At 49.1% G+C, this 115048-nt stretch overlaps 8 protein-coding genes across 12 annotated transcripts; 3 read left to right on the top strand and 5 right to left on the bottom strand.

The window, feature by feature from the left end:
* Positions 1–3583: 3583 nt before the first annotated feature.
* soul5l (heme-binding protein soul5, like) lies at positions 3584–9737 on the bottom strand. Of its 2 annotated transcripts, none has more exons than XM_029256232.1 (8): positions 9644–9737; positions 8085–8144; positions 7703–7784; positions 7482–7602; positions 7138–7277; positions 6764–6927; positions 5396–5509; positions 3584–4088 (listed from the first exon to the last, which is right to left on the bottom strand). In XM_029256232.1, coding segments are annotated over exons 1-7 (666 nt in total). In that variant the 5' UTR covers positions 9646–9737; the 3' UTR covers positions 3584–4088; positions 5396–5412. The 2 variants fall into 2 exon arrangements, with proteins under 2 accessions (XP_029112065.1, XP_029112064.1); XM_029256231.1 differs by having other exon boundaries at positions 3585–4088; positions 5386–5509.
* Positions 9738–11416: 1679 nt separating this feature from the next.
* Positions 11417–18846, bottom strand: gpr108 (G protein-coupled receptor 108). Its single transcript, XM_018728013.2, has 18 exons — positions 18078–18846; positions 16897–17019; positions 16735–16788; positions 16415–16500; positions 16260–16333; positions 15680–15813; positions 15515–15574; positions 15179–15277; positions 14931–15064; positions 14096–14171; positions 13904–13977; positions 13694–13811; positions 13492–13622; positions 13359–13402; positions 13109–13158; positions 12953–13036; positions 12686–12807; positions 11417–12598 (listed from the first exon to the last, which is right to left on the bottom strand). The coding sequence occupies exons 1-18, from the start codon at positions 18201–18203 to the stop codon at positions 12511–12513; spliced, it is 1677 nt and encodes a 558-aa protein (XP_018583529.2). The 5' UTR covers positions 18204–18846; the 3' UTR covers positions 11417–12510.
* Positions 18847–19047: 201 nt separating this feature from the next.
* LOC108919707 (retinol dehydrogenase 8-like) lies at positions 19048–23464 on the bottom strand. The gene is made up of 6 exons (XM_018727922.2): positions 23359–23464; positions 21120–21281; positions 20416–20595; positions 20183–20276; positions 19860–20043; positions 19048–19543 (listed from the first exon to the last, which is right to left on the bottom strand). The coding sequence occupies exons 1-6, from the start codon at positions 23462–23464 to the stop codon at positions 19316–19318; spliced, it is 954 nt and encodes a 317-aa protein (XP_018583438.1). The 3' UTR covers positions 19048–19315.
* Positions 23465–30794: 7330 nt separating this feature from the next.
* col5a3b (collagen, type V, alpha 3b) lies at positions 30795–71788 on the top strand. The gene is made up of 66 exons (XM_018728008.2): positions 30795–31331; positions 43818–43988; positions 45962–46175; positions 46380–46542; positions 48121–48249; positions 48356–48466; positions 48555–48665; positions 49153–49209; positions 49329–49370; positions 49979–50041; positions 50341–50415; positions 51325–51408; positions 52097–52153; positions 53263–53316; positions 53398–53451; positions 53822–53875; positions 53968–54021; positions 54241–54294; positions 54656–54700; positions 56211–56264; positions 56443–56487; positions 56569–56622; positions 56814–56858; positions 57174–57227; positions 57380–57424; positions 57634–57687; positions 57804–57848; positions 58084–58137; positions 58245–58352; positions 58665–58718; positions 58820–58873; positions 59198–59242; positions 59821–59874; positions 60043–60087; positions 60224–60277; positions 60364–60417; positions 60504–60557; positions 60677–60784; positions 60921–61010; positions 61354–61407; positions 61499–61606; positions 61697–61804; positions 62135–62188; positions 63319–63372; positions 63594–63701; positions 64120–64173; positions 65120–65173; positions 65293–65346; positions 65612–65665; positions 65742–65849; positions 65952–66005; positions 66178–66231; positions 66320–66373; positions 66583–66636; positions 66735–66842; positions 67054–67107; positions 67301–67354; positions 67513–67620; positions 67707–67760; positions 67869–67904; positions 68011–68064; positions 68179–68446; positions 68684–68796; positions 68921–68989; positions 70319–70552; positions 71459–71788. Exons 1-66 carry the CDS (start codon positions 31256–31258, stop codon positions 71603–71605), a joined length of 5163 nt encoding a protein of 1720 aa, XP_018583524.2. The 5' UTR covers positions 30795–31255; the 3' UTR covers positions 71606–71788.
* A 2483-nt stretch (positions 71789–74271) lies between these two features.
* On the bottom strand, positions 74272–78916 carry pin1 (peptidylprolyl cis/trans isomerase, NIMA-interacting 1). Its single transcript, XM_018727909.2, has 4 exons — positions 78823–78916; positions 77687–77878; positions 75555–75665; positions 74272–75466 (listed from the first exon to the last, which is right to left on the bottom strand). The coding sequence occupies exons 1-4, from the start codon at positions 78878–78880 to the stop codon at positions 75357–75359; spliced, it is 471 nt and encodes a 156-aa protein (XP_018583425.1). The 5' UTR covers positions 78881–78916; the 3' UTR covers positions 74272–75356.
* Positions 78917–79797: 881 nt separating this feature from the next.
* On the top strand, positions 79798–82160 carry ubl5 (ubiquitin like 5). The gene is made up of 5 exons (XM_018727990.2): positions 79798–79899; positions 80332–80403; positions 80933–81016; positions 81250–81287; positions 81989–82160. Exons 2-5 carry the CDS (start codon positions 80348–80350, stop codon positions 82030–82032), a joined length of 222 nt encoding a protein of 73 aa, XP_018583506.1. The 5' UTR covers positions 79798–79899; positions 80332–80347; the 3' UTR covers positions 82033–82160.
* Positions 82161–85189: 3029 nt separating this feature from the next.
* On the top strand, positions 85190–90808 carry LOC114910980 (uncharacterized). The gene is made up of 5 exons (XM_029253777.1): positions 85190–87974; positions 88680–90072; positions 90175–90302; positions 90513–90707; positions 90794–90808. Exons 1-5 carry the CDS (start codon positions 86040–86042, stop codon positions 90806–90808), a joined length of 3666 nt encoding a protein of 1221 aa, XP_029109610.1. The 5' UTR covers positions 85190–86039.
* A 994-nt stretch (positions 90809–91802) lies between these two features.
* Positions 91803–112583, bottom strand: vav1 (vav guanine nucleotide exchange factor 1). 4 transcript variants are annotated; one of them, XM_018727980.2, is made up of 27 exons: positions 112321–112583; positions 103666–103782; positions 101214–101272; positions 100195–100260; positions 99755–99863; positions 99401–99499; positions 99050–99118; positions 98722–98825; positions 98524–98623; positions 98349–98444; positions 98122–98190; positions 97616–97702; positions 97269–97354; positions 96513–96648; positions 96197–96306; positions 95589–95690; positions 95317–95411; positions 95138–95160; positions 94823–94865; positions 94592–94728; positions 94279–94344; positions 93706–93737; positions 93141–93251; positions 92936–93023; positions 92461–92575; positions 92192–92346; positions 91803–92056 (listed from the first exon to the last, which is right to left on the bottom strand). In XM_018727980.2, exons 1-27 carry the CDS (start codon positions 112522–112524, stop codon positions 92003–92005), a joined length of 2532 nt encoding a protein of 843 aa, XP_018583496.1. In that variant the 5' UTR covers positions 112525–112583; the 3' UTR covers positions 91803–92002. The 4 variants fall into 4 exon arrangements, with proteins under 4 accessions (XP_018583496.1, XP_018583497.1, XP_018583498.1 ...); XM_018727981.2 differs by having other exon boundaries at positions 92192–92343; XM_018727982.2 differs by having other exon boundaries at positions 99401–99496.
* Between the last annotated feature and the right edge of the window lie 2465 nt (positions 112584–115048).

Below are 115048 nucleotides of genomic sequence, written 5' to 3'. Positions count from 1 at the left end.
GGATCTGTCTCAGGCATCGCATTTGGAAGGCTTCGAGCTTGTTGAGGTCTGATTTGAGCAGAGTCCATGTTTCCGATCCGTATAGGAGGATTGGCAGGATCAGTGTTCGGAAGAGGCGAATTTTGGTCTTGGTGGAGATGTTAGCTTTCTTCTATAGGCACCATTTGAGCGAGGCGAATGCTGCTGTTGCCTGGCCAATCCTGCTGTGGACTTTGGTGGTGGATGCCACTCTCTTCTCCTGTACCAGCAATACCAGGTATTTGAATTCTTGGACCTGCTCAATTTGGATTCCATCGAGGTGGACGTTGGCTTGTGATCCATCGGTGGTCATAACTTTGGTCTCGTCTGCATTGATTCTTAGACCGTAGGATTGGGCGATGCGGGCGATTTGGCACAGAATGTCTGTGGCCTCTGCATCTGTGTCGGCGAATATGGCACTGTCGTCCGCGACCATCAAGTCGGTCAGGAAGTTGTTTACGTCGTATTGAACTCCGCATCTGCCCTCGAATGCTTTCCTCATAATGGCATCAATCACGATATTGAAAAGCAGGGGAGAAGCGACATCTCCCTGGCGGACTCCAGTCTGAATAGGAAATTCCTCGGATAGTTTGTTTCGGACCCGCATGCTGCTGGTTGAGCTGTTGTATGATGCTTGGAGAAGTTGGATGATCTTCAGTGGTACGTGCTCGTTCTCCAGCGACCCTCCACAGGGTGGGCCAGTGAACACAGTCAAATGCGGATTTAAGGTCGATGAAGACAATGACTGTTTGCTTTCCACACCTGATCCTCTCCGCCATTTGACGAATAGCGAATACTTGATCGGTGCAGCCCCGTTGTGGTCTGAATCCTGCTTGCTCTTCTCAACTGGTCTATTCACGATGTTTCTGCAGCCTTGATTGTATGAGCTTCATGAATACCTTGCCCACGATTGAAAGGAGGCTGATGCCGCGATAGTTCTTGCATTCCCGGCTATCTCCTTTCTTCCGGATTGGCACGATGATGGCTTTCTTCCACGCTGATGGCACGCGTTCCGAGCGCTAGATGCGTGTCAGGAGAATGTGGAGCCGTTGCAGTAGGACGTCTCCTCCGGCTTTGATCATTTCGGCAGTAACTTGGTCCATTCCAGGAGCTTTTCCATTCTTCAACGATCTTATCGCACTCTTCACTTCATTGACTGATGGCTAATCATCAAGGAATGGATTTTCCGGAGGGTCGGTGGCTCTGGCGGTGGTCCCTGAAGCGAATCGTGGTTATACAGTTGTTGGAAGAACTCTTTCCACCGCTGCAGGCGTTCAGCAGGGGATCTCACGAAGGTGCCCTCCGCTTTCTTGATATTGTCGTTGGTCGATTTGGATCTACCACTCCTGAGGGTCTGATACAGAGTCCGGTATTTGTGCCTCGATGCTGCTTCTTCCAGGTCGGTTGCGACTCTATTCCAATAGGCTTCTCGTTCATCTGCTGTCTGACCTCTGCGTTAAATCGACGTTTGACTCGTTTTCATTTTTCCACCATATCTAGGCATTCGTCCGAAATCCATGGCTGTGTCCGACGGCGGATGGGTGGAGACAGAGGGGCGGCGCATTCTAGGATGGACTCCGATAGCTGCTTTTCTTCTGCATCAACATCCGATGGTTCGAGTGTTGAGAACTTGTTGGATAGGGCGATTTGAAATTCTTGTCGGAGCCCCGGATCCCTTAGACGTGCCCAATTCAGTTTGGCTGGTGGGGATGCCTTGTGCTTTGCCTGTTTTAATCGCAGCTGTACCTTGGCACGGACGAGGTAGTGGTCTGATCCACAGTCGGGTCCCGTCATTGCATGTATATCTTTGAGCGAAAATCGGAATCTAGAGTTGATCAGGATGTAGTCCAAGATGGCTGAATCTTCGCCAGATGGGTTGCGCCACGTAAGTTGGTGTTTGCGAGGGTGCTGAAATTGGCTGTTACCGACTACCAAGTTGTTTGGTGCAGCAAAGGACAGCAGGCGCAGGCCATTGTCATTTATCTCACCGTAACCAAATCTGCCCAGCGTTTGTTCCCATCCAGTTCTGTCTGCACCGACGTGGGCATTGAAATCTCCCGCCAGAAGATCAACTCTGTTTGCGGGATCGTATCCAGCGTGTGTTGGAGCTGGTTGTAGAAGTCGTCCTTGGCTGTATCCGGGCTAGTCTCAGTTGGCGCGTAGGTGGACAGGATATGAGTCTTGACTGTGCCATCAATGGTGAGAACTGCCAGACGATCCGATATTGGTTGAAAGGCAATTGCACTTCTGGCAGCTCGTCTGTCCACCATAAACCTGACGCCCGCTTCTCGTTTTTCGCCACCGGAGTAGAATAGTGTCATTGTTTCATCGATCGTTGGTGGGTGAATGGTCAGTGTTCCAGATCCAGTGAGGCGTAATTCAGATACTGCGGCGATTGAGATTTTGCATTTCGACAATTCCATGGCGATGATTTCCTTTTGTCCGACTTGGTGTCCAATTTGCACATTCCATGCGGCGATGCGAATTTCCAATTTCGGTGTCGTGAATTTTATTCTTCGGCCAGTAGTCCACTTTTCACCAGCACCCTGGGTCCCCAGTGCTGGCGAATCGGCTGCCCCAGATGCGGTAGCATTAGCGAATGAGTTTTTTCGAAATTTTATGCGGTTTCTTGCCTGGTTTCCCAGTTCTGATCACCGTGGCGGGGTGACCACCCTCCTCCTTTTGCAGTCGGGCTTGGGACTGTCCTTGGCGGAGTTGAGCTTGAAATTTAGGTTGCAAATGTTTCATCACCAGTTGAGGTGACATCATCAGTCTGCAAGTTGTGTGATTTGTGTTGGATGCTTCCTCCTTTATATGTAGTTTGATGCTCAAGGTCACAAGCTCGGCGAACAACCGAACACCTCAACCATCAACCCAAGCTACGAAGACCACCAATATTCTCTATGATCTTCAACATGAACTACGTTTGGCTGTGCATTCGTCTTTTCATCAAGAAAGCCTCCAGGAGAATCCTAGACTGTATATTAAGTGCAGGCTATTTAACGATCATCTTTCTGATTTGTGTGAGTTAACGGTGAACGCTACAGTTGGCTACTTTCGCATGGGCTCTGATTGTGTGTGTGTGTACAGTATGTGTATGTGTGTGTTTGTGCAATAAACCACAAGATGGTCCTTAGCAGTGCTGTAGGATGAAATAAAGTACAACAATGAGAGGCTCTGGAATCAACACCGTCTGTTCTTTGTCTTTGTTTAGCGGACGCATCTTTTATGACTTCTTACACCAGTGACAAACCTGTGAGACACAAAGGACCGATTCGTATAAACTGGCACCTTGGGTTACGCTCCACAACATTTTCCAACATACAAGCGTTTTGCATTTTCTATCATTATATTTTCTACAATTTATGTCACATTGGACCTGTATTTAGCCGCTGAGCCGATAGGTGGCAGTAAAGAGCACCCAAGCAACACAGGGGGGCTGGACTGTGTTTGTGAGATGGATTGGTTAGTAAACGGAGGAGCCCCCGTGTCATCTTGCACTCACACTCCGTACCTTGATGCGCATCTTTGACCCCATTGCATTATTTTGCCCTCACTGCTGCACCTCAGTGTTCAGCATTTTATCTTATGCGGAAATTTCAGCTGTTGGGTACATTCACCATGTAGGTGGTGCAGAGCTGTTCAGCGCACCAGGATGAAACATGCAGACACAGTTAAAACAAAAACAACTATTTTGACGGTGTACACTTTATGTCTGTAAGTCCCATAATGAATATGCACAGAGGATGTGCAAGAAACAAATGTGATGTCAGTAAACAACAACAATCTCCCCTCAGGACACCTTTCAACACAATTGCTACAGAGACATAAAGCAGGCAGCCAGTGTGGTAAAATCAGTGTGATTCTGTCCGACAAGTACAGCGTTTAGCTCGGAGCGATTGAAATGGATGTACACTGTGTTGATACTGCGGTAAAGAGGTTGAGAGACGGCAAGATGTTCAAGTACTGTGAGCGAAAGCAGAGAGGAAGAGGATGGCGAGGCCTGGCCACTCGGGTGGGGTTCACCGGCACGCTTGTGAAAGAAGCTGGGACTTGCCTCTCAGATGTTCCTGCATCACAGGAGACACAAAAGTTTGAGGATATGGTTCAAAACACAGACTCTCCAAGCGAGTTTGTGCACAGTGACCACAGAAGAGTGTCTTTTATACACTTTCCTAAATGCTATACTATTTCGCTGAGCCCATTCTGAATTGTCCAGCGGATGTTTCTTTGGACAGAACGAATAAACAGCCTCTGTTAGTGTCCACATTTATGTCAGTCTCCACAATGTAATAAGTCATTTAAGCATGAAGACGTGTATAAGGAGGTTGTGAAGAAGTAGCTGAAAGGTTGCGAGGATGACAGAGAGCAAAGAGATTAGAGCCACTGCAAATCCCGCTCCGAATGACTCTGGGTAAGCGCTTACTAAATAGTCTGGGCCCTGCCTCCCTCCCTTCTCTTTACCCTGCTGTACCCCTTCACCTGTCCACCACCCTCGTCACCTCTCCTCTCGTCTTCCGCACTGTGCTACGCCTGACTTGGAATAGCTTGTTCCCGCAGATGTTCTCCACAGAGACCCAGTGAAGAAAGGAACCCAAAAGTGTCCACTTGCCGTGTTCTTGGAAGGAACACGATTGAGCGGGACTGTGCCGTTAGCAGAAAGTATTGTTTATACAGTATTACTGTACACGTTATGTTTCATTTGCATAAATGTACAGTTATGGACAAAGTCTTGTGAAAGACACACAATGAAGCCTTAGGCTATCCATCCTCCACCCATGTTACGCCACATTCTAGCTCTCCCCACACTCTTCCCTTTAATCCCCACCCACTGAGCACAATCTGAACAGCTCTGATGGGGACAGCTGCTAGCGTAGTGGTTAGAGCTACTGCCTTTGGAGCCAAAGGTTGCAGGTTTGAGCCCCATCTCTGGCTGTAGTACCCTTGAGCAAGGTACTTACCCTAAAAATTGCTCCAGTAAAATTACCCAGCTGTATAAATGGGTAAATGATTGTAAGCATGTAATAATTGTGACTTTAAGATTGTAAGTTGCTTTGGAGAAAAGCGTCAGCTAAATAAGTACATGTATGTATACCATCTGTGACTCAGGTTATCGGTAACGGCATCATTTTCCCCATCTCTAACTGTTCCGCACCATGTTCCACTTTCCCTTCCCTTCCTTGTCTTTGCCCAATGTCCACCTTACTGACTAGTCTCTTCTAATTCTGTACCTGCCCACCAACACTCATTCTGATGAGCTCTGCACCTGCACTCCCTGCACTCTCGGCACCATCTCTCCGTCTTCATTCACTCGTCACCCTCAGCGCCACCTTCCGAGCATTCCTCTCGCAGGCTCTCCCAGCATACCTCTGCGTACCGTGGGATCGACGGGGTCTAACTGGCAGAGGCTGGGTGCTGAGGGACACTGCAGACGGGCTCTCCTTCAGCGACGTACCAGATCTCGTTGTGCCTATCCAGGAGCTTCATGGGGCTACAAAACATGGCGACACAAACTAAAGTGCCCAAGTCACACAAAGTGCCTCCATACATTTTATAACCGGAATACACACAATCCCTTTCTCTGAAAAAGACTCCATTCAGTAACAGCAGAACGTGTTCAGATGTTCCCGACCTGCACACCTGTCAGAAAAGTTTGTGAAGCCTTTGGAATTATCAGGATTTCTGCTTCTAAAATGGGACTTTCGTCTAAGAGACAATAATAAGGAGAATCTGAGGAAACAATTACACACAAAGTTCTGCATTATCACTATTGAAAATATTGTTTAGATATTCAAGATCGTCCTTGGAAAACACAAATGAACATCTCGGAAAGAAGGTAACTGGAGCCAGGATTTGTGTTTGAAGTGACCTGTCCTATGAAAGAACGCCACACCTAGTGTGGTCACCTGGTCTTCACGGCAGAGATCCTTCACAGAAGAGTGCTACAGTGCAGTATGACCTGATGAAAGGAGATGTCAGAGGACCTGTTAAATCCCACAAAGGTGGAAAGGGCTACAGGGGCGTTTATGAAGACATGGGCCTCCATCAGTCCATAGCGAGAGACAGTGCAGAAATGTGAGACATTTAGCACCACGTCTACTCTACTTAGGAGTGGGTGTCCTAGAAAGGTCACTGAAAGAGCACACCATAAAACGCTCAGGGGCGTGAACAACAACAACTCTGGGGTGACAGCTAAAGATCTGCAGGCATCTCCAGCACTTGATAATGTCTGAGTTGATGTGTTTACAATAACTCAGAACACTTTATTGCCATTGCAGTGTGTGCCATACTGGAACCGGTTGTGATTTGGTGCCAAACATGAAAAAAACAACACAGTAATAATACACAAAACAGCTACAATATGTGAACAATACAGACAACAATAGTGCAACATGAGCAACAGTGAAAATAACTGCAACAATTTACAAGACACAACAGTGCAAGTGAGAGCAGTGTGCAAACTGTCATGGCGGGGGTCAGTGCGCAGTGACTACAGTGTGCAAACAAGGTGTGCTGTGCTGAGATGTAGTGCAAAGATTGGGGACAAGATTTAAGACATGATCGATAAGAAAAAGTCTAAACCAGAGTGGTGTTCAAGGAAGGCTACTCCACAGAAAGCCACTAAACAGAACACCAAAACAACATCCCAGCTGTGAAGCATGGTGGTGGGAGCATCATGATGTGGGGCTGCTTTGATTCCTCAGGGATGGAGCCTTGCAGTCAATAAGGGAACAATGTGCGGTACCTGTCATAGCCCAGGCAGTAGTGGTACGAGCTGTTGTAGGAAGCTCGCACACGGTCTAGTGCTCTGGTTAGCAGGTGTGAGTGCAGCCTGGAGGTAAGGGAGAGCATCCAGCCGCCATAACTCCGAACGTATACGTTCATCTCTGGCATATCTGTGAAGTAGAGCTGTAGAGAAAGCACAGCAGATCTCAAAACCACCTTGCAGCACCTTGCACGACAGCACCACCGATGTCAGAGCTACAGCTCTCAAGATGCAAAAGCTTCCTTCACATAAAAAGAACCTATGGATAAGATGTATAAAAGACAGCTTTGTTATAATATCACTCAGTTGTGCTTTTCCTGGAACACTTCGGAGCAGTCGAGCAGCATACTTTCCTTCTCGGTGGTGGGTTTTGGGGGATTTTCCTGATATTCAGAAGGCAACAGGAAGCTCAGAGTATAGACTGCTGGTTCCCACATGTTTCTCTCCTCGGGGATTTTCACCAGCACAGGAGCAGTCATGTCAATGTTCACAGCTGTCAGCAGACAAAGAGAGAGACAAAACTCTCAGTCACCGACGCGGTGCTCCTAGAAGGACCCGTTGACAGGAGCACAGCTGGAACCACAGGCAGATACGGTCAGACAAGCACAAGTGCCATCACATGCACATCTAAAGCAAAGTAAGGACACACCGAGTCCTGAACTAGTGTAACATTAAAGAATGATCAGCATGGACTCACCCTCTTCGTTGGCTCCTGATATGTATTTGAAGAGTCTTCTAAAGGCCATGGCAGCTCCAACGCCCATGAAGTAGGCCTCTGCATCTGTCGAAACCCACCTGCTAGGGTCGTAGTGACGCACCTGCGAGACCCAAGTTGAATGGTTACCAGTGTCGTGTTTCAGACGGAGAGGGTGTGCGTGTGTGTGTGTTTATGTTGGCAGTGCCCCTCGCTGCGTTCACCTCATACTCGCCCGTCTTGCACACCACATCAAACAGCAGACACTCTTTCGACTCTGTGCAGAAACTGGAGTTGTTACTGGGCCTGAAACAGAGATCAGCCGAAGTTACAAATCTTCACTACGCCGCGAGCCCCAAGATACGAACGTTCGATGTGTGGAAATTCATGTTTACGAAGAACGTTATTTAACACCACTTCTCTACGTAAAAAATTTTTTCTGAATTACAACAAGCAGTGGGGGAACGCAGTAGCAACTCTGTCAAAAAATGAACGGGAGTTTCATCCTTCAAAGGGACGACCGCACTTGTTCTGCTTTCCGTTTCAATAAGGTTTCTGCTCTGGTAAAACACATGGTACTTTTGTGCGAACGCCATCCTTTCTTACCCAATGCTGCCTTTAGCCGTCACCATCAGCATCAGCACCAGCAGGCCTGGAAGGTAAACCCTGAAGTGCAGACAGCCCGGCGTTAGAGAAGTCACACAGCCCATGGCGCGCGCACGCACGCACGCACGCACGCACGCACGCACAGGACACTGTGAGCCACGCTCACTACTTGGGACTGCAGGTGATGATGGGGATGTGGAACTCCTGGTGAAGAACTTCTTGTTTCACCCCCACAGTTGTATGCCGGTTTGTAACGCTGCAGCCAGGGGCTCGACTTCATGGGCGTTACGGTTCCCTGCTGTCGCTGCTGAAAGGCCCCTCAGACACCTGCAGCACCTGCTGCCCCTCTTGGTCTGAAGGCAACAGCCCACTTCTGTTCAGCTGAGAGCTGACCTTCATCTCAACCGCGTCACACTCAGCTGTGGACCGCTCTGGTGGACACCGTAGACGCCCCACAGAGGAGAACCTCACGGGGGTCCGGCGGTAACGCATTTGCTCCGGCATCGAGGCGAGCGTCCCTCCCCACCCCTCCCGAAGCCTGAGTAGCAGAGGAGAGAGACCACACGCTGGCCGAGAGCAAGGCGAGAACCAGCGTACGCAGCCCTGGATGAGTCCTGGGACGGCGGCGTATCCAGCACCGCTCGCCGTTGCTGCTCTGGATTTACAGTCTCAAGCCATAAACACTTTATTCGTGGCCAAGCATATTTAGAAGAACACATTAAATTATTCATAAGAAACGCAGCGGAAAGAGTGCGTGGAACCGGCAGGAGGCGGACGCTGGTGGACACCGGTGGACCTCAGGGACAGGGCGGCTCCTTCACGCTTGCTTGGCCATATTGAATGGTTGTGAGTCAATATTACTGTGCTGGGAATTATAATTGTTGTTATTCATTCTGTATTGGGCCAATAACAGCGCTCAAGATCACACTGTAGCCTCGAGCAGCGTGACAACACAGTGACGCACACACACACACACACACACACACACACACACACACAGTTTAGGCTGAGATTTACTCTCCTATTTACCGTACATCGCCTCGCGGTGGGAGAGACACCGAGAGACACTCATGTACATTGATTATGGGTAACGAAACCAATGATTGAATGAGCTGTTATTAATGACACTTTGGATACACATCAATTTGGAAAATGATATTTACAAACATATCAGGCATTTATTCATTTGTGAGACACTTTTCTCCAAAGTGACGTACATCTCAGAGAAAATACAATGTGTTCATTACATTAGGAGAAAGACAATTGCAGATATGTCATTAAGCAAACCTAGTTTCTTTCCACTTTATACACCGATGTTCATCGCACAAGTATATGCGCAAAACTCAGGATAGACTAATCCTGATCACCTTCCTACTTTTTTTTTTTTTTTTTATAGGAAGGTACGCAAACATTTATAAGATACAGGAGTAGCGGCTGTGTAATAATCATGTTCATTAGAAAAAGAAAGAAAAAAAAAAAAAAAAAAAAAAGCCCGGCTCGCGCTGCACGTCACGCGGACTTCGCGGAACCGCATTGCGCCGGCGGACGGGGACACTTACATGGTGCGGGAGCGCGCCTCCGAGTCCGCGCGTGCACGCACTGCAGGGCTCCACTGAGAGTCCGCACGGAAGCCCCGGCCAGAGTCGGGTCGGGTCGGGTCGGGTCGGGTCAGTGCGCGCGAACGAGACTCTCAGCCAGGGGGACGTCGCCGCTCCGTTTCACTGTGGACTCCGCTGCTCCGAGTCCCGCGCCGTGAACTGAACGCTCGGTCCCGGCTCGCTGCCGCGGCGGGCGGGAGCGCGCACGCGCGCGCACACAGGCCCCTCTTTGCGGGCGGGCGAGCGCTTTAGCAGCTGGGATCAAGTTAAGGTGAGACGGCCGCCTCTCAGCAGAGTACTGCATTTGTTTACCATGGTTACCACGGTACGTCTCACTCAGGGCTGAGCAGGGGAGCTCAAGGGCGGGGCGAATTTTTACACTGATTTTACCCATTCGCGCAGCTGTAAAAAAAAAAAAAAAAAAAAAAAAAAAAAAGTCCTGTAAAGAGATGTATATTTAAGCGTAAAATGCGAAGGTTAGAAAGCGCATTCGAGGGCATTTAGACGATTTATACAACTAGTGTCCTGTAATAGAAGTGGGGTCTCAGGCAATGTGTTCGAAAGGCTGAGTCACTTGTTCAGAACTGTGCCAAAAGGCCCTCACCAGCACTGTACTGCACCTACCTGTATCGGTGAGGACATTTACAGTAATTTCTCAGACTCGTCATTACCTTTAAACCAATCAAAAACAAAAAAGTGGAAAAGCACCAAGCCTTTCTTTCCTTATTTCATATTTGTGGGACACAAAGTAATGGCCACGTGCTCTACTGTACCAGACCGGTGTGGGACACAGGAGCTGCGCTTTTTCCTCATTCAGAACATTCCAGAAGGCCCTCGGCCACCCTGCCCCACTCCCTCAACCAGCAGGCAATCAGCAGCCCAGTTTGGCTGCTAATTTGCATAGTGGGGGGGGATCATATTGCATCGATTCAACAGGGCATTATTTTACTAACAGATTGTTTGTAGACACCGAAGTGCGGTGGCATTTTCTGCGTGGACTTTTGGACGGAGGATCTCTATTTACAGTATTTTACAGATTTTGCCAACCGTCAGCAGGAAGACACCCACCACTAAGGGCTGGGTGTATGAAATAAGACTTATCTGTATTAGATCCTCATAAACAAATGTCAATGGATACATCACTTACACTACTGACCGCGTGGCACACTGGGATATGGTGGATCACTGTTGCTACCCAGCATCACAACAGAGTATCGCGCCGCATATCAGTTGCCCAAGAAAAAAATCTAAATTCAAAAGTATGGTTTCTACTGATTGCCTATCGTTATGGCACCATCGTAAAGTGGAACAATCGTAAGTCATACCATTGTAACTTAGGGACCGTCTGTAAATGTAAGTGTAGGAATACTGTAAGTATTTACAGTGTACCTTGCTCAATGGTACTACAGCAGAAAGTGGGATTCAAACCAACAGTGGTCCGAATCCAGATAGCAGCTCCCTGCACAACGCCACACTGTCACTAATTCAACTGTCACATTACAGTGAATAAGTGATACTAATAATAGCAGTAAACAGAGACTGGATTGCAGCTGGTTCAACACCAAGACCACATAACTTCGGTAACTAGGACTGTCCCCATTTCCACTGCAAGGTGCAGTGTTTTTATGGAAATAGTCACTGCACTTACATCCCACTACAAATCTGGGCAGCAGAAACATGGAGCAAGGCTTCCCGCTCCAAGGTGTAATGAGAGACAACTGTTCCTCTATTCCTCCAAAACATGTTTATTGCAGCACTTCACACAGCACTGCTGCGCATATTAAACCAACTCGAATGTAAAGATGCAGTAAAAGAAACAACCAGAACAATTAAACAGGTTATGATTATAGAATATCTGAGAGAAGCAGAGCAATGCAGTGAAACATGGAGAAGCGGGGCTGAACAGGAGCTGACTCGAACACCTCACATGTACGTTTCCATTCCCCCTCTGGTCAATAGGAGGCAGCAGCGAGTCCCTGTCACTGAGACCACAAATCTTCATGCTTCTTATGGTCACCTGAAGGACTGTGCTGCTGGAACTGGAGCTCCGCAGGGCCTGAGATAAGCATACCTTCTCCCCCTCACATGACTGCCCTCAGTGCACACAGCTCGCTAAACGTGGATCCAGGTAAGAGGCAGGTTGTGGTTTGAGGCTTCCAAGGGCACTGACATCAAGACTTAAGTGTCGGGTGTAGATTTAACACTGCTTGGTGCTCCTCCTTCAGCATGGGGTCCATGTGGCCATCCGAGCCTTGGGCTTGCAGCCCCAATTCTTTCTGCTCCAGAAGATAAACAAAAATAAACGTGTCCCTAAAGTCAAAGAACCGAAAGCCAGCCCACCCAGACTGAGGTGAGTTACGCCATCTCCATGGAGACCGGCAACCCCAGCGGTATACAGGAGGCTTTTCGCAAGCCCGGTACACGTACAAGCATGCATGCCCTCTCTCACACACACGCATGCACGCACGCACACCAGAAGCACTAAAAGAGCTCAAACAAAGGAAAAAACTGAATTTAAATAAACACACTATTTCCATATGAATCAAGGGCCAGAATGAAGGGAGTTTTTGGAATCCAGCTCAGGAAGTGTCTAGTGTGTCCCTCTGTCTCGCACCCCGTGTCTCCACTTGTCTCTTCAGGTCGTACCGCCGGGGGCTGACAGCAAGGGGTGCCATCTTCCAAAACAGCAACATGGGAGCACAGGGAGGGTGGGTAAGGTCCAGGAACACATCCAATATTGGCCTTGCATAGAGAAGCTGTGGCTGAGTCCAGAGCCAGAAATGGGGCCAGCAGGGGGCCACACCAAGGTTCTCTCCCCCAACACTGACTCAGAGGGCAACTTCCCGCTGCCTCTCGCGCCCATTTAAAGTCTTCTTCACCTTGGAGACACCCTCCAGAGCCCCCGATTCTGTGACCCTGCAGCAAGGGAATTGGATGTGGTCACCGAGACAGTTGCTGATGGACGGACACACACACGTGTAGACACACACATCTGGAACTCACACTTCATCCATCTCGACATCCTCTTCGTCCTGCGGTAGCTGTAGGTATGGATTGTTGGAAGCCGGACGGAACTTGTAGCCGGTGAGCACAAAGAAAACGAAGGTGGACACCTCCACCAGGAACTGGAACAGCAGCAGTAGCAGCATCATCTCATTAATAAACAGCACTGGAGAGCAACTCACACTCAACTAGTTACATCTCGTATACACGTGTGTGTAGGCAAGCAGGGGCGTGGCCCCCAACTCTGTCTGATGTCATGCAGCTCACCTCATAGAGCCACTGCCACTGGAAGGGCATGGTGACCTGGAGCAGGATGGCGATGATGCGAGTGAAGTAGATGTAGCAGACGATCTGTGAAGAAAGAAAGAGAAGTGAGGCTCCACTCACAGGAGCACCGGTATGCGCAGCTGGGCCTGTACGCACCATGACATAGTAATGCCTGAAGAGCTTCAACTTCTCCAGGTTCATGGCAGCTGAGTGGTGCACAGGAGAGACAAGGTGTGAGTCAGTAAGACTGTAGTTACTTCCTATCACAACATCTATATATCGAACTATATCCCATCATATCAGACTGAGAATGCCGTTTTTTTTTAAAAAAGGAAAAAAAAAAAAAGACGACATCACCGCGGCAGCCGCCGCTCAGCACCAGCGCCAACCAATAGACGCTGCCCACCTTTGCCATCGGTACCAGAGGCATCCTGCAAATGGCGAATGGACCTGAAAGAGCAAGGAACAGGGTGAGGGGAGAGGATGGTCCCGCCCCAGACAGGGAACACATCAGCCCCACCCCCAGCGCTCACACTCACCAAACGACGGGGAAGAGGATGGCGCCACAGCACAGCAGGTCGACGAGAAAGAGCACCTCCTTCCAGAGAACGTAGTCACTTGAGCCCTCTTCTGTCTCCTCGATAATGATGTAGGCGACGTTGGCGAGGACCTGAGTCAAGAACGGTCAAACGTAACACACGTGTCACATCACATGAGTGAACAGACGTGTGCAAAGTGTACCTGAAGTGGAATGACAATCATGAAGATCTTCTTCTCCTTGTCGGACAGGATGTACTTGACGAAGGCCCAGCCTGTGCCGATGAGTGCCAAAGTGATGAAGAGTAGGGCGCCCTTCAGCCTGCAAACACATGCACACATACAGAGGCACTGAGACATGCGCACACAGGCCCTGCAGAGGGTTCAAGAGATGCAGTGGGTGCTGCTACTCACAGGTGTGTGATGTAGTACATGACAGCCCAGGCCTCAATGGGGTGTCCCTCAGTGTTGATGAAGTGGTAGTTTATCTGGAAAGGGGAGGGGGGGAGAAGAGAGAGCGAGAGAGAGACATGAGTGTTAGTGGGCGGTACCCGACACACCTGGCAACGTGAGACACCTGGCAGCAGCGGCACCAACAACACTCACACTGTGGAAGACCAGTGAGACAGACTTGGTGAAGGCCAGAGCTGCCATGAGCCAGTGGATCTTGAACACGCTGAACCTGCCAGCACACAGATATTACACATCACACACACAGGTGCACTAATCACACCGACTCACAACACAGCATCAATACACAGGCTCTGCTAGCTACGCACGGTCGAGTTATGAATTTAAGATAAAGGAAATGCAAATCTGTTGATTTCTCTTTGCATTTTTTGTTACTGATCTAGTTTTTAAAGTTTGTTTGCAATGCCAATGAAACTCATTCATTTTAACCCTTGCAATGGCAGTAAAGAGCACCCAAAGAGAATAGGGGTGCGGGACCACCTTAATTCATCTCCCTTCCACAATGTCTACAGCTCCTGTCTGGGGTCCCCGAGTGCTGGCGATGAGTGACAAGATGAGGAACGTTGCAAGTGTTTATGGGATGAATCAGTATTGAACAGCAGTTTTTAGAGACAATATCTCCAGTCATTTAAAATGAGTTTTAATTTGAACACAGCTTGAACTTTAATATTAAAGTAAAGGAGAATATTTTATTATGGCTGTTCACAGACACTAACAAAGTGAAAGTAGTGGCTACATCAGGCAATGTCTGTAGTGTCATGCTTTTACAATGTGTCCTTCAGAGGTCAAAGTGAGTCTGCAGTTGCAGAAAGAATAAGTTACAAACAGGCCTCCAGTCCCCGATGTGTTCATAAACTGAGGACCTTCTGTATCTGTGGGACGCACTGCTATACAAGGATGAAGAGGACGCTAAAGGCACAGGAAGTCTTCACATGCTTACTTCACATTCTGCACGGGGTAGATGCCGTACCTGTGCTTGAGCAGCGTGTGAACCCAGACCATGGCTGCGCTAAAGAAGATTGCTGCCATGGAGATGTAGAGCAATGGCAGGGGGATATCGGCTGCAGAAAGGTATCCACCGGGGTTCTTCTCCACAATCCCTACCTGCAACATGCACACGTTAAACACAATGAGGAGCAGAAAGCAGACACACCAATAACATACAGAGGATACTGTATATGACTGCTGTGTGTGTGGCAGTGAAGCAACAGTACTTACACTGAGGCTGTATGGGTAGCCACGAGGATTCCTGTTGAAGCAGTTGTGAAAGTTGAGGTTGTAGAGCCCCTCAGACATAGAGCCGATCTTCAGGTGGAACTGCGCGCGTGCACGCGCGCACACACACAGAGGGGGGAGAGAGAAAGAAAGGAGGGCTTCACATGCCAACACACTTCAGTACACAACAGAAACCAGCAAATCATCTCTGTGAACAGTGGCCAACATTCCAACACACGTGTAAAATACCACTTCAGTAAAGGTGTGTGTGTCCTCTAACACACACCCAGAGTCCTTGACTAGGGTACGAGAAGGCCCCCCTAGCAGCACATTACTCACACTGAAGTTGTAGCTGTTCCCAATCTTCTGCAGGGCCAGCGTCCTGTTCTTGCTGCTCGGCTGCAGAAGAAACGTGTGCGTTAGTTACACTTCCGCGACCACAACCACAGTGGGCTCAGTATACTGAGGGTGATACTAGTGTCAGGTGTGGTACAGTGTGCTCACCTGGCTCACAAAGGCCATTCCATCAGGCAGTGCTTTTATCACTGTCCCTGATTGGCTGCCACTGGTCTGGAGGTTGTCTGAGTTGTGGCCCATGTTCCCCACCCCTGCATCTGCCTCCCTCCTCCGTCTGCTGCCTTGGTAGCAAGAACACGAGCAGTATGACAGCTGAATACACTGCTGTGTAGGTGCGTGCACGCACGCATGTTCTCTCTCACACCCTTCACACCAATGATTTCAGGACAACTGACAGGTAAAGGGTTAAAGAGTGGGATGCGCAAATGAGCCCAGGTGAAGGCCACCTCCATGAACACACATAGACAGACACATATACACACACAGACGGTATACTAAGTGGACCAGGTGTGAGGCGTGACAGGTAAAGAGCAGGGCACTGAACCTGTTCTCCTGCAACATGACACAGAACTCCACCCACTGTGGACTCAACGCTGTCACCGCCTGGCTGTCAGTGGCCACATCCCCTACCCCATGTCGCGCTACAGTGAACAAACAGCTTGTAGCCGACACGCACTGTGTTCTTGCTGTGCAGGTTGTTGTGTTCAAACAGGTGCCGAGTTTGTACCTGAGCCTGTGGGCTCCATCTTCTCCAGCGCCGCTAGTATGTTGTCCTGCTGCCCCAAGGATGTCACATTCACTCTGGACAAACATCAGATATGGGCCATCAGTGCCAGTACATCAGTGCAAGACACACACACACACACACACACTCTCTCAGACCTGGTGTTCTTGATGTCGATGACAAAGAGCAGGAGTGGCTCCACGCTGCTGGTCTTTGTCAGCTGGCAAACTTTTGCATCCCCTGTCTGGGGGTACAGCAGATACAGGTAAAAACGTCACATACCTCACCTGTCCAGGTCAGCCGCTTACCCGTCCCACTCACTCCTACAGTTCACCTGTGCAATCGACAACATCGGCACACACCTGACACTGTAAGGCACCCATGACGAAGGTGTCAGCTACACAAGCAACATTAATAAAGCAGATAATCTGTTTGTGTGAAGTAGGTAAAGGGACGAGATACAAGGCGGTGCTCTTACGGTGTAGGAAAACACGTCTCTGTTCACCTGGGAACGCACCAGGCTAAACCCCACCTGGACAGAGGACACAAGCACACATGTAAGCACTACCTGAACAGTGCATTCTAGGTTTAAAAAAAAAACAGTGAAATACAGCAGACGTGGAGAAGAATGAAGATCCACCTGGTGCTTACTGAAGTCCATCTCTTTCTCCCTGGGCAAAGAGAGTGCCTGCAGGTGGACATCCAGCGTCCCGTTGGCAAAGAATCCAAAGGTGTTCAGGTGGACCACATAGCGCGTCTCATTCTGGGGAGGGTGGAGGGAGACCAGAGAGAGGTCAGCATGGGGTCACAGGTCACATTCACACACACCGGAACATCTGCACTTCTCCATGCCTTTTCAGCAGAGCGCTAAAGGGACCATAACTACGTGGGACCATACAGGCTGTTCACGGGTGCATCTCCCTTCCAGCGGACAGTCATGTTACACTGACACAAACACCACTGATGCATCCAGCAAGATTTGTGTTAATCTGATACGCGGGTCGCCTGTTGGACCTCCATAGTCACCTCTAACACCTCTGACCTCGTGGCATCCTGCAGAGTAAGAAGCCAGTTGACCACAGGGTCCCTGGCAACTTGTTGACCACACATGGAAGGACAACGCTCGTTGAGTGCAGAAATCACCCACTGTCGAGTCCTCCCACTTGACACGACCGACACAATTATCATCAAGGGTAAGACACTATGTTGTAAAAGTCCCGTTACTTTCCGCTGTTATTTTTAATTCCGTCTCCCTGCCTGTAGCCCAGGGACCACGACAAAAACCTGATCATGGCGAATGGAATGCTGCGCATGTTTATGGCACAAATTCATCAGCAATTGGCACTGAACAGGAGCAGCTGGTGGGGGACAACAGATTTGATTGTAAATTCACTTTAATAGTAAATAAAGAAAACCCTTTCTGACCTAGGCTGTGTTCGCACTTACGAACACATCGAGTTACAAACAGCTCCGCGCACCACGTAGCTCTGGGACAGGCGCATGCGCAGATCCAGAGTAGGTCGGACGCTCACTTACTTTGTTTGTTCCGTGGACAGTAGAGGGATTATTCTCGGTGTAACTTCAAGGGGGAGAGGGGTGGCAGGGCAGCACCGCCCACCACAAGCCCTTCTCCTACCGCTGGCTGTGCTCACGGACGGAGCATTCATTGCTGCTGCAATGATTCGTGATTGATTGCACAGTTCCGGGTTCGACAGACAGACAGACAGACACACTCACTCACTCACTCACACTCCCTCCCTCCGCAGTACACACAGCAAGACGCGCGCACACGCACTCACACGTGACGGACACGGATCTCACCTTGAGCAGGAGCCGGTGTTTGCGCGCGCCGCAGGGGGACCCGAGCAGGAGGACGAAGAAGAGGAGGAGCAGGAGCGGCACTAAGTTGAGAGGGACGCACGGCGTCGTGGCCGGGCTCCGGGCCATAGCGGGCGGGCGGGCGCCTTGGGACGCTCTACACACCTTCTGCTTCTCGCCTCCTTTGTTTCTTTCCGCTCCGTATTACCTGGTTTTACCCCGTCTGCCTCCCTCCTTCTTTTCGTTCCGCGTTTACTCACAGTACTGCCTCGTCTCCGCTTCCCGGTCACTTCCTGTTCCGGTCGGAGCGCGCACGTCGGCGTTATGACGTCACCAGACACGCCATTTACGGCGTGCCGCACTTACTTCGCTCGCTGAGTGGGGCCCGTAGGCTCTAGTGAGACTGGTTTACTGTAGTACTAGTATTTACAGTATTTTTCCCGAGCTCGCGCACATATGAAGTTGTGCTTCCAGACGGTTTAGTGAAAGCAATGTTACTTTTATTTTTTTAGCGTGAAGGTGAAAGCAGCAGTTATCTGAGATGTGGATGTACTCTAGTGTAAGGCAATAATAATTAAGCCAGGCCCAGGAGCTTCATAGTCATACATATTTAGATTAAATGAGACTTGGAGGTGCAGCATCAATAACCACAGCGCAGTCAGCCGGCCTTAGGCTCAAACACACGTCCTGTAGGCCTATATTCTCCCGCACAAGTTCGTTAAACAGAACACACACACACACACACACACAGTTTCTGAACCGCTTGTCCCATACGGGGTCGCAGGGAACCGGAGCCTACCTGGCAACACAGGGCATAAGGCCGGGGGACACACCCAGGACAGGACGCCCGTTTGTTGCAAGGCACCCCAAGCAGGACTCGAACCCCAGACCCACCGGAGAGCAGGACCCGGTCCAACCCACTGCGCCACCGCACCCCCAACACAGAACATACATTTCCACTGTTTTCATTTATCTACAGTTTTCTGAAAAGCATCTGCTTACAACGATTTACTCATTTACACAATTGGCTAATACTTCCTGTATCAAGTCAGGATAAGAACGTTCCTCAAGGGTGCTACAGTAAGAGCGGGGATTTGAACCTTGCGCCTTAGAGCTCAAGGTGATGTCTCTAACCGCTACAGCCTGTGCCGAAGCCTTTGTAATATCTGTAGGACAAATGTGAAAAGAGAGCCGCTGCCTCATCCAGATCCGAGCGTGGCGGAGCGAGGCGGGTGTAGCTCTCAGTCGGGCGAGACGGTGCGACCGCGCAGGCAGCCGCAGGTCACGCACCTGAGCGCCTTCATGGCAACGTGCATGAGGGCGCCCAAGTTGAAGAGCACGTGGTAAAAGGTGCGGACCGACAGGCCGCCCGTCTCGTCCGCGTACTTCAGCGCCACGATGGGTGTGTACAGCGGGTTGGTCAGGTTGCGGAAGCGCGGGCGGCTCGCCTCGATCACTTTCTTGGTGCACTGGGGACGAGAGAGACGCAAGGAGGGAGCGTAAGCTTGGCCTCGGGAGGAGTGGGACTTGATGCGCATCGTTGACTTTGCCAAGTGCAACGTCGAGAGCCATTTGCAGTGACGCTTATGCCGTTCCTGCTGTCACCTTTCAGAGTCGCATTGCTACAGGAGATGGCTGAATTTTCTCAACAAACGGCGTGTGTTCTGCTGCGGTCGGCTGAGGCGCACCAAAGAAATGAATGCGCTGCTGCGATTGCCTGACGGTGAGCGCGTTGGCTGGCGGTGTAACTAGCTGCGAAGAAGAGTGTGACGCTCAGAAACCGACCCTGGCGATGTCATCCGGTGTCTGGCCCAGGGTCTCGAAGATATCGACAGAGGACGGTAAGTAGACGTTCTTGAAGTACTGCACTGTCTCTGGGTCTGTCCCTGGGAACTCCTTCCTGGACACGTCCTCCACCATCTTGGCCTCGAACTCGGTGTGCACAGGGCCCGGCTCGATCATGGACACTCTGAGAAGGCGAGAGCAGGTGGTGGAGGTGGTCAATTATTTGCTTCTCCTGTCTGGAAAGGGTTGCTTAGCAGTCATACCCTCGCTTAGTTGGATTAATCTCTGTCAGCAAAGACAACTTTGAATGAAGACTTACTTACGTGACATTGAACTTGAGCAGCTGGACAGCCAGACTCTCACAGAAGCCCTCCATGGCAAACTTGGAGGCGGCATAGACGTCGTTGAACACCACACCTGCAGCAGGTAAACCATGTCCCCACAACGTCCTCACCAGCCCTGTACCTTGGAGTCCCATCACACTGCTCACTACAGTGATGTGTCCTCTATGTCCCCACAGTGTCCCCAACCCTCCCAATCCTCACCAGCCCAGTACCTTGGAGTCCCATCACACTGCTCACTATAATGATGTGTCCTCCTCGTCTCCTCTTCATGTCTGGCATCACCTCCTTGATCATGCGCACCACGCCAAAGAAGTTGGTCTCGAACACGTTCTTCATCTCATCTATGCTGATGCTCTCCAGTGGACCCACAAGGCCGATGCCAGCATTATTGACTGTGCATCAGCAAGAAATATTAACTTGTTTGCCAAATTTCAGTGAAGACTCATTCAATGTAAATGCGGTAACTGTTTTACTGAGATGTTGACGTATCCCTGTCTCTGCCCTGAACATAATTCTCTTGTCCACCACATTACACAGGCCACACTACTGTCTCCTTCCATGTACAGCTACTATTAGCCTTTTATTATTATTATTATTATTATTGTTGTTTTTGTCTCTGTGATTGATGGCTTTGTCCAATTCAGAGTGACTCTCAGTGTTACATTTGTACACAGCTACTCACACTGATTGACCCCCTAGTACACCTACCTGAGTTACCTTTACTGTATCATGGTAATTATCTCCATGGGGTCTGAGCCTGGAAGAGCCCCTGCGCTACTGTTAGTTGCCTGTATGCAGCGTTATCTCTGGTTATGCTTTGAGTCTCAACCACAAGGTGCCAGTATTACTTCGGGAGGTTGGCCAGCAAAAATTGCTTGGGTTCAAGAGATGTTCAGGGTGAACCTGGCGTACTCACTGAGCACATCGATGTGGCGGTCCTTCACACTGCTGATGCAGTGTTTCACTGACTCATCACTACACACATCCAGTGTTTGCAGTGTCAGTGTGTTCCCATAGGCGTCTCCCGCTGCCTCCACCAGCTTGTCCTTCCGCTTCAAGTCCCGCATGGTGGCGATGACTGGCGACGCAGTGGGGCATAGTAAGATACCATCAGACACACTAATATACACCAATAACAGGAGAACGCGCTGAGACACGCCGGCAGACAGCGGACAGTGACGACCCAGTGAAGTGTAATACGACACACAGAGACGTACTGCAGTAAGACACAGTAAATGAAAACGAGACCCAGTGAGACAGAATACTACGATTCACAACCAAAGCAGATAATAAGGAGCAAAACAGGTTTAAGCAGAGCAAATAGTCCTCATGTATAAAGTATGAAGCTTCTGAGACAATTTGACCCAGCTGACAGTTTCTGTTTGTGTGCGTGCGTGCGTGCGAGACAGAGCGAGAGAGAGAGGATTTCTGCCTTATATTTTAAACAGAGAAAAACTAATTTAAATATCGGAACTGGTTTCTTTAAGGCCTGGTTTATGAGCCACATGTTCAGAATTGTTTAAAAAAAACCCATTTACATTTATTGCTCCTTTCTCCTACCCCCCTGCCCCCCATTGTTCATCTTACTGCTATACATTATTTTATAAGAATCCTTCTGCTTTCTTCTTTAATTTTTCTGCTTTGGTGTCTCACAGCTTCTGGGTCATGAGCTTGAATCCAGGTCAGTCTATGCAGAGCTTCCGCGTTCTCCCCATGTCCTCATGGGCGTCCTCCAGCTGCTCTGGTTTCCTCACACAGTCTAAAGACATGGGTTTCAGGTGCACTGGTGAAGCGCCCTCACTGTGTGCGACTGTCTGTGCTGGACAACCGGTGACCTTGATGCATTTGGCACTTCTCTCCAAAAAGTGACACACAGATTCATCGATGGATTCTGTTGTGTTTTTTGAAACCTTGAAGTTTGTTGTGAAGCACTTCAGTGTTGTAACCTATCTATTTCCGCTTTGAGAAGCTGCCATTAAATGGCCACGTGAAATAAACTGGATTTACTGCACAGTGCAGTAAAATGCAGAACATGTGCCTCCAGCCCAGCTTGTTTGGACTCATGACGTGTTTCGCGCTCACGAGCGCGGTCATTTCCCCAGCTCTTTGTGCAGAAATCTTTAGAACTGGTGGCATTTTTATTATTTTTTTCTCTTCTATGGATTAGAAACACAGGGCATCATTTACATTCATTCATTTACTGTAGCTGATGCTTTTCTCCAACTGTTTATCCATTTATTCAGCTGGCTACTTTTACTGTAGCAGATCACAGTAAGTACCATGCTGAGGGCTACCACAGCAGCAGGTGGAGCTTCAAACCAGCAACCTTTGGATTCAAAAGCAGCAGCTCTAACCACTACGCTATCAGGGTCATGTACGTGTTTGGGTTCGTATTCTGTCCCATACTGCCCTGCACTCATTACTTTTAACACGGTATTTCACCCAGTTGTTTTAAGGGCGTTCAGAGCTGGTGCTGCTGCAGGATCCTCGGTCTACCCCATGTCCTCATCCCGGCGCATGGCCGTGTTTACTGTGCGTTTTCTCTCATCTCCCTGTAATCTGGGGATCCCGAGCGCCTGGCCGAGCGCCAAAGCCGGCTATGAATATCCTCCGGCTTGTGGCTAAAAACAGCCAGGCTTGCTGGACAGGTGAAGCAGAGGTCATGCCTAGGAGCTCTGGCCAGGCACCGCTACAAACGTCCATCCATCCTTTGATTTGGCCAAAATCTTCATCAAGGACAGGGGACGACATGTCCTTGTCTAACAGATGTTTGAAAAACACTCACATGTACGCTGAGACACCGAGCCAGATGTGTGGTGTTATTGTCATATTACAACACACGTGTACATGTGTGCTCTGTCACTGTTCTGTCATGTAGGACATCCCGGGTGGATGCATCCTTTTGTCCTTTAATCCATTGATTGTCCACGTCTCAATAAATATGCACAGTTCTGTAAGTGTCCACTGCTCAGTAAATATATCCAGTTCTCTACATGGCCACTGGTGATTTTTCCATCACCCAACAGCACAGCACAAGAAATAGCTGTTGTGGATGTACTTATGCTCTACATATTCTGACAAATGCCGGTAAAATATAACATTATGTAAGTCAGCAGTAATCAGGGAAATAAGTCATGGTGGAAAAGGGAACATACCATGGTATCGCTTTTTCTCATCCTTTGCCAGCATCACGGCAATCCGTAAGCCGATGCCAGAAGAGCAACCAGTGATGAGGACCACTTTCTGTCCATCACTCGCCATGGTCGGCGCTCCACCACCCGGTCCAGGTGACGCTGCTAAGGGTTTAGACGACTAAAGAGGATCTGAAAACACTGAGGCCTAGAGAGAGAGAGAAACTGTGTGTGTGTGTGTGTGTGTGTGTGTGTGTCAGTCTATGGTCTTGTAATCAGAAGATTATTGTAGAGAGTTACTAAAAATAGGCCTCAGTATTTGGAATGATTTTGTTTGTGATTTTTTATTGACTCTAATGGAGTTGGTGGTGCAGCGGGTTTGGTGGGGTCCTGCTCTCTGGTGACTCTGGGGTTCGAGTCCTGCTTGGGGTGCCTTGCAGCAGACTGGCATCCCGTCCTGGGTGCTTCCCCTCCGACTGTACGCCCTGTGTTGCCGAGTTAGGCTCCAGTTCACCGCGACCCTTCTTGGGACAAGCAGTTTCAGACTCTGTGTGTGTTTACTCTAATTAAGGTAGAGTCTTGATTATTGGATCTTAACAGGAGGAGAGGATAGCAAAAAAAAATCATTCAGAACTACATGTAACATAAGCTGTATTTGGAAACAGATTCTTGCATAGGTTCAATAATGAAATAACAGCTTGAAAAACCTTCATTTATTCATTTTCAAGCCCTGCCAGTAATAATTATCTCTATGTTCTCTATGTACCAAAAGAAAAACAAAATGAAAAAAGGGTTCCTCTATTGTCCCACTCCAGCACACAGTGTGCGGCAGGATGGGGGATCATGGGGGGCATCATGGCTTGATGGTGCACACAATTCTCAGCTGGACAGGAGGTTCACTCAAAGGCATTTTGCAGAACGTTCACCATAAAGAAGACAAAAGTACCTGCATCCAGGTAGCTGAGACGCTATTTAATGACAGCATGGCTTGAAAAAAAATGAAAGACGTAATTTGTAGAGTGGAAGCAAACTAGTGGAAAAGATGTTATTAATGTGCTGTCCAGCTCAGAGTGGACAGCAGCCCTGGGATTTCTGTGGACAAACCATCGTTGTGCTGCATCATCTGTGTCTGCAGCAGTAATGGCAGCAGCACCCACAGCAGTGGCTGATATCACAGCATTATTATTACTCTACTGTATTACTGCAGTACTGCTGTATTACTGCTGCCACATAACACACAGTCTCTGTCCACTTGGGGGCGCTGGTGGGAAGTGATGGACCCAAGAGTAATAGACAGCGTTCAAGTGGACTATAACTGAAAGATGGACCGGGCGTTATCATTTTTATCACACAGGATCCCCCCATTTTCTGCTGGTGAGCATCACCTGGAGCCTGGAGTGACAGTTATTGGTTTTCATCAGAGCTGTAGGAGCCTGAAGGCCCAGGTGCTGTGACAGGGTGGTCCAGCTATGTGTGGAATTCTGCTAGTTCTCAGGGACTAGGAGATGGACACAAGTTGAGCCTTGTGGTAACGATCACCTAGGGCATGCGTGAAAGAAGGAGAGAGGTGGGATCAAGAAAAAGAAGAAGAGTGGGTACTGGAGGACAAAGACGGTGTGTACACCAACCATCCAGTACCATCACCTTAAACATCAGCAACACAATGTACCACATGAGCACAACATGTATACGATGACAGTCTCAGAACTTGGAGCACAATCATGATCGATGGCAACAATGAATACCATCCTTCAGTCTGTAAGCAGCACCATCAAACACCATGTTGACTGAGAAAAGCCCAAAGTAATCAGGAGAGACCACAGATGAACACCTGGACAATGACTCCAGTCAGTCATCATACAACGTCGTTTACAGCGAGTGTGTCCATCTTTAACCTGTGGTGAAGGATGGATCATTTCACCATGAACTGTCCTCTATATCTGCTCCCATACTTTCACACTTGACCTGTCTTCCTCAGCTGGAGCTATATTTGCACACCTAAGGTGTCATCTACACCTTGTCCTTCACTTTCACACTTGAGCTGTCTTCTTTGCCTCGAACCGTTACCTACACCTGATCTCTTACTTTCACACCTGAGATTTCTCTCCTACTCTTCTGCTCTTACTGTCACGGCCAAGCTGTGCTCTGCATCTTGGAGCCTGGAGTATCCGTGCAAAGCTGACTTTGTTTTTCGGTCTGTCAGCAGCAAGGAGCACTTTCTTCTCCTAATTGTCTGTTAATCCATCAATTCCCACAGCTCTTTGTAGCACAACAACACACATCTTTCTTCTTTCTGTGGCTTCCTGGATCAGCTCCCATCAGCCACCACTCCTCACGTCTTCAGTCCACCTTCCGAAGGGTCAAGAAAGTCACACTTTTAGATGTTTCCTCTTACCACTTCGTAACTGTACTCATTCTTACCTCTGCGTCCATCATGAGTACACAGTGAGGTGTTTCCAGTTGTATGCACATGTGCACACGTGTGTGTGTGTGTGTGTGTGTGTGTGTGTGTGTGTGTGTGTGTGTGGGGGTTCTCAGGTTATGGCAGTGTGGTTGGGGGATGGGGCGTACCTGGCATTCCACATCTTCAGCCTGCGGAGAAAGTGCACAGGTGCGAGGGGGCGGGGCTGCCTTCCAGCCATGGTCTCCCATCTCAGTGCTTCCCTCCACTGTCAGACTCGTCTCCACAGGCCTTGTCTGGAGGTGCAGAAGTCCCCTTTCTCCTGCTCCTCCTCTTCCTCCTGCTGCTCTGTCTCACACACCTTACACCTCACTCTACTCCACCACACACACACACACACACACACACATTACACTGTATCTCACACTATTCCATCACTTATACACCCTCACCCTCTCTGTACTCACACACACATTTTGCCCCACTGTGACCATCCATCCATCCATCCATCCATCCATCCATCCATCCATCCATTAACCACTTGTCAGGTGCAGGGTCCTGGTGATCCAGAGCCTATCCCAGAAGCACTACACTTTCTGCCAGTCTTTTCCAGGAGACCCTCACAGAATGTTTACGTCTCCCAGGTTTGTCCAGCCAGCACCCAGTGTGTTGGATCCAATGCACCGCCAGGCGGTGATCAGTTCACGGCTCTGTCCCTCGCTTCACCCGAGTGTCCAGAACATAGACCCTCAAGTCAAAGTCCAAAATTGTATGTTTTCTGGTACCTTTAGGAGCCTCTGTGTGTTTGAACAGTTTGTTGGACAGTCCCTGGCTGACTCAGAGGCCGAAGCCCTTCCACCCACTCACGCTCCTCTGGGAATTGCCATCACCATAGGTCCGTCAGCTGGCCTACAGAGTCAGCAGGCAGCACCCCCTTGAATGCCGTACCATTGAGGTTTAGGGGTTCTCATCCTAACTCCCACTGTAGCAGAATGGATCACAGTCCTTACGGCCTGGTGTGTCACATCCTTAATAAACACCCCCTGTGGGACACTCTCAGCATGAGATCGTATGAGAGCAGAATGTTGCTTGTTGTCCTTTTACTAGGTCATCACCACAATCAGTTGTCAGGCTTCTCATCAGAAAAAGACTAAAATTAAGGAACTAATGGTACCAGTACAAAAAGTCTGGGTTTTGTAACTTGAAGATGCTGAAAGTATTTTTCAGAGCTGAAACGGAAGAAGAAACCAGTGGGCACTGCACACCTGCGTGTTGTGAGTTTGCGGACCCTGCCTTGAACGTGCGTGACAGTGTGCGTTTGCTATTTCTACAAAACATCAACAGTTCATAACACCTGTATCGAACTGATCATAAGCTCTATGTGATGTAAAGAAGCGCATGATCCGAAGCTCACTCCTTTGTGAAGTTCCATCTTTGTAGGAGAGATGACATTCCAAAAGGCTTTTTCCCTCCTAAGTGTACCAATATTCATCTTTGTGCTAGAAGTGAGGCTTCGGGGCATATTTTTATGAGTCCAACAGCTGCCAGTCCTGCCCTGGCTTGTTCGCTGTACAGCAATGAGTCTCAGGACAGCAACCGTAGTGGAAAATATTGTCTTTCTGCAATTCGGCTTCCTTCTCATGTTCACCGAGCTCTTGTGACAGAGGTGCAGAACTTTGCACTTTCAACTGAACACATTAAAGGGCACAATCTGTGCTTCCAAAGGCTGATAGGGAGGGACACCAAAAAACTGGGTAACATAGATGTATTGAGTGTAAGAGCGACACTCGATGATCGTGTCCTGGTCACTATGGTTCTGGCCCAGTAGACTGTAATCATGAGATCTTCTGTTTGCCTGAGAAACTGTGGAACAGGCAACTGGTTAGTACTGGGTTCCTAACCCACAGCGATCTCCTTGACTTTTACCAGTCTCCATTTAAAAATTAGCTGTCCCACTGAGACGACTGTTCTTACAGTATCAGACGCTCTCCAGTCAACTAGAGTGACCTCCCTCTCATCGATCCTCGATCCTCGTCGACTTGTCTGCAGCGTTGGACACCGTCAATCGCCAGATTCTACTCTCCTCTCTTGGACAGCTTGGCAACAGTGGAACAGCCCTGAGCCGGTTTGAGTCCCACCGATCAGGTAAACTTCCCAGTGGTCTGGTGTGGTTTCCGATCATCTCCTCAGCCTCTCTCACCTGGTGTTCTGCAGAGCTTGGTACTGCAACCCCTTCTCTACTCAATCTACACGTATTTCCTTGGCTCTGTCATCACCTCCTATGGATTCTCCTACTACTGCTGTACTGATGATACCCAGCTCTTCCTCTCTTCTCCTCTTGGAGTTACAGCTGTTTCTTCACTTATCACCATATTGCACGTATGCCTCTCGGACATCTTTGCTTGGGTGTCTCATCACCATCTACAACTGAAGCTCTCCAAAACAGAGACCCTTCGCCTTCTAGCTGGTAGCTCCTGCTTTTGGAAACTTCCCATCAAAGCGGATAACTCACTCATTTCACACACTTCATTAGTCAAGACCCTGGGAGTAACAATCCACTCAAGTCTCTGCAGCTCCCAACAATCTGAAGCCACAACCCAGTGCTGCAGAAACCTCTTACTTAACATCCACTCATCTCACCACACATTCTACATAGCTTCTGGTTCAGGCGGTGGCGATATCCGTCTGGATTACTGCAACTCTCTCCTGTCTGCTCTTGTAGCCTTCATCATTAAGCCTCTTCAGCTGATGCAGAATGTCATGGCACCCCAACAAGAGCACTGTGCTCCTCTTCTCCTTGCTGGGTGGTCCCACACTCAAGAGGTGCAAAAGCAAAAATCTGTATCTTCTTTCTTTAGCCTGCAATGTGGTAAAATGAGCTCCCTCAGAACTGCTGACTCCCTTTCACTATTCAAGTGGGCTCCTAGAATGCACCTCTTTCAGACCCACTTCTCTCCATATCTCCTAGGCGTGTATCGCATCATCTGTCACCATGGCTTTTGTGTGTCCCATGAACTCTACAAGCGGCTACTTGTGTGATGTACACCAGTAGAAACTGTGGTACGGGACAAACTGACTGTGCTTCAACGTTTGCACTTTTAATACTCTGAAACTGTGTGTATGCTGCATCGGAGAAAAGTGTCTGCTAAATGAATGAATAATTGGAAAAAAGTACAGAAAATCATTTAATTGAAAGCTTAGCTCTGATAATAATGAGATGAAAATAAAGGCAACTGATGCATGTGAAGCATGTGAGGGGAGACAAAGATGGCGAGAAACATACACACAGCTGTAATGACATGAAGAACAGCGGGGTTTGTGCTCAAACTCCAACTCCAACTCCAGCTCCAGCTTCTGAGCCATCTGCCAAGAGCTTCCAGAGATGAGCTCCACGTTCAGAAGACAGAAATGAGCAGCTGGACTTCACTCAGAGTAAAACACCTCCATGCAACTTTACGTCTGGTCCTTTTCCCAACACTTTTCTCCAAGGTGACTTACAACATGACGTTTGTACACTAATCTACTTACAGCGATTTACCATTTTATACAGCAGGATCATTTTTACTGCATCAACTCAGGGTAAGTACCTTGATCTAGGGTGCTGCAGCAGGACAGGAGGAGCAGGGGTTTGAACTTGTTTCCTTCAGATTTCAAGGTAGTTGCTGCAGCTACACCAGCACCTGTTTACATTTACATTTATTCACTTAGCAGACATTTTTCTCCAAAGTGACTTACAATGGATACTATGTAGTGTTACCCACCCACACACCTTATTCACCGCGGTGACTTACATTGCTAGATACACTACTTACACTGGGTCACTCATCCATACATCAGTGGAACACACACACTCTCTCATTGTCACTCACACGCTATGGGGGAATCTGAACAGCACATCTTTGGGCTGTGGGAGGAAACCAGAGCACCCGGAGGAAACCAACAAGAGACACAGGGAGAACATGCAAATGCCACAGAGACTGAGCGGTGATCGAACCCACGTCCTCTGACACCACCCAGGTGCTGTGAGACAGCAGCGTTACTTGCTGTGCCACCATGTTTACTTTGCTTACATTTCTTTATTTAGATAATAAATATGTATAATGATAATAATGAAGTTTTAATACCATCTGAAAACCCGTGAAATCCAAAGAACGGGAATAATAATTACAATTAGTCCATGTTTTTCAAATGAAATTTATTACATGATCTTTATTGCATACACACACACACACACATTATCAGAACCGCTTGTCCCTCACAGGGTAACGGGGAACCGGAGCCTACCCGGCAACACAGGGCGTAAGGCCAGGGGGGGAGGGGACACACCCAGGACGGGACGCCAGTCCGTCGCAAGGTACCCCAAGCGGGACTTGAACCCCCAGACCCACTGGACAGCAGGACTGCGGTCCAACCCACTGCGCCACCGCACCCCCTCTTTATTGCATACTTATTACTCTATTCTTTATTTGAATTAATCTCTGTGTAAGAACACATGCAAGAACACAGTAAACTGCCCTGCTGCTGTACATCATAAATTACTTGTTACATTTTAACAAGCCTGCAGTGACGGTTCAGATAATAGCTCCATGTGGATTTGTTTGTGGGGGTGATGCCAGTACCAGTGCCAGTGCTGCTGCTGGTGCCAGTCCCAGGGCTGTTGTCAGTGCCAGTGTCAGTGCCAGTTAGAGCAGCTGGTGTGTTGCATTCAGCACTGATTTGTGCTGGAAAAACAGTGTTTATTAGCGAAATTAATGCTAAGAGTAACGCAGGTTTAATACAAGTACAAGTAGCAGAGATACAAGCAGCACGTGGCTTTGGAGAAAAGTGTCCGTTATGTGGACAAATGTAACAGCGGGGGTGGAGGTGTTTACCATGCGGAGTATCATGTACAGGTGCTGTCAGTGCGGTCAGTGCACAGCGAAGCAAAGCTTAGGGCATCATCACTGAGATGGTCATCAGTGACTTGAATCATCACTGGGATGATGGTGATCGGTGACTTTCATCATCACTGACACATGGTCATCAGTGACTTCAATCATCAGAGACGTCATCGCTGAAGCTCATCGTCCGTGAGGTTAACGCAAAAGTAAATGAGGAGATCAGAGCTCGAAGGTGAAACATTTACATTATATTATTTAATGTGTATCGCTGCGCTGCAGCCGCTCGCAGGAGGAGGGGGCGAAAGACTGAGGGCGGGAGGAGCGACGGGAAGCTGCGAAGAGAAGGAGGGAAAGAGAGAGAAAGAGAGAGAAAAAGAGGGAGAGAATTCAGGAGCGAAAGGTGGCGGTGCGCTCGGGAACGGAGATTTACAGCAAGCCGGTGACCAGGAGTGTCTGCGCCTTGAAGGAGCTGCAGAGCTATAATAATAATAATAATAATAATAATAATAATAATAATAATAATAATAGAGTGTTCGGTGGATGCGCTGCACCGCACTCTTTCTTCCCACTTCACCTGCGATCACATGAATCCCAGAGAGATCATCATCATCCAGGAGCAGATCGTGACGAAGCAGCAGAGATGGACTGGAGCTCCGCGTGGAGAACATGGGCAGCGTCCTTCTTACTTCTTCTCCTGGTGGCGGCCGTACGGGCAGGTAAAGTGACATTGGTGAGATCAGCTCCTTCACAGCCTGCTCGAGTGAGAGCAGCTCCAGAAGGAGCTCCTTGAGAATCTGCTAAGTTGAGGGCATCTTGAGAACTTGATAAAGTGAGAGGAACTCCTTCCTTGGTGAGATGCATTAATATAAAGGTGGTAAGAGTGGCATGGTGGCATAGCGGGTAGCACTGCTGTCTAGAGTTGCCTGGGTGGTGTCAGAGGACGTGGGTTTGAACCCTGCTCAGTCTGTGTGGAGTTTTCATGGATGTGCTCTGGTTTCCTCCCACACTCCAAAGACATGCTGTTCAGGTTCCCCCACAGTGTGTGAGTAATAGAGGGAGTGTGTGTGTTCCACTGATGTATGGATGAGTGAGCCAGTGTAAGTCAGTGCAGTGAATAAGGTGTGTGGGCTCATAACACTACATAGAGTTCACTGGAAGTTGCTTTGGAGAAAAGTGTCTGATAAATACACACACACATTTTCTGAACCGCGTCTCCCATACGGGGTCACGGGGAACCGGAGCCCACAGGGCGGAAGGCCAGAGGCGGAGGGGACACACCCAGGACGGGACGCCAGTCCGTCGCAAGGCACCCCAAGCGGGATTCGAACCCCAGCCCCACTGGAGAGCAGGACCCGGTCTAACCCACCGCGCCCCCTTCGTCTGATAAATAAATAAATGTGATGTAAGGCCATCAAATCAAAATGACTATAACTGTGAAAGTCATACAGGTGTGCTGCTGTTGGGGCGGGTCATGCTGAGCCTCATCTTTGGCTCCTGCTTCCACCCCACAGGAGCTGCTGCGTCTGGTTTCTACTCGGACTTGACTGTTGAGCCTGTTCCTCTTCTCCCCGGGAGCTCTTATTCCACACTTTCATTAAATTGAATTAAAATAAATTAATATTCTGTTAAATTATTCACAGCTGAGCTGCTCTTGGCCATAATTAGTTCCGGTTAAAACCCGACTTTGTCTGATTTGCTCCACTGTTTCTCTTGCACAGCTTCTCGATCTGTGTTTAGTTACGTTGTTGCTATAACAGTTTTCCTGAGGTATTCAGTCATTTCTCTCCAACATGTGTCGGACATTGTCTCGACTTGTTCGCCACGTCACGTCACACTCGCACACTTTCAGAGTTCACCCCGGTGTGTGAGTTGCTCTAAGCACTCGAGTCAGCCTGTGCTCTCACACTTGTCGTTATGGTTCATCGTTTATTGACCCATGTACCACACGGCTCGAACCCAACTGCTTCATGGTCCTCAACAAAATGGACCGCAGAGGGTGTGTGGTGCTGTAGACCGGTACCTGGCACATGAATCGGTCCTTAGTCTGGACCGGTTCACGCTGGGGGTCTCCGAGGTGCTGCTGAGGAGCCATTTGAGGATCCTTGGCCTATTGATCCTCCTCAGCCCTCCTCTTCTCATGTTCATGATCATCACCTTAGACCTGCTCACAGCTGTGAATAGGAGCATTGAGAAGCGCTATAGGAGGACTACAGGCAGTATGTTTGGTCAGCTGTGGTTTTGGATCGTCAGTGACGTTGTCAAAACGGCTACGGTGCCCCCCTGGACCGGGCTACACCGAAAGCACTGGCGGAACTGCAGCGCCCCATGTGCGGTCGGATGTGGATCTTAAGAGTGAGAGATCCACCGGAAGAAGAGTAGGAGCTGGTGACCATCATGTTGCTCTGTATGCTGTCGATTGCTGTTCTTCCTGAGTAGCTCTCAAACATCAGTGCCAGCTGTTCTGCAGGTGACATCCTGTGAGGGCAACCTGTCCGCTGATGAAACGACTCTCTCCACATCTCTGTCCATTGCTCCTCCTGGCACTGACTGTGTTTCCCATTCAGGCTGACCAGCAGAGCCTTGATGTCTCTGGGGACTGCTGTCTCCCCGGAGCTCAGGTACCTGCTTGCTGCAAACCACTGACCCCTGGTTAACATCCATTTCGCCGTTACATTTACACATGATTCTACCATACATGGCTGTGATCCGGGGCGGTTCTGTTCTTCTAACAATAAAATAAAAAGCCATGAAAAAGAAAAATATGAAGAGAAACAAACTGGGAAACCCCTCCTCTCTATCCTCATGGTGCTCATGTGCTGTGGAAGCTCTGCTGTTTCCGCTTAAGAGCCTCTTGGGCCAACAGAGCGAGCGCGGTCCGTCGCCTGGGGGGCGCTGCTGTGCTTTCCTCTGATCCTCGTGCCAAGGCAGTCCCACCGGAGGTGCCCGAGTGGGGGGCCGTCTGCTGTGCTTTCATCTGGGCTCTGATAGGAGCACTGAGAGAGGGCTGGAGGACCCAGAGAGGTTGGTACAAGCCCAACTGGGGAGTGTGACACTGTGGTCGGAGAACGAGAGGCGTGGTCACGCTGTGCTCGAAAACAGATGTGTTTCCTCTCTGCTCTGTAATTTAGCTGTAATCAGCTCTCGATGCGTGTCCACGCCAGAGCAGATATGCCTTATGTATAAACAAGAATTAAAGCATCGCTTTAACGCCTTCGCTGTGACCTGAACATCTGCTCGCCGCCCGATGACTGGACTCATCATGACTTGAGTGACTCACAGCTATACCCGCTTCCACGTCCTGTCCTGTGTATTTATTTGTTGTCTTGTGCTACGTTCTGTCTTGCACCGTGGTCTCCGAAGGAACGACATTTCGTTCCACTTTACACAAGCTGTATAGAGGAATGACAATAAAGACTTACATTTACATTACATTTATTCACTTAGCAGACGCTTTTGTCCAAAGCGACTTACAATGGATACTACGTAGTGTTACTAGCCCACACACCTTATTGACCAAGGTGACTTTCACTGCTAGATACACTACTTACAATGGGTCACTCGTCCATACATCAGTGAAACACACTCACTCCGTGACACTCACACACTTGAACTTGAGTTCTGCAGGCAAGGGACAGCCTATTGATAGTGTGTGTGTGTGTGTGTGTGTTTCTTGCTGTCTTAGTGGTTTTGCATTTGTATGTCGATGTGTTGAGTGTGTGCATGTGTCTGTTTGCAATGAGTCTTCTCACCCATCACCTGGGTAAGAGGTGAGGGGGGATCCCAATAAGTAGCGGGGGGACAAAGGTGAGTAGTGTAGGTAAAAAAAAAACACACACACACACACACACACACACACACACACACACACACACACTTGTCCCATACGGGGTTGCGGGGAGCCGGAGCCTAACCCAGCAAGGCTGGAGGGGGAGGGGACACACCCAGGACGGGACGCCAGTCCGCCGCGAGGCATCCCAAGCGGGACTCGAACCCCAGACCCACCAGAGAGCAGGACCCAGTCCAACCCACTGCGCCACCGCGCCCCCTAGGTAAAAACAATACTAAGGTAAAAGAACTTTTAAAAAATGACTCCATTTAAAATAATAGTTCTTGCCCAAAAATCTACATGAATAAAATTACCAGGTTAATGAATGAGGTCATCTAGTTCACACCAAATCAAACAGGAGGTACAGCTCACGTCTCCTGTGACATATAACCCAGAACAGAGCTCAGCGTCATTATCTATTCAGGGTGGCACAGCAGGTAGCACTGGTGCTGCGCACGTCCTCAGCTGCGCGTTTGAATCTGTATGGCATTGTTAGTGTGTTTGCATGGACTTCATCTGGGTTTTCTGGAACTGGTCACTCTAAATTGCTGTGTGTGTGCGCGCGCTAGCCTTGTGATGGACTGGCATACTTGTGCCCAGAGTCTTCCCTGCTTTATTTGTCCTGCAAAGGCTCCAGACCATGACAAGCCTGCGCTGGAGAAGCAGTTACTAAAAACGGATGGATTCATACTCATTGAACCAAGAATGAAGTGCTCCCTCACTGATCCTTGGTCAGTTAAGATGGTGATGACACCCATGCGATGCCAGTCAAGAGCACATGATGAGCTGATCTTCAGGAAGTTCTGCTTCCTGTACGTACAACTTTGCTCTGGAGCTTCCAGCTTTGCGGTAACAAGCCGGGGTCAGGAGATACCTGTGATGAGCTCAGAGAAGGAACTGCTGTGTAGTAATGCGTAAAAACTATAAAACCAAAAGAGCGTGTGTTCTCACATCACTGTGCATGCATACAGTGACAGGCTTGTGCACGCGCGCACACACACACACACACACACACTGGATTATGTAAACTGACAGGAAGGGTTGAACAGCAGGAGTCCTGCTAGTGGAGACATGCTCTCAGCAGAGCACAAGCATCCACATTCTTTGTGTCTTTCCCTCTCTCCTCAGCTCCATCCTCCATCCTTCTTTTTCATGCACATCACTGGGCAAAACCATGACCCTGCACACAGGTACATGTGTGTGTGTGTGTGTGTGTGTGTGTGTGTGCTCGCGCACATGTCATGGTTCAGTGTCAGCTCACAGAGTGAAGATCTTCTGCTACTCACCATCGAGAGGTTTTACATGTTTCTTACACTGCAGTGTAGGTAAAGCTTTACACCGTAACAGTTTGTACACCTGAAAGCTTTTGAATGTTACTTTCTACTTTGTTTTTACCCTGGTCCTGCTGGGTCATTGTGTCTATAGAACTACTCAGCCATGGTCCTATAAGGTCACAATCTCTGTTGACCTGCTTTACCTCTTCCACAAGTTCTTCCATAGTGACTTTGGTGGCTGTAGAATTCTGGTCCTAGAGATTCATGGTTTCTTCAGGTCTTGCGAAACTCCAGGACAGTCATCCGTCAGATAGCGGGGTCCCGTACTTTGAGAAACCACCTCAACAGCTTGTGGAAACATGTATCGATTTCTCATACAATAGGCACTGAAACAGTAGCATGTTCCTTCCATTCATGCGCTTCTTTGACCTCCATAAGGCAAAACAGGCTGCACAACCACACTTGGATGAACCCCTCGCAGGTGACGGTCAACAGCACAACTCCCATCCCAGGTTATCGATTCACAGCAAAGCTAGCATAGCACCAACATTTATGGGAACATCTAAGAACATCAGAGAACACAGTACAGTACATTCATTTCACTATGTGCAGAAACTTACCTATATGTAGCGCAAGGCATCTTGGGAGGGAAATTTACAGTTTATAGAATCATACCTATTTTATCATACAGATCATATTTACAGCTTCAACCATCAATCATGTTAGAATGAAACACTTACGATTACGTTTATGTATTTGGTAGACACCAAGGGACCGAGAAGACAGAGATGCCGACACACAATTCTAGAAGTACGAAGTCGGTTAGTGTAATACCACCATTTTTACCAGCATGCATTACACAAATAGCTGTATGAAGAATTGAAAGAGAATATTTTCATTTTATTTTTATTTATTCTCATAATGTAGTGACAGTTTATGGAACAGATGAGAGATCAGGATTCAGTTCACGTTCCATGCTGTTATTATAATAAATTTGTTTTCCTCTCTCCAACTGCCAGCTGGTCGCCTTGTCCGACTCTGCCATACCATATCGTCAGGGTTCCACAGCTCTTGAATCCAGCCTCTCATCGCCGTGACCCATCCCACTCTTACACCAATGTAGCGCTATGCATTCTAGGTTCAGATGGGGCAAAAAAGGACACACGAACACCATTCATTGTGGGTGTTTATTGGAACAGCGGCACACAGCAAGAGGTACCGGCACGAATGCAGGGAAATAATGCTCTTGGTCCAATGGCCCCTTTTCCTCCAGGACCTGCACCTTAAACCAGCCTGCTTAGCCTTTCTCAAGCTTTTGTCCACCTTCATTTACATTTACATTTATTCATTTAGCAGACGCTTTTGTCCAAAGCGACATACATCTCAGCAAAAGTACAATTTATGCATTACATTGAGAGAAGGAGACATAGCTGCAGACATGAAAGTCTCAAGCAAACCTAGTTTGTTACCTACCACTTGCTACACTGAGGTTCATTGCTCAAGTAGGTGCATGAGACACAGACAAATCCCGATACGCACACCAATCTTTTTTTTATTAAATATTATAAGATACAGAAATGAGCAGTACAATACCAGAGTAATGGCTGAATAAAGGTTATATCTGGGGATCCTTCTGGAGTTACGATGCGTGAACAGTTACACCATAGATGATCTGAAGAGATCTTGAGCAAAGTGGATCTGGAAAAGGTGGGTTTTCAGACCATTCTTGAAAACAGACAGAGTTTCCACAGTTCTGAGTGACAGGGGAAGGTCATTCCACCACAACGGACCCAGAACCGAGAACCTCCGAGCTTTGCCTTTCATGCACGGGACCACCAAGCGAGCAGAAGTAGATGAGCGAAGGGGCCTGGCTGGAGTGTACCGGTTGATCAAGTCCTGTAAATAGCCAGGAGCAGTTCTATTGATCCATTTGTACACAGTAACCAGGGTTTTGAATTTGATTCGGACAGCTATAGGAAGCCAGAGCAGAGAAATGAGTAGAGGAGATACATGTGAACACTTTGGAAAATCAAACACAACTCGTGCAGCAGCATTCTGTAGAATCTGCAGAAGTTTGATGGCATTAGCAGGAAGGCCACACAGAAGAGAGTTGCAGTAGTTCAGACGGGAAGTCACCATGGCCTGGACAAGTAGTTGGGTTGAGTCAGTAGCGAGGTAGGGACGGATCCTAGGAATATTATGCAGAATGTATCTGCAGGACCGGGTTGTGGGTTCAATATGTTGAGAGAATGACAGACTCGCATCAATCATAACTCCCAGACTCTTAGCAAAGGAGCTAAGTGAGATAAGTGAGTTGTCCAGTTTGATCGAGAGGTTGTGACAGGAGGACAGGCCAGCTGGGAGGTAAAGAATCTCTGTTTTGGAGAGGTTTGGTTGGAGGTGGTGATCATACATCTATGAAGAGATGTCCGACAGGCAGGCAGCAATGCATGCGGAGATGTCTGACGCACCAGGTGGAAAGGAGAGGAAAAGCTGGGTATCATCAGCATAGCAGTGGTATTTGAATCCATGGGAGGCTATGACCGGACTGAGGGAGGAGGTGTAGATGGAGAAAAGAAGAGGACCCGATACCAAACCCTGTGGAACACCGGTTGAGAGAGGCAGAGGAGAAGAATGAGAGCTCCGCCAGACCACTTGATAGGATCTGTCAGAGAGGTAGGACTCAAACCATCTTAGTTCTGCACCTTTGATCACAAGCTGGTTAGGAGATGAGAGTAGAATCCGATGATTTACAGTGTCGAATGCTGCAGACAGATTGAGGAAGATGAGGACAGCTCTAGCAGCTGGGAGGCAGCTCTAGCAGCTTGGAGAGCATCAGATACCGTCAGAAGGGCGGTCTCAGTGGAGTGACCAACTTTGAAACCAGACTGATAACCATCAAGGAGATGGTTCCGGGTGGGGAAATTGGACAGTTGATCACAGGCTGCCTGCTCAAGGGTTTTGGACAGGAAGGAGAGGAGAGAGACCAGTCTGTAATTCTCAACCAGATTGGGGTCCAGGGAGGATTTTTTTAACAGAGGTGAAATTAAAGCGGTTTTGAAGGCAGCTGGGAAACAGCCAGAGGAGAGTGAGGAGTTGATGATAGAAGAGATGAAAGAGGAGAGTTGCGGGGAAATGTTCTGAAGGAGTAATGATGGGATCAGATCAATCGAGCAGGTGGTGGCTCTGCGCAATATCAGGAAGTCAGCGACTTCAGATTCAGAGAGCAGCTTGGAGTTGGAGAGGATAGCTTCCCAGAGAGGTCCAGTGTAAACTGGGCAGGTTGATAGTGAGAATTTATCAGTGATCGCTTTGACTTTGTCTCTGAAAAACAAAGCAAAGTCTTCAGTAATGAGAGAAGAGGGAGGAGGAGGTGGCAGGGGACACAGAAGGGATGAGAAGGTGGCAAAGAGTCTGTGTGGTTTTTTGGATGCAGACTGTATTTTGTTGTGGAAGAAGGAGGTTTTAGCTGAAGAGATAGCAGACTGAAAAGCAGCCAAGAGTGACTGGTAAGCATCGAGGTCCAATGGAGTTTTGGATTTACGTCATCTTCGCTCTGCCGCCCGCAGTTTGGTCCTGTTAGCACGTAACGTATCAGACAGCCGTGGGGCAGCAATGGGGCGTGCTGGTCTAGAAGACAGAGGACAGAGAGAGTCAAGGGTGGAAGACAGGGCAGAAAGGAAAGTGTTAGCGGCATCATCTGTAGATAGATCTAAGAATTGTGGAGCAGAAGGGAGAGCGGCCAGAGTAGCAGAGGCAAAGCAGGAAGGTGAGAGAGATTTTAAGTTGCGGCGAAAGGTGACAACGGGAGCAGAAAGAGGCAAGGAGTTAGTGGTGAGGCAGGGTTGAAAGGAAATGAAGAAGTGGTCAGAGACATGCAGCGGAGTGACAGAGAGGACAGGACAGCCACAGTTGCGGGAAAATACAAGGTCAAGACAGTTGCCCGCTTTGTGAGTAGCAGGGGATTGAGACAGGAAGAGATCAAAGGACTGCAGGAGCAACAGAAGGCCCCTTGCATGAATGTCATCAACATGCAGGTTGAAGTGACCCAGGAGAATCAGCGGAGAGTTGTCCCCTGGCAGAGAGCTCAACAAGATGTCAAGGTCATCCAAGAAGCGGCCAAGAAGGCCAGGAGAGCGATGGAGGACAACCACAACAAGAGTGATTGGGGCAGTGATAGAGACAGCATGGCATTCAGAGGAAGACAGATCATGCAGGTGAAGAAAGAGAAGAGAATATTCCCACCGGGGAGAGATGAGCAGACCTGTGCCTCCACCTCTGTCGGAGGGACAAGAGGTGTGAGAGAAGGAATAATTAGTGGAGAGTGCTGCAGGTGTGGCTGAGTTGTCTGGGGTGATCCAAGTTTCAGTTAGGGCCAGGAGGTCCAGTGAGAGATGAAAGGCGTAGGCTGGTATGAAGTCAGCCTTTCTCACAGAGGACTGGCAGTTCCAGAGTCCCATGGAGAAATTGAAGCAGGATGGAGGGTTTGACAGGTGAAGATAAACCAGGTTACTGTAGCAGTGAGAGCGCCCGGGTCTCCAACGGTGGCGAAATTGCACGGCTTGCTTACCGTAGAAGACTTTGATGGCCGACATGTTGGACGTATGCTCTCCTGAGGACAACTGTAACGGTGGCCTTCCTCGGTGGGCTCCCGCAGGTAGACTCCCTTGTTTTTGCACCCCGAGTCTTCGCACCAAGAGGCCGCCGCAACGGCTGCCGCTACGGCTCACCAGTCACTATTTAAACCAGGCTACTGCCTATCAGCTGACATCCTAATCGAAACCGAAACTACACCAACAATGGCGACCAAAAAAAACAACCAACCAGACGCGATTAATCGAAGTCACGGAGTCACGCCCACTCCCGCTACAGGACATAGAAATGATCCGGAGAACAGTCGTCTTAACAAACCACTAAATACTACTTAACAAACAAAATAATTACAGTGCCACGCAATGCTACACAAACACACAACCCATTGTATCTATCAACCTGCACAGCTACATGACACGAATGCGCGGCGGGAAAAAGCGGTAGCAAAACAACTACACTTACCAGAAACACCACGAACAGCAGCGACGCACCTCCAACGCAAAATTTAATGCACCTTCGCTGTCCAAAAGACATTCGCGCCCTCAAAATCCCTGTGAGCAATTGAACAATTATTTCACATTTTACATCTACATTTACTCAACTACATTTTACCCAATATTCTCAGCTATTTACAATAAACATCTTTTCCTGCTCAAACATACACCCCACAATAATGCGGGTCGTTACAGTACTACAGCTAAAGGTGAAATTTGAACCTGCAACTTGTGGGTCCGAAGATAACACCTTGAACCACTACATTGCTGTCTACTCCTTACAGTCTCTGAAGTATAAAGTGCAGTAACACAAGGGCCACCCGAGGGAGGAATCGGACATACAGAGAGAGAGAAAGAGAGAGAGGAAGAGAAAGCTCAGGTCAAACACATTCTCTTCTTTTTCATTCCTGCTCAATAGTCTGCAGCAAATGTTTAACATCTTGGTGTTTGTTCAAAGCCCAGACCACTTTGCTGAGTCTCAGATGCCTGTCTTTCGCTGGAGCTCAGACGACCACACAGCATCCTTCTGCGTTCTGTACAGGTTGCCCTGCACTACGCCTTCCACAGGGTTACTACAGGACACGGAGAGTACGCTGGACACTGAACACTGGGCACCAGTCCACACTCTACTGTCTACTACACACGTTGTGGGGGGTCACTCTCCCGAAGTTGGTCTACTTTGTGTGCACTCTCCAGTCCAGTGTTTGCTGTTTTTTTAGTGCCTAGTGTGTACTCTGTTTAGTGTTAAAATGGAATAATGTTCTGTTCTTCAAAAGGACGATACTCTACTAAGGAATCAAATAGAATTGGTCACATAGCTTTTCCTGCACCATTTAAAAGGAAAAAGCTAAACCCACAATTACAAGAAACAGGAGAAAACTTAAACCTGTGATCGGTAGAACCGGAAGGAAAACTGAAACTCGTGATCGTTAGAACCAGAAGGAAAACTGAAACCCGCGATCGGTAGAACAAGAAGCAAAACTCAAACCCATGATCGGTAGAACCAGAAGGAAAACTGAAACCCGCGATCGGTAGAACCAGAAGGAAAACTGAAACCCGCGATCGGTAGAACCAGAAGGAAAACTCAAACCCGATAGTACTAAGTGAAAAGTTCAACCTAAGAGAACAGACACAGTAGAACTGAATGCTGAACCCCAGCAGTCCAAGATGTTCTGGCTGCCTTCCCTCCAGACATGATGACTGCAGTACGAAGAGGAACATGCTGAGGGGCCGAGTTGGGTGTTTAATTCAAACATGTTGAGACACTGACCGCCCACAGTCTGAGAAGAAAACACAAAATTCCAGCCACATCTTACGGTGCCCAACATGTCCCAGGGTTATGGATTTGAGACGAAAGACCGTATTCCTCCTGTGTGTTTAGAGTAATAAGTAGAGTGTGTGTTTCCAGTGCTCTTACTTACAGTATGTGTGTCATATTTTTATGTAGTTATATGCAGTAATGGGTGGTTTTGACCAAAGTACCTTGAAAGTCCTTCTGCAAATAAAGGAAAAGTGTGTAAAAAACTGGGATCAGAATAGTTCAGCTCAGAACGGCTCCATAGCACTTCTGCAAAAGATGTTGCGCATTATGCACACTGTACATGAAACATACACATATTGGTTCTCGGCACATTGCCGAGTGCCAGGAATTCTGCAGTGCTGATAGATGGACGTTTCACTGCTCGCCTGGGGGCCCCGGGGATCATGATTTTCATCTGTCACGGACAGCCAGATGAGCTGTTCATGCAGAACGTTGTGCTGCTCATGTGGCATGGAGGGCTCAGAGTAAACTCGGCACAGTAAATGTAACTGCTGCGGTAAGACCAAAGCGCTACGGGATATTTACAACAGTGTATCACAAGTTCTTCATGGTAAAATGCAGATCAAACAAAAGTGCATCAACAAGAGAGAAAGAGCTTCAAACACACACACAGACACACACACTCAGCTTGTTTGTGTGACACCACTACATTGCTAGTTCACATCCCTCCAGTAGACCGTATAGAAGTGACATTCAGAAAGTAAGTACATAGATAATCACAGCAGATGGTGTTGGACTCATTTATGGAGCTGTCAGGAGATCAGAAGAGAAGTGGCTCTCAAAGACATGGGTTCGAGACCCTTCTTCAATGTGGGAGGGATTCAGCAGTTCTGAGGGGCACGGGGAGCTCCTTCCACCACATTGGAGACAAAACTGAGAACAGTAGGCTTTTGATTTTGGACCCCTGTGAGTGGGTTAGGGTTAGGGCAGGCAGAGGTGGAGGAGCTCAGCGCTCTTGCTAGGGTTTAGCGAGTGATGAGGTCTTGTAGGAATCAGTGAGCTGATCCACAGATGGTCTTGTAGGCCTTAAGCAGCGTTGAACTTCATACAGGCCGCTGCAGGAAGCCAATGGAGAGAGACAAGCAGGGGGGAGACTGTTAGGACAACGTGGCATCTATCCAGCAATTGTGTGCTAAACTGTATCAGATGTTAATAGCAGTGTGTGTGTGTCTGTGTAAATACAACCCCAATTCCAAAGAAGTCAGGGCAGTATGGAAAATGCTAATAAAGACAACATAGTTTGACTTGTATTCAAACAAAAGCAGTATACAAACAAGGTATTTCATGTTTCACCCTGTTAGCTGCAATGTTTTTTGAACATGTACGTTTATTTTTAAATGGATGCCTGCAACACATTCCACAAAAGTTGGGAGAGTCGGGTGTTTCGCACTGTGTGACATCACCGTGTCTTTTAATAACATTTATTAAGCGTCTGGGCGCTGAAGACGCAGCTGGTGAAGTTTAAGAAGCGAAGTTTCAGGTGTTCAGCTGCGCGGTTGTACGGGGCCTTCATTGCCATCTTCATACTATGTTTCTGTTTAAATACAAGTAAGAGTACATTTACAAGTCACACCTTTTTGTTTTTATTAGCTTTTTCGATACCTTCCCCACTTTTCTGGAATTGGGGTTGTATTTTTCCAGCGTGCGGTTGACATCTCACCGTAGATCTTACCTCTTATTCTCACTCTCCATAGCAGCCGATCCCATTGATGTTCTGAAGATCCTGGAACTCTCGGAGGACATGGAGGGCGTGTCCATAGAGGCTGGATTTTGCACTAGCCGGGAGGACAGGGGAGACACGGACATCGCCTTCAGGATAGACAAGAAGATCCAGCTGAGCGCACCAACAAAGCAGCTCTTTCCCGGTACGTGCTACACGTGTGAATTCACAATTCATGGAGCGCAGGCTTTGCGCTCGTGACACAAATCTAGTGCACTTTGGAAAGGCTCTCCAGTGTCAAGCGTGTCCTTCGTGATCGCCCCATTGTCAGGATACGGAAGAGTGCTCATTAAAATTGTTTTCATTTTGCTTGAGAGGGTCACAGGACACGGGTGCAGAGTAACTAAACTTAGAGCTCTTTCATCGCAGCGTTATGAAAGGACGTGGTGCCAGGGCTGTTATTACGGTGTGCCTGATACACGCTGCGGTTCATGTTGGCTTTTTGAGGTCACAGGCCAACTTGTGAAGAGATGATGGGTGTCTCCTCAGCCCGACCGCTGTCCCTGCCTGCCCGGTGTTTGTTCTTCTTCAGACACTGCCCTTATTTCCACAGCAGTGTAAAGGAAGTTATGAACATTCACATAGTTGTATGTGTGCAGACAAGCATTATAGCAGCACCTGTACAAGTTACATGTGTTGTACTGCTTGCGCTGCCTTTAGATGGGTGTTTTGTGTCATAGATACTATTTTCAAACAGTGTTCGTACTAATAAATTAATGCAGAGTGTAAAGAGTCTAAACAGGACCTAATGGGATGTGAACACCCACAGGGATGTGCTGGCACTGAGCATTGAAGAAGGGCTGAGCACTGAATTGTGTCCTGCTGGGGTTGAGGACTCAATTCTCAATTGTGCCCTGCTGGGGTTGAGGACTCAGTTGTGTCCTGCTGGGGTTGAGGACTCAGTTCTCAATTGTGCCCTGCTGGGGTTGAGGACTCAGTTGTGTCCTGCTGGGGTTGAGGACTCAGTTCTCAATTGTGTCCTGCTGGGGTTGAGGACTCAGTTGTGTCCTGCTGGGGTTGAGGACTCAGTTCTCAATTGTGTCCTGCTGGGGTTGAGGACTGAATTGTGTCCTGGTGGGGATGAAAAACAGGACCCTCTGGGGTTTCTTCATGCTGCCCTGTTCACGCACACTTTCCTACTCTACTCTGCTCCTGTTTCCACCCCACACTGAGGACTCTGGCAGGTCTGGGAACAGAGGTGCAGCCTCATGCATGTGCTTCCCAAGGCTCAGCTGAACTCATGACTATATCTTTTTTACACTATTAAAGGTAAGTGAGGCAAGATTTTCTGCTCACTGAGAGTAAATAAGGGAAGGTGCAAAAAGGTCTAAGACTCAGAAGGTTTTTTAAGAAAAAAATTAGCGGAGAGGCACTATTCCAATTTCACAAAATCACCTTAGGTTACATATTTCTGCTATTGCTAAAACAGACATGTTCACCTGTCCCGGCTGCAGCTGCACCTTCACAGCTTCTTTACATCTCCGTGATTTCATTCTTTCAACCCCCTCAGTGAAATCTCAAAGTTCTCACACCAAGCCACCACTTCCTTCCTCGATCCCATCGTTCTCCTCTCTCACAGACCACCTCCTCACAGCTTATTTCTATCATCTCTTCTGTCTCGAATCCCTTATTCCCCTGGACGCTTCCCATTTACCTTTAAAAATGCTGACATCTTAACGCTTGTTTAGAAAAAAAATGAGTAACAGGTACCAGAAGAAAACTTTCACGGCTGTTTATACCATCACTGCAGCCACTACAAGATAGTAAGGTGATGAGCTGATGTCCAGCTTCACATTTGCTGATCTCATCCACCATGGCATACAGCCATCAGCTCGAAGTGCTGTAATGAACAGATATCAATATAAATGTGAAATGCAACACATTAGAGGTGGGGTTTTATCCTTCAAGATGCCCATTATTTCACGAGGCTGTGGCAGAAGAGCCTGAGTCAGGATCTACAGGCTAGTCCAGCTGTTGGAGAGCAGTAGTTCCTGGGTAGCTCACACCATTGCCCTCCTTTGACTCAGGGGTGTGAGAGGGGGGAATAGTGTCTCATAGACATTTTGACAATGAACTCTGTCCCCTGTTCCCATAGTTTTTCCTCATCCTCTCTGCTAGACTCCACCTTCCCGGAGGACTTCTCCTTGATGACGACCGTGCGGGCAACGAAGGGCTCCCAGTTCTTCCTGCTGTCCGTGTATGACGATCAGGGGGTGCAGCAGCTAGGCCTGGAGGTGGGTCGCTCTCCTGTGCTGTTGTACGAGGACCACCGGGGGCTGCCCACACCTGAGCTCTACCCCACCTTCAGGAAGATCAACCTGGCTGATGGCAAGTAGGTCCTCCACCTGCCAACCTCACCGCCTGGCCTTTATAGTTAAAACAGTGTGCGTCACCTCACCTGATATAGGTCTACACTGGTGATGCATTGTACCTCTGCCTGTATGGCCATGGTCTTTACAGGTAATACCATGCTCAGTCCCTGCTGATCCAAGTATTCACCAACGGTGAAGCATCCTACTTGACTCTCACTTCCCAGGTGGCACAGGATAGCCTACAGTGTGCAGGGCAAGACTGTCACGCTCTACTTGGACTGCGAGAAGATGCAAACGCTGGACCTATTACGAGGGGACAACCCTGTGGTCAGCACAGATGGGGTCACTGTGTTTGGGACACGTCTCTTGGATGAGGAGGTGTTTGAGGTGAGAGCTCTACAACGTGGTGGGAGAAGTTCTTAGGGAAGGGTCTGATTTGGCAGGGTGAGCGGTGGGATTCGAAGAAGCGAGTGCTGGAATTTAGTAGCACAAAGTCAGAAAGGTGGAAACATGAGTTGTGGAGTTTCCCAAAGTCAAGGTATGGTTTTGAAAAGTTGAGAACTGGGGATCTAAGAACACAAGGTTTGGAGCTTGGAAAACTGAAGGGTAGGGTTTGGAGAATTAAGGGTTTAGGTTAGGCAAGGTAAAGCTTGAAGTTTACAAATGTTGTGGGGGGAGCTTGAAGATGTTGGAGCTGGGTTGGCAGAGTCAGGATGGTTGGCTGGAATACGAGAATACTGGAAAGTTGAACATTTGAGGTTTGGAAACCTGAAAGGTATGGTCTGATAATCTGGGTTTTTCAGTTTGGAAAGGTGAGGTTTGGAGTATAGAGATGTGATTGGTGGGTTCTGGCATGTTGAGAGCTGAGGTTTTGAGATATGAGGTTTTCAGCTGAGAAAGTTCACCAATGAGGTTCTGAAAAGTGATGTTTGAGCTCCTAAGGATGACAGCTGGGAGCTGAGAAGGTGCAACTGGGAGCTTGAAACGTTATCAGAACTTAAGAACGTAGTGAGCTCATGTTTTCTTTATAATGTTTTTGAAGTTTGTTTTTACAAGTGGTGAAGCCACTGGAAGCCACTGGCACTGATGGTCCACTGCACACAGAGGAGGAGGAGGTGGGAGTAGGAAGGGAGAGAAATGGCGATGTGGAATAGATCCAGAGAGGAGATGAAGGAGAAGATGAGGAGCAGTTGGTGTCTTACTTCTTCATGTGCTAGAGACATAGTCCTGTCCAAGACCTGTCCAAGATCTCAGCCAGGTTGAGGAGCATTAATGAACGATGTCTCCTTGCCAGGGGGGCTTGGTGGCGCACTGGGTTAGCCCAGGTCCTGCTCTCCGGTGAGCCTGGGGTTCGAGTCCCACTTGGGGTGCCTTGTGATGGACTAGTGTCCCGTTCTGGGTGTATCCCCTCCCACCCTTTGCCCTGTGTTGCCTGGGTTAGGTTCCGGCTCCCCGCGACCCCATATGGGACAAGGGGTTCAGACAATGTGTGTGTGTCTCCTTCCCAGAAAATTAGCTGTCAGTGATCTCAAATTCTGTCTGTTCTTCTGGCTTCCTCCATGTTTTACTCAGAAAGTGTTTTAGGCCAAATGAGTTCTGGCTGTAAAAAAAGACATGGGTTTCTGCAGCTCTGTCTCAAACTGATGTCACATCTCAGTCTGTCAGGGGTTCAACTTGTGCACATGAGACCTTGATCTGAACGGGTAAACAGCAGAGTTCTTTGATCTTCTCGCTCATGGCGACTTGTAGCTGTGGGACTCAAGAGCAGCAGACGTTTGCTTGGCGGAGACCCAAATGTGAGAGTCCACCAGTACTGGGATCAAGCACAGTCCACTAGGAGAATGTCCCTTTAGGTAGATAAGGGGGCTTATATTTTCATGTTCTTGTTGCTGAGCTGGAGAACACAACAGCTAAATTGGGTTTCTGTGTGTGTGTGTGTGTGTGTGTGTGTGTGGTCTCTCTCAGGGTGACATCCAGCAACTGCTGATCGTTGAAGACCCTGAGGTGGCAGCTGACTACTGCCTCAACTACATTCCCAACTGTGACTCCCCACTGCCTTACAGCAGCCAGTCTCAGGAGCCTGATGAGGCCCACGTGAGTCCTCCCGCCACTAGGGGAGCCACCACTCGCAACCAGTGTGAGCGTGAAACCTCTGGCTTGTGGATTGATCGGCACTGTGTTGTTGGGGAAGGTGGAGAAGCGTCCCAAAGAGCCAGAGGTGGAGGAGTTCGGCGAGGAGTTCTACAGAGACCTGTATGATGATGTCTCCGTTTCCATGGTAACAGCGGGACCTAACATCACAGAGTACGAGGTGAGCTTTCCCCGTGCCTTACGCTCTGTGTTGTAATTTAACGTAGTAAGTGTGCGAGTATGTGACTGTTAGTTACGCTCGGTGACAGATGGTGGAGTATGCAGACTACGGCAACGGGACGGATGGTGAACGGGGTTACGAGGAGTACGAAGAGTACGAGGAGTACGAGGAACGCTACAGGCTGGTGGACAGAGAGGGAGTGGAGACATGGGGGACAGAGGTACACCCCCTAACACACACAGACACACACAGAACTAAGCACTTACACTCTCATGCTGGTAGTGCGATTACTACACGTTAACACTGCTGACACACTGAAACACGTCACACACCCTCGACATGCTACAGAACCAGAGAAACGCCGTTAACACCCGTCACACACGCTGGTTACCAGCGTCATCAATCATCAAACACACCCAGAAAGACGTGACACGGCGGCCTCCGCACACACTTCTCACGCGCTGAACGCATATTCTACACAATGAATGCAGGGCCTATTGCAAGAGCTCATACTCTGCCGTTGTCCCCTCTGTCCCCTGTCCCTGTCCTGCTTTGTCTCCGTTATTGTACCCCTGTATCCCTCTTTTCTTTTCCTTCTCTCTGTCCCACTATTTCCTGTCCACCTTTGCATGCGTCTCCGTGTTCGTACCGTCATCCTTCTGTCTCCCCAACTGTCCGTCCTGCAGGGAAGGAGCTTGACACCAGAGAAAGGCCAGAAGGGAGAACCTGCTGTCTTTGAGCCGGTGAGCTCTTTCACTCATCCGCCACTGATCGGTGGTACAGCTGTCTGATTCTGTGGCTGATCCTGCATCGGTCTGTGTCGGTGTGCGTTCACTCATCCCCTTCCCCCGACATCCTGCAGGGCAGTCTGGTCCGAGGACCCTACGGCCCCCCCGGACCACAGGTACGGCGCCTGCGTGACTGAGTCTCGGCGAGCAGACAGATCAGATCAGCTGTAAAATGATTTCACCATGATCATAACATGGTCATACCAGGAAAGCTTTATCTGCTAAAGACCAGGTGTTTCGCCAGGAATACCGGAGAACACACTGCAATTGTGTGTGACCCTAGAGCGTGGCTTCGAAGGCGCAAAACTGATCCGGTTATTGAGCCAATGGCCGCCAGGCTCTCGTTACCGCGTTTTACATAATTCGAGCGGTAACTAGATTGTCTGCTCCCAGCAATGATCCCAGTTATGGATGAAGGCAATGCATCTGCACACAGACACAGACACGCACACACACACACGCACTCGCTGCGCTTAATGTGCTGCAGACTGTGCTCCCTGCAGGCAGTGCTAGGAAGAGGCCTGTGGGGATTTTCCCCCACTTTTCCTTTTTTAAGCATAAACACGTCTAAGGGCTCAAAGCCCCGTGTTCCTATCAGCTCTCATATGTTGGCCATGTGTGTGTTGTTGTCGCGTCGTGTTCCCGGTCATTCATTCAGGAAGAGTCTGTGAATTCCTTGTGGTCAAATACAAGTGTGTGTGAGTGTGTGTGTGTTCTCCCCAAGGGACCTCACGGTCCTCCTGGCCCAATGGGACCAATGGGACCCCCGGGAAACCCTGGCGATCCGGTGAGTCGCTCTCCTTCGTTACCCAGGTAACGCATGCATGACGCCGAGGGTGGGATCGAAGCTCCGTGTCACAGTGCTGCTATGAAGCACAACCCCCTCTGCTCTCGCAGTTCAGTCACCATGAGCCTTTCCTCACTTTCCTGCAGTGTCACACACACATCTGATAATGACCTGCCATCAGCATGTGGTTAATGTGATTTATACCTGCTGCCCGCGGGGACAAACATTCCAGTGCTCACATGGTGCCTTTTACCTCTATCCGTCTCTCTCTCTCTTCCTCTCCACAACCCTTCCCCCAGGGGCCTCCTGGGAGACCAGGTCTTGCTGGGGCTGATGGTATCCCAGGCCCTCCAGGAACCTTGCTGATGTTGCCGGTACGTGTGTGTGTGTACGTTTGCATAACAGGATTGACTGTGGCATCGGTTTAGTGCGTTTGTAGAACCACCTCCGTTCCGCTAACCCCCAACGGTGTTCGCAGCTCCTCTTGGGTGTTCCTCAGTGTCAGTCATCAACAGCAAATGAGCAACACCTTGTAGATTTATTAGATGAATCAGTCAACAATGAGCACCGAAGGTGTGTCAGGTGTGTAAGGTGTGTGGTAGGAGTCCTGCTGGTCTCCCCATCCCATCCCATCCCATCATAAACACAAGTATCAGCAGCAGCATCCCGCTGTCCTCCTCGGTCTTTTCGACCACAGCTCTGAGCTGACTGCGTGTGTGTGTGTGTGTGTGTGTGTGTGTGTGTGTGTGTGTGTGTGTGTGCGCGCACCAGCTGTCGTTGCTCAGATTCCAGACTGCAGATGAGAGATGTGGGAACAGCCTGTCTGACAGAGAACGCTGTAATTACCTGTCCCCCGTAGGGAGCTCAGCTTCCTCTTACCTGCTGTGACGCAACTGATGCTTAGAGTAGAAAGCAGCATGATGTGGCCACCGGGCGGCGCTGCTGGACAAGGTCCCTCGTGGCCGAGCTCACCGGACCAGCACTCTGTAAAGAATCCAGGATGAGCTGCTGTTCAGAGTCCTCTATTGTAGTGTGTCCTGCACCCTGTCCCTTCCCGTGGTGTCTCAGCATCACAGGGCTAAAGGTTAAATGGGAACCTACTGAGTCAGTCTCTCCGAGTTCTCCAAGTGACCGTGCGTCTCTCTCTGAGTTCTCCAAGGGACCGTGCATCTCTCTCTCTCTCTCTCTCTCTCTCTCTCTCTCTCTCTCTCTCTCTCTCTCTCTCTCTCTCTCTCTCTCTCCCTGTTCTCTCAGTGACCGTGTATCTCTCTCTCCTCTCCCAGTTCCAGTATGGGGGCGATGCACAGAAAGGTCCTGTTGTGTCTGTCCAAGAGGCTCAGGCTCAGGCCATCCTTCAGCAGACCAAGGTGAGCTGTGTGTTACTGCACAGGAAGATCCCTCAGCATGACCGCTCTGCAGCCCGTACTACTTGACTACACAGTATGACTACAGAGGAGGTTTGCTGAGCATGACCACAACGGAATGCTGCACAACATTACCATACAGCACAACAGGACCAATGAACAAAATGTTTTAATTAATACACACACACACGTTTTCTGAACCGTTCGTCCCATACGGGGTCACGGGGAACCGGAGCCTACCCGGTAACACAGGGCATATGGCCAGAGGGGGAGGGGACACACCCAGGACGGGACGCCAGTCCGCCGCAAGGCACCCCAAGCGGGACTCGAACCCCAGACCCACCAGAGAGCAGGACCCGGTCCAACCCACTGCGCCACCGCGCCCCCATGTGTTTTAATTAATATTGATTAAGAAAAAGAAACAAATTGAACTTGAAAATGAACTCATCTGACCACACAGCATGACCTTATTGGATGAACACCCAGGAAGGCTACAGAGCACAACCACACAGATCACAGGTTACGGGATGACTTAAACTGGGACTTGAAAAATATTGCTTATAATACGTGCTGCTCCATGAGACATCTGACACCCCACTGTTGCAGCATCATCAGTGACCTTGACCATTTAGTGATTTCAGTGCTCCTGACCTGACCTTGCTGTGACACATACCTCTTCTTACTTCCACAGTTGTCACTGAAAGGACCACCAGGTCCCCTGGGTCTGACTGGCCGCCCTGGTCCACTGGTAAGAGCTCAGTAGGTCTGCTCAGAAATCTCTTCCCATCAGATTCAGCACATCACCTCAGATACTGTATATATTTATATTTACATTTACTCATACCCGTTATATACATATGTATATAACAGGTTTTGTATAAACTGGCACATCTTCATACTGCAGCTGCAAAGGAACCTATTCACTAAGGGTGTGAACACTTATGCATTGTTATTTTTTGTTTCATACAGTATTTGTAATGAATATTCAATTCAGTGTATTTTCATAGAGCACTTACATTTACATTTATTCACTGAACAGACGCTTTTGTCCAAAGCGACTTGAAACGGATACTATCTAGTGTTACTAGCCCACACACACTATATTGACCAAGGTGACTACACTGCTAGATACACTACTTACAAGGGGTTACTCATCCATGCATCAGTGAAACACCCACTGTGTCACTCACACACTATGGGGGAACCTGAACAGCATGTCTTTGGAGTGTGGGAGGAAACCAGAGCACCCGGAGGAAATGCATGCAGACACGGGGAGAACATACAAACTCCACGCAGGCCGAGCGGGGATCAAACCCATATCCTCTCGCACCACCCAGGCGCTGTGAGACAACGGCACTACTTGCTGCGCTAGCATGCCGCCACACTTGAACAGGCATAATAAGGTGAAGAAACAAATAGATCGGACAAAGAAAGAAGGAAGACAGTTGACTACAGACTACATGTATGATTATGATGAATATGATTTTGCTTTCACCTTTAAATGTGTAATTCAGTAGACCTGTGTAAAAAAACCTAATTAAATCCATTGTGAGTTAATGCTGGAAAACAATAAAACATGAATAAGTGCATGGGGTAAAAAGACCCAGGGAGCTACTGTACTTTTCCATGTTTCGTGCCAAGAGTGCATTGTCACCCCTCAAGGAGAGCTTAAGAACACACACACTACTGTGAAGGCTGAGTGTGTTTGAAGAGCTCGAGAAGAGTGACGTAGGGGTTCGTCTCGGAGGTGTCCTGCGTTCTACAAGCCTGACGGTTCCCACGAGCGTCTGCGTGAAAGGAGCCATCCTTCGCTCTGTCTCCCTCCACCCCGACACTGACGCTGGTGCTTTATTGCAGGGGCTCCCCGGTCCATCAGGCCTGAAAGGAGACAGTGGTGACTCTGGACCACCGGTAGGAGGTGCTCCACCACCTGGTGTCGTCGCCAGTGTTCCTCCATCATTTGCTCCCTAACCGTCTCTCTTTTCCGCCCAGGGTCCTAGAGGGGTACCTGGGCCCGTGGGCCTAAGCGGGAAGCTTGGGAAAAGGGTGAGAACACACACTCTGCCTGTGTGCACACGCGCTTCTGTACTGTACTAAATACTTTTGTTAAAAGTTGATATCAGCGAAATGTTTGTGTCTTCAGAGTTCATTAGCTGGAGATCAAACGCACTGAGTACTGATTAGACAAACGGCATGGACATGTGCAGTCCTAAGTACACACTGGACAGTAGGGACATGCACAGCACTGAGCGCTGAGTAGACACACGCGCGCACACACGCGCGCACGCACGCACGCACTCACACACACACACAAACTTTGGGCACGTAGAGTTCCCAGTTCCCAGTACCCAGTCCAAGGAGACACACTGAGTCCAGCACGGGGTTGCTGTTCCTGTAACCCGTGTGTCTTTCGCAGGGACGCGCAGGAGCAGATGGACACCGCGGAGCAACAGGGGAGCCTGGGGCAAAGGTGAGCTGCTCGCACCGCACACCTGTGAGAGCGCACAGGTACAAAGCCCTGCGAGTGCGTGATGCACGGTGCTTCTCTAACCTGTCCTGCAGGGGGACAGAGGGTTTGACGGCCTGCCAGGATTACCAGGGAGCAAGGGCCACAGGGTGAGTGTGTATGTGTGTGTCTGGGGAGGGGGAGGGGGCGGTGCTATTTATTGCTTGCTTTTGCTTTTGTTTGTGTTTGTCTGACTGTTGGCTGGAACAACCTGTCCACGGTGTCTGTAACCTTGTCTGTTTCAGTACTGACCACCACGACCTTTGTTTGCTCTTCATACGCTTGATTCGTTCAGGTATCGCGTGTAACGACTTTTGTTTGTTGCTCAGGGGGAGAGAGGGAAGCCTGGTCCACTGGGCCCTGTGGGAGAACCAGGTGACAAAGTGAGAACAGAGTCCTCCTCTGTGACCTTTAACCAGTAACAGCTGAACTTCACAGACTGGTACTGCCCTCCCTGAGGACCCCCTTTTACCAGAGTAATACTCGCACTGAGTGCTACCTTCTGCCACGGTAATACACCCTGTCGGGACAACCTTTTACCAGAGTAATACAGCCTGTGAGGACAACCTTGTACCTGGGTAATACACTCTGAGTGCCATGCTCTACTAAGGTAATGCACTCACAGAGTACTACGGTATGTGTTCTCCTGGAGCTGCACGTTCGCCTTTTATCGGGGCTGGTAGATCCAGCTGAACAGGATGTGCGCGAAAAACGCTGGTACTCATGTCGGCTGATGTTCCTCAGGGTTCAGATGGACCTCCCGGACCACGAGGACAGCCAGGGGAACCTGTGAGTAAACCCCTGAGCGCACATGCTCTTCACAAGCTCTTCTTTCATGTTCTTATGGCGTGTCATCTACACGCACTCTAGACACGCACGCTAGACGGCTGTGGTTCGTTTCTTCTCCTGGGTCCATGTGGTTCAGTCTCTCACCACACATCTCTGAAGGTGTATCAGGGTCAGAAGTAAGGTAAAAGACACCATGTCCGGCGCCATCTATGTCCTATGTGATAACAGTAGTTATGGTTTTGGTCAATTACTGCAGAGTGTGACGGAGGAAAGAAACGAGCGTCAGCACAACATCGCATGCTGCAGGTGTCAGTTACTCGACTGCCTAGAGTTACAAGTTACAAATATTTTTTATTGTTATTCCTCCACACAGCTTGTGCACAGTGGAACGAAATGTCATTTCTTCGGAGACCACGGTGCAAGACAGAGCACAGCATAAGACAATGAATAAGTAAATAAATAAATAAATAGACAGGATAGGATGTGGGTATGGCTGTGAGCTGTAGGCAGTTGTGGAGTAGTGTAGTGCTGAGTTAACTGGTCAACGGAGGCAGTTGAGTGTTGGGAGGTAGCTGGGTGTTGAGAAGTCTAACTACCCCAGGGAAAAAACTGTTGCGGAGCCTGCTGGTGGTGGCACGGATGCTCTTGTACCTCCTGCCAGATGGCAACAGGTCGAAGAGTCCACGAGAGGGGTGAGCGGGGTCGTCCACAATGCCCGCAATGCCGTTGGCCTTGCGGATGCGGCGGTTTTTCTATATGGAGTCGATGGCTGGAAGAGGAACTCCGATGATCTTTTCAGCTGTTCTTACCACTCACTGTAGGGTCTTGCGGTCGGAGGCTGTGCGGTTCCCATACCACGCGGTGAGACGGCTGGTCAAGATGCTCTCTATCGTCTCTCTGTAGAACGTAGTGAGGATGGGAGGGGGGAATTTCGCTCTCTTCAGCCTCCGTAAGAAATGGAGACGCTGCTGGGCCTTCTTGGCGAGGCAGGTGGTGTTCAGGGTCCAGGAGATGTCCTCTGTCATGTGCACACCAAGAAACTTGGAGCTTTTGACTCTCTCTGCAGCTCCACAGCTGTTCCATTGTAGAGCTGTCATATACAACAACAAAAACAACAATAATAATAATGTAGGTAGAAGTGAGCTACGTATACATAGAAACATAAAATATTGAGTGTAACTCACTTCTACCTAGATTGTTGTTGTTGTTGTTATTATTATTATTATTATTATTATTATTATTGACTCATTGACTGAAACCACTTGTCCTGAGTGGGATCACGGCGAGCCAGAGCCTAACCCGGCAACACAGGGCGTAAGGCTGGAGGGGGAGGGATCACACCCAGGACGGGAAGCCAGTCCATCGCAAGGTGCCCCAAGCGGGACTCGAACCCCAGACCCACCAGAGAGCAGGCACAGGCCAAACCTGCTATTATTATTATTATTATTATTATTATTATTATTATTATGTGTGGTAAGAGAGTTATTTGTGTTTTTCTGTTTGACTCCAGGGCCCTCGTGGACTGGTTGGACCACGCGGAGCCCCAGGACCTCCTGGCCAACCGGTAATTTGGACCGTGTGCGTGCATGTGCGCGCGCGCACGTGTACGCATACGGTTGGTACGTCGTTGTATGTGTCCGGTTTCTGTACGTCTGTCCTTTCTGTCAAAGCTGAAGTCTTCCAGGAGCTCTGTGCGAAACCAAAGAGGCTTTTTAAGTCCCGCCCCTTCTTCTTTTCCACAGGGCATCCGAGGTGTGGACGGCCTTCAGGGGTCGAAGGGCAACCTGGTAGGTAGAATCTAAACAGCTTGCGGTCCTCTTTAAGTCACATTCGCACATTTGTGACGGTTGTGATTTAATTCTTCGTAGGGACCCCCAGGGGAGCCGGGACCTCCCGGCCAACAGGGAAACCCAGGATATCAGGTAGGCGGGGCCTATAGCACAACACTGTGAAAGAGGCAGTGTGAGATGGAAGCTCGCAAGTTATAAACACATAATAAACATATAAGCACAAGTCACATAAAAACAGCAGGCATGCAGCCAAACACACACCTAGTATACGTACATTTCTAACTCGCACACACACGCTTATTCACGCTGTTCTTCCCTCAAAGGGCCTGCCTGGTCCCCAGGGCCTCATCGGGATGCCAGGAGAGAAGGTGTGTATCAACACTGTACCTTTTTGATGGTTACCACGGTGTCCCTTGCACAGTATGCTCTTGCCACGCACTGTGTGCAGGACAGCTTTGGTTCACAAGGTCCCTTTTAAAGAGTCGCATGTCCTTGAAAAACGTCCTCAAGGTCCAACAGCTCCTTCTTCTGAGATCCGGACGTACAGCCTTCAGGTCCTCTCTGTTCCACGCTGCTAATGAGCCTTAAAAGAACCTGAAAAAGTTTGTGTTTAATGGCAGAAAATGACAGATATCTGCTTTTCTGAGGGCCTCACTTGATCTTTGTCTCCCTCTCTCATGTAGGGTCCTCCAGGAAAGCAGGGGATGCGAGGATTGCCAGGCATTGACGGCCCCCTGGTACTAGTATCAGTTGACATGTAGCGCTGTAACCACTCATATAATACTGTAAGGAGCGCTATTGTCCAGCAGGTCTTAGAAGGATTAGTAATAACAGCAGAAATAACGACAATAATAATGTAATGACCCCGCTGACTTTGTTTCGTCTTCAGGGACATCCAGGTAGGGAGGGCCCTGCAGGTGAGAAGGGAATGCCGGTGAGTGGAGCCCCAGGTTTACCGTGGAAACTGTTGTAGAGCCATAATCACCATCATTCTGTGGCCGTATTGGTCCGTATTGACCATATACCTCAGTAACTAGACCCTCTCATTGACGACTTCATGTCACACGGACCAAACTCACACATGTAAACCTGACCAGGAACTTTTACACCTGATGGGCTTATTTATTTTCTTACTGGGTGCAGGGTCCTCCTGGAGCACAGGGCCCCATCGGGTATCCCGGATCCCGGGGTGTCAAGGTACAGTTGCTGTGGGTCGGCGCTATAAAAGAGTCAGTGCTACGAGTGACATGAACGCTGTACGTCAGCACGTTGACGCTGTCCCTCGACTAATCCGGCATTCCCTTGTCCCACAGGGAGCAGACGGACTAAGGGGCCTAAAGGGAAGCAAAGGAGAGAAGGTAAAAGCTGCGTTGTGCTCCTGTACGGTGCTGCGCTGTATGATACGGTGTACGTTAAACACGCTAGAGCCGTTCTAGGCACTGCACACACACGTCAGAGTCTGCTCTGCAATGGCCTGGCGCCCCATCCAGTGTCCGCAGTGTACCGGCTCGCCTGCCTCGATTGTCCTGTTCACCTGAGCACATTGCCGCTCCCTGCTTGACCAGAGTCTCTCTCCCCTGCCGTCCACGACAGGGTGAAGATGGATTCCCGGGAGTCAAAGGAGAGATGGGCACCAAAGGGGACAATGTAACACACTGTCCAGTTCATGGGACTCACACCCCATTGCTCTGAGCCAGCCCAGTGGCTCTTCCTGCCACCTAGGTGTCACCCTCTCTTCCTGTGTCCATTTCCAGGGGGATGATGGTGTTCTAGGGCCACGCGGCGAAGATGGACCAGAGGGGCCCAAGGGCCAAGCAGGGTCTATGGGAGAGCCTGGGCCTGCAGGAATCGCTGGGGAGAAGGTACAGCCTGCTGAGCGATTGCGATCACACCTGATGCAAAAACTCACGTCTACATTCAAGGAAGAACTGGTCATAACTTCAGAGACGACACGTTCGAGGCGCGATTGTCATTTGTCTCGTTCGTCTCCACGTTGCCAAAGCACCTGGTCCCAGCTTCCCTAAACAAGTGTCCTTCGAAAAGCTCGCCGTGACTATATGGATCGTACCGATGTGGAAATGTCCCTACATCCGTGCATGGTTAGCGCACGCATGCGTCTCAAAGCGTGACGCGCTGCTCTCCAACAATTCCACCTCCTTTGCGTGTCTCCGCAGGGCAACCTCGGAGTGCCAGGCTTACCAGGATACCCGGGAAGACAGGGACCAAAGGTTGGAAAGCAGAAGATGTTTTCAGCGGGATATGTGTAAGAGGAACCCAGACTCTGTTGTCCTTCCGATGTTTATTCATATAAGCATGTTTTAATCTTCAGGGCTCACTGGGCTTCTCAGGATCACCCGGGGTACCTGGAGAGAAAGGAAAACGGGTAAGACGCTCATCAGCATGGTCACGCAAGCGAGAGACACACTCATGTGTCGGTGCTAAAGGCAGAGAAATACAGGCAGGTGAGGTGCACACAGCTCAGCTACATCCTAGTGACATTCAGCCAGGTAAGACAGGTAAGAAAAAGACAGGTGAGACACCCTCAGGTGAGTGACACAGAAATGTGGAATATTTCCAGGTAAAATAGAGAGCAAACTGGTCAGAAGAGGTGAAAACAGGTGAGCAGCGGAGGCCAACGAACCGCGCAGGAATCCTGGCCTCGTGCAGTGTCTGTATCCGTGGTAATACTCTGCTTTTTACACCTCAGGGCCCAGCTGGTCCACCTGGAAGTGCTGGCCAGAGAGGACCGACAGTGAGTATAAATATTTTTATTTATATTTAAGGACAAGAATGCCACACGGTGGCTTTGCTGTTAGTGACTTCACATTTACCGTACTTTTACTTTTACATCGACATCCCAGGTGATAAGTTTATGTGTAAATTTCTTGTAGGACACAGTAAAATAATGGTGTAACCCTGGTAATACAGTCTGTCATATTAGCCACGCAATAATTTCACATCGCAGACAAGTGCATTAAACAGAAATGCCAAAAACAGGAGAGACGTGGCTCTTTCACTCTCGGTCCCCAAAGGTTCCAGGAAACCACTGTCACCGATGCCAGGAAGCGAACGTGGCAAAGCTTCGCGCAATTTACACGCTATGGACTCGGTGGACCAGGGCGCACGGCACCACCGTTCGTGTCGCACTTTAGATACTTTGCACAATTCACCAGGTCTCAGGGGACAAGAAAAGGGCGATGAGGGTAGAAGGGGAACTTTGTGTCCCATGGAGCCGCCACCTGCTCCCTTCTAGCTTCCCACAGCTGCCTCGCACCACCCCATCGGTGGTACCAGTACGTAAACTGCTCAAGGTAACTGTCGTTTCCACAGGGCTCTCGGGGAAGCAGGGGAGCAAGAGGTCCCACAGGAAAACCTGGAGCCAAGGTCAGAGTTCAGCCCGGACAGGTTCACCACCTGCCAGGGTACCTGGGGACGACTGAGTGGCGATGCTGACAACTGTTACTGACGATACGTCATTCTTTGGCGAGATCAGACTTGGCTTTGCATGAATCCTTTTTTAACTTCTGCGTACCCAAAACCTTGTAATCCCAGGGAGTTTCGGGAAACGATGGACCCCCGGGACCCACCGGAGAGAGGGTAAGACCTCTTCTGTTGCGCTCACACGAGTCAAACGAAGCCCTTCCGAACTACGTTGTTTCCGCCCGGCTCCTTTCCTCGGTATATTGTCAGTTTTGCGGCTAGTATTTCAATATATGTATTTGTGACATTTCAGGGACCTCAGGGGCCGCAGGGACAGAATGGAGAGCCAGGACCCAAAGGACCCAATGTGAGACAGCAGTCTTTCGTGTTTCAGTGCACAACAACAGAGGAGCTCGTACGAGCTCGTATGAGCATTTGTCGCTCTCCCATTAGGGCCCTGCAGGGAAAGACGGACTTCCCGGGCATCCAGGCCAGCGGGGGGAGCCCGTAAGTCACGGTCCACGGAGCAGAGCGATCGAGCGCAGAGATGAATGTTTCAGAGGCCAATGAGCTGCACTGCTCTCCACATACAGGGTTTTCAAGGGAAAACTGGGCCACCTGGGCCAGCGGGAGTAGTGGGACCCCAGGTAAGAGACCCTCGCTCTGTAGCGGCTCCCTGCTCTCATGTTCGCCAGGTGACAGAGCATGAGTACCAGCACTCGGTGCCAAAGCAAAGACGCTCCACTTGCCTCCTGAATGTTTTCAGGGTAAATCGGGAGAAACTGGGCCCATGGGTGAGCGAGGACACCCAGGGTCACCCGGTGTACCTGGAGAGCAGGGCTTACCTGGAGCTGCTGGCAAAGAAGGTGCCAAGGTGAGCAGACAGCATGGCCAGATTGGCAAGTGTGAGCGGTGCAGCTTCTACGAGGCAGCTGATGAGCACTCAGCAGACACATTGCAGCAGTGCTGCTGACATCAGGCTTTCGTAAAGTGCTTGCTGTGGTACCCAGGGTGACCCAGGAGCCCCAGGGGGAGCTGGGAAGAGTGGCCCTCCTGGACCGCGTGGATTCCGTGGCAGCAGAGGCAGCCCTGGAGCCATGGTAACGGCCTTAATTTCCAGCTGTCCCTCTGCTGGCTGTCTCCCCCCCCCCCCCCCCCCCACCCACACACACTCTTATTCCTCACTAAGGTGCAAATGATGCTGTTGAGTGACGTGGTTCAGTTGAAGACGCTCATCTCTTTGTCTCAGCCGCCTCTGTGGTGGAGTTGAGGGATGTGACTGGGTTCAGCACTGGAGATGAGTGCTACCATTGATCGAATGACATCTCTTCTTCCGCCTCTCTGACGTTGAGCATCGTGGTGGAAGGATCGTTGAAAGATGTGTCTGAGCTGAGCTACATGACTGAGCTGATCACAGGGATGTCTCTTCTCTTTGCTCTGCAGGGACCTGCTGGACTGAAGGGAGGCCAGGGGCCTCCAGGTTCCGCAGGAGCCGTTGTGAGTGTGGCCCCTTTGCGCCTCCCCCCGTCTTTTCGAACATACAACATCTGCACACCGCTTGCTGACACGCTTTGCCCTCTCTTCACAGGGAGCCCCTGGCGAGAGAGGACCCCCAGGAGTGGCTGGCGCAATCGGTTCACCTGGCCGCCCAGGGAGCAGCGGGCCACCCGGGCCCATGGGAGACAAGGGTGAGCCGGTAGGTGTCGGTATCGCTCGCTCTCGGGTGCGCTGTCTCTTTGCCCAAAGCGAAGGTGTCATTGGACTCTGCCCCCTCCCGCTTCCCCAGGGAGAGAAGGGCCCCCCAGGACCTGTAGGACACGATGGAGACCAGGGGCACCTGGGCCCTCCTGGGCCTACAGGACCAGCAGGTCCCCCGGGAGAGGATGGAGATAAGGTGCGGTAGATGCTGGGCCGGAAGCTTCGCGGGGGGCCTGTGAAGTGTGTCCTCCGTCCTAACGTGTTTGTGCTGTGCTGTGTGTTTTCCTTTGCTTCACACGTACGTGTCGGAGCCCCGTTCGTATTTATCACCCACCGAGTGTGCATCTTTATTTCGCATTCTGCATTTGTGTTCCATTTACATTTGTGCCTCTGATGACCATGTATCTGTGCTTCTTGTGTGCATGTAGTCCAGCCAAGCTGCCTCTCTGTATGTGATGTGCAGCTGTAGTGTGTTTGTGTGTTTCGACGACGCCTCTCTGTGTCTCAGCACACGGTGTCTCTTCAGGGGGAAACAGGAGGACCAGGACAGAAGGGCAGCAAGGGGGACAAAGGAGAAGTGGTGAGATTCAGTGACAAACTAACAATGACCGCACGTGTGTGTGTGTGTGTGTGTGTGTGTGTGTGTGTACAGCGCTCTCACAAAGTAGGTGAACCCTATAGGGATGGTTATCATTCTTGTGTAAAAACATCAAACTTATAAAATCTAAATCTTAAACTTATAAAATGAGTCAATCACTATGATTAACTCACCTCACTATATGTGGTTTAATCAATTAACTTATAAAGGGTTCATTTATTGTTGCACCTGCACCACTTCCGGGTTTCTACTACAGGTGGTCCCCGATTTACGATGGTTCGACTTATGATTTTTTCGACTTTACGATGGTGAGCTAACGATAGACATTCAGTACAAACCGTACTTCGAATTTCGATTTTTCCCGGGCAACCGATATGCAGTGCGATGCTCCCTCAGGTGATGCTGAGCAGCGACAGCGATCCTCATCTGTCTGGGTCTGTCACGCACAGGTGTGTATTAGGTGTATTAAACGCTTTTTCGAAATACGACGGGCTCCGCGGGACACAACCCCACCGTCGGTCGAGGACTACCTGTACACGCATGATTTCTAACCCGACATATGGAATTGCTCATTTTCATTACACACCTACTATGTCATGAGAAAGACCGATTCTCATTAAATAAGCACTTTGCGGTGAAACTAAGGGACACAAGGGGTTCACACACTTTGAAACATCACTGCAAGTGTGTGTTCATTAAAGGACTGTGCCTGCATTGCAATTTCTGAACTGATTCTAATCGCCCATGATGAGAAATGAAAAGAATGCGAACAGATACAAACGCTCACAATCATAAAATCATGGCCGTTAGCGCCGCCGTCTTGCATTCGAAGGACTTTGGTTCGAATCCCACCTCCTGCTTCGGTATCCTTGATCAAGGTGCTAACCCCGAGTTGACACACTAAAAATTACCCCTCCGACCCTCGATAAGAAAGTCATTGTCAGTAACTTGGCACACTAACCCGGTGTTGAAAGTACACACGAAACACACACGTACACACTCTCGCCTTACACAGAGGGTGGAGGGACAGTCTAGAGTGGCTCTCTGTGCCTCCATCTCACCTTCCCTTCCTTCCTCGCTCTTCGTCTCTCCGTTTCCCTTGTTCTTCAAAGGGACCCCCAGGACCCCCCGGAAACCAGGGTCCCCCCGGACAGCCCGGAGTGCCGGTACGTGTCTCCGTTTTACCGAGCTTCCTCCTGTTCTTATGATGATGTACTGAGCACTGCGACGAGCGTCATGTAAAAGGTGTGACTAAAGGTGTGTGTGCACGTGTGCTCCGTGTATATGGATAAGCGTGGATTCGTGCGTCTGCTAAATTAGTGTGTACACCGCATCGTATCGTGTCCTCTCGCATCATATGTTCATCTTTCCTCTCGCCTTCCTCCAGGGCGTAGGCGGAGAACCAGGCCCCCGCGGGCAGCAGGGCATGTATGGCCAGAAAGGTGATGAAGGTCCGCGTGGTTTTAAGGGCGCTGCGGGCCCCACGGGACTGCAGGTATGGACGTTCACCTCGTGCAGTGCAGGTACACGCGCGTGCTCTTTCACGGAGGTGTCGCGTCACGGCTTGCGGGTTGCATGGTGGCCGTGGCTCTGGCTCCGCTCCCGTCCGCCGGTCTCCGGCCTAGCGTATCTCGTGTGTGTTTGTCCCATTGCTCAGCAGAGAGGAGACTAAACACGACAGCACTCACCTTTTACTGTGGGAGTTCAGACTTCACGGCCAAGTTCTGCACCATCCTTCTCCCTCCCTTCCTTCTGGCGCTGTGCCACTCTGTCCCTCCTGCACAAGGCAGTCCCTCCTTTCACACCCCTGCAGCAGCTGGGGACGTTCACCCGCTCAGAGCACAGGTCTCTAGACACACGCCTTCACTGCGGTTTTCGCAGAGATAAGTACTTTGCTCCCATTTCCTCTGCAGGGGATGCCGGGACCTCCGGGAGAGAAGGGTGAAACTGGACATGCGGGATTGATGGTGAGGCCGCTGTCAGTGCGGTTCGAACATATGCTCTCTGGGTTTTACGCCATTTGCTCTTTGAGTTGGTCCACATGATGCTGTTGGAAAGTAAGGCAACTGCAGAGCCACTGATGAGACAAATGTTGTTTTAGGCTTCAGAGCTGTGAGTTGGCCGCTGTTGTTAGTTTCTCTTCGATATCGAAGGGTCACTGTGAACCTCAGTCCGTCACTGAGGTCTCCGTCTGAGACACTTTTCACGACTCAAGGTCCTCTGTTTGTCTCTGCCCGGGACTGAAAGGTCCCTGGAAGTTTTTGCGTAGAACGGAAGGATCTCTCTTCGTCTCTGTCCAGGGTGAAGGGCCCTCTTGCTCCTGTCTTGGATCGAAGGGTCCATGTGTGACACCTTCCATGACTGAATTTTCTCTGTTAGCCTCCGTCTGGGTCAGAAGGGTCCCGTGAGTCTTGATCTTGGACTGTTGGATCTCTTTGAGACACTCCTTGATTGAACGCTGTCTATTAGTCACAGTCCAGGTTCACAGAGTTCCTTTAAGTTTTTGTGCAGAAGTGAAAGACCCCTCAAAGTCTCCTCTAGCGTCATACGCTAGAGCCTCTCTTCAAGTCTGGGTCTTTCTTTGGGAACTCTTGGACTCAACCCACTTTTTCAGACTGTACATTATCTTGTACTCTTTCCAGGTTTTGACAGCTCAAACACTGTGACGCAAACTGTTAACTATTTAAAATAAATCCTTTATACCATGAACTGACGTATTTTTGTACAAGCCGCTATCTTTCGCGAATGTTTTGTTGAACAAAATATGTCTCTTACCTCACGATAAACTGAATTTTGATCCTTAGGCTCTCGATTGTGTGAGCCTCTTATTGTGTAGCTCTTTTATAGTGGACACCCAGCAGGGGTTTGGTTACAGGGGAGTAAGGTGAACTTGTGCTTTGTCTCCCTTTGTAGGGCCCCCCAGGACAGCTTGGTCCGAGAGGCCCCCAAGGGCCCAGTGGTGGAGAGGTATGTTCTTCTTGCTGCGGGTGCGTGTACTTGTATGTCCAGCAGAAGAAACCTTCCAAATGAACATGTATGAAAAAGTGCCGCCCTCCAGCCTGACTTTTGGCTTTCTGACCATGTAGGGCCCCCAGGGAAGGCCTGGTGGTGTTGGGCAGCCAGGACTTGTTGGCGACAAGGTACATGTACTCATGCATGGTGCTGACTGTTCTACTCACAAGAGGGGTTACATTTCGTTAACTAGAATGTACTGTTAGTCAGGTGCACTGATTTTTTTTCTTTCAAAAATGATACTTTATTAATCGCCACAGGGAAATTCACTCAGGTGGCAGATGCCGCGGTGCCAAACGCCATGTCTTTGGCCTCTTCTCTGAATGGGCGTGTACCTGAGGAAGGGTTTGCTGGGTCCAGTCCTGACGAGCATCGTTTGATTCTTCTGTGCAGGGAGAGGATGGAGAAGCAGGGAACCCTGGACCAGTGGGGCCACCAGGGCGTGGTGTGAGTTCCATTCCCCTCCGTGTGTTTCTTTCAGCTCAGAAACCCCTCCTCTTACCCCTGGCTGCTGTGTCTTCAGGGAGAGAAAGGGGAGCCTGGAGAGAAGGGTGACACTGGACCTCCTGGAGCTGCTGGACCCCCAGGGGCAAAGGGCCCCCCTGGAGAGGACGGCGCCAAAGGCAGCCAGGTACATCTGGATCTCTTCATGTCACACAGCTCTCCAGCTCTGTGAGTCTGGTCCTCTTCATCTCACAGAACCAGGACCTGTGATGTTTATTCTTCTCCGCAGGGCCCCATTGGCTTGCCAGGAGACCCTGGACCACCAGGAGAGCCTGGGATCAATGTGAGCAGTTACCCCTGATTCGCTTGTCCATCACACTTGCCCTGTCCTCTCCTCATTCAAAATGTACCTGCACACACTTCCTTCTCATTCATGTGTGTTTAGGACATTGATATATGTAGATACACGTATGTGATGCCAGCACCCTCATGGCACCTTTATGTACCTCTGCCAGGGAGTGGATGGTGTGCCAGGAGACAAGGGAGATGCCGGGGATCCTGGGAAAGCGGTGGGTGGCTCAGACAGAGTTACTGACGGGGGCCGTCTGTGATGATGCGTTCGGATCTTTCACACTCTTTATGGTCACTGGTCTCTAGGGACCAGCAGGGGCCTCAGGTGAGCCCGGGCCCCCGGGACCCCCGGGAAGAACAGTGAGTTTCTGCCCATTTCCTTGATTTGCTCACATTTTACTTCATGGTTATTCTGCATATATTCACAGCAAACAATAAACTTTGTACAATTATAATAAGAGCAACTGATCAAGAATCACTTTTCTGAACAGATTAGACTGGGGGAAGCACAAAAAGCACTTAAAGACAGAGGTTCGTGGTCCCGCGACATTGTGTCTCTCTCTCTGCAGGGGCGCTTGGGACCGGCGGGGAAAGAAGGGAAACCAGGAACAAAGGGAGCAAAGGTCCGAGTGAGAACACTGCATCATCACACACGTTCGTGTTTTCTGTATGCAAGGAGTGTGAGGGCTTTTACTCTCCTTTGTCCTTCACTGTCCTCCAGGGGGCACCAGGACTTGAGGGACTGGTGGGGAAGACAGGACCCATGGGGCCACAGGGACACCCTGGCAATGCGGGGCCCCAAGGCCTTCCCGGGATTCCGGGCCCTGCGGTGAGTTCGATCACTTTGACTACGAGGCAAACGCAGTGGAGGTGTGGTACAGAGACCAAACCTGGGTAGCATCAAGTACCGTGCAGTATTGAGTACTGAGTACAGAACGATCGGCCCGAGCAGTACCAGGGCTGCCTTGTGCCTCTGTGAACAGATCCTTCCTATAGGGGCCTAAAGAGGGCGCTACTGAGTCACCATCCTCCGTCCACAGGGAGAGCAGGGCTTAAGTGGACCTCCAGGACAGATGGGACCTCCTGGCCCCATGGTAAGTTCTCTTGGCCTGCTGCACTGGTACCCAGTTTTACCACATTGGTAGAACGTGTCATGGGCTCAAACTTCATTGAAGCCCTGGTGTCCCAGCGAGGTAAACACAGGAATTCACCTTTCCGCCAATTCCTGTTGGCAGACAGCATCCAGGTGGCACAGTCATGTACTTATGAGGCCCTGCTTCCCCACAGGGCCCCCCAGGATTGCCAGGCCTGAGAGGAGATCCGGGCAGGAAGGGAGACAAGGTGAAGCCCACCTTTCCCCTACAGCAGGGTACCTGTACCGCGGTGTTATTCTCTCGTGCTTCTTCCCAGCCCACTCGTCACCTCCTGAATAGATGGCCGAGTTCAGCAACCTGTCTCCCGTCCGCCTGTCAACGTCCCCTGTTCCTCTCCGTCTTCAGGGCCACGCTGGGCTCATTGGACTCATTGGGCCCCCGGGGGAGACAGGAGAAAAGGGGGACAGAGGACTTCCTGGGAACCAAGGGACTCAGGGCCTCAAAGGAGATGAGGTGTCTTTATGCACACGCACACGCACACGCGCACGCACGGACGGACCCCACAGAGTCATCATTCACGGTTTTTTCCTCTCCCTCAGGGTCTCCCCGGCCCCAGCGGCCCCAGCGGTCCCCCTGGACTGCCAGGTCTTTCTGTGAGTGTGTCCTCGGTGTCCGTGGAGACGAGGCTACGATGCTCTCGCCGACTCAGTCTCTGCTGTATCAGTAAACTGTGGGCAAACTGTGTGTTCTCTGTGTCTTAGGGGACCATAGGACAGAAGGGGTCAAAGGGCAACCAGGTGAGTCCAGAGGCGCTGCTACACACACATGAAAACATACACTGACGTTGGACACACACACACACACGGAAACGCACACACACAGAGCGAGAACCTCCTTCCGCAGGGCCCCATCGGTCCCAGAGGAGACCCAGGAGCTGCTGGACCCCCAGGACCCCCTGTGAGTGACCACATGGCCGCGACTCACCTGTTCCACATGTGAGCCTCACTTCCTACTGAGCTCGTGGAGCCTCCTGTGCTCTTTGTCTTCTCTCCCTTCCTGCACCGCTCCCAGGGACCACCAGCGTCTGCGCCAATGCCATCCCTGCTGCCAGAGGGTCGCAGGAAGAGGCGGAGACCCTCGGAACAGGTGGACGGAGAGGGAGGAGACGCGCCGCTGGGAGACGAAGCCTTCGGCGACGGTGCCGCCATGGAGGAGGTCTTTGCTTCGCTCACATCCATGAAGGTGGAGGTGGAGAGCATGAGGAGGCCGCTGGGCACGTATGAGAGCCCCGGCCGCACGTGCAAGGAGCTCATGATGTGCCACCCGGACTACAGAGATGGTGCGGTACTGCGTGTCACTAATGTGTTCTCAAGCGCCGCGCTTCTTCATTCTTGAAGCTACAGCTAATTATTACGCCATCCTGTATGTGCAATATGAGATGTCCTGGGTTACGATGTCACTTACTGTAGTAAATGTGTGAAAACACATCCCCATTTCCACTGTAAGTGCCGCTTTAGCACCTGTGTGTGTGTACCTCTCTGTACCTCACTATACCTCGCTCGCTGGGACTCCACAGGCGAATACTGGATCGACCCGAACCAGGGGTGTCACCGAGACGCCTTCAAGGTGTTCTGTAACTTCACGTCGGACGGCGACACCTGTTTATTCCCGGACAAGAAGAGCGAAGCGGTGAGACCAAACCGTCTGAGACGATCTGTCACGGCGCATGTCTATAAATCCACCCCCCCCCACCCCCACCTGTAGGACACGTGGGGGTGACAGGACTCACAAAGGACTCTTCTTCCGTCCACAGGTGAAACTGGCGGCGTGGAGCAGGGAGAAGCCGGGCGCGTGGTACAGCCACTTCCGCAAAGGCAGACAGGTACCGGAGGGGTACGGGACGCCCGTGTCTTGTCCAGGGTGCTGAGAGAGCGAGGGAGCAGCTGCTTGTGGGTTACTGAAGACATGCGAACATGGAGTTATGAGACAAAACATGCGTGTTGAGACAGAGTGACAAGACACATGGTCTGAAGGACACCAGCACATGCTGTATACGTGTTCAGGGGGATGGACGGACGGATGGATGGATAGATAGATGGATGGATGGATGAATGGACGGACGGAAAGATGAATGAATGGGGGGTATACGGACAGATAGCTGGATGAATGGATGGATAGACGGACGGATGGACGAACGGAGGGACGGATAGATGAATGAATGGACGGATAGACGGACAGGTGGGTGGACGAACGGAGGGACGGATAGATGAATGAATGAACGGATAGACGGACGGATAGATGGATGAATGGACGTATAGACGGAGAGAGAGATGGATGAATGGACGGATAGAGGGACAGATAGATAGATGGAAGAACGGACGGATGGAAAGATGAATGAATGGACGGATAGACGGACAGAGAGATGGATGAATGGACGTATAGACGGAGAGAGAGATGGATGAATGGACGGATAGAGGGACAGATAGATAGATGGAAGAACGGACGGATGGAAAGATGAATGAATGGACGGATAGACGGACAGAGAGATGGATGAACGGACGGATAGACGGACAGATAGATGGACGAACGGACGGACGGACGGAAAGATGAATGAATGGACGGATAGACGGACAGATAGATGAATGAATGGACGGATAGACGGACAGATAGATAGATGGAAGAACGGACGGATGGAAAGATGAATGAATGGACGGATAAACGGACGGATAGATGGATGAATGGACGGATAGACGGACAGATAGATAGATGGAAGAATGGACGGATGGAAAGATGAATGAATGGACGGATATACGGACGGATAGATGGACAGATGGATGGACGAACGGAGGGACGGATAGATGAATGAATGAACGGATAGACGGACGGATAGATGGATGAATGGACGTATAGACGGAGAGAGAGATGGATGAATGGACGGATAGAGGGACAGATAGATAGATGGAAGAACGGACGGATGGAAAGATGAATGAATGGACGGATAGACGGACAGATAGATGAATGAATGGACGGATAGACGGACAGATAGATGGACGAACGGACGGACGGACGGAAAGATGAATGAATGGACGGATAGACGGACAGATAGATAGACGGACACAAGACCAAGTAAATAAAAATAAACAATGAGAAAAGCGTTGAACGTTTGCCTGACCAATGTGCCTCCCTCCCTCCCTCTCTCTCTCTGGCCCAGCTCTCCTACATAGACCTGGATGGAAACCCGGTCCACGTGGTCCAGCTGACCTTCCTGAAACTGCTGAGCGCCACAGCCAAGCAGACGTTCACCTACTCGTGCCAGAACTCGGCCGGCTGGTTCGACAGCGCCACCCGAAGCTACGAGCGCGCGCTACGCTTCAGGGGCACCAACCAGGAGGAGCTCTCGCAGGGCGCCACAGCCTCCATCAGGGTGCTGCACGACGGCTGCCAGGTGAGTCCACGTGCAGGCAGGAGACACCGAGAGCCATTGTCAGGGGGCTTGGAGCTCTTCTGCTTTTCATAAGGTGAAGAGGAAAGCGCAGGAGTCCGAAAAGACGATGACTAAGAGTGCCATCAGACACGCGTAGCAGCGCTCCCGCTAAGGTCGGCTCGCGGCGTACCGCGGTACCCTGTACCGTTGCAGCGCACCGGCTCACAGTGCCCCCAACAGCTGAGAAATGAACTTTTTCCAGTCTGTTTTGAAGTGCATTTTTTGAAATTTCTGCCTGTAGCCACACAGATGAGTGGAAAGGTGGCAGCGAGGAGCACCCGAGCAGAAGAGCAGTGTGGGTGGGACTCGTTAATTCAACTCGCTTCCACGGCGTTTACGCTTCGCCGCACGTGTAAAGACGAGCACGGATTTGATCGCCTTCTCAACCGCTTATGTGACACGGGGGCGAAATCGCGGCCCCGCTTATTTAGCGCGCTCCTTTGTGACAGCGACCAGTTCGTGCCTCGCAAACATCAACCACGTGGTTTGAGGCGCTCCACGCCACCGTGCTGGTGTAAACGCGCCGTATACTTTGGGCCGACGAGTAGGACGGCACGAGCGATGACACTCGCTTGTCCCACCGAGGCCTTGCTCTACTGTCCACGAGCGCCGTACTGAAGCTGCACGACTCTGGTAAAGTGGCCAGTTATTGACGTGCATGAACAGCCTGTCTGAATGCTGGCGCAGGCGACTCGTGAAATTAATACAGCTTGTCGCACTGCATACAGCATGCGTGACTTGTAGCAGCGCGTCACGTACGAAACGTGTAACATTGGACGCAGGGCTTTGTTTTTGCTCTCCGAAGTTCACCGCTCTAATTTACAGCTGCGGAGTGCTTCTGATTCCGTTCTCTCAATGTCCACGCAGTTTCGCAAGGGCTTGGAGCAAACCGTTCTGCAGATCGACGCCCCGCGCGCCGACATCCTCCCCATCGTCGACGTGTCCGTCGCGGACTTCGGAAACAACAACCAGAAGTTTGGCTTCCAGGTCGGCCCGGTGTGTTTCAACGGGTAGCGTCCGCACCTAGAGCCGAGAGAGCAGCGACATTTACGTTTCTTATGCCAATGTGCGGTGGCTTCGTTGTGTGTGTGCGCTTCTCTGACCGTGACAGTTTCCCCCCCAACCCGAGTGTGAGATCGCACAACGTCCTTCCTGAGATGACCACGGTTTTGGCACAACACCAGCCAGGACCAAAGGAACATCTCATAAGAGGGATTCGGTAATCAACCGAGTGCTTATTGAATGTCTTTACTTTGACACATTTTTGCTTTTCCCTTCATCTAGTTTCTTTCCTTTGAAATCGAAATTTGCCGCTGAGCAAAATCGATGGATGCAAGCAGCACCTTTCAAACTGGATTTCTCTGGTCTGGGTCAAAGATGTCAGGTAGAACCACTGCTGGCAGCCCTTGGCCTCACTGGCCTTCTCCATGGTGCCGTTGGTCAAGTCCTTGCACTGGTGCAGAACCTCTTCTCCATGTGATCTCAGTGCCCTGGTCTTTTCAGAAGCTCTCCCACAATGCACTGCAACCTCAAGCAATTTTTAAAAAAAATATTACCACGTGTTCATGTAATTTACTCGAGTGTGTCTCAAACATGGTGCTAAAGACAACCGCACATCTGTGTGCGTGTGTGTGTTTGCTGGTGAGGACAGAAAAGGTGTTTTGTACTTGGCTCCATCACCTGTTGCATGCTGGGAAAGCAGCAGACGCATCTTTTCGTGAGCTCTTGCGGTGCCTCTCCTCCCCCTACGGCTGTACCTGCCCCCCAGGGTGAGGTCCTCAGTGGGCCAGACTCCTCCTCCTCCTCCTCATTCTCCTCCTCATTGCCTCGTGACTCCGGCCCTCACCGCGGTACGGTGGAACGTGTGTCTGAATGGAACAGGCAGCTTTGACACACCATCTTGCGTACACATGGCAGAGCCTTGCGAGCCCTTGGACTCGACAGGCGCTGGACAGAGCTCCCCACCGACTGTACCTTGTAGCTGTGTTACTATCAACAGTGTCTGTGGTAAATATCTGGGGACAGAAGTAACCCTTGTGTCCACACTATAAATGAAATAAAGTACAGTATTCTGTAATAAACTGTGCCTCAGTGTTTTATCGATACATGGGTTTTCTACTCCATCTTGGGGAAGACATTAGCAATCATCTCCTCCTGTGACTCTCTTTTCACATGAATTAGCTATTTACCTGTCTATTCCACCTTGGCCACATTTCATGTCCCTGCAGCACTCAGACAGGAGTTTGTTACGCACCCAACAAGCACCAGGTGTGGCCAATAAAAGCCCATGCAAGATGTTTCTGCATGAGTTGCGCTCAGAAGTGTAAGATGTGATGCTGACGAAAACGTGGCTTGACAGCGATCACAGGTACGATACTATAATCTATGAAAAAATATATGCTGAGAAATACTTTACACAAACTTACCCTGGTATTTTTTTATGGATTATTTAGCTTAAAAAGGCAACACTGAGACAGCGACTGACTGACTGACCAACCGCCATCTTGGACCATCTCAGCCATGAGCTTCCAACACTCAGGTCTCGCTTGCTTCCACGCTACAGCCGGATAGCCAATTGTCTACATCTCTTCTTCCTCAACTTGCTCTACAACTGTCTTGTACAGTTGACCAGTGCTCAAGCAGCAGGTCGTTTGTAAAGAGATGCGCTTAAATACCACTGACGTAATAACTGTTAGCCCATGAAGACATTACTATATTAAACACGAGGACAAAATAGACCCAGGGACCTGCAGGAAAAGGAGAAACCGTGAGCCAAGACCAGGTGGTGCTGCTAGCTTCTAAAAGAAGCTGATCCCTGAAAGCCCTTCACATAACCCAGGGTGTTTCTTCCTTACTGCTCCTTAACAGTAAACATCTAACGCCATACAATGCCACCCCTCACACCCACTCACTTTATCAGCACGTGGTCTTCACTGACTCAAACCATAATCTCACTTCTCTTTGACTACATGTGGACTAATGGCATGGCCCCTTGTCCGGGGACTGAAAAAAACATGCTTAAGTCCAGGACTTTTTGACTGACATATGACAGCACACAATGATGACTTCTGCTTCTTGTTTCTATTGGTACACTGAACACACCCTCACCAACTGTAACTACTCCCTCAACCAGGGAACTCATTACCATCGCCCACGTTTACTTATTTGACCCCTTTGCCCAATGTGACTTATCACATTAGGCAGTCAACTCCATTACTTGCCCAGTTACATAGTGGCGTAATTTTTACAGTATAAGTTCAGGGTAAGTGTAGAGCCCAAAGGGAATTCATGCAGATTGCCACTATAAACGTAATTTAAACAACACAACAATCATCATACTGAACAAGAGCACCATGTGTTAAATTTCATAAAATGTAGAGTCCACTTTCATTTATAATTACGCTTCCCCACTACTTTTACACTGGTAGTAACAGACATTTCTGTGTGTTCGGTATTAGGGTTACTAGCAAGGCATGTGAGACAAGAGAACATGTGAAAATGGGCCTTTTTCAAACCCACACGGTCTGCCTCTGGAAATGGATTCACGGAATCTAGAGCCCTGAGTAAGTGCAGAACCACAAGAACAGGACAGAACCACAGTGCAGCCTGGATGGAGGATGGGTCCCTCTGCAGAACAAGAGCTAACCCATTCAGAGCAATAAAAACACAGAGCGAGGGTATTAAAAAAAAAATATTTAATTGTGATGAACATCCAAGTGATGCTTGGCACTGTTGCAAACACCCCCCCTCTACACATGCATTCTGGGTAATTAAGCCATGAGAGCAAAAGGTCAACCAATAACAGAGGAACTTGCGCAGGAAGAGCACTCTGAGCACACAGAAGATTCTGAAGTCAGTAAAGCATCTACAGCCCAAGTTACACTGCAAGGATGGACACCGCATCACACACACACACACACACACACACACACACACACACACACACACACACACAGGTCCAACAGTTTTATTTTACACTTCCATGGCTACCGCACGTGTCCGTGCACCGCCCCCTTTCCCAGGCCAAAAAAGTACTGCTAGCAGGAAGAAAAGCATGTTCCCGACAACACCGTGGTTTAAAAAAAAAAAAAAAAAAAATTGCAGATAGTTGATAAATTCACAAAAACGCTTTACTTGTGCATGTGGAGTAGGTGAGCCCCCCCACACACACACCGTCAGCAGCTCGTCTCTGATGAGGAGCCAGTTTAACGGGATGATGGCATTATGGACCAGCAGCAGGTGCTCGGTGGGTCAGTGCGACAGTGTTCGGGGCCCAGGCAGCCATGGGGCATGTGACCCCGTGACATACCTGCCACTATTCCTCTGGCATACGGGAAACTACACCTGTGCACTCCTAGTCCCTACCGTGGGACATCAGGGCATGGCTGGTCTTTACCATGGTCATTATTATCATGACCGCCGCCGCTGCCACCACCACCACATGTGGCTGTTAGGGGTGAAAAGGTTCAGGGATAAAGCCACGGGTAGGTCTTGACTCATTCCAGCCTTGTTTGTACATGCAGCAGGGGTCAGAGCTAGTCGCAGTACGAGGGCAGAGCAGATGGCTCAGAAAAAGGCAGCTTGTCTACGGATATATGAAATTATGTTGGGGGTCCATTTCAAAACGGGGAAGGTATCTGGATGGTAGACACTAGAGAAAGCTGTGTATGTATAGATATATGTATGTTCATGGTGTGTTTCATGTAGATCAGCTGTAGCGTGTGGTGTGCTTGTATGAAGATGGGCACAGGCAGGCTGCCCTCCCTCATCCTGTGCGCAAGATGACATGAACGCCGGAGTCTGTGAACACAGGCCCGCTCATGTCGCCCACCTTCAGGGCGAATGAGGCATCCTCAAAGGGTTTCTGCATCTGACCTGTGAGCAAAAGTGACACGAGGTTAGAGTGTACACGGGTAAATGCGGATGCGGGCACGGGTGCGTACACACACACGCGGAGCTGTACCTCGGCCAAAGGTACCCAGGTCTCCTCCATTGCGTGCAGAGCTGCAGTCACTGAAGCGGGAGGCCAGACTTTCAAACTCCTCTTCTCCAGAGCGGATCTTCTCAATGTATTCTACAAAGGCATAATGACACACCATCTCTCACACACACACACAACCACAGGATATCATCCCAGAGGTCCTGCATCTGCCCTCAGTTACCTTCAACGAGTCTCACCAATTCCACTAAAGGGAACAAAATAGACTGTGCCATATGTTCTCTGGATAATTTTGATAGCATTTCTAGAGTCAGACATACCTACACTGCAATTTACTAAATTTTAATAAAAAAAAAAAAACTTCCTTCAGCTACAAGCCAACTTCAGGTCTTCAACTCCTCCTGCGGGTCCCCTAGCATCTCCTCCCAGTGAGATATGCCTACTACACCTCCCAGTGGAGGCAACCACTAGACATTATGATCAGATGCAAGAACAACGACTCCAGAGCGAGGGCGTCCTGGACCAACGAGCTCCTCATCCTGGACTGCTGAGCTCCACCACCTAAACCTAAAGGCACACAGTTTTGTCCAAGGACTCAGCTCCTGCTTCACCATGCCCCATAAAAGCTTCCACAATACTTCAGCTGCAAGTCAATCTCAAGACCCCCCACCATTGCACCAAGGTTCTTAAAATCATCCAACCTGAGTTACACATCAGCTGTAAAGAGCAACCACGCAACCCTGATGACCCAAAATTGGACAACACTCAACACTGACACACCTTGACAGGCAACCCACGAAGACCACAAGCCAAAAAGGAGACTAGACACACCCATGATGGAGACCAACACATACAATGAACAAGGCTGACTGTGCATTGGAAGCAGGAGCACAACTCATTTAAAGAGCCACATGGGGAAACAGACACAAACAGCAGCAGCGTCTTATTAAAGTCTCTTTAATAAGCTTTTATGTTTTCAAGACAGACACCTACACCACACGCTGCCTCAGAATGATGATGCGCATCACGAAAGATCAGTCACCCCGCACGGGCACTTTTATCTTCTCTGCCATCTGCAAAGTAGCTCAGGTCTATTCGAACCCGCACAGCTAGGTACAGGAACAGCTTTTACCCCACTGCTGTAAGACTACACAACACTAACCAATGTGCTACCTTTAGTAACTAGAGGTGGACTGCTCTTTCCAAGCATATCGGTAAATTACACTGTCACTTTAAGCATTCGCATTCTTGCTCTCACATTCTGAGCTCTCTGGCTGTCTACTGGTATTATTACCGTTACTGTTATTTATTGTCATTGCTATCAGCATTACTCATTGTCATTGTTTTGTTTGCACAGTATTTGTAGTGTCTCTGTCTTGTCCATAGTCTGTGGAGAAGCATTCAAGAAGAATTTCATGATACTTATACATGGTACTTGTACCTATGACAACCTTGCAACTTGTTTTAACCTGTTCCTGGAGAACGTGCATTTTAAACAGTGTGTTTCTCCCCCTTCCCTCAGGGGGGCGCAGTGGGTTTGGCCAGGGCCTGCTTGCTGGTGGGTCTGATGTTCGAGTCCCGCTTGAGGTGCCTTGTGACGGACTGCCATCCCGTCCTGGGTGTGTCCCCTCCCCCTCCAACCTTGCTCCCTGTGTTGCCAGGTTAGGCGCCGGCTCACCGTGACCCCGTGTGTGTGTCTGTCTCTTGGTTTGAAGAAATGCTTCACAGATCCATGTTTCAAGACAGGATACGATAACACATACCATATACCGACGATGGCTTATTGCACCCCCTGTCACAGCATTCAGGAGCCAACCACACTTTGACTGGCAGTATGGAGGCTAACTGCTGGTGTCAAGCACCCCCAAAAGTGCTTCTCCGTGCGCATCAGCTGAACAATCTGGTGACTAAATGAGCTCATGGCGATCACCTCACGGAGGGGGTGAGGGGCATTGTCCACAATGAGCTCCAACACTCTCCTCATTCTGGCCTCTGCCAATTCTTGCACTGACCCATCACAGAAGCCCCCACTCTTTTTCACACCCCCTGTACAAGTACCTACCTAATCTTTTTAGCGGACTAATTTTATTGATGCGAAACAGACGTAAGGAGCCCACCGCGGATCCTACGGACCACAGGCTGGTTCACCAACTCACGCTGTATGAGCTGCAGCGCCTCCTCCTTGGAGCGTGTGATGTTCTCCTCTCGCCATGAAGACGGGCGACGCGACTGGTTGTGCTTCACCAGCAGGTGGGAACAGCGCACCTTTTCAGGCTCCCCCTTGCCGTCGCCACTCGGCCGCTCCCACTGGCTGGCGTTCGTGATGTGGTTAAAGTAGTAGACGCGTCCTACGGGAGACGAGGAGGGAGATGGACATGATGAAGGCGATGCGGCGAAAGACAGAAGCGGGACATTTCCATCCAAGCGAGAGGCAAGCACAGACGCCCCAGACTCAGACTGACCTCACCCTGTCACAGGGCCTGTGCACCGCCTGCAGCACCAGCACCGACCACTGGCCATGAATGAAGACACTGACCCGTTCTCACACAGCAGCACACAACCATGATCATTACCCACGAAACGAAAGCCCATCATCTCCTGCGACAAGTCTGACAGGTATAAGGTAGTAATAACAACAGTGTACCATGAGAGACCGCACCGTGACCGTACGGCGTACGTTCCTGACCTGCATCCGCTCAGCAACCGCACCGACCGGCGAGGGCCGCCACGAGGCCGCCGCATGATCCGGACATGCCGGTCACGCACGACCCGCCAAGAGATGCAGATGGCAACAAACACGGCGCTATTCCTCCTCCGTGTCGTTCGCTATGTGGAAACGTAAGTTCGATGACGGACGGACAGTCACAGCAATAATGTCCGCGTTTCCCCGACCTCCTATATATAACCCGCCCAGCCCGCCAGTCCGTCCTCCTGCTCCTCCAGGCCGCGGGCGGCGATTTACACGGAGAAAAATACTAATACTTGTGTAGGTGCTCGTAGTGTCAGCGAGAGCGTCACGCGTATGTGCTCGAACGAGCGAAAACTCACAGAGAGAAGCACTTAAGAGGAAAACGCAACGAACTGTAAGTGGAGAGGCGAACGGTGCTGGTGGTGCTGGTTCGGTTCGCCTCGCCTCGCCTCGCCTCACGCGGCGGAGCGGACTCAGTCTCTCCGAGGAGCCGAGCCTAGGCGAGGGCTGGGCATTATCGCTAACCACACGTAATGCCGAAACACACACGTATACTCTTTCAAACACAAGCGGTGAGCGTCTCCATCCCCAAAGGCGCGTTACCGGAGCTGCGGCTCATGCGCTTCTCCCAACCCGGCGGCAGCTTCTCCTCATCCGCCATTTCGCTGCGCGCGCCACTCTCTCTTCCCTCCCCCGCCCACCCCGTGCGCTTTGTGCCCTTCCGCCGCAGAGCGCGCTGCGGGGCGGGGCCACCGTGTAGAGAAGGCGTGGTCATTGCGGCAATGGGCGGAATCAGAGCGCACCGTGCAGTCTGGGAGCTGGGCGGGGCCACCGTGTAGAGAAGGCGTGGTCATTGCGGCAATGGGCGGAGTCAGAGCGCACCGTGCAGTCTGGGAGCTGGGCGGAACCACACTGCGGAAAAGGGTGGAGTCAAACATCAGCGAGAAGCGTTTGTCTTCTACTGTACGGAGGACTCTTGTGCCGTGGGCTGCTTCGTTTCTGTTTCTCTTTTAGTCTGTTTTTGTTAATGCGAAGCAGCAGTGCTATATTTTGTGTTATTGTATAATAATCCAGTTCCATTCCCTTTAACACGTCACGCCCGAGCGTTCGGGCCTATTATTTCCAGCACTGCTTTCATTTCTTTACATTGTCACCAGGGGGCGACATATAATAGAAAACAGAACAAAACCATGCAATGAAATACTGTACAGTACAGAGTGGGCCGCGGATTCTGGAAATTATTCTGATGCTGGAAAATACTGTATGTTATGACAGAAATGTATCTTTAAATTCACCTAATATTCTGTGGATTTGTTGAAAGCGGGAAGTCGCAATCATTTAATCATGAGAACATTTGATGCGTGTCTGTGATATAGGATACATTACAACAAAAATATATGTAATCATTTTAGTTTCATGACGTTCTGACTTTTTGACGGCAATCCGTGTTTACGACACCACCTCGCTTTGCGGCACTGATGCCCCGCCTCCTTATCCATAGCTGGTGTTTAATTGGTGAAAATTGAACACCTCTCGCTGTCAGTCACGTAGGCCTCCATCTGATTGGTTGTATTTTGTAGCTCAACTTCTCTTACGGCAGTTTGTGCTCTCGTTCAAGTCCGGCACTTCTCGCTGAGGTAAGGGAGTTGAACGTTGAAAAGCGCAGAAAGGTGTGGTGAGGTATGTTTTAACACAGTTTTACTTCTCTGATTGAGCAAGAAAGACAGAGATTTACTGCTCTTGTGGCCACTTCACGGTGGCGTCCTTTTCCTCTCTCCCGTGTACGAATTGTACCAGAGAGACCGGATTCATGGATCATTCCAGGAATGCTGTTTACTCTGTTTTTGTTTTTAGATTAGAGAGGACGGACTTTGACCAAATCATAATACACCTGTTAAAAATACTGTTTGAAGACGTCTCGTGTCATTTGTACATAATTTTTCATTTTTTAGTGGCTGACCGCGTTTTCAAACTTAAGTGTCCAGTGTTAGTTTAATCAATAAATTATTCAATTCAATTGCAGTGTTGTGATGACTTTTCTTATCGTGTTATTCTGTCACAGTGACTGTCTCAGTGTCTGCTAAGTGGACTCTTTCATACTTGTTTTTGCAGGACTAGTAGGTACACCATGATAGAAGTTGTGTGCAATGACCGCTTGGGCAAGAAGGTGCGAGTCAAGTGCAAGTATCCTTATCCTGCTGAGAACATGGGCTCCATCAATATGTCACACATCAATTCGGTTACCTTCTCATAGTCACACAACACACACACTGTCTGAAACCGCTTGTCCCATATGGGGTCGCAGGGAGCCAGAGCCTAACCTGGCAACACAGGGTGCAAGACTGGAGGGGGAGGGGACACACCCAGAATGGGATGCCAGTCTGTCACAAGGCACCCCCAAGCAGGACTTGAACCCCAGATCCACCAGAGACCAGGACCTGGTCAAACCCACTGCGTAGCCCCCCCCCCGACATCAACTCTGTAGCAAGGTACCAGTCATCTCACCGTGTCTTTATAAACAGCATCTCCATCTCAAACCTCCATGAGATTTCTGCTCATGTTTTAAATAGTGAAATTCATGGTTGGGAAAGCAGACAATTTCCTATGAAAGAGAGGTTACTTTATGGGCTTTGTGGAGAGCATCTTTTCCTCGGAACATCAGTGCCTACTTGTACAAGATGATGTAGTTGTCCACCTTAGCCATGTCCTGCAGCCCAGATGACACCGTTGGCGATCTGAAGAAACTTATCGCTGCCCAGACGGGCACCAGATGGGACAAAATTGTTTTAAAGAAATGGTGAGCATTCTGGGTTCTCTTAGGCTGGTGTAGATTTCTGTGCCCTGCGATGTCCAGTACTTTTAAATTGTTGCAGTACCATGATGTGACTTTCCTCTTCGCCACCTTTAATGTGGCACTGTGAAGCTGGGCCATTGAGAACACCCTGCAGCCTGAAAGGAGCTCAATTTGTCAACTCCTGGTCTACATGTTGTAGTAATGGAGTGTCCGGGCCTTGTCTTCTGTCTTCGCAGGTACACGATATTCAAGGACCATGTCACTCTGGAGGACTGTATCCTTTACTGCTGCTGCCCATATATGTGTCACAGTGTCGCTGCGAACGATAGAGCCAAAACGACTGCTTGAGCTGTGCTTTTCTCGACTCCTCCTCCTCACCGGGGGTCTTTGCCTGTTTTAGCTTCCCTTCAGTACTGAGTGTGCGCTTTTACATGCTGTGTGCAGTGTACAGCGAATGTCTCAAGTTGACACACACCCTTACTGTAGTGTCAGTGCAGTGCACAGGAGACCTTTTCACAATATGACTGAGCTTGAACCATGGCATTAACCTTAGAATGTACCTGTTCCAAGGTGTTCGAGGCCAAGCGTCCACATCCACACAGACGTAGTGCTGTAACCAAAGCCGAAGGGGCTTCCGTAGAGACCTGGTTAAGGACAGTGGACACTAAGCGACTATCAAGCTTATTTGGTTTTTACTTCAGTGCGGTTTTTTTTTTTTTTTTTTACAGGATCTAAATAAATGGTGTACAAAGGTGTGGCATGAGTGTCAATATGTCTTGACACTGTGGCATCAGTACAGGTTGCCCATTCAGTGAGCATGTGCAGACTGGATACACACTGTGGGTGTGACAAACAGCAGATTTCACCTCCTGCTTACAAGTAGGAGCTTCGCCAAGTGTTTGGCTAATATCGGAGGTTGTTTGGAGCAGATGGGACGAGACAGGAGTGAGAACTCTTTAACAGTGAGTCTTGCAGATGAAATCCACGACGGGATGAATCTGGAGCTCTACTACCAGTGACGGGAGCGCAGACCCAGTGACATGACACCACAGGGACACACAGTCCTTTCTGTGTGATGCATCATACTAAATTCCTGATGGCAATTTTCTTGTTCTGCTTCATTGTTTTCTTTTGATATGTGAACATTAAATGGATATTTATGTAATATCTGGCCTACATGTCTGTCTTTTCTGGTTTTTGACATAGAACTATGTCTTTCTCCTGACTAGGTGGGGGGTAACTTGGGAATTGCCCGTCATGAAAAAATGCAACCCCTCTTGCTGCTACTGCTCGCAAATGAAAAGATGCAGAGAGATACTGCATATACCACTGTATAGAGGAAGGAACACTGCATCACATGACATGAACGACTGCTGCCTGTTCAGCCTGAGCGAACTGGCAACGTTGCGAAAATGTTCCACATTTGGCTTGTTATGGAGTTGCCGTCGCGTTCCACTACACGTCATCACGTTCGAACCACGTCGCAGTGTTGATGTCAGCGCCTTAATTCGTCGCTAGAGAGCCGCGTTATTGGACACGTATCACGCCGGCAGGAAAACCTTAATTTAGACCGAGGGAGGGGGCCCGAAGGCGGATAAGACACCAGCCAAGACAGCGGCTCAGTGAAAACATGAGCAGCGTGCTCGGGACAAGGTGGCCCGTCCATCGACTTCTCAAGCCTCTGACATTGCCGTGCAGCATGAGCCCATGGACGTTCATTCAGCAGCGACCGACTTGATATCTGGGCCGAGTGGGTCGGGGCAGCAGAGCACCGAAGACGCCGACGCCGAGACCGAGCGATCATCGACGAAGTCAGCGTGATCGGTGCTGGTGTGCTAGGCACCATCCATTCGTGCATGGTCGACGTCAACTTCGACGATTCTTTCGGCGGCATGAACATCATTCTGTGGCGATATCATACTTCTCCCATCATCGCCCTATTCTTGCCGTGTCTGATTCCACGGCATGTGTAGAGTGCCGTGATTTGTCGCCCAATAAACGATGATTGCATGTACAACCTCGTTTCATTTCTCACACCCCCCACACGTAGTTGTATGTAAAGATTATGCAGCATAATAAAGTTATGCACCTGACAATTATTTGGGTCTGGTCTCTGATGTTTTCCTTCCCTTTTGCTTTTGTACATCGGTGCCAGGGGTGGTGTGGCTCAGACAGTTTTTGGACCTACAGGTGCAACTAGCAGAGCACTGGTTCGTGTGCTGGGAGGTTTATCTGAACAGCTTCAGTGAAATATTCCTGCTTTCAGACATGCAAAAAGGGCAATGTTGCTTCATGGTCTGGTGAATGTAGTTGCGTCTTTTCCGTTTGCTTCCTTGAGAGAGCAGGCGCTGTGTGTTTTGGGGCTAGTCGCTTACATGGTGTGAGCAGAAGGGTTCACTTGGATGGTCTAACAAGGCTTATACAATCATGGTGTGTGTTGCATCCAGTGCCATGATGGCGAGACTCATCCTCGGAGGAGGTAGAACCTTCCTGTGTGCTCTTGACACTCTTCTGTGAAAGGATGTAAAAGTGTGTTTCCACCACAGTTCCCAGCTGCTCACATGTAATGAGTGGCTCATCACAGCTCAAGAAGACAGTTATTGGATCACAGTGTTGACTCAGTTTGATTAAGGTAAAAAGTGAAAATCACTCAATGAAACAGGTCTCTCACAGCTGCTGGGTTGGGTTCAAATTCTTCTCTGCCTGTCTGGCGTTTAACCCATGTTCCTGTGGGTTCCTCCCACAGCCCGTGCTCCAGGTGGACTGGTAATTCTGAACTGCCTGTAGTGCGTGCGTGCGTGCGTACGTGTGAGTGAGACAGAGATTTCCCTTTGATGGACAGCTATCTCGGGGGTGCGGTGGCGCAGTGGGTTGGATCGGGTCCTGCTCTCCGGTTGGTAGGGGGTTCGAGTCCCGCTTGGGGTGTCTTGCGGCGGACTGGCGTCCCGTCCTGGGTGTGTCCCCCTCCGGCCTTCGCCCTGTGTTACCGGGTAGGTTCCGGTTCTCTGTGACCCCGTATGGGACAAGCGGTTCTGAAAATGTGTGTGTGGACAGGTGTCACGTTCAGGGTGTACCCCACTTCATGCCCTGTCCTTCCAGGATTGGCTCCTGACCACCACAGTCCTGCACCAGACAAGCAATCATTGATGATGAGTATGTGAGTGAAGTTCACGCCTTCCTTTCCTTATTTAAAAAAGAAAAAATAACTCATTTATGCTGTTCTCTCAAAGCAGCAGTAGGCAAGAGGGCCTTTAGCCATCTCACCTCACGGGGAGAACGGTACATGATGTGTCGCCCCTCAACTGCACCTCCACTGCACACCACCTGCCTCAAGCGCCCTAGAAGAGCAGCGAACTAACGGTATAATCCACAGGAGTTATGGCTTGATTTCAGCGAATGACCGACACGTGAACAGCAGGGTAAATGCACAAACACACACAGGGAGATGAGGCCCCTTGCAGTATTTGGTTATCATTTGCGATCTACCAGTATTTGATTTCTAACTGAGACAGAATCTGTTTAACTCTTTGTCACCCGACATTGTTTTTCCCTTTTAAACTGTTCACTTTGTCATCATTTCTTTCCTCTCCCGAAATGGCTCTGATGAGTAAGGAATAGGAACAATGTAAACTCGTACAAAGGTCAGCGAAACATCACTAAAAGCCAGTATTTTGAGGCAAAATGTATACGTTGTTCCAAAATTAATATTTCTTTTCTGTGTTTCTATTGCAGGGGCTATTTTAATAACCGCTCGTCATTTCATATGTCGTACCGGTATTTTAAGGGCGGGACATCGCCTAGGGACAGAGCGGTTAAAACGTTGTCAAAAATCACAATTTGGCATTGGCATGTGCCCACTTGGGTCCCACCCACCCGGACTATCCACCCACATCGCTGATCGATGGGGAACTCAGCCATCGAACATTCCCACTGGGCCATCGACTCCTGCATTCCCGTACTGAGCTCACAGGTACTTTTATCAAAATGCTCAGTTCCACTTCAACATGTGGTATTCTGAACCGTAGCCAGAGCCGATGATATGGGCACATATCGATATGTGGGCACAGCACTGGGGCAAGGTCTCCGCAGCAGCGGGTGCAAACCCACATCCCAGGGAGTGACAGCTGCAAGGGACATCAGCTTCCATCCCAAACCCCGTCTCCACGGTGTAATGATGACGTATCATGGTGGAGACTAAGGGGTTGCTCCGCCCCCTCGTTGCTGGCTCCCGGGCGCGCAAGCTGATATACTGTGCCTCGCACGTTTTGGAGATTGCTTTAATGTTGGTTATTTTATTGTAAGGACAGCTGTGTGAAATATGTTATCCATAGTTTCCCACAAGATATTAAAAAGAAGAGCGTCCTTTTGTCCCTGTCCATCGGGATTTATATACTTTTACGCCTTTCTGGAATCCACGTGAGGATCTGGGCTAACTCATTAGCTTAGCCGGATCGTTACAAATGGCGCCCGAACTGTGAATGAATACCCTTAGAAGGAAAGGTTTGGACACTGGACAGTGAGTATATTTGGAGTATCTCTTTGGTGGATAACGAAGGAAGCAGGCGAACTATTTTTGGAATTTGACTTTTTTATTTGCCTCGCGCACGTTGGCTAGCGGATTTACGATATTTCATTCACTCGTGCACGGTGTGGCAACCTAAAACTCCAGTTGGCCAGACCGTGGGACATTTTTCCTCGTCTTTTTCCCATTTCCTGCGGAGTTCTACGCGCCGTGAAAGAGAGGAGAGGGAAATTTAAAAGAAAAAAAAAAAGGGGGGTTAAAGGTTAATTGTATGTGAGTGTGTAATATATGTTAATAGTTATTAGCTAAATAATGAAAACTGACCAGTGCTGAGTTTAAGAGTAATTCATCATGTAAGGTTATTTGATGATATTATTTTCTTATGTATTGTAATACACTGAGTGTCTTCCTATTGCACATGCTGTTTTAGCCTACTTTAGGATAATTTTTTTTTCCAGTTATTCATGGTCACGTTTCTGTTTTGATTCTCTCGGTACATTTACAATGGCTAGACGTATTGTTGCATTTGTGGATGACGATGGTAAAGGTGATGGTGTTCCACTTGGGCTGTTGGGTGATGATTCGGTCACAATTCAGCATCTTGCTGCTCAGGTAAAAAAGTTACAGCAACAAGTAGATATGCTGACATCTGCATTTAGTATGTCTGTTGACTTGCAACACAGCTTGCTACAGCAGTTGGAGATCCAGACCTCTTCACACTCACAGGGACCAGACACACATGCCCATCCTATGTTTACCTCCACCCCTGCTACACGCACACTCACAAAGCGCAATAGTCGAGATGCCGAGGATTCTCAACATTCGCATGGACAGGATGCTGGTGCCCATCCTGGGCACACTTCTCTCACTGCGGCACACACTCTCTCCGAATGCACAGCCCGGTCATGTCCACACCCCCCGCTGGTTAGTTCTGCTCACCTTTCTGGCCTTGTGCCACCCAAGTTTGATGGGGGTGATTCTATTGACCCAGAGGATTGGCTTCAGTCTGTTTCGTTGTACAAAACAGCGGTTGGCTTACCTGATACTCGGTTTTTTCTAGAGTTGACGAGGCTGTTTGAGAGGGAGCCTCGGAAGTGGTACTCTGCCATGCAGCCCCACCTACTGTCGTGGGAACATTTCTCAGATCTCTTTCGTCAAGCATTCTTACCAACAGACAATGAGGAGAAGATCTGGAGAGGGATTTTAGACAGTGTTCAGGCTTCTGATGAATCACTTCCCACCTTTGTCGCTCACCTGGTGACTGAGTTCAAACGACTGAGGCAACCACCATCTGAGCAAGAACAGATCGAGGTGATTTGCCGGCATGTCTCAGACCAGTATAGACTGGCCCTCCATGCGGCCGCACCCACAACTTTAACTGAGCTGCTCCTGACTGCCCATGAGCTACACGCTGCCTTGGGGCCTATCTCCCCTAACAGGACTGCCACTTCTGCTCAGCTGGCCCAGCGACCAAACTTGCACTGCTACAAATGTTTTACCCCCGGGGTCACCACGCGTAACTGTGGGACCTGTAGGAAAACTAGGCAGAGTGGAAACACAGAACCTGGTGGGGGGGCAGCTGCGAGTCCTCAGGCAGATCAAGAGAACCCAAACGCTCCACAAGACACTAGGGGTGACCCGGGTGCTCGACCGCGTAGGTTTCAGCGGCCCCGGGGTGGAAACCAGAACCTGGAACCGGGGCCCAGCGTACAGAGCACAGGGGGTTCTCACTCCGTTAATTTGGTGCAGGACAGCCCACGGAAGTCTAAGAACTCCCCTTTGTCGTCAGTGGTAATGGTTAACCAAGTTTTTCTGAAGGCGACATTGGATACGGGTGCGTCCATTTCAGCAGTCCATCCATCCACTCTTCTTAGGTGTGGAATAAATGAGGATATTGTTCTCCCTTGGACTTTCTCCCCACTTGAGTTGGCTGACTCAAAACAGTGCACTCCTTCGGGTGTTGTGTGGCTGCCCGTGAGCTTGTTGGGTCACTTGTTCACACATCGCTTTGCTGTGATTCCAGACCTGTCTTGCCCCATTCTTTTGGGTACTGATTTCATGATCCAGGCAGATGTTCATATTCATCCGGCCACAGGTAATGTTAGGTTGGGAGACAATGCAAACTACGCACCAGACCTAGGCCTGTTGGAGGGGGAGTTTGGGGACTTGGAAGGTCATGTAGCTTGCCTGACTTTTAAGGATACCAAAGTTGATTTTATCCCAGTGTTGGATCAGGCAGCTTTACTTCCGGCAGACAAGGAAAGGCTGGCAAGCCTGTTGCGAGACTTTGAATATCTTTTCAGTGGAAAGCTGGGGAAGACCTCATTAGTTGCACATATAATCGACACAGGAACTGCGAAACCGGTGTGCCTTCCTCCCTATCGTGCCTCACCCGCTAAAAGAAAGATTATCGAAGAGCAGATTTCTAAAATGTTGGAGGATGATATTATTGAGCCGGCTTCAGGGCCCTGGGCGTCCCCAATCGTGATAGTGGAAAAGCCTGGCACAGAGCCGAGATTTTGTGTGGATTTTAGGAAAGTGAACAAATGTACAGTGAGGGACTCCTATCCGCTGCCGAGAGTAGATGACTCTTTGGATTTTTTGGCACGCGGTAAATTCATTTCAACTCTAGACCTTGCACGAGGTTATTGGCAGGTCTCGTTGGCTGCAGATTCGAGACCAAAGTCAGCTTTTATCTCTCACAAAGGGCTCTATCAATTTAAAGTAATGCCTTTTGGATTGTCAAATGCGCCTGCGACATTTCAAAGGCTAATGAACACTGTCTTGGCAGGGCTCACACACACCTGTTGTATGGTGTACCTAGATGATATAGTTGTTGCTTCACCAACCTTTGACCAACACCTGACAGACCTTGCTAGTGTATTGGGGCGTTTGGCGGAGGCTGGCCTTTCGTTGAAGCTGGCTAAATGTCATTTTTGTACGCCAAAACTTCGTTACTTGGGTTACCTGGTAACCCCAGGAGGCATTGGTCCTGATGAGAGTAAGGTTGCTGCAATCAAGCAGTTTCCCACGCCGAGGACGGTTAAAAACATGCGACAGTTTCTTGGTCTGACAAGTTACTATCGTAGGTTCATTTCAGGGTATGCTCGTATCGCTGAGCCCATGTTCGCTCTTTTGCGGGAGGATGCCCATTTCACGTGGTCTCCTGAGTGCCAGCAGTCTTTTGATCACCTGAAGCTGCGGCTGACTAGGGCACCAGTACTTGTTTTACCTAATTTTGGGAAGCCTTTTACAGTTCATACGGATGCTTGCGATGTTGGCCTCGGGGCCGCATTGACCCAGACTGGGGAAGATGGCTTGGAAAGGGCTGTCGCATTTGCAAGCCGCACACTTCACAAGTCAGAGCGCCTATATTCCACTTCTGAGAAAGAGTGCCTTGGGGTGATTTGGGCTCTCGAACACTTTCGTCCATATGTTGAGGGCTCCTATGTAACAGTTGTTACGGATCACAACAGCTTGAGGTGGCTGATGTCAAGGCCCTCCCCCTCAGGGCGATTAGCTAGATGGTGCCTACGACTACAAGACTTTGACTTTGAAGTGGTCCACAGACCAGGCTCTGCAAATTTGGTTCCAGATGCCCTTTCGCGGAACCCTGCCTGTGATCCTACCGAGCCCGTAGACCTGTTGCCATCATACGCCACTATTGGCTCTTTGAACCTCAGACGTCAACCACTGTTAATATTGGAGGACAAGCAACAGCTTAAGTCGCTCCAGCAGGGCGACCAGGTAATCGCATCGCTGTTCACGGAACTGGAGAGCGGATCCTGTGTGGACTCAACAGATTTTTGCATTCAGGACGGTTTGGTTTACTTCATGGACAAGAGGGCTTCCTGCCGGCTTCATCCTCTTAAGGCCCTGCGGTTCTATGTGCCGGGACTCCTCCGTGGTACTTTACTGAGATATTTTCATGACCACCCGATGGGGGGCCACCTAGGCATTACCAAAACCCTTGGGCGCTTACAGAGACGAGTTTATTGGCCAGGTATGAGGGGTGATGTCAAGAGGTATGTCCAGTCCTGCGTGACCTGCCAGTTGTCCAAGCCAGCCAATCAGAAGCCTGGAGGCTATCTGAAACCAGTAGTCGCTACATATCCATGGGAGTTTGCTGGTGTTGATTTCATGGGTCCCCTCCCCAGATCCGGCCGTGGGAATGAATATATTTTAGTTTTCATTGACTATTTCACCAAGTGGGTGGAGATCTGTCCAGTTCGAGAGGCTATAGCGGCGACTGCGGCCCGCAAGTTTGTCTCTGAGGTGTTTGCGAGACATGGCGCTCCTGCGCACCTGGTCTCTGACAGAGGTGTTCAGTTTGTGAGTGACTTCTTTGAGGAGGTTGTTGCTGCCATGGGCTCAGACCACAGGCTGACTACAGCCTACCACCCCCAGTCTAACCAGACGGAACGAGTGAACCGTACTATTAAGACTGCAATCCGTGCTTATGTGGGGCGAAAACACAGAGACTGGGACCTCCACTTGCCGCTGATATCCTTTGCGTTGAGAACAGCTCCACACCAGAGTACGGGAGATACCCCAGCTTTTCTTTTGTATGGCAGAGACCTCAATACACCCCTTGATTTGTGGTTGTCACCAAGCCCTCAATACATGGCTGATTCTGTAGCGGACTACAAGGTGGAGCTCACTTCCGCCCTGAGAGAGGCGTATGATCATGTGAGGGAGTCCCTAGCGGAGAGCCAGTCCACACAGAAAAAACATTATGATAAGAATCGGCGTGCCGTCTCGTTCCAGGTCGGTGACTTGGTTAAACTGAAAGCCCATCCTCGGTCGGATGCCTCGGCGGGTTTCTCGGCCAAGCTTGCCCCAGTCTATAAAGGCCCATACAGGATTACCAAAGTTTTGTCTGAGCTGAATTACAAGTTGTCCAGGGTGGCGGATGCAGCTGATGGTGGTGTTCACCATGTTTCTAATTTACTTCCATTTTTTACTTGGGATGACAAGGAGGACCTGGAGTGTTTGCCCCAGCAGTTGGCTGAGACCAATTTGCAGGAGCAAGAGGCCTGTGTCCCGGATGAGCAGGACGTATTTGGCTTTGATACCCTGTTTACGGAGCCGGCCGTCCATGACCAGTTGGCGGCTGCTCCGACTGTGGGGGCACAGCCTCCCTCAGTTAATAGTCCTGTGGTCACGCCCCCTGTAAACTTTTCCTCACCCCGCGCTGACGCTCACCTCCAGCACCCACAACTTGTGCACATGCACACACATCCGTATTTTCTTCGCAGTGGATGTGCTGGTGATTCCTGCCTCACATACGCACAGCCCTTTCATGCGGAAACACGCTCATTCTCGCAACACCCTACTCATCCCACACAACCTGCCCACACGGCACACCCATACTTCCTCCGTCCTAGGCGCACACCAAGGGTTACCAGTGGGTGGGATGTCAACAGATGGACAAACCCTTATTTTGCTTTGCAATTTGGGTTTTGACATGTTTTATGATGTTCTGTTTGTTATTTTGGGGTCTTATTGTATTTTGTGTGCGAAAGAAAATGTTTTTCTTTGGCTGGTCTGGAGACTAGCAGGTATTGAAATGTTTGAAGGGGTTATGGCTGCAATGTGCACCACTTGTTCTTGAGATACTGTTCAGACCTGTGTGTTTTAAGCCTTTATTGTAATATCTTCTGTTTTAGTTTCTGCTTTAACAGTGTGAAGTTTGTGGAAAGAAGAGGGAAAAAAAAAAAGAGAATAATTTAAGGGATGCTGTTCTGGCTGTGTAATGTTGGGCTATGGTGTCATGTTGGGCAACTGTCTTTACTTTCTTTTATGTGCCACTGTTTGTCTCTGTTATGCAGTGATGTGCTACAGTGAAGGGGTAGATGTTTTATTTCTATTGTGGTCTGAGGACAGCCCTTGATCTAAGTGGGGGGGATATGTAATGATGACGTATCATGGTGGAGACTAAGGGGTTGCTCCGCCCCCTCGTTGCTGGCTCCCGGGCGCGCAAGCTGATATACTGTGCCTCGCACGTTTTGGAGATTGCTTTAATGTTGGTTATTTTATTGTAAGGACAGCTGTGTGAAATATGTTATCCATAGTTTCCCACAAGATATTAAAAAGAAGAGCGTCCTTTTGTCCCTGTCCATCGGGATTTATATACTTTTACGCCTTTCTGGAATCCACGTGAGGATCTGGGCTAACTCATTAGCTTAGCCGGATCGTTACAACGGGCACCACTGAAATGGTCCCTTCTGGAGAGACAACAGCAGTTCAACGCAGGACTGAGGGACTTCAGAAGTTTATTTTTACATATAGAGTAAACAAGGGACTTATGGACGTCCAGGAGCAAAGGATGCGACGGTGGGACCGCGGTGGGGGGAGGTGTGTCAGTGAGGCTCTGGACGTGTGCAGTACTGGGCACTCTGGACTGACCCTGTGCACCAGTTGGCTTTGCTTTCTCAGGATATCGCTGTGGACGCTTTCTGTCCTCGCTAGCAGTAGTCGGAGTAGTCCTCCTCGACATAATTGGCAGGAAACAGGCCCACCTACACAAAGACAGGGAAATGATTCCTCAGGGGAACGTGTGCCAGGTGGGGTCCGGTTCTATGAACATGAGGATCAAACGGAGGAAGAGTGCTGATGGCAGGAGAGGGACAACGAGGCGGGACGGGAACTCTTACCCGGCCGTACACCTCGCCCTTCCACCAGCCGTTGTGGGACTTCTTGGAGATGATCTTCACCGTGTCTCCCTCACGCAGCGACAACTCGGTGCGATCGCGGGCCGAGAAGTCGTACCGCGCCCGGGCCGTCCCGAAGTAGCGCGTGCTGCCCTCTGCTGGTGGGAAAGAACAGTGCTGAAGACACGCCCCTTTGAACCCGTTCCGTACCCCGTAGCTCCCTGTCCGAGCAGGTTCGTGGCCAGATGGAGCTGGACGTGACCTGGACTCACCTGGGGTTGCTGGCGCCACGTTCTGTTCTGGCTCTTTGTAGGGAAACTGCAGGGGCGAGTCGAGGCCTTTGAAGCACTCCCTTAGCGAGTTCCGCTGGTAGAATTGCACCAGATCCTGTGAGGGCAAGCAAACCACAGGACTTTTAGAACTGAAGAGCACAGCCGCGAGAAGCTCTGCTTGTAACCCAATATGATAACGAGGAAGGGAAGTCATAAAGTATTCACAATAATTTGCATTTGACCACGCTTTTAATACTGCAAGTATTTTTGGACTCGCTTCGTATGTTTTATTCTGCTTTATTCATATTTGCAAGACTGCGGGTTCAACCGAATTTGGAGGCACGATATCCGTGATGATGTAGGACCCACGGAAGCTCCACACATCCCACAGTGCTTTACTACTAGTACATTATTCGTGTCTTCTTGGGAGCCTCAACACGCTCGGAGGCAGCGGTCATGGCGTGAGGGGACGTACCATTATTCCCTTGAAGGCCTTCTTGTCGTTGATGCGGTACAGTCCTTCTGTAGATGTGATTCTGATGTGTTTGACCTCCACCTTGAACCTGCACAAATAGAGCACCAGGAGTGAGGAAGGATCGCTGAGTCACAGTGAGGACTGACTGACTAAGTCAGAGTCAAGACTCGGCGAGTAGCGAGAGCTCCGCATGACTGAGACTCACTTGATGCTGATGGCGAACTCCGCGCCCTCCTTCTGGCGGACCAAGTACGTTCCATCCGAGCGCGAGACGAGCAGGTTCTTGGCCGCCGCCCGGTCCATGTTGCCCGCAAACCTGTGCGCAGACAATAGGGGGTGCTGTTGCGATGGCTACGAATAGGGTCTCTCTGAGTTGTTCTATTCACCAGCTGCTGTATTTTTACTGCAGTAATTCACTTTGAGGGTCATCGCTATGAGATCAAGTCCAAGGTCTTCACCACTCCACCCCCAGGTTTCCAGTGTACCTGCTGTGCGCAATGTTGCTCAAAAAGCTACTTATAGCAGCCGGTTTTCTCGTTCGGACGTGTCTTCCTAATTTGCATGGACTTCGGGTTAATTTAATGTAATGTAAATGACGAATTCGCACAAACGGGTGTGTAGTTCCTCACGTGTCATTCTGAACCGTGGCCAGAGCCGACGACATGGGCTTTCTCATTTTTCTATTGTCACCATTGTCATTTAAAGCCTGTGTTCATTATGTACGTTACATGATTGAGTAGATAGAAGAGATTGAGTGAAAGTGTACAAACCAGGGAAAGTCAGTCAGGTCTGGAGTTGGTCTCTGTGTGGGAAAAGATCAAGAGAGATAATTTAATATAGAGCAACTCATATGGGCGGTCATCAAAGATGGAAAGAACCACACAACTTACTATAGTGGCCACTGTTCTTAATCTTTATTATCTACTAATTCTGATTTCTTCTATAGCCTGTGATGCGTTGGGTGACAAAAGGACAGCTCTTGGTGTGTTATTATTCTTCTAATTATTCCTGTTGTTCTGTCTACCAATATTACGGTTCTATTTGACAATATTCTACCATTATTGTTATTATTACTTTCAGCCGTTTCTCACGGAATTGTTGTTGTGTTGTTTACACCATTGCTAGCTGTATTGCGTATTATTATTGTTTATTGTCTTCGTGTGTGTCACCGCACCATAACTGGCAATACAGCGTTCTGAGTTCTGTAGCCGCAGCAAGAAAGGATGTTATGCCTGTGTTAAAGTGCTGTGTGTCACTGCATGAGAAGAGCACTCTGTAAAAAAATGAACTGAATTGAAAGGATCATCAGTGTGTTGCAAAATGTGTTGAACAGGAGGACTCACAGGTCTGTAGGGTTTGACCTTAGAGCAGGGGAACCAGCCCATCTCTCCTGCTGTTATATTTCGACCCTGAAATGGAGGGAAGAGCTCAGTGAGACCGAGTGTGGATACACAGTGTGGGTGGGCAAACGGTGTGGACGGACAGGACGTGTTCAGCCTGAACGTACAGAGCGGACAAGCCGTGCACATGGAGTTGCCTGTGCAGCTGGACTCTCTGCACGGTTGTGGAGCCACAGTCACACTGGGCGGCGCATGCTCAGCCAAAACGTCCTCACTCAGAGTAACAAACGTTGCGTTTTTGCTGGGCTCTCCTCACCTCCCACCACTGTAGCTCCGCCTCTGCCCGAGTCAACTCGATGATGTCACCCATGGCGAGGTGCAGCGGCTGGCCAAAGCCTACAGGGGGTGGTGGCAGCCCATAGTACTCCTGGAACACCTCCATCTTCGGGCACCCTAGGAAGGATGGACGCAGACCCGTTCCGTGTTAGACGCCCGAGGTCCTGGGGCCGGACCCAAGGACTGCACGTCTCTCGGGAGGAAGCCTCACCTGAGTCTGCTGTCCTATTGGCAGCCCCCCGCTGGTTCCTGTCCTGCAAGAGAACGTTCATATTATCAAGAAATTCGCAAGTCATTTGCATCTGGGCAGATGTGGTTTCAAAGCAACTAGTTACTGGTGCACTTTTTTGAGGCTGGCGTGTTCCTAGAGCGATTCACAGGGCAGTTCTCGCTCAGAGTTACAGCAGCAGGTCCCCAGTGGGCCTCCAATGGGCAGCCATCAAGGTAACAGCCGTATCCACTGTAACCGATGTGCCATCTACTGCCCACCCAAAGACTATGATCTCCGGTAGCATCAGAGGCCTACCTTCCTGATGGTGCCTGAGAACTCTGAAACAGGGAGAGAGAGAGGTGGACATGTCACAGAGAGACAGACTAGTGGACTGGTGTCACCTATACACACACACACACACACACACATACACACACACACACACAGAGCAGGGAATCTATCATGAGGAGGAGTGGGAAAGAGCGAGCTTGTACCCGAGTTCCTCCCGCAGGCAGGCACCCGGCCCAAACACTCCTTGTGTGCGGACGCCTTACAGCGAGTGCAGCGGTAGCCCTGGAAAAAGATGCCCCTGAAGGAGGGACGAGGAGAGACATGAACAAGTTGAAATAAGAATGCGTTGTGGACGCAAACTATGAACGTCGGAGCACAACAGCGGATGTGAGCCACGATCTCCTTGTGTCCCCATGTAGCCAAACTGTGGACCCAAGCTCTCGCACCCACGGACTGCACTACTGCTCCCTCTTACCTGAGCAGCATTTGGCAGGCGCGGCAGGACGTGGTTTCCTCAAAGCAGTGCATCTGGAAGTCGTGGCTGTTTGCTGTGTTGTTCTCAGGGAACATGTTGGACCTGGGGACACGGGAAGTGTGTGCTTTTCAGTAGCAAAACTACAGTATGATCATAACTGCACTGGAAGATCTCACAGCTGGAACCTTACGAACTCCAGAAAATCCCAGCCGATAGCTTGTGCAGCTGCCCAGTAGCCTCTCCTCAATGCCACATGGTACATATGCATATGTGTAGATAGATATAGATTATATAGGCAAAACTTGATGACGTAGATGTACATGATGTAAATGTAGATGAAGCAGATGCAGATGGGTTTAGATGTAGACTGATGTAAATACAGATGGTGTAAATGTAGATAGATTGAACACTGGTGGTGTGATCACAGTGTGGCTGTATCAGTGCCTTAAATGTGTTAATTTGGTCAAAGGAAATAGGAAAACATATTGAGAAGACATTCATCAAAGTAAACATGAAGCCACGTTCACGCTCTTTCTTATGAAGACTTTTAGTCAAGGGAGCAATGAGAACACTTGAGTCAAAAGTGAGTACAACATAGTTGAGCTTACTGAGCCATCTGGAACTGCTCGAGCCACTTCTTCTTCAGCTCCTTGGTCTTGAAGTACAGATCAAAACTGTGCTGCCCATAGGAGTCTATCAGGTAGAAGACGTGGGACCACTGCACAGCACACACAGGGGTTGAGCAATGTGAGTGACCAGGGTGGGTAGAAGGCAGAGTGTGAGGAGATGAAATGAACCCCCTGAGAATTCAGGAGGTGAGGTGAACATTGGCACAATCAATGAGGAGAAAGCAGCTGTTATAGACACTGTGAGGAGGTCATACTGTGAACAGACAGCAGAGTGAGGGAGAGGGGGGAAAATGACCTTCTTATTTTCTTTTTCTCCAGCAGACTCATCTCGGAGGTTGTAGCGCTCCAACTCGATGAGGTCTTTCAACTCCATGCTGTCACCACTCTTCTTCTTACATACCAGCATGGCGCGGTCGAACAGGAAGGCATATCTGGGTGAACACATATGGGTGATACACCATCCTTTTTTTAAAATTTTTCCTGACACAGGTGTGCTCTGCTCTCAGACTGCACTTTCAGGTGGTCTTGGGCTGGAAACAATGGTAAGGATCAATGAAAGGCACAGAATCAGGCAGTTTCCATAATTAGATGAATGGGTGGCACAGCGAGTATCGCTGCTGTCTCACAGCACCTGGGTTGTGCGAGAGAAGGTGGGTTCGATCCCTGTTCAGTCTGTGTGAAGTTTGCATGTTCTACCTGTGTTTGCGTGGGTTTCCTCCAGGTGATCTGGTTTCCTCCCACAGTCCAAATACATGCTGCTCCAGTTCATCCATAGTGTGTGAGTGACAGAGAGAGAGAGTGTGTGTGTCTTCCACTGATGTATGGATGAGTGACCCAGTGTAAGTAGTGTATCTAGCAGTGTAAGTCACCATGGTGAATAAGGTGTGTGGGCTGATAACACTACGTAGGGTTCATTGGAAGTCGCTTTGGAGAAAAGCATCTGCTAAATAAGTAAATGTGAATGTAGATGATAGAATTTCAAGCCTTAGACTCAGCTCCATGTACATTTTTTAGTAAAAATAACAATGATAATAAGTAGCCTTTATTGTACCTGTCCTGTCTGGACTTCTTCTCCAGGCTGGCAATCTTCAGCTCACCGTCTATCTTGGGGCGACCGTAGAGTGCGAGAGACTGGCTCTGAAAGGAGTCAGGAACAGAGGATGATGAAGCTATAAACCAATCATTCTGCTCCTGACGGAGACCAAAAGGAAGGTGAGAGCCATGTCCTGTTCCTTGAGATTCGTGATTCCCATCATGAAGAGACAAATCCTGATCCTGTTCTTTCTTGGGGTTTGCATCACATTCGTATTATTCATTAATAAGCGTTAGTGTTGGTCTCTACCGACAATTGGTGAGCTGCTCGCTGACAGCCAGTGCTGCAGCAACGTGGAGACTCACCAAGTTTTCTATAGAGAGCTGGAAGGTGGTGATTTGCCGCAAGATCTCATTGTCCCGTTTGACTTCGTTCACACACTGCGCCAAGTCCTGTGGAATACACATCCAGAATTACCCTCTTTGTGGAAGTCTCACAAGTATCGTTCGAGAAAACAGCTCCTCTGGCTGTTGTAGACCATGGATGGGTCATATGAAGTTAGGTCTGGCCTAGCATGGTCTGCTTACAAGGGGTCAGAAGAAGGTTGAGTAAAAGGACAAATGGATGAGGTGGTCTATCTGATAAATGGTAAATGACATTAGAATAGTTAAAGAATGGCAAGATGTCAATGATCCACAATTTGTGAGAGGATGACAGAATGGATGGACCAGTGGAGAAAGGGGAGTGCACAGTTAAATAATTGATACACTGACAGTGTGTGTCAGGCTATAACGGTTATGTGGACGACTGGTGGAAAAACACAGAAATGTAGTGATTTTGGAAAAGGGTAGAAGAAGGAACTGGGATTCACCCGCATGGCGTCCAGTGCGTTTCGCAAGTTCTCCTTCTCTGTTGGGTTAGAGGTGTGCTTGACAAGCTCCTGGCCACATCACATTGAGAAGAAACATGTTAAACCACTACACACACACACACACACACACACACACACACACACACACACACACAATGAGGCAAACTATTGTTCAGGAGAGCTGGATTTACTTGATGCTTCAAGCTTATGGAACATGTGTCAAGTACCTGTAAGAGCAGGTGATACTTGAGGACTCTTTGCATGGGAACCATCAGTAGATCTCGAAGGGAAAACCTCCCACTGTTTGCTCGCTTTGAACATTCCTGACCAGCAGAAAGAAAGATGAAGTGTAATAACTTCAATTAATTTCCTCATTAACATTTCACACAGAGCAGCTCTCACCTCTAGCTTCATCCGCACGTCCTCCTTCATGGTGGCGATCTTGTCCAAGTGCTTGGTGGCTGATTCCACCTGGCTGCAGTAGCGACCGTATAGCAGTAACCTGTGCATCGTGTGGTGAAATTTGCTGATTGTTGGCTCTCACACAGGCAGGAGAATGAACATAGTAGATGCTGAGAACAGTTCACCCAAACGCTGTACCTCTCTTTGTAACTGATGAAGACCTGGTGGAGGTTTTCCGCCCCGTACATGTGAAGTGATGTGCGGATCTCCTCCAGGAGGTTGCGATGTGTCACTGCAAGCTCCTTCATAGTAGAACAATGATTTGCATGTATGAGACTGACTGCACAGCAAGGGCGAAAATCAGTCCACAACAGTCTCACAAAGGTCCATATTTGAACTAGTTGTAGACTTTTAAAAGGCCAGCGATTACGCAAAAGTCAAGGATGGTAAAGGCTCCAGGCTGGTGAAGGTACAGCCTAAAAAGTACTGGTTTACACAAGGTTCTTGACTGCAAAGGGGCACCTACTTCAATGTTTATGAAGATGTTCTCCAAATCCTCTGGCTGCAGGAATCGCTGTAAGGGTTTCTTGAAATGCTGCGAGAGCCAGAGCAGATAATTGAGTGCTTTTTCAACCACAGCAGCAGCAAGTAGCAAGCAGTGCTGGTAACACTGCCTGTGAGCACTAGTGAGCAGTAGTGATGCTAGACACTATTAACTGGTAGCACAAAGAAAGGTGTACCAACAAAGAAAAAAGTAAAGCAATCACGGTGTGTGTGTGTGTGTGTGTGTGTGTGTGTGTGTGTGTGTGTGTGTGTGTGTGTGCCTGTGTGTGTGTGTTTGCGTGTGCGTGTTTGCGTGTGCGTGTGTGTGCTATACCTTTAAAATGGACTCCAATGTGTCTGTGTATTTCTCCTCTGTTTGTTTGATCTCCTGTAGACAGCAGTTTTTCTTGTCCACATCAGTCATCTTCTGCTGCTGTGGAGAGACCAGCCATTTACTGGGTTTTGGGCACGTGGTTCTCACAGCCATTCACTGGCATTACCCTTCATGGTATTAAGACAACTAGTATGGCTAATATGCAGCCACAGTGACAGTCTTGTCCTCATCTCAGAACCATGGCTTTTGGTCATATTCAAAGCCATATGATTTTACCGAGTTATGATTGTCATGGTTAGTTGAGGTTCTTGTATGTCTGACGAAGAACAGTATCTCCTACAGTGAAGATCTCACCGCTTCCGCAGGTTCTTCCACTCGCATGAGGTCTTCATAAATCTCATCCCCCTCATTTGCCTCATCCTCCACACAGTCGTAGAGGTCATCGTCTTCATCGGCCGTGTCACTGCACCGTGGGAAGACATCGTCTGCTGTCACTGTGTACACACTCATAAACACTTACATACACTGACACACAGAAATACGCTGACACATTGCCTCCTGAGAGATGGCCTGTTCTCGTGAAGCTGGAATGGAGTCTTCACCAGTCCGCTGACACTTCTGCCCAAGTGAAGAAAATCTTGGTCCGTGTCGCACCCCCCTCACCCCCAACAGTCACTCGACTGGGGTGTTCGGCAGTAATAAATGAGCACTTAGATGGATGTGAAGAGAGGGGACTGAGAGGAGAACAGGTTAACTCTACCTTTGCACACAAATTACAACACAGGTGAACTTACTCGATCTGGTCAGACAGGCCACTGTAGATTTCTTCATCTGGGACACTGCCCTCCACAGGAAAAGGCCTGCGAGAAGAACGAGAGCACTCAGCATCAGTAGCACAACCTGGATCCACCTTGAGCAGAAGAGCCTCACTCACAGAAAGACATCATAGACACTGAACATCCTTGTCATTCATCCTGAAATAAAGTTCAAAAGTACAGACATGTGCATTATGAAGAGAAGAGTATATGGAAGCCTCACCTAGACAACCCTGCCCAACAACTGACTTGTTGAACTAAGGTTAAACTACTACAAAAAACAAGCCAACAAACTATGGCAATACGCAGATACTTGGAGTCGGTGGAAAATGTAAAAGAGTTGCCTATCAAGTCAAGTGGGTTTTCATTGTCATCCCTCTATATAGCTTGTGTACAGTGGAGCGAGGTGTTTCGTCAGGACCTTGGTGGTGGAACAGAGAACAGTAGGCAGGACTACATACAGTGCAAATACACAGCAGTGTGCGACACATGCAGGACAATAAATATCCAGAACAGAACACAACAGTAGATACACAGGACATGGGCTCTAAACTGTAAACTATTTTTTGTAGTGTAGCACCAGTAAGTGCCAATGCGAAGTTTACGTTTCAGCAGAAAAAAAGAGAGGAGGGGGATACCTTAAATAGCTCCCCTTCCTAGAGAAATATTTTAAAATGCTCTATAAAAGACTCAGAGTTTTGATGAATCTTTATAAATATGTCCTCCTCCTCTCCGTTTTATACTAAATAGTATCCTTCGTTCATCTTTAGTACCAAGGAAGGAGCCTCAAGATCTGTAGATGTTAACGTTTTTGTTATTAGGTGCTTGAGTAATTTACTCAAAAGGTAACATAGCCAAGAGTGTCTACAGATATGGAATTTGACACAGATGAAGTCTGTTCATGAAGAATCCATATGACTTGGATCATTCCATGGAGGAGTCAATGGCGGCTCAAGAACTCATACAAAAGCATAGATAGTAACAGGTACAGCACTCACTGTATTCCTCGATCAATTGCAATCGATGTGTAAGACAAAATAGACAGCGTGTCAATAACCTGAAAAACAGGAAGACAATCAGTGTAAATCAGTAAGCTTGTAAAATTTACAGTTTTTTTTTTAAAACAGAAATCATTATACCTGATGTCATATAAAAGATGGCAGAAAAAAAGTGCTGATCTGTCAGTATGGAAAGACTTTTAATAATTTAAATAAGTAAAAAATGTATATTCTCTGGCTGCAAGAGGGACCAGGAGGCCTGAACAATAATGTAAATAAAAGCACAAGTAGCAGATTGCAGCCAGTCTACAGCTAATATGCATCATTTTGCTTATTTCATACACACATGTTCAAGTTGGCACTAAAAAGCTCAAATTCTCACATATAACATGTTGAATTCATTATGCAGCAAGTCAAGTGTTTTAAAACATTTCTTCAGGAAACAAAAACGTAAGTTTTCCTGTGTAAGAACATTTCCCCTCTCGAGAGGGCAAAATACCACTGCAATGTCGCTACTGCTAGAGTACGGCAACTGATAGGTATACTGTACGTACATTGAAGCAACTGAAACCACACTTTTAAAAAATTAGGACAAGATCTGCTTCGTAAGGCTTCGTAAGACAGACAGTGTGGTTGGTTCAAAGAGGAAGAGGTGAGCGGGTTATAAAGTGATGACAGCTGATAATGGCTCATTGTATTGCACTGGCTGCTTTGAGGATGGGAGCCATTTGCATAGATGCCATGAGGCAGCTGAACACTCGGACTACCCATAAGCCTGTGGGACACATTGGCCCGTTTCCTCAAGAAAGGCTGATGCTGCAGCTGAGCGGAGGGAGCAGAGGAGTCTGCAAACAGAACTAGAAGCAGATGCCAGCGAGGAGGAGAGCTACCAGAAAGACGTGTGTCAGGAATTCTGTGAAAGCCCGGGGACGAAGGACCCTCCTGTTGGACAGCATTCGATCGACCGCACAGTCGTCGCTCTGTGGCTCGCTTCGAAGGTGTGCCGCAAGGCACGGTCCTCGGTCCTCCGCCATCCTGCCGTTATCAGCGTACGGCGGCGTGATTTCAGTGCCGCTTTGTTGATTGTGGCCCACTTTCTCATACTTTCCCTTTATGTCTGTTTTGTGCTCTTCCCAGCAAGTTCCATCGGAATGCTGTTCTTTCCCTCGGAAATACCAGCTCATTTGCCTCTTGGCAGTCTGGTTTTGGATGACAATATCTAGCAGTTTACTCTCACTGTTTGGTTGTTTAGCTGATACTTTTATCCGAAGCAGCTGACGCTTTTTACTCATTTACTGGTAGAACACGAGTAACCAGCTCTGCTAGATGGGCTCTTCCAGTCTCTGGGAGACAAGTTCATGTCCTTCACCACTAACCCTTCTATCTGTTGTTGTTGTCCTTTCACTACACAGAGTGCTGAAGACAAGGAGACATAGTAACAAGTAAAAGGCTGGCTATACTGTACTTTAAATCACATTACGTTACTACGACAAGTATAGTCGCTATTAAAGCTATACTGGAAGCCACCTGGCCATGGAGGAAAAGGACCATATCCTTTATGGTCATTATGTTGTTATTTGTCTCATGCCTTTCCTCTCTGAAATATTGTGCTATGTTGCAAAATTCTGGATCGTGTCAAGGACAGAGACCAATGAGCCCCAAGCATCGCAGTCCGAACCTTATCGTCAGCGCGGCTCACGTGCAGAGCTCTCCGTGCAGGGGACCGGAGGTGGCGCCTGCAGAAGAAACACGCAGGAAGCGGCAACTGCAGCCCGAAGGGGAGTTCTCTTCTGAGCCAATATCACAGCCCACTCAGAGCAGTTTCATTTAATGAAACTTTACGGAAGCATGTCGTCGCCGAACACCTTCTTTTAGAACGGCGATGTATTGCACAGTTTACTACTTCGGTAGCTCAGTCTAACATAAACCAGAGCCCCAAGCGGAGCAAAAAAGATGCAGAGATACAAAGAGGATCACAAGGATCGCAGCTGAGTTGTAGTCCCATGTGTTTCTGCTGTCAGCAATGAGCCCCTCATGCTGTCGTACTGAAGTGACGCGCAGTTTAATCTATACCTTGTTCTGCCATCCGACGCTGAGCCCTTGCGCTATGCTCTCTGCCTGTATGGTACAGTGACCCAGTGCTGTTCATAGAACAAATTTTTAAAATCTGTATGTTATACCAGGTCATTATATAATAAAAGTTGCAGTGACTAACTGTCTCTCCTGAGAAACGTAAAATGAAGCGAGGGAGTACGGCCCGTAAGAGAATTAACAGAGAATGGCCGCTTCATGTCGGCGAGAACAGAAACAAGGCTGTAGGCTGCAGACCCACAACAACGGGCATTCACAGGGGCAGAGAGACAGGTGAGGGGCTCTATAAAGACTGCAGGTCAGTAGGGAGTGGTACCAGCACTGGAGTAAAATGTGAGAATAGGAGGTTTTGGACTAATACCTTAGCGAAGTCCCGCACATCAAAGAGGTCAAAGGCCTCAAAGAGCTCATTTTTCTTCAGCCCAAAACAGTCCTGACAGGCCCCGAGGAAGGTTCTGATGTTCTTCAGGCAGAGGAACTGTTGGAAAAAGTTGGACATGTTGGTGAGCGCAAGAGAAACACATAGTAAGAGAGGAATACATGCCAGTATTTTCGATGCGTATTCTGTAGATTGTCACAGTTGGAGAGGAGGGGAACAGCTGCTCCAGGTAGAGGAGTTTTACTACCAGGGGCTCCTTTTAACAAGGGACAGTAGGTGAGGTGGTTAGACTGGCAGTTGCTGCAATATTGCTAAAAGAGTACAGAACTGCCGTGCCCAAGTGGGAGTTGCATCTTTGGGCAATGCTTGCAATTTACCGCTCAGGCTACATCCTCATCTTCATCTGTGCTCATGGGGTTCGGGCGGGACAGTGACCAAAAAAACTAGAGAGAGGATGTAAGTGGCAAAAATGAGGTTCCTCCACAACAGAATGAAACGCTCAAGGGTCCAAGAGGCCCTCAGTGTAGAGTTTCTGTTCCTCCAGAAAGGTTTGTACATCTATCCATCCATCGTCAAGAACTGCTTGTCCCGAGCGGGGTCACGGGGAGCCGGAGCCTAACCCGACAACACAGGGCACAAGGCTTGGGTGGGGGGGGGAGGGGGCACACACCCAGGACAAGACTCCAGTCCATCACAAGGCATCCCAAGCGGGACTCAAACCCCAGACCCACCAGAGAGCAGGACCCGGCCAAACCTGCTGCACCACTGCATTCCCTTGGATGGTAGTAATAATAGATAATAGTATGAATATGGGCTGGGTGCTGGGGGTGGGCCTGCTTCTGCTAGTTGCTAAGTTGGAGGCTAAAAGGTGAACAAGGAGCTCTTTCTCATGTGACACTTGAAAGCAACAAGAAACTGCGGAGCAGTCATTCGACATGTGCAGAGGTCCCGCTGTGGTCTCTTGCACACAGCTGATGCATAGGCAGCAGGAGCGGCAAGAAGTCGGCAGACGTGCAGCGGGGTGTGCTGTTGTCACGGCGATGTAGACATCTCCGTTGCTTCTGTGGGGATTATGGCTTGCTGCAGAACTAATGTTGGAGGTGGGAGGTGGGAGTACACACAGCGGAACAAAGAGGACAAATCATGAATATGACTGTGAGAAAATTACAGCAGAGTTGAGCAGGAAGCTGTCACTCAACTCACACAACCTTGTCAAATAACCATCAAAATGTGCAGATTTTTCTTACAGTAAGAACAGCAGGCAATAATAATTCATGGCCCTGAGGGAAGACTGGCGTCCACCTGGGAACTGAGACTTTGAAGGGTAGAAAGATTGGTCTGGTCTTCTGTGAATAGGGCAGGCTTGAGGGGGCTGCCTGGAACCTTGTTATCTCTTACAGTAACATACCGAAGGGAGGGGGGACTTTAGGTTTGAGGTGTTAAAGTTCAAACCTCATACCACAGAAAATACCAGCAGAGATACAGAGATACACACATACACACAAACTCGCATAAAAACTCAGAAACACACAAGCACACTCTTTACCCATTGATAGGTCATTTTGCAGCTTCCTGTATTGCACAGCTGCAAAATGACATATTTTTTCACTTTCCCCATGACATAGATCCCCTTTATCGTGTTTTATTTAATGATCTATCTAATGCATGGTAATTACAGTAGTCGTTAATAAAAAAAAAAATATACATGCAGTTACAAAAACCGATGAGTGAATGTCTCTATAATTTTATACACTGAGAAGAGATATGCTTCTGGTTCTTCATGCCTTCTTTATAATTTCAGCTCTAAATTCTCTGCACACGGAAGTCTAGGATTAGTAGAAGAATATTGATAAACACTGGAGAAACTCTGGAAGAAAATTATACCATGACAGATTTATGCTTGTTGCTGCTACTCGGTCATATTACACACATTCTCTGTTGCCTCTGGAAAGGTGAGATTGAAAGACACTCATAAAGCCTACTTGGTGAATAGAGCTCATGTACAGGATTTAAGAAATGCAGCCTATAATTCAGACCTTAACCTGGTCCACAATGGATAGATTTTCTCTGAACTCACATGTTCAGGGTTTTCCTTCCCCCTTTTTTGTGTTTCTCCCTGTGCGTCTTTCTTCGTGACCCTTTAGCGGGCCCTCGTTCAGGCCATTTGGCATGATGACTAACTGACACAGTACGGACTTCATTCATGAGGCTGTAAATATCGGCCGATGGGGTGTGAAATCATTTAAAAGACAGGAACTTTTATCTTTCACGTAATCAACTGGAAATATTTTGCAATACCCAAGTTATCTAAAATGGGTTTGAAAGTGAGAAACCAGCAATAAGGAAGACTGTCAGAAATCTTGTCTTTTTCAGTGTTGTATGTAGCCAGTGAAAATGTGCACACACAATCACAGTGTCTACGACCGCTTGTCCCGAGTGGGGTGGTGGTGAGCTGGAGCCTAACCCGGCAACACAGGGCGTAAGACTGGAGGGGGAGGGGAAACACCCAGGACGGGATGCCAGTCCATCGCAAGGCACCTCAGGCGGGACTTGAACCCCAGACCCGCCAGAGAGCAGGACCCAGCAAAACCCTCTGGGCCACCGCACCCCCCGCCAGCGAAAATACGATTTTCAAAGGCACTTGTTTTGTTGTTACAGCACCTGGTATATTTTATGGAATTTCTCAAGGGCCTTTACATGATGTATGTATTTCACGCAGTCTTGGTTAGAAAACACTCCATACGGGCCGAAACACAGAAAACATGTTTAAAAGAAAGCGCATATCAGTTTGTGATTTACAGTTATAAGCAGATGCTCAGGTATTTCAGTCCTGTATTGTCTTTTCACAGCAGCCCATTTCCAATCTTGCCCACCTGCTCTTTGTCCTGTATACGATATTGAGACATGCAGGGGCAGTCGTTGTTTCATGTACAATCGCTGTTACATTTCCTATTGTTAAACGCAGTGACACACGCTTGTATATATGCAGAAGGACGCAACTTTGCCGTGCTGCAGTCGAAGCCCCGAGGGCCCCGCTGGCCACGCTCCGCCCACTTCTGAAAGCCACTTCCTCTAGAGAGACGAGTCCATTCTGCTAAGGAGCTCTTCACTTCCTCTTTCTTCTCCTCTCTGTTGGAGGGGAGATGGGGGCTAAGGGGTGGAGACATGGGGAGGCGGAGTCTTTCGTTGTGCTAATGAACAAAATAGAGAGACTGCCAGCCTTAGTGCTCTACGCTAACAGCCACACAGAAGCTGCTGGGGGCATCATATGATAGAAGACCATAGATGATCAGTGAAGAACAGATGCAACACCGATACTTTCTGCAAAGTGACTTACAGTATTAGCTTACCTGACAATACTGATTTACCCATTTACATAACTGGGTAGTTTTTACTGGAGCAAGTACTGTGCTCGAGGGTACTATGGCAGGAGGTCGTGTTCAAGCCTGCAACCTCCAAGTCCAAAGGTGGCAGCTCTAATGACTATAATACCTTCTGCCCCTATGCCCATATATACAAAGGCATAGCAGCAGAAGGTACCTTAGTAATTATTCTTAAATGGGCATATACTGTGTGACATGAAGGTCAGCAACAGCCAGCAACTAATCCATGACCTTGCCCACCTCCCCAGAAATGAAAACCACTTTCACTCTGGCAATCTCCATCACAGTGACCATGAGAGCCACCCTCACTTTGACCATAAGAACCTCCAGCACCTAGACCGTGAAAGCCACCATCACCGTGACCATGAGAACCTCCATAAACAATATCAAGTCCCTGACCAGGAAAAGCTCCACCATTGTGAATACGAGAACTATCACCGCTGTGACTAATCACCAGCTGTTTCACTTTTCAAACCACCAGTGATCTGGCCATGGCAACCACTGGCAACTACCAGCACTTATTCCCAAGGTGACTTCACCTTGTGAGAGTTATACATGAAGAGATGTACAATTATTTGTCCATAGGTACAGCCAAGTAATTTTGATTGTGTCAAATGAAGGTTTTCAGCAGGAATGCGACTTGAATCCGGGACCTTCCAGTAGCAGCAGCTCTAGGTCCTACAGCCCCTTCTGCCCAAGTACAATGAAACAGACAGAAGAGCAGGTGAGGAAGAAATGAAGCAAAGCTGTATGTCATTCTGGAGAAAGCAGACAGTGTTCAGCTTTAATGAAGAAACACAAAGAAGAACTTTGAACTGAAAAAGTGGAACTTTGAGGGTGATACATCAGTGAGTCACTCATACAGCAGCATTGTGGTGTAGGTTAGAGATTGACGGCCTGTGGTTTCCATATTAGTTTTTTACGTAACAAGTAAGAAACGTAAGAAAACTTTAATGCGCAACTTTGATATCTTCGCAAATAATGTGGCATACTGCAAATATACATTAAATTTACATATTTTATAATTAGTGGGGGGCGCAGTGGGTTGGACCAGGTCCTGCTCTCCGGTGGGTCTGGGGTTCAAGTCCTGCTTAAGGTGCCTTGTGACGGACTGGTGTCCTGTCCAGGGTGTCTCCCCTCCCCCTCCAGTCTTACGCCCTGTGTTGCCAGGTTAGGCTCTGGCTCCCAACAACCCCATATGGGACAAGTGGTTCAGACTGTGTGTGTGTGTGTGTGTGTGTGTGTGTGTGTGTTTTATAATTATCACTAGCTAATGGGCATGAAGCGTGTGATTTCTGAATGAAGGAGCTGGGAAGATGTGCGTGTACCTGTGTGGCACGTGCTAAAGGAGTAACCTCGTGGCTTTTCCTGCTAAATATGAATTTTCAGTGATTTGTTTAGGACACCACATGCGAAACACGAGGAAGCGAAAGCAGCCTATCCAGCTGCGAGCTCCGAGGGAAGATGCAAGAGGAAGTGAGGAAGTGGTCACACTACAAACTATCCTTCAAAAGTAAGACTGGGAAACTATCATGTTCTGCAGCTCTCAATGCCATCTTGCCTCCTGCCACAGACTTCCTCCCCAAGAGCTTCTGAGCTCTCTCGTTCCAGAGGCTCGGCACTGAATCGCTGCCTTTGCTGCCAGTCTGTGTCTGTCATTTTTCTCATTCTCAGGGTCTATCCCACAGCAACAAGGACAAGTGCACTTTACCGGAGAATCAGAGAGTCTATCCCAAACACAGCATTTCAGAATAAGAGCGTTCTGCTAACAGCCCAACATGATGCTGGCAGTGTGATCGTCTGGGTATGTTTTGCCCCCGCAGGCCCTGGGAGCCTGGCTGCCATCGAAGGGACCACGAAGTCCTTCTTGTATCAGAAATCTCTAAAACAGAATATCAGGGCATGAGTCTGTGAGTTGAAGCTCAAGGTCAGTTGGGTTCCCACAGCAAGGCAACATCAGAACGGTTGAAACAAGAGAAGTAGGTTTACGGAACGGCCCGGTCGAAGTACTGACCCGAATCCAACCGAGAAGTTGTTATAGGAGCTGTTAATGCTTGAAGACTTGCAAGACGTTGCTGAGCTAGAGCACTTCTGCAGGAAGGATTGGGCCAGAATTGCTCTACATCAATATGAGACCCTGATCGACAGCTACAGGAAGTGTTTACGCGCAGTTACTGCAGCTGAAGGTGGTGCAAGGAGTTGTTGAAGGGGGGGTTACTTTTTCACACCTATGACTGCACATTTCATTTTATTCCACACTGGGAAATGATGTAAAAACAAAACTAGTGTCACTCTCTTAGGCTCATATCAAGTTACATTCAATGTGTAAAATGTTCAAAAGCAGATAAATCTGAGATTTTTAAACACTTTTCCACAGCACTGCACAGCCTGTAGACTCTTCCCCTCCCTACACACTTTGTAAATCGTCCCCAGCGCGCTGCTCTGCTCCAAGTCCATCAACATCTCCTCCTCCTCTCGTCAATCTGTAGCATCTACAGTGCTGCTCAGTCCATGCCCTGTCTTCCGCCACTCATGTCACATGTCCTCCCACACTGGGACACACCTTTGCAGAGCGGGGAGCACAACTCGCATCATTTTCCTATCAGTCCCAGTGAGGAGGCCGAGCAATATGGACAAAGAGGAATGGCTTTAGTATGGAAATCAACATGTAAATGTACCAGGAAGCGTGCGTGTGCGAACACACACACACACACACACACACACACACGTGGGCAGTCCCAGTTTCAAACTGCACACACCAGTTTTCTGCATGACTTCACTTCCTCCAGCAGGAATGTGGTCACGTCTATGAGCCTCAGCAAATGTGCGCTGAGCTCACTTGGGTTCTGCTCATTTGTTACACAGCGCTCTTCCCCTCACAGGGGACCTGGAGCGCTTGAAATACTCTTTGTCGAAATCGTGCGGTGCAGGAAACAGTGCAGGAAACGTGAAAGAGCTGCTAACGCCAACACGGGGTGTCCAGGTCCTGTGTCCCCAACACAAACATGCGGTGTCACTTGTACAATGATATGCATGCATGTATGATGTACATGTGCATACATTCGCATTTATTTATTCACCTCACACTTGTCTCCAAAGTGACTTGCAGTGTTGCAGTGCACCTACAATTGCTAACCCATTTATACAGCCAGACAGGTTTTTACTGGAGCTATTTAGGGTAACTACCTCGCAGCAGAAGCACACCGATGTGTCGAGATGGAGACAGAGAAAACCACACAAATGCATCGACCCAACTGTTCATTCTTATGTCTCGTTTATTTCCCATGAGCTCTGGAGATGTTATGGAGAAAAAGTGGTGCTCAGCTGGCAAACATCGTTGCGTTCTCGACCATGACATCGTGCCTGTTCGCTCAGTCACAGATCCTATTTCCATCCTTCGAGCAATCCCCCAGTGAGTGATCCAAGGACCACTGATGCCTTGTTCTCGCGAGAGCTGGTGAACTCACGAAAAGCACTCAGTGCCCCGGAAGGAAGTACAAATAGGCTGCTGAGATCGACTTATCATACAAAGCTGTCCAATCCCCTCATAAGTTCTCTGATTAAAGTGCTGTGGCATCTGTTGCACAGAGATGACCTGTGACCCCAGTACTACAGTATTAGTGGGAGTCCACCATCACAGCTCTTCACTCACACTAGAATCTGTCCTCTGATCGGAATTTGCCCGTTCAATGGGAACGTCCCAGCTTCATGTGAAGTGACCGCTGTAGCAGGACATGCCCACTTTGAGGGAAACTTGTGACTCTTCTGGGAACTGGCCACACTGGTAGATGTTTTGTGGTTGAACATCCTCTACTGTTTTTGAAAACCAAGTACATCCAGCTCATAGACTCTAGGAAGTAGAAGATCTCAGATGCCATGAATGAAGAGATATGCTCTACGAACCAGAAGATTGTACATCCTGGGAACCAGAAGCTCTTACTCCAACACACTAATGTCAGTCAGTCTCAGTCCAAAAATCCTCTTTAACGCAAATCTTCAGCAGGATTTAAACCTACGGTCACCAAAAGACTGCAGACTCAACCACTATTTCCAGCAGAGCACAATGCAGCTCCTTCTAACTCTAAAACTGCTTCACCACCGTCATGTTGGCCCACACACGTACGCAGTGTAATACTGTCGCTCCAAACCTCACCTTCAACTGTCCCACTGCTCCCTACTACCCCAGTACCCTCTGCGACTGATGTATAGTATTCTACCTGCAGTTTCCATTCCTCAGAAATTTGGAAATGTCACATTATGCTGAACGTAACAGTGTCTTTTTAGTTGATAGAAAACAGTTAACGTAAAGTTCAGAGTTTTTCCATACATGTGTTTACGAAGAGATGTGTCATTAAGTGGAGTTCTTCTATGTCACACACACATTGTATGGCACAGCGCTGACACACCAACAGGCACATAAAATAATGTGAAGAAGCTGCAGAGTCTAATCTGTGTCACAGTGTGTATTCTGTATGCGAGTGTGAATTGGTGTATGTAGTGTGGGTCTGTGTGGGTCTGTGTGGGTCTCTAAAGCTCAGTCTTACAGGTCACACCGTACAGTGACACAGTGGGTTCGGTGAATAAATCGGGCCATCGAGTCCATTGCTGAGTAAGTCGAATGTTTCAGTGACACTTGATACAGTTAAACTGATTGATATCACGAGTCGGTAGGTGCACTGAGTCACAATAACCAGTAAATCAATAACTATAGTCACTGAAGGGATTTCTAAAGTCAGTAAATTGAGACAGAGGACATATTCAGTGATCTGGCATGAGCAGTTATTTCAAAGGGTCACTGAACTGACAGCGAGTCCGTCTATATATTGTGTTTGTGTTTATGTATTCAGTGAGGACAGGACCAGTGATTTGAGCTTGAGGTTCACTGAGTGTAGAGGTCTTGTGAGTGTATATGTTCAATGAGTGTGTGGGTCCTCTGAGTTTATATGTTCAATGAGTGTATGGGTCCTCTGAGTGTATATGTTCAATGAGTGTACGGGTCCTATGAGTGTATATGTTCAATGAGTGTATAAGCGAGTCAAACGATTTGGTGGCTTCACTGTGAGGTCTGTTGCTCCTACATAGCGGAAAACAACTGTATTGCTGGATTTGTATTTGTACATTTAGAATGAATGTCTCTACGTCTGTGTGTGTGTGTGTGTGTGTGTGTGTGTGTGTGTGTGTGTGTGTGTGTGTGTGTGTGTGCGCATGTGCGTGTGTGTGCATGCGCATCAGTCCCCAGCTGCCGTCGGCTCACCTGAGACATCTGCGGCCGGAGGTTGATGTCCCTCAGGTTGATAGAGTGTGGCCGGAGGTTATTGAGCAGCTGGCAGAGCAGCACACCATCACGCAACGCGTGAGCCAGCTCACACACCTGGGCGCTCTCCCAGGTGACCCGGTGGTTCTCGGGTAAAACCCGGCACTGGATGAGCCAGGTGGCGCACTGCCTCCACAGGTCCATAGTGCTCCCACCGATGGCACGCGCGCGCGTGTGTGTGTGAGGGGCGCCGTCGCGTTGCCTCCTTGTGCTGCTGAGCGGATGTTGTACAGTGCGGTGGAGTTGACGCTTGACTTCCTCCTTCCTTGCCACACAAAGAGCTGCTCTTCTCAGTCGGGACTGGTTTGTGTGTGTGTGTGTGTGTGTGTGTGAGACAGAGCAAGAGAGAAAGACACAGAGAGAGAGAGACAGTTTCTGCAGCTGTATGACAATTTCTCTGTTTGATTGTGTTTAAATTAACATGAAGTGTGTGTGTGCGCCACAGAGTATTACTGTGAGAGTTTGCACAATACACCATGTAAAAGTTCTCATCCACTCGAGCGTATAGCTCTTTGTAAGTGTGTGTCTCTGTGCGCTATGAATTACTATTATGAATACGGGAGATGCTTTGCACCGACGGTTGCCGCAGAGGCAGGAAGTGTGCAGCTGAGGCTGTGAGCAGCGTAGGAGTCAAAGAGGAGGAGTCATGGCAAAACACAAACCTCAGTAGGCAAGCATTGCCATGTTCTCATTAACAGGGCCTCTGAATTCAGAAACAAGACTTTGATATCCATTTTTGGTGTATTAATGAATAAAATGAACGACAGCCGTTAGAGTCAATTTATTTAAACCTAAAACCAATAAAGAGTGTGAACATCAGCCGAGCTGGAGTTACTCCCTCGCTGTGGGCCAAAGTACAAGTGACTTGTGTTCCACAGGCTCAGTACTGGGGCGCCTTTGCTTCTGTCATGGTCTCTCGTGGGTTCTCCCAGCACCGCCATGCCGATGATGCCCAGCTCTTCCTCTCTTGTCCCCCGGGGCCACAGATGTTTCCTCACATATAGTCCACCTTCCTTTCAAACACTCAGAAGTAACAGAAGTAACTCAGTTCCCCCACTCCATTGGTTAAGAGTACGCTGATAACAATTGACTCAGGCTTCTAGTTCTCTCAACACATTGATTCTATCACTCATTCCTACAGATACATCCTGCATAAGATCCCCAGGATCTGCCGTTTTTTCCAACAAGCGCTACACAGCTTCTGCTCAAGGCTGTTATCAGATCCCACCCAGATGACTGCAACTTTCTTACGTGGAGTCTCCAGGGGAGTCATCTGGAATCCCGAGGCCTTCCGTGCCTTTGAGGACCTACAACAGCGCCTGCCCACAGCCCCCATTCTGAGACATCCTAAACCCAAGCTCCATTTCAGGTTCTAAGAGGTTAACGCTTCTGAGGTGGCGTAGGAGCAGGAGTATCTTTCCCTAAGCTGTCGCCTGCAGAAAGGAATTATGATGTTGGAAATAGAGTTTTTACCCATCGATTTAGCCTTAGAGAAACGGAGCCATCGCTTACAGGGTGCCACTCACTCTAACCTCCAAAAAGCGAAGCGACACACAAGAGGTCCAGAATCAAAAGCCTCAGGATTCTCAGTTCTGGCTCTAGTCATGAAATGGTCTCCTTCTGTCCCTCAGAACTTCGGAATCCTTCTGAACATTCAAGAAGAGCCTCAAAACACATTTCTGTCAGACCCCCTTCTCTTTTGATCTCCTGTGTGCTCCTTAAACTTGCATTGTCACCCTTTTTAAAAAAACACAGAATAATGTAACGACCCGCGTTACCATAAGTTTGAGCGGCAGATGGGTTTATTGTAAATATTTGCATTATGGGAAAAATGAATAAAGTGTGCAACCACTGGGGGGGATTTACAGGCAAAATAAAGGGGTGTCCGTGTTTGGCAGCAGGGAGAAAAGAGAGCCTGGGGGCACTAAGCAGGTTGGGAAGGCTGGTTTGAGAAGCAGGTCCTTTAGGAAATGGGGTTCTCGGACCAAGAGCATTATTTCCCTGTGTGCCAGTGTTCTAATAAAACGTATGCAATGAATGCTGCCTGTGTGTCCTTCTTCACCCCATCCAAACCCAGAGTGCCACGCGCTACAATATAAAAAACTCTGTTCTCTATGAGTTCTATGTACAGTTGCTTGGGTAGTGTGTGCTGGTTAATCGAGTATCGGACTAAGTGAGCACACTTCGAGAATTGCATGTCTAACGGACAAATAAACCTTTATGGAGCAACTCATGTGATGTACACTGGTTCATATCGTGGTGTGTAACTAATTAACTGTACTTTAGTGTCCAAATCTCTTTTCTGTTGGTGATATGAGCTCTTTGTATTTTTCTTTGTGATGTATGTAGAAAAGTGTCTGCTAAATGAATAAATGTAAATGTCAGCCAGAGATGAGGACAGAAGTTTTAGTTTCCAGCATGAAGCAGCACCTACAGAAGAGGGAACAGCTGGTGGCGTAGTGGTTAGAACTGTTGGCTGTGCTCTTGAATAAAGTACTAACCCTGAACAGCTCCAGTAAAATTTGCCAGCTGTGTAAATGTGTAAATCATCAACTCCTCACTCTCCTCTGGCTGTTTCCCAGCTGCCTTCAAAACCGCTCTAATTTCACCTCTGTTAAAAAAACCCTCCCTGGATCCCAATCTGGTTGAGAATTATGGACCGGTCTCT

The sequence above is a fragment of the Scleropages formosus genome, chromosome 1 (assembly GCF_900964775.1).
Source record: "Scleropages formosus chromosome 1, fSclFor1.1, whole genome shotgun sequence".
NCBI lineage: Eukaryota > Metazoa > Chordata > Actinopteri > Osteoglossiformes > Osteoglossidae > Scleropages > Scleropages formosus.
Note: the sequence above shows the minus strand (reverse complement) of the source record. Positions and strands in the feature narration are given on the sequence as shown.

What these genes read in the sequence shown, in the direction of transcription:
- soul5l (XM_029256232.1), bottom strand. An exon ending in GCAAGACGGGCGAGTATGAG is followed by an intron (nt 7,603 to 7,702) that starts GTGAACGCAGCG and finishes TGGGTCTCGCAG; the next exon opens with GTGCGTCACTACGACCCTAG. An exon ending in ATCAGGAGCCAACGAAGAGG is followed by an intron (nt 7,278 to 7,481) that starts GTGAGTCCATGC and finishes GTCTGCTGACAG; the next exon opens with CTGTGAACATTGACATGACT.
- gpr108 (XM_018728013.2), bottom strand. Translation starts at nt 18,203, where the DNA reads ATGGCCCGGAGCCCGGCCACGACGCCGTGCGTCCCTCTCAACTTAGTG. An exon ending in TCAGGCATTACTATGTCATG is followed by an intron (nt 13,037 to 13,108) that starts GTGCGTACAGGC and finishes CTTTCTTCACAG; the next exon opens with ATCGTCTGCTACATCTACTT. An exon ending in AGTGGCAGTGGCTCTATGAG is followed by an intron (nt 12,808 to 12,952) that starts GTGAGCTGCATG and finishes CTGCTGTTCCAG; the next exon opens with TTCCTGGTGGAGGTGTCCAC.
- LOC108919707 (XM_018727922.2), bottom strand. Translation starts at nt 23,464, where the DNA reads ATGGCGAGTGATGGACAGAAAGTGGTCCTCATCACTGGTTGCTCTTCT. An exon ending in CAGTGTGATGGGACTCCAAG is followed by an intron (nt 20,277 to 20,415) that starts GTACTGGGCTGG and finishes TACCTGCTGCAG; the next exon opens with GTGTGGTGTTCAACGACGTC. An exon ending in CACCGGATGACATCGCCAGG is followed by an intron (nt 19,544 to 19,859) that starts GTCGGTTTCTGA and finishes TCTCGTCCCCAG; the next exon opens with TGCACCAAGAAAGTGATCGA.
- col5a3b (XM_018728008.2), top strand. Translation starts at nt 31,256, where the DNA reads ATGGACTGGAGCTCCGCGTGGAGAACATGGGCAGCGTCCTTCTTACTT. An exon ending in AACAAAGCAGCTCTTTCCCG is followed by an intron (nt 43,989 to 45,961) that starts GTACGTGCTACA and finishes CCTCTCTGCTAG; the next exon opens with ACTCCACCTTCCCGGAGGAC. An exon ending in CGGGAAGACAGGGACCAAAG is followed by an intron (nt 58,719 to 58,819) that starts GTTGGAAAGCAG and finishes TTTAATCTTCAG; the next exon opens with GGCTCACTGGGCTTCTCAGG.
- pin1 (XM_018727909.2), bottom strand. Translation starts at nt 78,880, where the DNA reads ATGGCGGATGAGGAGAAGCTGCCGCCGGGTTGGGAGAAGCGCATGAGC. An exon ending in GCGCATGAGCCGCAGCTCCG is followed by an intron (nt 77,879 to 78,822) that starts GTAACGCGCCTT and finishes CGTCTCCCGTAG; the next exon opens with GACGCGTCTACTACTTTAAC. An exon ending in GGCGCTGCAGCTCATACAGC is followed by an intron (nt 75,666 to 77,686) that starts GTGAGTTGGTGA and finishes ATGCCTTTGTAG; the next exon opens with AATACATTGAGAAGATCCGC.
- ubl5 (XM_018727990.2), top strand. Translation starts at nt 80,348, where the DNA reads ATGATAGAAGTTGTGTGCAATGACCGCTTGGGCAAGAAGGTGCGAGTC. An exon ending in AAGGTGCGAGTCAAGTGCAA is followed by an intron (nt 80,404 to 80,932) that starts GTATCCTTATCC and finishes CATGTCCTGCAG; the next exon opens with CCCAGATGACACCGTTGGCG. An exon ending in CCATGTCACTCTGGAGGACT is followed by an intron (nt 81,288 to 81,988) that starts GTATCCTTTACT and finishes TGAGTCTTGCAG; the next exon opens with ATGAAATCCACGACGGGATG.
- LOC114910980 (XM_029253777.1), top strand. Translation starts at nt 86,040, where the DNA reads ATGGCTAGACGTATTGTTGCATTTGTGGATGACGATGGTAAAGGTGAT. An exon ending in AGATTTCTAAAATGTTGGAG is followed by an intron (nt 87,975 to 88,679) that starts GATGATATTATT and finishes CTTTTGCGGGAG; the next exon opens with GATGCCCATTTCACGTGGTC. An exon ending in GGCGTGCCGTCTCGTTCCAG is followed by an intron (nt 90,303 to 90,512) that starts GTCGGTGACTTG and finishes TGGGATGACAAG; the next exon opens with GAGGACCTGGAGTGTTTGCC.
- vav1 (XM_018727980.2), bottom strand. Translation starts at nt 112,524, where the DNA reads ATGGACCTGTGGAGGCAGTGCGCCACCTGGCTCATCCAGTGCCGGGTT. An exon ending in ACGCACTGGACGCCATGCGG is followed by an intron (nt 97,703 to 98,121) that starts GTGAATCCCAGT and finishes TGTATTCCACAG; the next exon opens with GACTTGGCGCAGTGTGTGAA. An exon ending in AGGCCTTCAAGGGAATAATG is followed by an intron (nt 92,576 to 92,935) that starts GTACGTCCCCTC and finishes TTGCCCTCACAG; the next exon opens with GATCTGGTGCAATTCTACCA.